The sequence below is a fragment of the Protopterus annectens genome, chromosome 14.part0, assembly GCF_019279795.1.
Source record: "Protopterus annectens isolate FY-2018-M chromosome 14.part0, PAN1.0, whole genome shotgun sequence".
Taxonomy (NCBI): domain Eukaryota; kingdom Metazoa; phylum Chordata; order Ceratodontiformes; family Protopteridae; genus Protopterus; species Protopterus annectens.
Window position 1 is genome coordinate 301,651,777 of NC_056748.1, and position 144,179 is coordinate 301,795,955.

The window sequence follows — 144,179 nt, forward strand, 5'->3', positions numbered from 1 at the left end:
CCTCCCTAGATAATGCCCCCCAAATCTGGGAAGTGTCCATGGTCACCATGGCCTGAGGATGTTGTGACAGCCTTGAGATACTAATGGAGAGTAAATCCCCATTGGAGATCTTTTTTGCAGGAGTTGGTTATCATGATTTTTCTGACACTGGAAGTTCCAAGACTGACCATTGTGCAGAAGTGACCACTGAAGACAAGTTAGGGGATTGAGTATAATTGATGCAGCCATTTTCCACAGAACCTGAAAAAGCAGTTTTGCAGAGGCTCGCATCTTCCTGATTAACAATCGTACATAATGACGGAGACCGTCTGCTCTGTCTTGTAGGAGTCTTGCTACTAGTGTAGTTGTGTTTATCTATGCTCCTATGAAGATTAAGCTTTGACATGGCTCTAGAGCAGAATTTTTGTAGTTTACGGTAATACCAAGAGAGGAACAAAGCTGAAGGGCATAGTCCCTGGCTTGTAGCAGAAGATGCTGGTTGGGGCGGTTACGACTCTGTCATCCAGATATGGAAACAGCCAGAATCCTCTGCGTCTCAGGTGAGCCACCACCACTGCCTTGCACTTGGTGAACACTCTGGGGGCTGTAGTGAGACCAAAGGGCAGAGCTCAAAACTGGAAGTGACTGGCTCCTAGCCGGAAGTTGAAGACCCTTCTGGCTTACCTTTCCATTCGAATGTGGTTGCACGCAGCCTGAAGGTCTATACAGCACATCTAAATGTCTTTTTACAGGAATGGAAGTATCAACTGCATTGTCACCATTCAGAACTTGGTCTTTTTTACAGATTTGTTTACATTGCTGAGTCCGTTGTTTTCTTTGGAACTTAAAAGAATCTTCAGTAAGTTCCAGATCCTCTCTAGTCTGCAAGGACTTTTTGGATGACTCTTTCTTAGCAACTTTTGGATTTCTAATGTTGCTTGTTCCTTTTGACTGGATGGAACATCTGTAACTGACTTGTTTATAGGAGTGAGGAAGGAGAAGGGAATGATAACCCCTGGATATTTTATCATCTTTTACCAGGTTTCACGGTACAGAGACAATCGACCCCCGAATGCCTCCAGAGGCAAGCAATCAGGCACTCCCCTCAAGAGTGCATGGTCTACTAAAGAAAGATTCTCTGGAGCCCTGATTTTGTGGACCTCCCCTGCCTTGAGGGTGGCATATTCCATTATTGTTCCCCCCTCTGTGCCTCTAGGGGAACTTTCACCCTGTGTGTCTTGGAAAGACCTCTGTGATTTTTTGAACCACATCTTTCCACTACCTCTCTGACCTTTAGGAAAGGGTCTTGTAGGTATGGAAAAACATACTCCAATGGCATATAAGGTCTTGCCTTCTTGTTCACATCTGGTAAGTGTTTCTTTTACTTTGGGCCCAAAAACAAGAGCCATCAAAGGGGCATTAAAAAAGGAAGACTTGAAGGGCTCCGCAAAATTGCAAAGGCACATCCAGGCCTGCCTCCTGAGACAGATGCCTGAAACCACTGCCCTACTCATTCCATCTGCTGCATATGACATGAGCCTCATGGATGAGTTAAATGACTGAATTTAGGGTGATGAGCTGAGCTTTGACTATCTGCCACTGCATCAGCTACAGCTCCTTCGAGGGAGTCTGATACTTCCTTTAGCAGGTCCCTCTGCAATCCAGTGAAGAGGTAAGATAATTTAGTAACTTTAAGGCAAAGGTCGCTGATGAAAAGATGTGCTTCCCACACCTATCCACAGTCCTGGAATCCTTACTCAGAAAATGGATAGAGGAACTGGTCTCAAAGCTTCTTTTTAGTGGCCACCACCACAACGATGGCATCAACTGCTACACCTTTCGTCATAAAATTATTGTCCTTAGGGGCTGTAATATCTTTATTTGGCCTTCTAGGAGTAGGCTCTATGCTGTCTGGGGTCACCCATGCCTTCCAAGAGATTAACTCAATAAGCTCATTGGAAGGAGGGGTCACCCAAGAGATTGAGAGGCAAGACCCAAAGGCCTTTAGATAAACAGACTCCTCAGCCAAAAGGGAGGTGGACTGCTGGTCACCTCTCTGTTTTAAATTTTCCAGGATGTCTCCAAAACAAACATCTTAAGAAGGTGACCTCTGGGGCCCTTCTGCTTTATGGAGATCAGTATCAGATGTGATGGACTCCTCTGGGGAGCAGAGATGCTTCCTCTTGCATGCCCTATTCTGGGGGACCTTCTCAGTGGGATATTTTGGGCAGGTTTTGGAAGACAGGGGAGTCCCTTGCTGGACATCATGAGGCCTAGGGTCTTTGTGAACCTGTGGATAGGGTAGGTGAGAAGGCAAAGACATCTGGAGAGAACTGGGAGGAGGATCCGAAGGGAAATTGTCTCAGACTGAGTAGTAGTCAGAACCCTCCTTATAACTTCAAAGGCAGTACGACCCCACTCCAAAGAAATCCCCGGATCTGACAAACAAGTTGTCAGAGCTGACGGAACCTCTGGAGCAGAAGACAGAAGCTCCGAAGCTGAGGTAGGAGCTGAAATCACCTACGTCGAGGCCCCCACAGGTAGGGTCGGATCCGGAGAGATCCGAACTAGCTCTGTGAACCCGACTGGAGTGTCGGTTGCCAAAGGTCTCCTGCTCCAAATGGGTGGAAACACTCAGGGCAGATACCAGATCCGAGGAGCCTATGGGTCCCAGACCCGATACAGACACAAGTTGGATATCTGAATCTTTTGGCTCTGATGATATTTATAGATAATTCAATGGAGTTTTATGATTATTCATGATTTTATTCATTATTTTTATTGAGTCAAATTAGTGCAGGAAGTGCAATTATTTGTCACTTCCTGTTAACTGAGTATTTGAACAGACCAGTTTAGCTGTTTTACTTGTCTTCTTCTGAGGAAGCTGTGACAGGGGTCACGGCGAAAACGTTGTCTTTTTGAAAAATAAAATACTTTTACGTTAAAGAAGAAACTTGGACTTTGTTTCCTGTGGTTAGTATTGACTATCTGGACATCAGGTTGCCTGTTTCTACACATTTTTCCAAAGAATGGATCTAAGGAGGAGCAGGTGCTGGAGGGGGAAGACTGTGTCTGATCAGATACCTTTGGGCTCGGATCTAACAATAATTTGGCTAAGGCTGGCGTCTAACAGCCTCTGCACCATCCCATCCACATCTTCATCAGACAGACTTCCTGGTAGAGAGGGTAGGTGACCTCGATCTTGCCAGAAAAGGTGATGGGAGCTGAAAGTGGACTGGTTCTATGGAAGGTGATCAGGTCCTATATCTAAACTCAGTAGGTAAGGTTGACTTCAGAGCTGAGGGTTCTTGTTGCTCTGAAGAAGCCTTGAATCCAACTTGATTTGTCTGCTCCAGTATTTCCTTTGTAGCCGACAGCTTGGGAGCTTTCTGTTTCAGCCCTGAAGAGGATCTCAACTCTGAAGAAGCTTCTTTTTGCTGTTTATCCAATTTTTCAGATTTATCTGATTTTATGACAATTCCGATTATATAGTCTCAGAAAAAGGGTGCCTTAATCAGACCTTTTAGAATGAGCTTATTATTGTGCTCCATCAATGCCCTATGGTCAAATCCGTGGCAGATGGAGCACGACTCCTGTAAATGAAGAGGCCCCCAAGCAATACACACACAAAATGTGTGCCTCACTAAGGGGCATATTTTCCCCTCATTTCTCACACTTTTTGAAGCCCAGATGCTTCCCTTCCTCCTTTTGAGACATGCCTAGAACATGAAATAGAACAGAGGAAGAGGAACGGAACACACTCTCAACACATCAGAAATAGTCCTCCAACTTAAATGGGCAAAAAAAAATTTGAAAGGGAAGAGTTTTTTTTTTTTTTTTTTGCAATTAGAAAAGAGGGGGGAGATATAAAAAGGGAGTAGAACGTCCTCTAATTTAAACAGTTAGTTAGATGTCCTCTAACTCAAACAGATGCTAACAACTAAGCAAAGGGAGTAAGAGTAACAGATAATCATTAAAAATTAAAAGATATACAAGATTAAATTAACAAAAAATGTTTTAAACTATGGAACGTTAGATATTTATAATATTAAGAAAAAATATCAAAACACTTAGCCTAGAGCTTGCTAGACAACCTCTGCACTGCACAACAGATGAGATCTGAGGAGGCTAGGGGGTTGCATTATCGGTAAAGAAGGATGCCCACAAGCTCTGAAGACCTCAAGCTTTAGAAATGGCTGAGATGGATACGATGGATCGGATCCGACCCATCAGTGAGAATAAAGGTGAGAGTGACATCACATCTAAAATTTTCATATCAATGGATGCCGTTGGTATATTTCCACTGTACTCTTTCCACTTTGGAAAAGTACTGTGAAGACATTCAGATTACATATATTTGTTCATTTGATTCTTTTCAAAACTCATTTCCTTTCAGTAGAAGTAAAATCATTTATCAAGCACAGAATCCAAGTTCATATAATTTGCAGATTAGACCTGCTATAACTTGAATTACAAAACTCAATTTCCACTATACATTGCAGGTGCGCACTCTGTTTAAACCATATTTGTTTTTAGGACTTTTCATAAGTTTTAGCAAAGCATCATTATGGTGTTTTAAAGTAGCCATGGACAGTTGCTTGATTCTTGCAATTTCACGCTTTCCTGAAGATCTTCCTTGGTTTTATGTCCAACAAAACTGTAGTTCTTAAGAGCATTCAAAAAGGACACCTTAAAATTCTCTGCAAAACAGATTAATTATAGCCTAGAATGATAAAACATCTGACACCTGCTCTTGCTGCCCTTAAAGGTTCATCTGTGGCACTGTACACCAAGTGCTCAGAAAAGTTTGAAATCAATCATTATATGAAAAATCAGTTTTAAAATCTGTGCATCAATTGCTCATCTGCAAGATCTTGCTGGAACTAAACCATATGTAATCATTAATTTAGTGAATGTGGAGGTTGCAAGTATGTATGCCTTGAAGTGATCAAAAGCCATCAACATTTTGTTTGGGAAAAGGATAAGCAGGACTCTGGGGAGTAGGGTCTCTTTTCAGGGCTGCTGCTGTAAGACAGCCTATATCTGGAAACATGTCCAAGGGCTGGCAGATGATACAGTCATGTCTCCTTAGTACACAGACTACTACACTGAGGTGTCTCTCTCTTTAATTTCTCCAAGCCTTTTGTGTTTCTAATACCATGATGGGGAAACGGACCCCATTCCTAAGTCAAAGTATGATTAAAGTTCATGAAATTAGTATTGTTTCAATCTTTGATGTTAGCCAGAAGTGGTCTTCATGGCACCCACAATGTACCCAGTAATGACTCCTGAAATTCATACAGAGTTGCATGCACTGGTAACATATCCATGTACTATTGTAAATTTTTTTTTATAAGACCCCGTTGCTCCTACCAGTATCGGAAATTTCTGGGTATCCTCCTTCCAAATTGCCCTCATTTCTGCCTGCAAATCCTGGTACTTACTTTGCCTCTCTCTGTATGTAAGACACTATAGTCACTGGGTGTAGCAATTTCAATGGTCAATGCTACTTTTGTCTTCTTTTTATGGACTATTATATCTGGTTTTCTCGCTTCTATTTTTTGAACTGTTGGTAATGGGTGATCCCATGTGATATAAACTTCATCATTTCTATAATGCTTTGTGGCTTGTGTTTCCAGTGTTTTTCAGCTACTTCAATATTATAATGTTTGCACAATCCCTAGTGCAACAATCTTGCCACATTATTATGCCTTTCAGTATTCAGTCCTTCTGCCATTAGTATATCACAACCAGCAACAAGATGTGTGACTGTTTCCAATTCTGTTTTACAAAACCTAGCCCTGTCCATTACTCTCACATGTTCAATGGACTTTGTAAACAAACATGTACGCAGTCCACTATCTTGGGCTACCAATACTAACCTTTCGTCTTTTGGTTTAAATTCAACTCTCCTTAACCATGCATGCATTTGATCCTGATCAACATGAGGTTGTTCAAAGAATTTTCTATACTTGCAGCTATATTTATGTATCTTCTACATTTCTTGCATTCTCATCTGATCCTTCACCTTATATTCTTTCTTTTGTTTTTTTGGCATATGCAGTTACTGCCCGATTTTTATCTAATTCTGGTTTGATTTCCATTCCCATCTGACACCAATATGCTTCTGCTAAATGAAGCAGAGAAGTCATCTTAGACTTATTCTCCTTTTGTTTCAAAACTTTCACTAATTTGGATCTTGTGAGCTCAGCAAATATGTATGCAGTCCTACGATTGCAGATCTATACATGTAATCAATTTCGAGGAGGCCCATACCTCCTTCAGAACGGGGAATATATAATCTTGGCATGCACTGATTTTTATAAATCATTTGGTGAACATGAAGCTTCCTTTTTCTGTGCAACCTATCAGATACCTTTTGGGGCCAGTCAATCACTCCAAAACTGTAAGTTAGCACAGGAAGAGCAAATTGATTTTTAGCTTGGGCTGTATTCCCAGATGTCAATGCTGTTTTCAATATTAGTTTGTCTTCTAAAATATTCCAAAGTTTTACTTCCATCCGTTCAAGTTTATTGTTGATCCTTCATCAATCCCCAAATATTTATACACTCCCTTTTGTGCAAGTTCTTTTGTATCACACTGTTGCCCCAAACTGTTGTTTTCTTGGTGCTGCAGCTTTCCAGCTTTAAAGGTTGCTTCTGCACATCAAGACCAAATGGCATTCTTGTATCTGAAAAAGTTTTGACCACTTACAGTTGTGCTTTCAGTTCCTCATCTGATGAACTGTACAATTTTAAATCATCTACAAAAAGAAGATGAGAAGTCTTTACACTTTTTTTTCCCTGGGAGCCAGATTGTAGCCATGACCTAATCGGTTAAGTAGACAGCTTAATGGGTTAAGGACAAGAGAAAACAGCAGAAGTGACAGAGTCACCCTGGAATATCCTCCTCTTAATTGTTATCCCTGGAATAATTTGTCCTTTATCGTGGCTTAACTGCAAAGTGGTTGCCACTATTTCATGGTCGCTGTAAAGTAATTGACCAGTATAAGGTGTATCTTACATTTTTTGCAGTCTATGCATGCCATTCTTAGATTCTTCCCCTTTTTACAGTTCTCCCTTATGACTTTGACAAGAAATGATCATTTTCCCTGACGTTCTTTTACTACCCTTTTGTTTTATTGCCATGATTAAGCTTTCTTCTAAATTACTATAAATTTTGTCAGCATCAGTTCTAGTGTACAGTTTATACATCAGAAGGCAAATTATCAGTCTAATTTTTAGGATAGCTTGCAGGTTCACTCAAGTACGAACAATGTTTTTTCTGTTGTTAATCAGGATGGCATCTATTCAGGGTGTGCATATAAAATGTTCTCACTCATCACCATGCAAAGGTGTTAATACTTTTAGCCAGAAGTTAGGTACAGCATCTGGGCCTTGGGTTTTCAATTAGAAGCTTTTCTTAAGTTTCAATCTCTCTGGCTGTTACTTCATCCCATTTCATATCCTGTACCTTTTGAACTTCTTATTCTTTCTTTTACTTCTATCCAGTTAACATCTTTGTAATATTCCACAGGATCTTCATAGATATTTCCCTAAAATGTAACAATTTCTTCTTTTTTTTTGGTGGCGTTTCAATTCCTTTTGCCATGTTTCCCAGTTCTCTATAAAACTTTTTTTTGGGTCATAAATACATTGCTTATTTTGTACTTTTCATTTATATTTATCTACATGTCTTCTAAGATTTTCTGACTGTGCTGACATTTTTAGTTTATTACTTGGGATAGTGCACAATAGATCCTGATCTGTTATAATACTGTCTGAGTACTTTTGTCGATCTGTTCCCTCTTCTATACTCTTCCAACAGTGACACTTCTCGTCTTAATTGTTTTATAATTTTCTCTATTTGATACTTCCATGCTGGCATTCGATTTCCCCCTTACTTTCCCTCACAACCCCGTGTTCTTGTGGTGAGACTTTATGTGATTAATTTAGCTGGAGAATAATGTATCCTATTTACTTCTGTTATATTGCATAAAACTCTATGGACATTCCTAATTACGGTGTTAATTTGTTTTATGAAACGTCTAACTTTTCGGGTTTCACTGACCTTCTGAGGTCTATTTATTTCATTGATCTTAATGGGAGACAAACTGAATGGTGAATATTTAATACAACACACAGTGATTGAAACTGTAGACTCATTTAAGGATGTGGGTAGATCCAGCTATAAGTTTTTCTAATCATATCAACCAATTGGTTAATGATAGTTACAGAACTATAGGTTGCATAAAAAGATTTGTAAAGTCTAGGAAATCAAAAAATGACAAAGTCATTGTTAGTTACATTACACCTAAACTTGAGTATGGAATAATTATATGAAAACCATATAAGAAAACAAGCACAAGTAAACTAGAAAAGGTACAGCAGAAATATACCAAATGCATCCATGGATGTGAAAATATAACAATATGAAAGACTTGAATATCTAAAATTGTACAGTGTCTCTTACATATATCTAAGAGGAGATCTTATTCAGGTATATAGCATATTTAGAGACAACCCCCAAACATTCCCAGAGGTAATCATCAAAAAGTACTAGAGAATCATCAGACAACCTATGTAGAAGATTCTATAGGAATGAGAGGTTAACTAATCGGTTCTCTGACAAGAGTAGAAGATGCATGGAACAGACTACCAAATTACATTAAAACTAGCACTAATTTAGATATTTTTACAAACAGCCTGGACACTTATTATGGGAACAAGTGTTTTGGTATACTGGCAAGCTAGAAGGGCATTAATGTCCATGCTTGAAATAGTTGTACATATGTAATATATCCATCTCTATTAAAGCAAGCAACTCTTTTCTTTAATCATTTTCTTCTAAACTGAGGGGGCATTCTGTGTTCTTCATTTCCTGTGAGCATTCTATACAAAGTTCCAAAGCATCTTCCTGTGCTACTTGACGATGTGAGGTATTTCCATCTCTGCCAGGGAGAATAGGGTAGTGCATGTGTGAAAATCAAATATGCAGGTATGTCAGCTATTTGGAAATGGGACATGGTGCTCCAAAGTGAGTCTTGTTTGGGATCTGGAGAGACAGTCCCAGGTCTTGAGTGTGTTCCCTGTCTGATCTTGGGGAAATTGTGCTTGATGCAGAGAGCTGCATTTGAAAAATGTGTAAATCCATTCCTGTTTTTAGTGGCCATCTCTCACCAGTGTCAGTGGTGAAGTTTGAGGCTCCTTGATTACTGGCCACGGGTAGACAGGCCTTCCCATACTGGTGGCAGAGCGGTGGAATATTAATTAAACTTCAGTAGCCTGTGGGCAGTTGTCACTGAAGGTGTGTGTAATCTCAGCAGCCACAAGATAAACATTCAGAGTTTCATTTTCACAACAGTTAAATTTATTTTTATTAGTTTAGCTTAGTCAGAAAAAACAGGCAAAGATGCCAATAGAGGATTATAGTAAGCTGATAAAGAACTGGGTGGCCAAGGTGTACAAAGCCAAATGACTGGTGTATGCTAAACGTACTGAAGAGGAAATTATTATAGCAATAACCCATGCCTGGGTGTGGGTAATGCTAAATTTACCCACGGTTGGCGTGGTTTGGTCCCGAGGCAGCCCGAGGACCAAACAAAGCCAACCGTGGGTAAATTTAGCATTACCCACACCCAGAAGTGGTTATTGCTATTATATATGACATTATTTAAGAAAAGAAACTATTACTTTTCTTAAATAATGGCATAGTATAATGCCTGTTTATTGCCCTTCCGCAGATGTCTGGCATCCGGCAGTTCTGATGTACTGCGCCTGCGCAGTACATCAGAGTTGTAAAGCGGAGAAAGCAAGATCTCCGTTGCTTTTTTTTAGTGTCTCACTATGTTAAATGAGTTTAACATAGCGAGACAGTTTTAAAATAAGCAACGGACATCTCCGTTGCTTATTTTAAAACTGTCTCGCTATGTTAAACTCATTTAACATAGCGAGACACTAAAAAAAGCAACGGAGATCTTGCTTTCTCCGTTGCTTTTTTTTTAAACACTGCCTCGCTATGTTAAATGGGTTTAACATAGCGAGACAGCTTTAAAATAAGCAACGGAGATCTCCGTTGCTTATTTTAAAGCTGTCTCGCTATGTTAAACCCATTTAACATAGCGAGACAGTGTTTAAAAAAAACGAGTTATACTAATGGAAAAAAGTCCGGGCGACTGGACCTTTTTCCATTAGTATAACTCGATTTACAACGGGCACGCTGGCCAATCAGCGTGCACGTTTTGGGGGGATCATGGTATAATTCAGCTTTAATCACAGCTGCAGCATGGATCAGTTACCAGGATGACAACCAGTCTGGTGTTGGAGATGTTCAGTCTTCAGAAACAGGACAGTTCACCTTTTTCTCAGAGGACTTAAAAATCTGTCTGGAGTTAAAGAGACAAACTGGTGGCCACACATTTGGAGGCTGAAGAAAAGGAGCAGCAGCGTCAGCATGAACTGGAGGACAACATTTTTGGAGACTGAAGAAAAGGTGAAGTAGTGTCAGCATGAACTGGAGGCCAAACATTTGGAGACCGAAGAGAGACTACGTCATTTGGAGATCGAAGAAAATGAGAGACTGCGGCGAGTGGAGGCTGAAGAAAATGAAATGTGGTAACAACATGAGCGGGAGATGCTGACCCACTGTCAGGGTCATGGAGATAATAGGGAAGGGAATAACTGAACCCTAGAAGCAATAAAGGTCATTAAATTTCTTCCACAATTTGCAGAGGGGGATGACTGATAGTTTTATTCATATATTTGAAAGAGTATGTAAACAGTATAATATTGATCAAGAGCTCTGGGTATGATTCCTGATCCCCTTACTACATTGTAAAACTATAACTGTTGTTTCTAAATTGTTTGATACTGATTGCTTAAACTATGATAGAGTAAAACAATGTTTACTGTACTGTTATAAGTTAACACCTGAAGCTTACAGAAAAAAGTTTCATGAGCATAGATGCGAGGCAGATAAAAGTGCATGTGATTAAATTGCTGAGTTAAACACTTATTTTCATAGGTGGGTGAGTGGGTGTTAGGTCACCACTTTTGAAAGACTGGTAGACCTTTCGGTGAGGGAAAAAGCCCTTAGTACTTTGCCTGAGAACACGAGAATCTGTTAGGCTGACCGGGAGTGTAACTCTGCAGATGAGTTGGGGAGAAAAGGGGATTTCTACTTAGCAAACAGATCATTGCTGCACACGAGGATACCCAGTGCCACACATGGATATAAGGGAACCCATGGTGGGCAGCCTAAATCACCTCAACAGAGTCTACGAGTAACAGGGGAAGCCACTAGTTCAGGTACATGGCCAGGATTAGGGGTTATACGTTTTAAATGTAACCACAGGGACCATGTGGAATACAAATGTCCAGTGTAGCACCAAGTGGAAATAACCACATGCCAGTAGTAAGTTGCCTGGAGACAACAGGGGTATAAATCTATTACAGGAGTCTGTATCCCATCTTAGCAGATGGAAGACAGGCCACTGCCAAGGCAGAGACAGTCTCTGACAAAACTATTGTGAAGCCTGCAGTGGTTAAAGAGGAGTAGTACCTGCTTGAGCAGTCCACTCCAATCAGAGCTTTAGGAGGGATCCCATTCCAAATACTTTCAGCCAGGGTTCACCTTGACTGGGAGGGTGGACAAGAAAGCAAGCAGGTAGCTGTGTTGGAGGATATTTCTGTAGATGTCTTGACAGGGAATGATTTTGATAATGCAGTACTTTGTGTGCATGCAGTTACACACAGTCAGGCTTGGAGACAGGCATGTAGGTCTGGCAGCCTGGGAGAGACCCAGACAGACCCAAGACCTAAAGCTGGGGCTGGTGATGTGGCTATTTCAGGGAGGGAGGTACCTTGTAGCAGTCAGCCTGAAACTGAGCCACAGCTGCTGCTAGGTACTGATGTTCCCATAGACAGAGTGACTGCAAGAACAGAGGTGAGTGGTAGTACTCTGGCTAATACTAAAGAACCGCTGTCAGAAGATACCAGGCTTCCTGTGGAAGGGGAGCTGAGAGGGGTCACAAAAGTAGAGTTGAGACAGGCTCAGCTTTCGGACCCTACCTCACGAAGCTTAAGGGAGGTAGTTAAGGAGACACCTGATGCTCAAGGAAAAGGGGAGTCTGTATAGTGGAACAAAGAGTTACTGTATAGAGACTGGACACCTGAGGGAGGGTTAAAGGGGTGAGGTAATACAGCAGTTGGTAGTGCCCACAGCCTATGGTCTGGCACTTTTAGCCATAGCCAATGACATTCCTTTTGCAGGTCATATGGGCATAAAGTGCATCAAGAGACGTACTATGCAGAACTTTTATTGGCCTGGGATTGCAAAGGATGTAACAGGGTACTGCAGGGTCTGTGAACAGTGCCAGAAATTAGGGAAGGCAGGGGATATGATCAAAGCTCCATTGATGCCTTTGGCTGTGATGAAGAGCCATTTCAGAGGGTAGCTATGGATATTGTGGGGCCTCTGAATACTCCAAGTTCCACAAGGAAGAAGTATATCCTGGTGGTAGCAGATTATGCGACTAGATACCCTGCAGTGGTGCCTCTGTCCCAGATAGAGAAGATGGAAAATGCTTTGTTACAGACTTTCAGCAGGGTAGGTCTCCTGAGAGACATACTGACTGACAGAGGTGCAAATTTTATGTCAGACCTGCTGGCTTGTCTGTGCAAGCGTTGTGGGATGAAGCACCTAAAGACTACCCCCTACCACCCCCAGACTAATGGTCTTGTGGAGAGGTTAAACTATACTAAAGACTATGTTATGGGCATTTGCAGAGTAGTTTGAGAGAGAACCGGACAAATATTTGCCCCATCTACCATTTGCATACAGAAAAGAGGAAAGAGGTGGTTTTTAACCCTTTGATTTGCTGTATGGGCCTAGGGTGAGGGGGCCTTTAGATTTGAGTTGCGATGAGTGGGAGTGAGTGTGAATCCCACAAGGAGTCTGTTGTGGCATATGTCCTAAGCCTCTGGACAAGACTTGGGGATCTCATGGGCTTGGCCCAGGAGAATCTGGCAGGAGCCCAACAGCAGAAAAGGTCCAGTATGACAGGACTACTTAAGCCTGTGAGTATGCTGTGGGACAGCAGGCTATTGTGCTCATTCCTATCAGACACAATTAGCTGCAGACAGCTTGTGAGGGACCCTTTGAAGTGGTAAAGAAGGTCAGTGATGTTAATTATATGCTCACCCTGCTAGGCAGGAGCACAAATTGTACTATGTAAACATGAAGCCTCAGCATGTCAGGGAGGACCTGGGCAGACTGCAATGGGCAAGGCTGACCAGTAAGCCCAGTAAGTGTCAGGTGGGTATAGCACAGGTTTCCTACCTGGGACAGAGTGGGGAGTGGAAAGATTAGGCCAGAACCTGCCAAAGTGGAAGGTATACAGGCGTGGTCTGCCCCTGTTACCAAAACGTAGATAAGAGCATTCTTGGGGACAGCGGGGTATAGTACAATAGCTGCTCCCCTCACAGTCCTGACAAGGAAAAACTGGCCAGATAAGGTACTGTGGACCTGAGCAGGCATTCCAAATGCATAAAGGGACTGGGAGGACCACCTGTTAGCTAGTCCATATTACAGCAATGCCAATGCAGATGGACTCCCAAGACAGGGTATAGGTTAACCTGTTCCCAGAGTGACCCATTTCTCTCAAGCAATGCTTTTCTAGGGTCACTTAAAAAAACAGCTGGAGTCTTCAAGTGAGGGGGGGATCTGAGATACTGACATCTATGCCAGGGAGAATAGGGCTGTGCATGTGTAACATATGCAAGCATAGTTAGCTGGAGTTTTATTTTTAATAATGTTGTGTCATTTGACTATCACACTAACTTGTATGGATGCTTTTGTTAAAATTTAAGTGTTTTTATAGCTGATGAAATGTATATGTTTAAACAAAGAATTATGGAAAGGAAGAGAAGAAGTTTTTGAAATTATTCTATAGCTTTCAAATACTGCAACAGATCTTAGCAAAACTCTGAGTGTGTATTGTACCACAGTCAGGTGATCAAATGTGATGTCATTCTATAACCAGCATTGAGAGGATGGAATTCTCACAGCAGTTTGTTTTGTTTTCACCTGATACAAAAGATCTATGACAGTTATCACGGTGAGTTATTTGTTAGTTCAGTTTAGTTTTGAAGCTAATCACCTTATTTTGTAGAAGTAAGCATCTAATCTTGGCTTGCTGTATTAAATTAGCTACAGAACATTTATTCTTTAGTCAGTCAGGAAATGCAGTGAGATTAGCTAAGTAATTTTTCTGCATCTGTTTGAATCTGTCCAACAGTGTTATTTTTATTTCTCCTGTGTCTGAAACTCTGGTGTTTATCGTACTTAGATATTTACTGTTCTCATGTTTTCTATTTTACTATTTATTATTAAATACTTCTATACTTTTCCTTGTGACTGGTCTTTTAGAGATTACTTTTAACATCTTTAGAGTACTTGTGTTTATTTTAGCGATGCAGTGGCCACTCCAAAAATCCTTGCTGCTTTGGTTACACCAACATTTACATTGGTATAATTGGATACTCTTGTAAGAGCCTGAGAGTAGCTGACTGGTGGCAGTATGGTTACCTTATAGTCTGGGCAGAAGACGTACAGCTAGTAAATCTGTACCAGCCTTTCCCAGGAGTTTGCGTGAAAATTAAATACCCATGTGTGTGTCAGATACTTGGAACTGAGACGCAGTGCTCCAATGTGAGTCTTGTTTGGGATCTGGAGAGACAGAGTCCAGCCCCAGGTCTAGAGCATGTTCCCTGTGTGCTCTTGGGGAAATTGTGCTTGATGCAAAGAGTTGCACATGCAAAATACTGTGTAAATCCATTATTGTTTTTACTGACCATCTCTAACCGATGTTAGTGGTGAGGATAGAGGCTCCTTGATTACTGGCCTGGGGTAGACAGGCCATCACACCATGTTCTCCTCAGTTTCATCCTGTGTCATCCATTGCTCTTTCTTATGGGAAAATCAATGGCCTATCACTCCACAACACTGAGTGCATCAGAGTTGCCACAGTCCTTCTAGGCCTTTCAGATGACCAATGTAACCATTTCATCTGCTGGAGACACACCCCAAGCAGAATAGCAGAGAATTAAAGGCTTCCTTTAAAATGTAACAAGGGGATGAAAGGGGGTTAGAGGGAAATCTTGATTTCTTGCACAAGAGTTTCAGAATCTCTGCAAGTATGTTGTCATCTGGATGGAAATCTCGTTCATCTGCATTACCTATGATTAGGACTAGAGACGCCAATGAAAAAACAAGATGCTTCCTCTTGAATTTCCACTTCCTCAGTTTGCTTGAAGGGGACATTTCCAAGGATGAGGAAGCAGTAACAGAGCTGGACTAATGCCTGTAAGCTCCACAAGGGCCTCTTGTTCCTCTAGTCCTAGATCTGCATCTCAGGCTGCAAGTTCTAGGTGAGAATTATCCTAAAATGGAAGGTGAAGCTATAGCCGTTACACTGGAAGGAATTGTCTCCCCAAGTCCATACATGTAACAGTAATGCATTCAATGCCTGAGCACATTTATGCCCAGCATAAAACAAACATCTGGCATAAACAGTTTGGACACCACATGGGCTATCATCCCGGATATCAATGCAGAAACTGTACCACAACTCCAGTGACTTCAAAGTGCCGAAGGCCAATAGTGCTAAGGTCTGGAGTGATGCCGATGACATCAGTGCAGAGCTTGGTCTGGTCAAAGGGAGCAAAGGTGAGCACTAAAGGAATCCATACTGGAATAGCTGCAACTTATGGCAAAATCAATGCCAAAAGAACAGGTTTCATAGGAATGATTTTCAGCCACTGTCAAAGCCATCCCTGACGAGAACTGGGAACATCCAATACCTCAGATTATCAGGTTGGATAAGGAACAGCAGAGGGAGGAAAAAATCCTTGTTCACTCTGAAGGCAAAGTGGGATTGGATAAGGTCCATCTCTGCTATCTTATGGGAATCTACTTCCATGCTGACACTACTATGACAACAGGTAGGCGTCACTGACATAGAGGTCTGGAGTAAATAAATCTGGCTAGATTGAGAACTGAAGCTGAGGAAAAAACTGTTGTGCGCATCGGACTTGCATTTCTTAGAATCTGATATAACTAAGATACAAATACCAGAAGACCTGCAGTCTGATTCTTGACAGATACAGGAGACACTGAATGGGAGTGGAAAGTATCCTCCCTTACTCTTTGCTGCCTTATTCCCAGATATTGAAATTGCTCAGCAGGAAGCTTATGCCTGTGGTCCTAAAGGATTTTCTTATCAAACCCAAATAACAGACAAATGTTGCACACCTAGTCATGTCACACAAAATATGAACTGGTCCTGGCACTATATCCTGTGACAAAATTTGGAGCACTTTGTAAAACCTGAGTGATCCATGTTATTCAAAAAGAGGCAAACCTGTAAAGTCCAAAAATAAGTAATCTAAACAGCAACATAAACCAAAGGTCCCTAAACAAGAACAAGCTCTCTCAAAAAAAACTGCAACAGGAAGAAATATCAAGGCAAAACGCAAACAGAGGAACAGAAATTACCAAAAGCAATTATAAAAAGAATACTTACCCCCCAAAAAAACACAAGTTTTCTAAACTAACATCCTGGGGCCCTTTTCTGATATTTTACTTGTGAATGACACAATGCATTTGAAGTACAAAAACACAACTCATTATGGGAGCAGGGGAGTAGACACAGCCTGGGGAAGGTTTCTAGAGCTGGGCTAATGTGAACCTTTGGTGGAAATCCCAGAGGTTGAGGAGAAAGGACCGAGTCATTTCAAATTAGTTATCACTTAGAATGCCAGGGATGTTTCTGGCCTGGACAAGACAAAGAATTACAAAGGTATATTAAATGAACAACAGACACGTTTGCTATTGGAAATAAAGCTAAAAGCTGAAATCAAGAAGTTAACTAGGAAAAATGGAAGTGGCTACATAAAGGGACACCGAAACAGATGACAACATTATTTAGAAAGGGAAAACAATCTGAAATGAAGTAGTACTAGTGAGTTGGGTTAGGAAGATGGTTACTGTGGGGACAGCACAGATGGAAGAAATATAAACAGAAATCTATAGTGAGTCACATTACTATTTAGATGACAAGAAGGAAACAGTGAGTGCTGGTGGAGTTGGAAAACAATTCTAGAGTAAACAATGCGAGTTAAATACAAATATATTTTCAGAAGAGGAGGAAATAGGCAAGGTAAGAATAGGTCTGAAAGGTGATCTCAAACTGTAGTTATTTTATTAGCCTGGGGGCTCAGAAGTCATATTTCACTTTCATTTCTGCTTTTATAAACTAGGCCCATTTGCGCAGAGCTGCTCACCAACAGACGCAAGTACCTGGGCAGTTAAGTTTAGCTATAAAACTAGTACTAGAACTGTAAAAAGAAGTTATGTTCTTACCATAACATTCAATCTGTGTTGTTGATCTTCATTCATTCATGATAAATGGGTCTCTGTTCCATCCTCGGAACTGACTCGGCCATTACAACAAGCTTGCGCCAGCCAAAAAACTCTCGAGCTAAGATTACCCAAAGTGCCCCTCTCCTCATGTCCTCAGATAGAGTTTGCCCATAACAAAGAAAAGTGGAGGCTTTGCCTGAGCAAATGCCCTATCATGAAGCTAGGACCAAATCCGAACCTCCAGGAGTCTTTTGAAGGGGGTAGGAGGATGTGACAGATGGAACGCTATGGTAAGAACATAACTTCTTTATCTGTTGTTGTTAACCTTCATTCATTCATGATGGATGGGACAGAGTCCTTAGCTACTTTATTTCCTAGGAGGCCCTATGGAAGGATATTCCTGAGCACCACTGAACCAAAGGATGCTCTCCCCCTAGAGACCAAGTCCAATTTGTAATGACTGATAAAGGTATGAGGAGTAGCCTATGTAGCTGCTGCACAAATATCATCCATGGAAGCTCTGGAATGAAAAGCAATTGATCTGGTCGAATGCACTTTGATTTTAGTTGTTAGACGCATTTGGTTTTGTTGGTAGGCAAAGGAAATACAGTCTTTCAGCCATTTTTCCAAAGTTACTTTAGCAACATATTTTCCCAATTTGGGTACTGAAAAGAACAAGAATAATTGGTCAGATTTTGATAGTAATTTAGTCCTATCCAAGTAGAAGTGTAATTGTCCATGTACATCCAATAAGTGCAAACAATATTCTCCTTTATTAGAAAAACTTCGGAAGAAAACTGGCACATCAATGGATTGATTAATACTCAATTCCAAAACAAATTTGGGCAGAAAAAGACAGATTAGTCCAAAGTGATACTCTCTCTTTGTGGAAAACTATGTATGGGCATTTTATGCACAAAGTCTGTAGTTCTGATATTCTCCTTGCTGAGGTAATTGCTAACAAGAATAAGGATTTCCAAGACAAACATTTCATATTGCAAATGGCAGCAGGCTCAAAGGAAGGAGGAGTCAAAGTTTGCAGGACCAGCATCAAATTCCAAGGTTCAATCAGCTCTTCAAAGGGCAGTCTGATGTGTGACACCCTTCACGAAAGTTTTACAGAGGTGGTGAGATATTAGAGAGGAATTTTGGAAATCATTGAGATAGCTGCTAAGTGGACGTGAATAGTAGAAGCTGAAACTCCTAAATGGAGTAGACTTGATAAACTGAACTAATTGACACTGAAAAGAGGTCTAGTCCTTTTGCTCAAGACCAAAACATGAATCTGTTCCATTTTCTAAGATAAATGTTCCTGGTGGATAGTATATGGGAAGCCAGAATAATCTTACGTACAGGGGAAGATAGATTATTTTGCCTGGCAATTACTGGAAGTGGAGGAACCAAGCTGTCCGCTTGAGGCTCGATAGGTTTGGATGGATCAACCCTTGTGGATTTGACAGTAATCCCGGAGTTGGAGCCAGAATCCATGGTCAGTGAACCAGGTGAGACCAAAGTAAGGGGAACCTGACTTGTCAGGGCCAACAGGGTGCAATGAGGATTACTTTGCTTCTCAACCAAAGAGCTTTCTTTAGAAATTGTGGGATTAGAGGAAAGACAAAGTAGCCCTGTGGGCCAATCATGTACTAGACAGTCCCTTGGGGACTCCCACTGAGGGGGGATTAGGGCGAAATAACTGCTGCATTTGTGGTTGGTGGGAGAAGCTAATAGATTGCAGCAAGGCTGACCTCAGCGACTGAAAATCTCTGCCACTATGACAAGACTGAGAGACCACTCATGAGGCAGGAGAATGCATCTCCTCAGTTTGTCTGCAATCACGTTGGAATCCCCAGGAATCTGCACTGCCATCAGAAAGTGGTTGGAAGATATCACCCATTGCCAAACTATCATGGCTTCTTGACACAAAGGGTAGGATTTGGATCTCCCTTGTTTGTTCATATACCAGACAACTGACATGTTGTCCAACTGGATAGCAACTGTCCCTGACTGGAGGACAAACTGGAATGTTTGCAACGCCAGAAGCACCACCCTCAGTTCTAGGACATTGATATGCAAGTTGGCCTCCATGGGGGAACAAGTTCCTTGGACTGTCTTTCCCTGAAAATGCCCCCCTACCCCATCAAGGAAGTGTCCATGGTCACTATGGCTTTGGGTTGAGAGGGTGAGAAGGGGAAACTCCATAATTCCTTTTCTGGCTCCATCCACCAATTCAAGTCTTGTTTGCAGCAGTTTGTTATGCGGATCGGAAAAGACACAGGGTATGTTAAAAGGGACCACTGTGATACCAGGAGCCATTGAAGTAGTCTCATGTGTAGCCTTGCTAGATGAACTATAATCACCGTTGCTGCCACTGACCCTAGTATTTGAAGGACTGCATGAGCTGGGACTTTTGCCTGAGAGAGTATCACTTGGAGTTGGGATCTTAGTCTTTGGAGCCTATGAAGCGGAAGGGTGACCAGGCAAAACCGTGTTTCGAATGCTGCCACTATAAACTCTAGATTTTGAGTAGGTACCAGTTTTACCTTTTCTTCATTTATTGAGATCCCTAAGGATCTTGCTATTTGCAGAGTGTAGTGCAAGGCAAGAAGCAGTAGACACTTGGTAAGGGCGGTAATGAGCCAATCGTCTAGATAAGGAAATACCTGGAATCCTTGCAGTCTCAAGTGAGCTGTTACACTACCATATATTGAACACTCTGGGGGCTGTGTAGAGACCAAAGGGCAGCACTCAAAATTGGTAGTGATTGGCTCCCAGCCAGAAGTGGAGAAATCTCCTGGAGCATTCATCCATTTTTATATGATAGTACACATAGGTTCATAGGTGTGTACTAGGCTAATGGCCCTGGAGCTTTTACAAGCCTAGCCCATAGAATTACCCTGGCACTGTGCCACCCGACCTTAGTTTCCAGTGCCTCTGTCGAGTAGAGCCACTGGAGTGATCCCTGGGGTGAATTTTCTACTTCCCATCCATTCATCAAGATTTCTATTGAAGAGGGGCAGTGAGGTGCTCTGTTTGACATGTATGTGAAGTCTATTCCATAGCATGGGCAGTCTCTGGGTTATGAACCTGTCCCTCCAGCATGTTCTGTTGATTGTGATGATGAGGTTGAAGTCTCTGAATGTGTGGTGCAGAGGGATTGGGATTTCTTTAGATGTAGCATTTCTAACAGAGCTGGGTCAGACATGGCTTTATAAGTCAAGTAGAGATCTCCTCTAAGTAGGCGACATGAAACAGAGAATAGTTGGAGTTTTTTGTCTGTCCATATAGGACAAGTGTTTAAGGCCTAGGATCCTCTTTGTGAGGTACTTCTGCAGCCTCTCCAGTTGTTGCAGATGTCTAGTGAGGTTACATGCTAAATGGGGCATTGTACTCAATGATTGGCCTAATGAGGGAAGAGTAGAGGGAGACAATGACCTCTTTCTTCCTGGATGCAAAACCTTTAGTAATGAGATGTGCCACATAGGACATTCTGACCACAGTGGCAGTGTGGTGGTCAAAAGAGAGGTTGCTGTCAACCTGTGTTCCCAGATCTCTTATAATGCCTTCTGTGTTCAGTGGACTACCAGCGATGTGGTAGTTCATGGGAAATGGGTTTTTCCCAAAGGGGATGACGACATTTTTTGGCACTGAACTTAAGGCCATGGTTCTGACACCAGTCGTTGGTCTCAGTGAGGCCTTTCTGTAGGATGTCAACATCACTTGGGGAGTCAATAATGGCTCCCAACTTGCAATCATCTGTGAACTTTGTCAGCCAGAGTCCCTTCATGTTTAACTGGACTTCTGAGAAGTAGATACCAAATGGCAAAGGACCCAGAACCAATCCCTGTGGGACTCCACAAGTGACTGGTCAGCAGTCTGACTTGGAATCAGCTACTTTCACACTGTGGGTTCTATCTGTGAGCCACTTTGCAACCCACCTAATGATAAAGGGGTTGATGCCTAGCTTAGTGAGTTTTTCTATGATCCCTGAGTGGGGAATGGTATCAAATGCCTTGGCCAGATCAAGGTAAGCTGTATGAACCACCTTGCTTTCATCCACAGCTCTGGTAACTGACTCAAAGAAGTCGACCAAGGTGAGCAGGCATGATCTACCCTTCACAAAACCAAACTGTGTGGGATCCAGAGTTTGGAGATTCCCTATATCCTTGTTTATTAGGTCCCATAATGATGCTTTCCATAGCTTTGCATATCACACTTGTCAGGCTAATGGGGAGATAGTAACCAGGGTCTGTAGTTGCTCCTCCTTTGTGGAGAGGGTGAACTATAGCAGTGCACCATTCAATAGAGACAAAGCCTGAGGTGAGGCTGTGATTGAACAGGGCACACAGGTGAGGTGCCAGTTCACTCTGTAGTTCATGTAGAACACAATCAGGGATAGTGTCAGGTCCCCTAGAAGCTGTATTATTGGCCTTGGACAGTGCTGTTTTAACCTGTGCAGCAGTAATACTGGGTGTCTGGCAATCTACTGGTATTGTGATTGGTCCTTTGGGGGGTAAAGTTGGCACTGAATCTGCCTGCCAGTATATTGGCAATATCTGTTGGCTTGGTATAGGAGGTACCATTGTGCAGTAGCTCAGAGAAAATCTGGGTATTGCCATGGAGGTTCTTTACATAACTACAGAAGGCCTTGTGGATGTCTTTACTATCTGCTGCAATTCTGTTTTCATAGCTAACTTTAGAGGATTTGATGTGGGATCCCAACTTTTTGTTGAGGCTGATAAGGGAATTTTTCCAGTCTTGGGACTACATCTTATTCCACATCAGTTACCTCCTCCTGTTGTTGAGTTTGTTTTTGGCAGGAGATCACCAGATTGGCTTCCCTTTTTTGGAGGAGAACATCTTGGTTCTACTGGGTATGGCGAGATCCATGCATTTGTGTACATGTTCGTACAGTGCACTGGTGTATGATTCAGTGGTCATGCAACTATTCTCCATTTGCATGGGTGCTGTGAAGTTAGCCACCTCTGTTCTTAGGAGCCCAAAGTTAGCTTTGGATAAGTTTTTCATGGTGGTTACCTTTGTGGGGGTGGGTGGGGTGGATTTTCAGGGTGATTAGTTTGTGGTCGGATCTAACCAGGGAGGAGTTGACTATTGGTGTAGAGCAACAGTTGCCCATGGTTGACCAGGTCAAGGATGTTGCTATCTCTAGTAGGGGTAAGAATGAGCTGGTCTAGGGCATTGGAATTAATGAATTCCAGGAAACATTGGGCAAGTGTATTGGTACAGGAGTAGTCTTCCCAGTTAATGGAAGGGTAGTTGCAGTTGCCCAGTACGAGTGTGTTAGGTTGGACCCTAATATTCTCCAGGGTGCTTAGGAACGTGGAGTGAGTGTCTTGGGACATAGTTGGGGACCTATAACAGGCTACGACCTGAATCACTGTCATACCCAATGTTAGCTGCACCTGAAGTATCTTTGATGCATTATGTTGGGCTACCAGTCTGGAGGTGTGCGCATCCTTTATGAATATGGAAACACCACCACCTTTGGAGCTTCAGTCCATGTTCTGGGACTGAAAGGTGTGGAATGAGTTAGAGCCTGGTAGTGCAGGGCTGCTTTCTGCTGCCTTGAACCAGGTCTCTGTTACAGCACAAATGTCGATGTTCTCCATTTTAAGGAGCGCTTCGAGTGAGTGCATTTTGAGATTTAGACTTCTAGCATTGAGCAGCATAACCCACAGATAGCATTTGTTTGTAGCTGTTTTGGTGGTAATTTGGTCTTCGGAACACCACCTAAAAGGGCACTATAGGGGTGGCAAGAGCCTTGGCCAGTATCAGGAAGCCCAGGGGTGACAGATGCAGGCCATCTCTAGCAAAGCATCGAGGTCTGTCAGTCATGTCATCCCAGGCAGACAGATACTGGATCCCATTAGAATGACACCAGAATCTTAGCCAGTTGTTGAAATAAATCATTTTCTGCTTGTACTGTGGTAACATTCTGTGTGATGGTAGGCTGCTGCTCAGGGCTAGGGTCGTACCCGCCTGGGCTACATAATCCGAGAGCTCCTCCATGTCTCTCTTCATGTAGTCCAGGGAGGTACGTCTCAGTTCATTCACACCCACATGTACAATGAGAGAGTCATATTTGTACCTGTTGTCGAGAGACAAGAGTCTGTGCATTATATGGCAGATCCTGGCAGCTGTTACTTTCTCCTTATGCAACCTAGTGAGTGAGACATCAGTGTTCCTTACTATCGAGTCACCTATGACTAGTGTGCTGGGCATGCTGTTTTGCCTTGGGGGGGGGTTTGGTTGACTGGCACACTGTTCAGGAGAGTTGTGTGTCTTGTGATTAGTGTTGTGTTGCGATGGTCGAGTGAGTTTCTGCCTTGCAGGTCTCTGCTGTTTAGGCAGATTTTTATTGAGAGCCTCTGCAAAGGTGGGTGTGTGGTTTGTGCTTTTATGTGAAGGCAGTGCTGGTGTGTGTTCTGGAGGGCTATGTGTTCCATGTGGTGTGGTGCAAGTGTTGACCTTCTCCTCTTGACCAGCTATTCCGGTCTTGGCTGGAGAGTGCATGGCTTCCAGTTTGGATATACAAGTGCATCTCTCGCAAGTCTGAGTGTTGGGATGTAAGAGGAAAAGGTTGCCTGTGTACATGAGGCAGTTGCTACATTGTCTCAGGATGCCAAAGTTCATCAGGTTAACAGGAGAAAGGACAGGGAACTGACCTTTAGACATGCCTGGAGGGGTGGGCATTAATAATAAGTACTGGAGCGGTTTCCTTGTAGAACGTTTAGTGCTGGTAGCACTTTTGTGTGCTACAATAATTGCTACAAGAAGTCTGGTATGGTAAAGTGCTAGACTAATAAGCTAGTAAAAGTGCAGAAGAGGAGAGAACTAACAGATCTAAGGGAAAATTTGAAGAGCAGATTTTGGCACCTCTCAGAAGCTTACAGTCTTGGATACAGCAAATCTGTATCTGGACTACACTAGTTATAGGAAAGGTAGGAAACCAGCACAAATGCTGGCTATTAAACCAGAAAGTTGAAAGAGATGGAAAAAGTGCCCAAGCAGCCAATAAACTACAATTTCTGGGCCAGAAATCATTCCTCTTGTGATAGATAGGCTACCTAGTGCTTACCACTCCCACTGAGTGGTAAGCACTAGGTCGAGCACATCCAGTTGTCTTTCTCCAGAAATGGGAGGATACACCGAAATGTAACCATCTGGAATTTTGTCTGCCTGACGATGTTATTTAGGATGCTGAGCTCCAAAATTGGCCTCCAGTCCCCTGTCTTTGTTGGCACCACAAATAACCTGGAGTAAAATCCGGATTCTATCTCGTCTGGCAGGACTGTTTGGATGACTCTTTTTAGAAGCAGCTTTTGAATTTCCTGTGCTGCTGCAACTCATTGACTGGGTGGAACATCGGGGATTTGCCTTTGCAGCCTCGGGGAAAGACTGAAAGGGATGTGATAACATCTGGTAATTATCATCTGCACTCAAGAGTCTGTTGTTATGGAATGCCAGGCTAGGTATTGCAGAGAAAATTGTCCCCTGACTGCTTCCAGAGGCAAGCAATTGGGCTGCTCTTCAGAGGCAGTGGTAGGGCTGTCCAGAGAAAGAATCTCTAGACCCCAGGTGACAAGGACCCCCCCTCTGCCATAAGCAGGGCACCTTCCTGATGAGTACTCCCTCTGCCCTGGGAGGAACACTCACCACGTGCATCACGGGAAGGCCCTTGGGATTTTCTGAACCACATCTTTCCACTTTTCTGATTCCTAGAGTAGGATCATTGGGGAGTGGAAAAATATATGCCCATAGCAGACACGGTCTTGCCATCCTTTTTCATACCTGGCTAATGTGTCCTTAACCCTTGGGCCGAAAAGAGACGAAGCGTCAATGGGAAGACTTGAGTCCGCAAAGTCACACGAGTGCATCCAGGCGTGACGTCTCACAATGCATGTACCCGCTGCTCTGGCAGCCTCTTCAGCAGTATGAAAAATCAACCGCATGGAGAAATTAGATAGGGATTCAAGGATGGCAAGCTGTGAGGCAACTTTGACAGGTACCTCATCAGACACAGCTCCTAAGGCTCCCAAGAGTTCTGTGATCAGGTGCAAACCAGTAAAGTGTGCCAAGTAATTCAATGGCTGTATGGCAAAGGTCAATGAAGCATACACCCGCTTCTCTAGTCTGTCTATCGTCCGAGACTCCCTGGTTGGAGGATGGACAGTGGGACTCTCCTCACTGAGTTCCTTTCTAGCGGCTGCCTCCACCACCACAGAGTCTACTGCCAAGCCTTTGGACCAATGAGGGTGACCCCTCTGGAAGGGAGAGTTTTTTGTCCGGTCTCTGTGGGAGTGGTTCAATAGTGTCAGGACTCTTCCAGACACGCTGGACTAATTCATCTCCAGGTGGGATCACCAAGGAAGTAGAGGGTCAAGCACGGAAAGTCTGCAAGAATATAGATTCCTCAGAGGAAGGGTTGGTGGGCTTCCAGTCACCTTGCTGCTTTAAGATTTCTAGTATGTCTCCAAAGGAGACATCCTCAGGAGGAGACCATGGGGATCCTTTCCCCTCATCATGATCTGCATCTTCGGTAAGGGATTCCCCAGGGGAATCCACGTGCTTCCGCTTGCATGATCTCTTAAGGAGTGGCTCTTCAGGGAGGCATCTGAAGAGGATTCTGAAGAGAGGGCATCCTACGGTAGGGTATCTTGAGGCTCCCATGCCCGATGTCCCAGTATAATGGACTTTGTCAGCTGCAGACCAGAGGGCATGTATATGTGGCATTCCGGCACCCAAGGAACCAGCAGTGAACCTGGCAAGGTGAGTGTCCTCTCCATAACCTGGAAGGCAGGCCTGGCCAAAGTGAGATGGGAGCCCAGAACTGAGACAGGCAACCTCAGAACTGGGGTCACACCCTGGTCCAATGAACCCATCCAACTGGAACCGCAGACAGAACTATAGAAGAAATGGGCACTGTACTAGGGGTCACAGTGCCGACAGACCAGTCGTGGTCTTGAGGGTGGGTCTGCTCAGATAGTCGTAGACCAACAGTATAGGCTCTGGAAACATGGTAAGATCTACCAGTGGAACCGGAGCTGGTACTGGGATAAGCATTGGCATCAAGGACCCCCATACCTGCGAGGAGGTTGAAGGAGAAACATACATTGGAGTCTGTGGAGAAACTTCCTCAGCTCCAGGTGGGAAGGAGGATTTAGAAGGAGTTGGGATTCCTCTGGCAGCCAGGAACTGATCCATGAGTCTGACTACACTGAGATCCGAAAGGCTTCTGATAGAGCAGGTTGATATCCTTGATGGTGATTCAGGCCAATCAAGAAAGGGCTCAATTGTTGTCCAAGAAATGGATCAATAGATGGGGAGTATCGGGTCTGAGCTAGAGTCTCAACCTTCGGCACCATGGCCGGAAGTCCAGAAGGTTGTGTTGGAGGGAGGTAGTGGACTGTACTGAAGGAAAGACTATTTTTGGTGCCGAGAGGGTCTATGGCACCAGGGATGTTGTTGGTTACCGGTTCCATGGATAAGGACGGCACTGTGGATGGAGTTTTAGGCTCCAGTGCAGAGATTGTTAAAGGAGTCAATTTTGCCTGTTTTGGTTTCGGTTCCATATGAACATGGGCCTTAGCAGATTTCGTTTCCAGAGAATGAGGAAAAGATGGTATTGACCGTCTCTTCTTCAATTCTTTTTTAGGAGGAGTTGAGACCACCACCTCAGATAAAGCCTCCAAGAAAGGGGGTTTTGAAAACCCTTCAATATCAACTTATTCTTGTGCTCAGCTAAGGTGCAGCACTAAAGCCCTTACAGAGCTCAAACGGAGGTTAAGCTTTTAAGTGGGGTACTCCTATGCAACTGACGCAGGAAAGATGCCCATTGGAGTTAGACATCTTCCTGCCACATCAAACTGTTTGAAACCTGTTGTGCCTTTCTTGTCTGCCATATTAGAAAATCCAATAGTCTACAATCCATGATGTAGGGAGTGAAAAAAGTACAGTTGTGTACACTTATCATAAATGTAGATATTCAAGTGTATTCACTGTTGCAGTCATTACATTTGGGTTATCTGCTTGCAGGTAACCCTCAGTCGGCCTGATTATCAAAGTCATGGGTCCTGCGTCAGTTGCGGTCTCATCTTCCATGACATCACATAGTCAGGGGTATAAAGCATGCAGCTGATCAGTTTTTCTTGCCTCAGATGTCAGGTGCCCCCATAATGGGAAGCAATTATATACAAGGTTACACCTCCAACAAAAGCAAATACACCAGAAAGCTTTAAGCATAGTAAACAAGAATAGAGGTCTAGTCAATAGAAGTCAGGGGGCTGGAGGGAGGGTAACCAGGACTGCAACAGTGAATACACTCGAACATCTACATTTATGTTAAGTGTGCACAACTGTACTATGTTCATGTTTCATTGTTGCAGTCATTACATTTGGGTAGATTCCCAATGCTAAGGAAGGGAGGAGGCAATTAGACAGCATTAGGACCAGCTATAAGGTCCTGCAAGAATGCAGTGGCAAAGCCAGCTGTGGATTTAGAAAAAAAATGGCAAGTTGTAATGCTTGGTGAATGTATGTACAGAACTCCAGGTAGCAGCTTCTAGGATGTCCCTGGTAGGGACACCTCTGAGAAAGGCTGCAGAGATAGTTGCAGCCCTGGTGGAATGAGGTCTTATCCCCTTGTGGGGTAGGTTTTCCATGGTGCTTATAGCAGAAATTAATGCAATGGCCTATCCACTTAGAAATGGTTTGCTTTGAAATGGCCTTCCCCTCTGCCCCTGCAGCAAATGCAACCAGCAGCTGTTCAGATTTCCTGAGAGGCTTAGCCCTGCCCAAGTAAAATTCAAGTTGTCAGTGCACGTCCAAGGAGTGCAGCATTCGTTCCCCTTCTTTCTGTGGATTAGAAAAGAAGGTTGGCAAATGAATGGACTGATTAAGGGCCACACTGGATAACACCTTGGGCATAAAGGAAGGATTGGCCCTGAGGGACACCCTGTCTGCATGAAAGATGATGAAAGGCTCCACTGCCATGAGGGCCTGTAATTCAGACACCCTTCTTGCTGAAGTGATGGCTAGAAGGAAGGCTGTTTTCCAAGAAAGGAATTTCAACTCTGCAGTTGCAGCTGGCTCAAAAGGAGGCTTAGTGAGCTTTTCCAATACAAAGTTACAGTCCCAGGCTGGAGTCGTGGCTCTCCTGGGTGGTCTTAAATTTTTGGCCCCTCTGAGGATTTGTTTCAGCAGGGGGTGAGACAAGAGGGGTGGGCTCAGTATTATAATGTGCTGAAATGGCTGCGGCATGAATTTTAATTGATGAGAAGGAAAGGCCCTTGTGGAGCATCTCTGTTAAGTATTGAAGAATATGCGGTAAACTGGGCACCGTTGTGCCCATCCCCTGAGTCTGGCTCCAGGAACAGTATCTTTTCCACTTTACAGCATAGGATTTTCTAGTACTAGGCCTCTTTGCCTCCAGAATGACATCTAGCACCTGCTCAGTGAGGGATGCTATTGGAGAGCTCAGGGAATTAGCCAGGCTGCAAGGTTCAGGGTTTGAAGCTGGGTGTGCAGAATCTGGCCCTCCTGCTGGGACAGCAGGGAAAGGGTCTGAGGCAGTCGCCATGGTTCCAGCAGTGACGTACTGCGCAAAAGGGGTACCAGTGCTGGCATGGCCAGTCTGGTGCAATCAGTATTGTCCTGTTTGATCTTTAGCAGGACTTTCGAGAGGAGGGGCAGAGGGGGAAAGGCATAAACTGAGAGGCTTTCCCAGGTGAAGGACAGGGCATCCACTTTCCAAGCTTGACTGTGGGAGTCCTTGTGCAGGATTTGTCCAATTGGTAGTTCTGAGGGGAGGCAAAGAGGTCTATCTCTGGGTTCCCCCATTTGTTTCTCAAAATGTTGAATATCTTTGGTTCCAGTTTCCACTCATGTGGGTCCATGAAATTTCTGCTTAGGTCATCTGACAGTGAATTTAGCTTGCCTGGCAGGAATTGAGCTTGTAGGTGCACTTGGTAGCTTAAGGCTGTGTTCCACAGAGCCATGGCTAGTCTGCAGAGAGGATACAAGTGGGTTTCCCCCTGCTTGTTTATGTACCACATAACAGTGGTGTTGAATGTCTTTACCAATAATTGCCATGGAAGAATGCAGTCCTTGAAGGCTGTCAGGGAATTCTGTACAGTTAACATTTCTTTTTGATTGATATGCAGGTGCATTTGACTCGGGTTCCATATGCATAGTCTGATGCACCTGTTAGGGTTTGGGTGGCAGAAGGTAGAGTAAATGGCAGTCCCTTGTTGTGGTAGTAGGCCTCTGCCCACCAAAGGAACTATTGTCTTTATACAAGGAATGATCGGAATCACTGATTCCAGGTCCTGAGAATGTTGACACCATAGGCTTTTTAGATACCATTGCAGTTTCCTCGTATGCAGTCTTGCATATGGAATTAGTAGAATGCAAGAGGCCATGAACCCCAGGGATTGCAAGATTTTCCTTGCAGATAGCTGGGTCTTTGTGGCATGAGGTAAGCCATCTGGGAAGCTGTGTTCAAGCTTGCTCCCAGGAATACAATTTGTTGGCAGGGTACTAGATGAGATTTCTTTTCATTTATGGTGTACCCCAGTGAGGTTAGCAGCTTCTTTACAAATGCCAGATGATTTAGTAGCATGTCTTGGCTTTCTACCTGAATTAGACAATCGTCCAGGTATGGGTATATCTGAATATTTCTTTGCTTGCAAAATGCAATGACTGGAGATAGGCACTTCGTGAATACTCTGGGCACAGTAGATAAGCCAAAGGGAAGTGCAGAGAACTGATAGTGCATGTAGCCTGCTCTAAAGCATAGGCATTTCCTGCAAGATTCCCTTATTGGAATGTGCAGGTAAGCTTCCTTCAAGTCTAAGGTTGCCAAACAGGCATCTTTGCCTAGCATAGGAAGCAGCTGATGAAAGGTTAGCATTTTGAATTTTGGGATTACCAAAAAGTTGTTTAGAATAGAGAGGTCCAGGATAGGACACCAGGAACTGTCTTTTCTGGGTACCAGGAAAAGTGTTGAGTAAAAACCTTGTCCCCTTTCTTCTGCTGGGACAGGTTGAATAGCCTCGATACTTAGAAGAGAGAGAGAACCTGCTGTTGAGCCTCTGCCCACTGATTTGGGGGTAGGTCTAGCCAACCGTTTGGGGTTGGTAAGGTGCGGAAGTGGAATCTGTATCCTTGGGAAATATATTTAAAACCCATTTGTCCTGGGTAATGAGTTCACTGTTTTTTGCATGCAGGGCGATCTTTCCCCCTAAGGGAGCAGGCAGTTGAGCAGGGCGATCTTTCCCCCCAAGGGAGCAGGCAGTTGAGCAGGGCGATCTTTCCCCCCAAGGGAGCAGGCAGTTGAGCAGGGCGATCTTTCCCCCCAAGGGAGCAGGCAGTTGAGCAGGGCGATCTTTCCCCCCAAGGGAGCAGGCAGTTGAGCAGGGCTTGGAAGGTTTAAGGTTAAGTCATTGTGACAGTTTTCCATAGGGAGATTTCTTACTACTTCCAGCTTTGGAAGTGGGAGCCCCTCACTGCTTAGGCCTGTGAGTACCTTGAGACTGTAGCCTAGGTGGTCTGCTGTTCCTGGGTTTGGACTGAAGACCTGGAAGAGACAGGAAAGGACCAATTCTTAGAAGGCCAATGCCTACTAAATCTGGGAGGCTATATTTGCAGGAAATCTTTAGCAGTTTACATAGAGTTAGCTTTTTTCTCCATTTTAAGGACTTCTTCTGCTTTGTTGCCAAACAGGCAGTCTTGGTTTAATGGAACATCCAGTAATTTGGCTTTAACATTATCTGGCAAATTTTGCTCCTTAAGCCAAGCATGCCTTCTAAGAACAGACCCAGTGACAGCAGCCCTGCAAGATGCTTCTAAAGAGTCAAAACCACATTGCAAAGTATGTTTACCAACTTGTTCAGCAGAATGCATTAAATCCTGTAATTATTTTCAGCACAGTCAGGAATCAACATAATTTTCTGTTTAAGTAGTCCCATAATATGTTGCTGATACTTTAACATATGAAACTGGCAATCTAAGGCCCTAATGGCCAAAGTAGAAGAAGTGTATACCTTCTTACCCCATCTGTCCAAGGCCCTGGAATCTCTAACAGAGGTGGTAGGGCTTTTGGCAGTAGTAGCCTTAAAGCCTTTAGGTCCCTGGGAAATGGTCTCTGGGTCTCTAGTAGGATTCTTGAAGAGGAACTTGAGAGTCAGGTACTCTGTAATACCTGTCAGGTTTCCAGGGAGTTGGAGGTAAAGTGTCTGATCCGAGGCTAGATTCCAAGAAAGCATCATCTACAATGTCCAGGACAGGAGGGATAGCTAAAGGCCTGTGTAGAGGTAGGAGTAAGAATTCCCTAAGCCTCTTTTTGGAGTCAGAGAAATCCTGGCCTTCCCAGTGGAAATGCTCCCTAAGAGTGTGCAAGGATTCACCAAAAGAAAAATCTTCTGGAGGGGAAGCAGAGGGAATGGAGTCCTCTGCATCAGAATCCTCATAGATAAGGGCAAATCCTGGTAATAAGAAGAAACAGAAATTTCAGAATCCTGATCAGAAGAAAACTCAGTTCTAGGTCTCAGAGGGAGAAGGCTGGCTTCCCTTAAAGTAATAAAGTCTTCAGTCATTTTAATCATTTGTTTTTTAGGCATATGGGCCTGACCATGCAGTTTGGACGTCAGTTTTCTAGGCGTGGGTCAAGTTTTAGGCCTTGAAGAAGATGGCATTGGTTTGAAATGCAAGAAAGTAGGCCTGAATACACCCTCAGAAGCCGGTGTCTATACAGTGGCTCTGGACCCATCCAAGGTTACTGACATCCGCAGGTTCCATGGTCAAAGAAGCATCTCATGGCATAACGGACTCCGAATGGGTCTCAGTACAGGCTTGCGAATCTGAAGTAGCGGGTATCAGGAGCTGCAAAAGCACCTCACTCAGTACCGGCGAACTGGCAACTAGCTAAACAGAAGCGTTGGCAGCTTTGGACCTATGCAGTCTGTCTCTGTCTTTATAGTCACGTTTGTTCAGAATGTCGGTAGTCGGATGGCTTACCAAAGCCATTTCTGGATAGTTAGAGTACCAAAATAGTTTGATGCAAAAATGAACCGACGACGAATAGTTAGAGGACTGAATAAGGCACAAAACCGACAGAGAGGGAAGTTGTGGTCTGGTCCTAAGCAGGGAATGCAGTACAAACAAAAATCTTTGAGGTATTTGCTTTCCACAGGTAATACAATTGTTAACTTTTACTGACATCGATTTAGAGCAAGGAAAAGGATCCGCAACAGGGTACATAGCTTTTTTTTTTTTTTGAAGACTTCGGTTCTGAAACTCGAAAACGAAAATTTCAGGAGTCGGCCGACTGGCACTTGAAAACTGCTTCTGCTTCAGGCACCGTGCTGCAAGAAAGACTGATGTAATGGCATCGGCTGCATGCATTATACCCCTGATGACCTGACGTCATGGAAGAGACAGCATCCGATGCAGGTGTCCAAGACTTTGATATTCATGCCGGCTGAGGGCTACCTGCAGGCAGATAACCCAAATGTAATGACTGCAACAGTGAAACACGAAGAACATTCTATATCTGCCAAAGGGGTATTAAAATTGGTCAGAAATGAGGATTTGTGATTGTCATTTGCCAAAATGAACTTTTTGCATCCGACAGAAATAACAGTGGCATCTGGTATTAGGGCTGCAACCTCTTTAACTGTACTCATTGGATGATGTGGTCTCTTTAATGCTTTGTTCAAATCTCTTGGGTCAATACATATTCTGATTTCATCTGAGCCTTTCTTGTGGGTTGCTACCATGGACAACACCCATTCAGTTGGGTTTAGCAACTGGACAAATTACACCCTGCTGCACCATTTTATCGAACTGAACTTTGACTTTACCTAGCATAGCTATTGGAACTTTTCTCGCTGGTCTGACAACTGGACTGACCTTTGGGTCTATTTTCATGGAATACACAAATGGAAGTTTGCCCAACTTGTCATCGAAAACATCAGCACACACTGAGAAAATGGCTTCAGAAAAATTGGAACTAGGATATGCGCTTATATAATGAACCTCTTTGGTTAAAAAAAAAAAAAAAAGGCAGATTCATTATCAAACTGTCTCCGAGACCCAATAATGACTGCACAGGTCTTTGAACTACATGGAATAACAAGTTTTAACAGTTCTTAGCCAAATAACGTGAAAATATTACTGAGCCTTCGGTTTGAATTTCTTCACCTCCATAAGCGACAAGTTTTGCACTACTAGCCACATTAATCTCACTTTAGCAACTATGTCTGCTGATATAACATTACACTTTGAACCAGTGTCTACTTTGAGCTTGGTGGATTTACCATTGATTTGGACACTACAAAATACTTTGTTCTTTCCAATAAATTCACTGTGCCAACACTTTCACCAATTTCTGATACACCATCTACATAGAAAGTGGAAAGCTGCAACTCTACTTGATCAATTTATTTTTTGAGTGATCTCTCAACTGTGTGAGATGTACTTGATTTGCAAAACTTTTGAAAATGGTTCTATTTTTTTTACACTTGTGGCATTGCTGACCAAATGCTATGCATTTTTCTGTTTTGGACTCATGACTGGGACAGTTAAAAATAAAGGTGGATTTGGGTTTTGCTGACTCACGCTTGTACTGCACTGAGCATGTTCCTTTCTTAGAACTTGCTTGAAAATTATGTGGTTTCTCTGATGAACTAGCAGGGGTTGTGGCTGCCATGTGCTTAGGCCTGCTTCTGACTGCCACGTGTTAGATACTATCTACATTTGCTCTGGAGCCCACTGAAATCATGCTGGTCACTTGCAAGCATACTTGTGTGTCTTTCTGTAACTTCATGGATTAGACGATTCTTAATAGCTTTACTCAACATTAAATCATTGTCACAAAGCAAAATCTTTCTCACAGCAGCACTATTAATACACACAAGCCTGTGCATTATTAACTCATCTTTTAAGTCACCAAACACATTTTAGATTTGTTTCTCAGGTCAATAATATAAGCTGCAAAGGTTTCCCCAGGTTTCTGATCTCTTCTGTAAAACAAATGCTTCTCTAATGTAATATTTGTCTGTGGGTTGCACATTTCTCTGAATTTGTGCTTAAAACAGTCTTCTCTTGATTCAGCCTGTACAATAATATGATTTTCACCTTCTCCATCATATACTGCTGATGCATATCAAAATGAACGCTTTCTTTCAATGGCCTCTGACCCAGCTAGGCTTAACAAAATTAATGCCTTGGTGCATGCATTTTTGTCAGACTAAGCTGCTTGTATAAAATATTGTACAATTGCTCAAATATTCTCCAATTCTCTGCAATATTCTTATCAAACCCATGTGGTGAGGGCTTTCGAAATGCGTCTGCCATATTAACACGTCAGTGAAGGATTTTGCAAATATGCTCGAGTACACACACATATACCAGAAATTTATGTCAGTATTTGTAACTTTTCTCAATGGCACAACAAGCCTCTAAATGACGGAATTTTGTGAAATAAGTTTCTCAGACACTTTAATACTCTTGCTATTGTTGTTCGGCAAAAGCCATTTATAATCATTTTAAGAAACATTTCAAATAACTGACCTGTGCAAATGAACTGGGCAGAAGCAGCTTGTAGCTAGAAACACTTTGAAGTAACTGCACTTTGCAAATAAACAGTACTTCCCAAAATGGCGGTACTTTGCTAGATAATCCTTTACAGTGCAAGAAAGTCTGTAATGGTGGTACTTTGTGAATACACACACCCAAGCACATTAAACTTTACAAAATGGGTACTTTGTCCTTAACGAAATAGTTTCCCTTTGCATACAGACTTTTTGGAATTCATGCACAGCAATAAGCACACACTAAGCACTTTTACACGCTTTGAGATACCTTGAATAACTCGAGTTATCCCTTTATACAATACAAAGTCGTAGTTATGCCAACACACAGCACTTTGCCAAAAAACATGTAGTTGCTTTGCTTTATTTATGCTTAATGTGCCCTTTTTTACTCTTGTTATATTTGTTTTGCTTATTCATTTAATCTCTTTAGATGCCCAATGTACTTTTCTTGTGCTCATTTTACTCTAAATTATGTCTGCTTTAAACATATTTGTTTTGCTTAAACACACTCATTTTGCTTTAAACATATTTGTTTCATCAACTACCTTAATCTTAAATAATTTGCTTAATTAATGAACCTTTTGTGCCTCTTGCTTGTTAAATAATGCAGTTTGTGCCCTTGTAATGCTCCATTTTATCTTTTTTATAAAGTAAACTATTTGTGCAAGTTTTCATTACCTTTGGTTCTTTTCTGGCTCTCTCAAGCTCGTTTCTCTTAGTTTACCTTCACTGTTATCTCTCCACCTTGTGGATCCGAATATCAACCTCTGGAATCCTGGTTCTGACACCATGTCCCTTGTCTTGTCTCGATATAATAGATGAGTCTTTGTGGGTTCTGTTCGAGCAGCTTTATTATGTACAAACACATTACGGTTATAGCTATTAACTTCAACTTAAGTAACTTGTATACAAACTACATTCATGCTCACATGCTTACTCTGGCTGCACTTTCAGAATGGCATTAGGTACAACACGTGCCTGTTATTTATATGTGCACATTCATCACTTGCTATGTTTCTTAAAGACACATACACACTGTGCTACAAAAGTGACCTGTGCTTAGCATATAAAACATCCCTTGATCCAGCCCTGATGGAGCTTTTGCACATCTGCAAAACAAACAGCACCAGAAACACTAGATCTAGGGATTTAAACCTTGCTTACAACTTAACTAGAATATTGTGGCAAGACAGATATGTGTTTCAAATGATCCCCATGCTTTGGAATAGGCTCCCCATCCATGTGAAGCAGAGTCCATCTATAACCCTATTCAAATGTGACCCTGACCATTGGAAGGGAAAATTGTAAATTCATTCTGGGGCTGGCCCCCATTTCTCTTATAGACAGAGGCCGACAGTAAACATTCCCTAACACTGGATGGAAAATTATAAATTCACTCCCGGGCTGATCTCCATGTCTCTTATACAGACTGGCTAACAGTAAACATTCCCTAGCTAACATGCCCACCCACATAACTTTTTAGCAATCCCCTAAATAACCCTCATATTTACACACACATTACAAGAGGATGTAATTAGATTAGGTTGAATGGATAGGCTTTTGAAGGCTCAGGTGATTGTTAGCCTAGTATATACCTATCAACTTATGAAGACAGTACGACTTGACATATTTCATGTGGAATTATATAAATTATTAAGGAAAGCACAATTCTGTAGGAACTTACCATAGATGCTAGAGTGGAGCACTGCTGCAATACTGGTTATTGGAACTTCTGAAACAGATGAGCCGACATTAGGCCTAATTGCCAGGGCTAAGAATCCTTTCCCTATCCTGACTAGTAGGATGTCTGTCTCTTGTAAGACATCAGTACAAGCCCAGCAGGTGAATATTTAGTTCTTACTTTCACAACTTCCTGCAGGATAGAAGCCCTGTCTAGGTCCGGGGCACAGCACTAACTAAAGGCAGAACTCTGTATCCTATGCTCTAAGAGAGACAGCCCAGGGAGGGGGACAGCTCAGATAACTTGGTTTTCCACAGTCTCCTGCAGATAAGAACAGGCTTGAGGCCATGTGAAGGGAAAACTCCACCCAGCCCCAAATAAACAAGGGAGATGGGAGGGGAAACTTGTACTGTTAAGGGCAATCCACTTGGACACATACTATTAATGGCAAATTCCTACACAGCTGTATTTTATTCATCACATAAATTACTGTTGCAATAGTAATGACTACTGGGGCAATTTTATGGTAGATGGTTGTGTTAGCTGGCATGAGCTGAACAAGGTCCTGTAAAACAGTTATGGCAAATTTAGCCCTCACCATGGAGGCAATGCCCAACCTGGAATGCTTGGAAAAGGTATGTAAAGAGAACATACCTCTCAAACCTCCTAGCACAAAAACTCTTTGAACAAAGTAAAAAATAATGCGGGGGCAATGCCCCAACAATACAGACAATTTTTAAATACTGCTCTTATAAGCTTAGAAAGTTGCTAGAACAAAAGGTATTGTGTTACCATGCATTTTCTGAAGGATAAAGTCTGAAACTCAAATGACTATATCCCTGTTTAGTGAATTCAAAACTCACTACTTTGCCTCAAAAATCCAGAAAATCACAAATGTATGCAGAACAGACCAAAAATATAAAGCAACAATCTGGACAGTTAAGAGGTATGAAAGAGAACCAGGTAGATGCATCTAGGATGGCCTGGATCTTTTTTTTTTTATTTAAAACGTCACAGTGTCTGCTATACTCTAATGTGGGATCCAATAAGAACTAATTTCCTCCCATGATATGAATAACAAAAATAATTGCAATGAGCGAGCCACTTGTTCAGACTAGTTGCTCCCTATCTTGGTTACAAAGGACACAAAACTGATCCAACTTCTGATCATTTCTTTCCCTAAACATATCTTTGCACCTCTAAGGAATGTAGGAGTCTTTTATCTTTGGTCTGGATGGTTACGGAAGAAAGGTAGCAGATGTATATCCTGAGTAAGGGAAAACTCTGTTGCAATCTTAGGCATAAAATGATTGGTTCCTAGGCTGAAGCTATCCTTGTAGAACACTAAATATGGCTAATTACACATTAATGCTGACAGTTCAGAAAGTTGCCTGGCTGATGTGATAGCAAGCAAAAGAGCAATTTTTCAGAAATGTCAGACTGTTCAAAGGCACACAATGTAAGTATCTCCAAGACAAAGTTGGTCACAGTGAAGGACAATTACTTTCTTTTTAATCTCTCTCAAGTGTAGTTACCTTTAGGCATGCAAGCTGAAATGGCTGAAAAAAAACTAAAATTATGTACTGACCATAAAGACAGACTCATGTCTGTCTCTGTCTGGTTCAACCTGTGGGACTTTAGACCTGTCTCGGCTCCAAGACCAGCCAATTCAAAAGTCTTTTTTTGGCTTCTCCTCCATTATCCAAAACTCCCCACTCCTCCATCAACTCTCCAAATCGCGTTTGTCCTATTAGTCAAAACACGATGATGCAACATATGTAACTGATCCACACAACTGGAAAGAAACTAACCAGGTGAAATATAAGACTCAAATAGTTGACTGAAGAACCTCCACAGTCCTATCATTACAGAGGGGAAGACTCACCAAGTCAGCAATAAGGTTGGGGGCAGGAGGGTGGGGAGGTTGAACCAGACAGAGACAAACAAGGATCTATTGTTATGGTGAGCATATAACTTCCGTATTTGATGTTGTTTGCTCCATTTGAATTCGTGGGACAAAGTCCCCAGCCATGACAAATCCTCAATAGGAACTTAGGAAGGATATTTCACAGCACAGAATAATCAAAGTAATCCCTGGACTTGCACTGACTGTCTAGCTTGTAATGTGACACAAAAGTATGGTGGCCCAGCCAAGAAGCAGCAGCTCAAATATCACCATTGGCACTCTAGAAAGAAAGGTTGTAGAGATAGCTACACAACCCTAGTTAAATGACCTTTAGACTTCTGTAGAAGACTCTTACCTTTGAGAGTCACATGCTCCAGGGATCTAAACTTTTGTCATCACAATGAACAAAACATGCTGGAGGGTTAGGTTCCTCACCCAGAGACTCCCCAGACTCTGGGATAGACTGCCCATACATGTCAAGCAGAACACCTCCTTGGCCCTCTACAAAAGGAACCTTGACGATAAGATGAGAGATAGGAAATTCACCCCGGGGATCATGTCAGTTGCCCTGCTAGACAGGGGTCCAGGGAAGTAAATATTGTGGGAAGAAACAGCCAGGGAAGTGTTATGGCTAAGCTTGTATAGGCCCTAGGGCTGTTAGCCTAGTACCAACCTATGAAAGAATATGCAAACGAAATACAATCCGACAGCCAAGTGGATACAGTTTCTTTAGACAGAGTAGAGTCCAGCCTGGATTTTAAAAAGGAGACAAACTGGCTAGATTTCCTGGAATATCTGGTATAGTTAAGATAAAATTTTAATTGGCTATGCACATCCAAACAATGTGAAAGATATTCACCTTTGCTGGAAAAATTGGGAAAAATACAGGAAGATGAATGTAACTGTTAGGATTATCGGAAGCTATCTCAGGTAAAAAAAGTAGGGTTCATACAAAGGGAAGCCCTGTCTTTATGGAACACTCAATGGTGTAGGTTGGGTGGGGGGAATCAAGTGCTTTCAACTCAAACCCTTTTGGTGGAGGTAATCACTATCACAAAGTTTTCCAAGACAACAGCTTCAAATCTGAGGTGGCTGAAGCTTCCAAAGGAGGATGAGCCAGAACCTGAAGACAAAAAGGAAGGCAGATCCCAAGGAAGGATGGGATCCAGTACTGGAGGATGAAGCAGAAATGTACCTTTGAGAAGAGCCTTGGATATTCTTGAGAGAAGCCAAGGTCATAGCTCTACTGATATGAAAGTTAGAAATGGCCTCTAACTGTACTTTGATAGTATAAAAGCTACAGACTGAGCCGAACAACTCAGTCAGAATACTCCAAAACTGATTCCATGGTGGCTGAGAGGGGGTACAGTCCCCGAGCCTTACTCCACAAAGCAAATATTTTACATTTATTGGTATATACTCTTCTAGTGGATTCTTTCTGAGAAAAGGACAATATATGAATGACAATCTGTGAAAGCTAGGGATTCCTGGCCATCAAGGGAACTGGAGGAGCCATGCAGTCAACTTGAGGGACAGAAGATTGAGAGTTCCAGATCAGCTAGGTGAGAAATTAGATCCACAATGGGATTCAACACCCAAGGGGAGTACTTCAGAAGGGCCAAAGAAAGGAATATCACACCTGATGAGGCTAAAAGGAGGCAATGAAGACCACAGAAGCTCAGGCATGGGGTGCCTTCTGCAGAAACTTTATTATCAGTGGAACTGGGGATAAGCATAAAGGTTATCCAGGGGCCAATCAAGCATACGGCCATCTCCTGAGTGCTTGGAGGGTGAACAATGGTATAACAGCTATCACACTTGGTGTTGGATGAGGATGCAAACAGGTTGCAACACAGAGTGCCCCAGCACTGAAAAATCTGAGTTGGCACTGTCAGACTTGGGGACCACTCATGAGGCAATAAAATGCTCCTGTTGATGCTGTCAGACAGAATGTTGGACTTCCCTGGGATATGCATTGCCACCAGAAACTGCTTGAAAGGGGATTGCCCACTGCCAAATCCTCATGGCCTCCTGACAAAGAGGATAACACCCCCCCATTTATTGAGATACCAGATGACCAACATATTCTCCATCTGTGCCACAATCACAAAACTGGGGAGGGCAGCCTGAAAAGCCTGCAATTTTAGGAGGACCACTTTCATCTCCAGAAAGCTGATGTGAATGTGAGCCTCTGTGGAATACCGCAAGTTTTGAATTGTCCTCCCTTTGAAATGCATCCCCCCCACACACACACCAGAAGAGAGGTTTCTGTGATGACCATGGCTGAAGGAGAAGGAATTACAAATGGTCTCCCCTTGTATTACTAGTGGAGACTATAACTACCACTGAATCTGCTTGTGACACTTTCATCAGCCTTATGGAGAAATCCAATGGATAAGTTAGGAGGGGCCACTGAATGGCCACAGTCCACTGTAGGGCCTTCAAAGTGATATTTGGCTATAGGGACCAGTTCTACTGATGCTGCCATATGATCCAGCAACTTCAGAAGTGCATGAGCTGGACATTTGGGAACTGCAAGCATTGACAGGCACTGAACTTGAAGACTGAAAACTCTAGAGCTTAAGGGACTGGCAATTTGATGGACCATGTCCAGATGACATCCTATGAACTCAGACTTCTACAGACTGCAGGCTCAATTTTACGTAGCTGACTGCGATACCAAAGTTGTCATATAGTCGGAGTAAGGAATCCCGGGCCGAGATCAGTGATGAGGAGCCAATCATCCAGTTATGGGAAGACCTGAAATCCCTGCAGTTGGAACCAGATTGTGACCACTTCCATGCACTTGGTAAACATCAATTTATGAGCAGTGTTTGAATCTCTGCCACTGCACAAAGTCTCTGATGGGGTGAAACATCTGGGAGACTGTTTGGAACTTCTATAAAGGTAATGCCTCCCAAGCTTTGGGGTGGAGAGCTAGACTGACTGCTTCCAGAGAACAGCAGTTGGGCACCCTTCAGGATCACTAAAAAGACTCTGCTGGAAAAATCCCTACAGAAGCCCTGATTCTGTGGACTACCTCTGCCCTGTGGGCAACATCCATTATGATTCCTTCTGCCCTTGGGAGGAACCTTCCAGAGAAGTGTCCTGGAAAGAGAACTGTGACTTCCTGAAGAGGAGGCATTCACCTCCTTTCTGATTCCTACACAAGAATTGCAGGGAATAGAAAAGTGAAATCCAGCAGTAGACAGTATCTTCACCCACTTTTTCTCAACTTGTCAACATATCCTTAAATCCTGGGTCAAATCAAGGAGGACCTGTCAAAAGTGGCATTAATGAAGGATGCCTTGAAGCAGTCCACAAAGCTGCGCAACCACTCCCAGGCATGGCACCTCAACGCAATCCCGGAACCTGCCGCTTTGGATGCTCCATCAGTCGTGCTAGAGATGTCTCATTAAAACATTGGTGATGGAAGACAAGGTGGGCGACTGAGTCTCCAACTTCTTAAGGGGAACCAGAAACTGTTGCGCCTTGAGGGTGCTTGACATTTCAGAGACTAGGTCCTGCTGAATTCTCAAGTGCGACAGTTAAGATAAGCAAAGATGGATGAGGAATAGAATCACTTTCCTTACTGATCCAACTTCCAAGATTCCCTGTTTGGGGGTGAATCAAGGTGCTCTCCTCAAAAATCTCCCTTCTGGTGGTTGCCACCAGCACAATGACATTGATGGCCAGGCCTTTACTCCAATAAGGTCTGTCTTTGGGGGGGGGCAAGAACTTTGCTTCCTAGGAATAGGCTCCTTCCACGCACTCTGGGATACCAGGTCAATAAGGGCATCCAGAGGAAGAACCACCCAAGGCATGGATGGGCCTACAACAAAGGTTTCTGGAAAAACCGACTCCTCCAGAGACAGGGCTTTGGTAGTCCAGCTTGTGCGAAGCAGATCAACTAAATCACCAAGAGAGACAACTTGGGGGAAACCCTCTCTCCTTGAGGTCCGTTATCTTCAGTGAGAGACACCTCCATGGAGTCCAAGTGCTTCCATTTTCTCTTCCCTGAAACCACCCGCTCTGACAAAGCTGGACAGGAGGGGGAAGAGTTGGGTTGCTGCACAAAGGGGTTAGACTGGTGGCTGGTTGTCGCAGGCTGTCCCCAGGTAGAATGATGACAGGGCAGAGGAACAGATGAAAATGTCAAAAGCTGAGATGAAGGCAGGCCTCACAGGACCAAGGGTACTAAAGACAACCCCATGATGGAAGAGCAACTAGACCCAATGTTCAGATTGGAGCAGAGCTGTCTAAAGCTGAAGCTCCAAGATAGAGTGACAATCCTGAAGCAGGAACTGTCGACCCCAACTCAGACACACTAGCTTTGATGCCAAAGCTCCAAGGTGCCGACAGGCCTGAACAAGTCATATTTGAGGCTACCAAGGAAAAGTATGGAGCTGAAAACGGCAAGACTGTTGGATCTCATCCAGAGCACAATTGTCTGCCAAAGACTTCGGATCCAAAGGGACTGAGGGAGGAAAAGTACAGTTGTGTACACTTACCGTAAATGTAGACATTTGAGTTTATTCACTGTTGCAGTCATCACACTTGGGTTATCTGCCTGCAGGTAGTACTCAGTCAGCCCGAATACCAGAGTCTTGGGATTTCTGCGTCAGAGGCTGTCGCTTCTTCCAGGACATCAGGTCTTCAGGGGGTATAAAACATGCAGCTGATGTCATTACATCAGTTTTTCTTGCCCCAGATGTCAGGAGCCCCCAAAATAGGAAGCAATCACATGGTGTGGAACACCTCCAAGAAAAAGTAAATACCATTTCCATAAGATATGGCCAAAAAAGAGGATAGGTAGAAGGTATAGAAAAGACAGGGGGCTGGAGGGCAGGGTAACCAGGACTGCAACAGTGAATACACTCGAACATCTACATTTATGGTAAGTGTACACAACTGTACTATGTTCTTCGTGTTTCACTGTTGCAGTCATCACACTTGGGTTGATTCCCAAAGCTGAGGAAGGGTGGCGGCAGTGAAGAAATATTGGGGCTGGCTAGCAGGCCCTGTAAGACTGCTGTGGCAAATCCAGCTCTAGATTTAGAAAAGATAGGTAAGTGGTAATGCTTGGTGAAGGTGTGTACAGATCTCCAGGTTGCAGCTTCCAGGATGTCCCTGGTAGGGACTCACCTGAGAAATGCTGTTGAGGTAGCCCTAGCGGAATGAGGTCTGATCCCTTGTAGGGTATGTTTTCCATGGTGTTTGTAGCAGAAATGGATGCAGTGTGCTATCTATTTAGAAATGGTTTGCTTTGAAATGGCCTTGCCCTCTGCCCCTGTAGCAAAGCTGACTAGCAGCTGGTCAGATTTTCTGAAAGGTTTAGTCCTGTCAGGGTAGAACCTAAGCTGTCTTTGCACATCCAAAGAGTGCAGGATCCTTTTCCCCTTTATTCTGAGGATTAGGAAAAAAGGTTGGTAAATGGACGGATTGGTTTAAAGCCACACTGGATACCACCTTGGGCATAAATGATGGGTTAGTCCTGAGGGAAACCCTGTCCGCATGGAAGATAATGAAGGGTTCCACAGCCATAAGGGCCTGTAACTCAGACACACTTCTTGCTGAAGTGATGGCTAGAAGTAAGGCTGTTTTCCAAGAGAGGAATTTTAACTCTGCTGTAGCAGCAGGCTCAAAAGGGGGGAGCGCGAGCTTCTCTAGTACTAAGTTAAGGTCCCATGCAAAAGTGGGAGCTCTCCTTGGGGTCTTAAATTTTTAGCTCCTCTCAGGAACTGTTTGATCAGAGGGTGAGAGATGAGGGGTGGCTCAGTATTGTAATGAGCTGAGATGGCAAAGGCATGAATCTTAATTTATGAGAAGGATAGGCCTTTGTGGAGCAGCTCTGCTAGATAATCTAGGATTTGAAGTAAGGTGGGCACGGCTGTGTCCTTTCCTTGAGACTGGCTCCAAGAACAGTATCTTTTCCACTTTTCTGAATAGGATTTCCTAGTACTAGGCCTCCTGGCCTCAAGCATAATATCCAGCACCTGTTTGCTGAGGGTTGTTGGTGATGTATTCAGGGAATAAGCCAGGCTGCCAGGTTCAGGGTTTGTAGCTGAGGATGCAAAATCTATCCCTCCTGCTGGGACAGCAGAGAGGGGGTCTGATGTAGGTGTCAGGGTGGCACTACTGTCAGACTGCGTAGGAGTGGGTACCAGTGCTGGCGTGGCCAGTCTGGTGCAATAAGGATTGTCCTTGACCTGTCCTGTTTGATCTTGAGTAGTACTTTTGAAAGGAGGGGCAGAGGGGGAAGACGCAGATTGAGAGGTTTTTCCATGTAAAGAATAGGGCATCCACTTTCCATGCTTGGCTGTGGGGATTTCTGGTACAAAATTTGCTCAGTTAATGGTTTTGGGGAGAAGTAAAGAGATCCACCTCTGGGGTCCCCCACCTGTGTATTAGACGTTTGAATGACTTGGGTTCCAGTTTCCACTCGTGTGGTTCCATTAGAGTTCTGCTTAAGTTGTCTGCCAGTGAATTTTGTTTGCTTGGCAGGAACTGAACTTGCAGGTGCACTTGATTGCTCAAGGCTGTGTTCCATAGAGCCATGGCTAACCTGCAGAGTGGGTAGAAATGAGTCCCCCCTGCTTGTTTATGTACCACACAACTGTGGTGTTGTCTGTCTTTATCAAGAGTTGTCTTGGCAGGATAAGGTATTTGAAGGCTGCCAGTGCATTCTGTACAGCTAACATTTCTTTTTGAATGACATACAGGTGAATTTGTCCTGGGCTCCATTTGCCTTGAATGCATTTTCCTGCCATGTGAGCCCCCCATTCACAGTCTAATGCATCTGTTGTCAGGGTTTGGGTGGTGGGGAGTTGAGTGAAAGGGAGTCCCTTGTTGTGGTTGCAAGCCTCTGCCCACCAAAGGAACTCTGTCCTTAGGCAAGGAATGATAGGAATCACTGTTTCCAGGTCCTGATAATTTTGAGAGCAGAGACTTTTTAAGTACCACTGAAGTTTCCTCATATGCAGTCTTGCATATGGAATTAGTAAAATGCATAAGGCCATGAACCCTAGGGCTTGCAGTATTTTTCTTGCAGATAGCTGGGTTTGGGTGGCCAGTAGTTTGAAGTAATTTGTCAAATAAACCTGCTTTTCTGTAGTGAGGAATGCCACCTGGGAAGTTGTGTTCAAGCTTGAACCCAGGAATACAATCTTTTGGCTGGGTACCAGATGTGATTTCTTTTTGTTGATGGTATACCCCCAGAGAAGTTAGGCATCTCTTTACAAACATCAGGTACTGAAGTAGCAATTCCCGACTGTCCGCCTGAATCAGGCAATCGTCCAAGTATGGGTAAATTTTAATATTTCTCTGCCTGCAGTACGCAATGGCTGGAGCCAGGCACTTTGTGAATACCCTGGGCGCAGTAGATTAGCCAAAGGGAAGTGCAGAGAACTGATAGTCCATACAGCCTGCCCTGAAACGTAGATATTTCTTGCAAGATTCCCTTATGAGGATGTGCAGATAAGCTTATTTTAAGTCTAGGGTGACTAGCCAGGAGTCCTGCTGGACAGTAAGCATTTTGAATTTTGGTACCACCAAGAAAGTGTTGAGAGTTGACAGATACAGAATAGGGCGCCAAGTGTTCTCTTTTCTGGGCACCAGGAACAGTCTGGACTAGAAACCCTGTCCCCTTTGCTCTGTTGGAACAGGTTGACTAGCCCTGATACTGAGAAGAGAAAGTACTTCCTTTTGGGCCTCTGCCAACTGGTTTGGAGGAAGGTCTGGCAATCCGCTTGGGGTTGGCAGTGAGTGGAAGTAGAATCTGTATCCCTGAGATACAGTGTTTAAGACCCATCGGTCCTGGATAATATACTCCCAGTTTTTTGCATGCAGGGTGAGTTTTCCTCCTATGGGAGCAAGTACTTGGGCATGGATGGGAAGGATGAAGGACAAGTCATTGTGAACTTTTTCCATAAGGGGGTGACTTACCACTCACTGTTTTTGAGGGAGCACTCCATTGTTTAGATCTGTGCATTCCCTGTGGTCTGTTGTCCCTGGGTTTGGAATGAGAAGGTCTGGGAGGAACTTGAAAGGACCAGTTTTTTGAAGGCCAATGCTTACTGAATCTAAGTGGCTGTACAGTACAGTTGTGTACACTTACCATAAATGTAGATATTAGAGTGTATTCACTGTTGCAGTCATTACATTTGGGTAATCTGCTGGCAGGCTGCCCTCAGTCGGCCTGAATTCCAAAGTCTTGGGTCCTGCATCGGTTGCTGTCTTCTCTTCCATGACGTCAGGGGTATAAAACATGCAGCCGATGCCATTTTCTTTAGTTTTTCTTGCCCCTGTCAGGTGGTAGCAAAATGTGTATATATACATATATATATATATATATATATATATATATATATATATGTACACACACACATATACATGCATCAATAATATAAACTTTACCTTCATCTACAAGCAAATACACCACATAGGTTGTAGAAGATAGATAAGGAAAGATACACTTCGGAATGACAGGGGGATGGCGGGAGGGTAACCTGGACTGCAACACTGAATACACTCGAACATCTACATTTATGGTAAGTGTACACAACTGTACTATGTTCTTCATATTTCACTGTTGCAGTCATTACATTTGGGTAGAATCCCAAAGCTATGGTTGGGAGGCTGGAGCTAAACAGCATTAGGTGCGGCTATAAGGCCCTGCAGCACTGCAGTGGCAAAGCCTGCCCTGGACTTAGAGTAGAGAGGCAAATGGTAATGCTTTGCAAAGGTTTGAACAGAACTCCAAGTAGCAGCCTCTAGAAAGTCTTTGGTTGGTACTCCTCTGAGAAAGCTGCTGAAGTAGCTGCAGCTCTGGTGGAATGAGACCTAATGCCCTTGGGCACAGGTTTACCATGGTGTAAGTAGCAGAAATGGATGTAGTGGCTTATCCGCTTTGAAATTGTCTGCTTTGAAATAGCCTTTCCTTCTGATCCTGCAGCATATGACACTAGTAATTGCTCAGTTTTTCTTAGAGTTTTTGTCCTGCTCAAGAAGAATCTTAGCTGTCTGTGTACGTCCAAGGAATGCAGAATTCTCTCCCTTGTTCTGCGGATTTGGATAAAAAGTTGTCAGATGAATTGTTTGGTTAAGGGCCACACTGGAAACCACCTTAGGCATAAAAGTAGGATTTGTCCTCAGAGACACCCTGTCTGGGTAAAATATAATAAAAGGATCTACAGCCATGAGGGCCTGTAGCTCTGAAACTCTTCTTGCTGAAGTAATTGCTAGTAGCAGAGCTGTTTTCCATAAGAACAACTTTAGATCAGCGGTAGCAGCTGGTTCAAATGGAGGCAGGGTGAGCTTTTCCAACACATAATTGAGGTCCCATGCAGGCAATGGTGATCTTCTAGGAGGCCTTAAATTTTTGGCTCCTCTGAGATACTGCTTTAGTAAAGGATGAGAAAAGATTGGTGGCTCTGTATTGTAATGAGCCGAAATGGCAGAGGCATGGATTTTGATTGATGAGAAAGATAGGCCCTTGTCAAGCATCTCAGTTAAGTATTGTAATATCTGAGGAATATTTGGTTCTGCTGTATCAGCTCCTTGTACTTGATTTCAAGCAGAGAATCTCTTCCATTTGACAGCATAAGATTTTCTAGTACTAGGCCTTCTGGCTTCCAAAATGATATCCATCACAGCTTTACTGAGAGGTGGTGCTTGTATGACTACATGATTAGCCATGCTGCCAGGTTCAGAGTCTGTAGTTGATTGTTCAGGATTTGATTGTTTTGCTGGAACAGTAGTTGTGGTCTTTGAGGCAAAGTCCGAGCTTGGTATTGAGCCAAGTTCTTTATGATTGGGTACCAGTATTAGCGTGGCCAGTCCAGGGCAATTAATATCATATTTGGCTTCTCTTGTCTGACTTTTAGGAGGACTTTGGGTAGAAGAGGCAGAGGAGGAAAGGCGTAAACTGATAGGTTTTTCCAACTGAAGGATAGGGCGTCCACTTTCCATGCTTGTCTGTGATAAGTCATTGTGCAGAATCTTTTCAATTGATAATTTTGAGGAGAGGCAAATAGATCCATGTCTGGGCTCCCCCATTTCTCTGTTATCATGCTGAAGACTTGTGGATTTAGTTTCCACTCGTGAGGATCCATAAGGTTTCTGCTTAAATCGTCTGCCAGAGTGTTTTGTTTTCCTGGCAGGAATTGAGATTGAAGATGCATTTGGTAGGTCAAAGCTGTCCCACAGTGTCATGGTTAATCTGCAAAAGGGGTATGAGTGTGTGCCCCCTTGCTTGTTTATATACCACATGACTGTGGTGTTGTCCGTCTTTATCAGTAGTTGTCCGTCTTTATCAGTAGTTGTCCTGGATGAAGCATGTCCTTGAAGGCTGTTAGGGCATTTTGAGCAGCTAGCATCTCTTTCTGGTTGATATGTAGATGCATTTGTTTTGGTGTCCATAAGCTCTGAATGTATCTTCCTGCCATGTGGGCCCCCCAGGCATAATCTGATGCATCTGTTAAGGTTTGGCTGTCAGGGGGTAGAGTGAAGGGCAGTCCCATGTTTTGGTGAGATGTCTTTGCCCACCATAGAAACTCCTGTTGCAGGCAGGGAATGAGAGGAATCATAGTTTCCAGACTGTGTGAATGTTGACTCCATAAAGTTTTTAGGTACCACTGAAGTTTCCTCATATGCAGTCTTGCATATGGAATTAGTAGGATGCAGGATGCCATGAAGCCCGGAGCCTGCAGAATTTGCCTTGCAGAAAACTGGGTTTTTGTTGCCATCAGTTTGAAGTAAGCAGTCAGTTGCCTTTGCTTGTCTGGCATGAGGTAAGCCATCTGGGCAGTTGTAACCAAGCTTGCACCCAGGAATGTTATCTTTTGAGAGGGTACCAGTTGTGATTTCTTTTCGTTTATTGTGTACCCTAGGCATGTTAGAAGCCTTTTCACAAACGCCACTTGTTCTCTGCTTGAATGAGACAGTCGTCCAAGTAAGAATATATCTGTATACTTCTTTGTCTGCAAAATGCAATTACTGGTGCCAGGCACTTTGTAAAGACCCTGGGCACAGTAGATAAACCAAAGGGCAGTGCAGAGAATTGGTAATGCATTAAGCCAGCCTTGAATCTGAGGCATCTTCTGCATGATTGTCTTACTGGGACATGCAGGTATGCCTCTTTTAGGTCTAAAGTCACCAGCCAAGCATTCTTGCCCAGCATGGGCAGAAGCTGCTGCAAAGCCAGTATTTTGAACTTTGGAATGTCCAGGTATGTGTTCAAAATCGATAAATCCAGTATTGGCCGCCAGGCCTTGTCCTTTCTGGGTACCAAGAACAGTCGAGTAAAATCCTTGTCCTTTTTCCTGTTCTGGTACTGTCTGAATGGCCCCCATATCCATGAGGGACGTAACCTGTTTCTGTGCCTCTGCCCATTGATTTTTTTGGCAGATCTGGCCAACCATTTGCCATTGGCAGTGTGTGGAAATGGAATATGTTTCCCTGTGATACGATGTTTAGTACCCACTTGTCCTGGGTTATTAACTGCCAATTTTGAGCAAAAAGTGCTAATTCCCCCCATGGGTGCTGCCAAAAGATAAGTGCTTGGTGTAGGCAGAGGGAAGTCATTGGGATTGCTTTCTGTAGGTTTGCGCTTTATCTCCTCCAGATTTGGAGGTGGATGCGACCCATTGCTTTGACCTGTATGAATCTTGCGCCTGGTATCTGGAACCTTTAGGGCATCTGGATTTGCCCCTTTGAGCTCTGTCTGACACAGGAAAGGACCAATTTTTTGTAGGCCAGTGTCTACTGAATCTTGGTGGCTGCACTTGTAAGAAGTGTTTAACAGTTTGCATAGACTTAGCTTTGTCTTCCATTTTCTTTAAAACCTCTTCTGCCTTAATACCAAACAGAATCATGCTGTAAAGGTGCATCTAGCAATTTTGCTTTAACATGATCAGGCAAATTTTGTTCCTTTAACCAGGCATACCTCCTAATTACAGATCCAGTAACTGCAGCCCGGCAGGAGGCCTCTAAGGAATCAAAACCACATTGCAAAGTATGCTTTCCAACTTGTTCAGCTGCATGCAATAATTTCTGCAATTCTTTATTTTCTGCACATTCTGAAATCAACATAATTTCTGTTTCAGCAATCCCATAACATGTTGTTGGTACTTAAGCATATGAAACTGACAGTTTAAGGCCCTGATTGCCAAGGTTGCAGATGTATAAACCTTTTTTCCCCAAGTGTCTAGTGCCCTAGAATCTCTGTCAGAGGGGGTAGGATTTTTTGCTGTTGAGGCCTTAACTTCCTTTGGACCCTGTGAAATAGTTTCAGGATCAGCAGCAGGGTTTCTAAATAAAAATGTATGAGAGTCAGGGACCCTGTAATATCTGCCAGGCTTACTGAGAGCCAGAGGTAAGGAGTCAGGGGTCAAGCTTGACTCCAAAAACACATCATCCACAATGTCTAAAACAGGAGAAATGGCTAAAGGTTTGTGCTGAGGGAGAAGGAAATCCCTGAGCCTCTTTTTTGATTCTGAGAAGTCTTGATTTTCCCAGTGAAAATGCTCCCTCAAAGTATGCAAGGTTTCTCCAAATTAATAATCCTCAGGCGAAGATGCAGATGGAATAGACTCCTCAGCATCAGAATCCTCATAGGGAGGTAAGATAATTCCTGATCAGAAGAAGAAATAGAAACCTGATCTGAAGATTCATAATCAGTGTCTTGCCTAGGCCTCTTATCTGGAGGGGGATGGGTACCCCTGATCAAGGTAATAAGGTCTTCAGCCATTTTGATCATCTGTTTTTTAGGCATAGAGGGCTGTGCATGTGGCTCATGCATCAGTTTTTTAGTTTTAGAAGTTGCTTTTGTCTTTGGTTTTGCAGCTGTCGTTGGTTTGATATACAAATGTTGAGGTCTGAATACACCCTCAGAAGCCGGTGCCTGCTCAGCCGCTCTGGACCCATCTGAGGGAGATACATCTGTTGGTCCAATACCTTGAGTATCTTGCGGCATGCCAGACTCAACATGGGTGTCGGTAGAGGCCTGCGACTCTAAGGTAGTGGGTATCAGGGGCTGCAAAAGCACCTCACTGAGTACCGGCGAACCGGCGACTGGCTTAGGAGAAGCTTCGTCGGTTTTGGATCTCGATTGCCTTTCTCTGTCCTTTTCTTTGAGTTTTTTATGTACTCTGGTAGTTGGATTGCTATCAGACGACATTTCTGGGTAGTTAAATCTGTTTCCAAAATACTTTGATGCAAAAATATACGGATGCTTAATAGTGCGTTGGTTAAATCTAGCACGAAACTGACAGCCAGACACGTTGTGATCAGGGCCTAGGCAAGGAATACAGTATAAATGGAAATCCTTATGAGGTATTTGCTTCCCACAAGTAATATACAATTATTAACTTTTTCTGACATCGGTAAAAAGCAAGAAAAAGGTTTCCCCAACGGGGTACTTAGCTTTAGTGAAGACTTCGGTTCTGAAACTCAAACTCGAATATTTCAGTAGTTGGCCGACCTGCACTTGCAAAATGCTTCTGCTTCGGGCACCGCGCGGCAAGAAAGACTACAGAAAATGGTGTCAGCTGCATGTTTTATACCCCTTTCAACCTGATGTCATGGAAGAGAAGACAGCAACCGACGCAGGACCCAAGACTTTGGAATTCAGGCTGAGGGCAACCTGCCAGCAGATTACCCAAATGTAATGACTGCAACAATGAAACACGAAGAACATCTGCAAGAAATCTTTAACAGTTTGCATAGATTTAGCTTTTTCCTCCATATTTTTAAGAACTACTACTGCTTTTGAGCCAAATATTCTTGATTTAATGGAGCATGTAGTAATTTTGCTTTGACATGGTCTGGCAAGATTTGTTCCTTCACCTAAGCATGCCTTCCCAGAACAGACCCAGTGACAGCAGCCCTGCAAGATGCTTCTAAGGCATCAAAACCACACTGCAAAGTATGTTTACCAACTTGATTTGGAGAATGCATTAACTCTTGTCTTTACTTTCTGCACAATCAGGAATAAGAAGTTATGTACTCACCATAACGTTCCATCTGAGTAGGTGGACTATTTGTCTGCAACCTTTGGGATTCGGATCCGAGCTGGCAATCTTTCACAGCTTAGATCCGAGCTCCTAGCTCCTCCCCTTCACCCAAAATCCCCTGCCATCCCTGACTGACCTCAGATCAAGTTTGCCCATAACCAAAAAAGGCTGAAAAAGGAAACTACCTTCCTTAAAAGGGCAGAGTAAAGACTTCTGGCCAAAAAACATCCGAAGGTCAGGGGGAAGGAGGGTGGGATGGTTGCAGACAAATGAAGTCCACCTACTCAGATGGAACGTTATGGTGAGTACATAACTTCTTAATCTGAAGTAGTTGACTTCATTTGTCAGCAACCTTTGGGACAGAGTCCCCAACTACCTGTACCTTGGGCGACCTTCATGGAAGGATGTTCTGGAGCACTGCAGAGCCAAAGGATGCTCTCCCTCTAAAGATAATATTCAATTTATAATAGTTGATGAAGGTATGAGTTGAAGCCCAAGTGGCTGCTGAGCAAATATCATCCAGGGGTACTCTAGCCCAAAAGGCAGCAGAAGTAGACATGGACAGAGTAGAGTGAGCACGGACTCCTTGAGGTGCGGGCCTGCCAGAACTTTTATAAGCCAAAAGAATGCATTGTGAAATCCACCTCGAGAAGGTGACCGACACAGATTTACCTAAATTAAATTTGGCAAAGACGACGAATAACTGGTCGGATTGTCTATGACCAGCCGTTCTATGAATGTAAAAACGCAGCTGTCTATGCACGTCTAAAGAATGCAGTTTGTATTCTCCTTTGTTCTGGTATTCAGGAAAGAAAACTGGCAGATTAATAGATTGGTTAATATTTGCCTCATAAGCAATCTTAGGAAGGAATGAGGGATTGGTCCTGAGGTAAACCCTATCCTTGTGGAAGGTCAAATAAGGAGGTTTTACACATAGGGCTTGAAGTTCAGAAACCCTCCTAGCTGAAGTAATAGCGACGAGAAAGGCTGTTTTCCATGACAAATGTTTGAGATCAGCTGAAGCTGCAGGTTCAAAGGGGGGAGCTGTCAAGGCCTGAAGTACTAAAGTCAAATCCCAGGGAGGCACTACTTCCTTTATTGGAGGTCTGAGTAAGAAGGTGTCCTTCAGAAAGGTCTTACATAACTTCAAGGTGATCAATGGACCCAGTTCATGTCCGACGTGGTAATGAGAGATAGCTGCTAGTTAAACTTTGACTGTGGAACAGCTAGCCCCCTGATGAAAAAGTCCTGAAAGGAAATCCGAGACAGTGGGCAACGGAGCTGTGAAAGGGTCTAGGTTCTGACGTGCCGCCCAAATAGCAAAACGTTTCCATTTACTCCTATAGACTTTCCTAGTGGAGGGCTTGTGTGCTGCTACTAGGATAGCTTTAACTAGGGAGGAGATACCGGGAGTCCTAGCTATGAGTGGAACTGGAGCAACCAAGCCGTAAGCTTGAGATTGGAGGCCTAGGGGGTGGGAAATCAGATCCGGAAGGGGATCTAGAATCCAAGGCGGATTCACCAGATGAGATCAGAGGTAAGGGAACCAAGCTTGACGAGGCCAGAATGGGGCAATGAGGATCACTTTGCTCCCCAACCGACTGGCTTTCTGTAGAAGTTTCAGCATCAGAGGTAGAGGAGGGAAAGCATAGAGTAGACCAGGAGGCCAAGCATGCACCACAGCGTCTCTCGGGAATTCCCCGGTGGGGGGAATTAGAGTGAAGTAGCTGTTGCATTTCGTGTTTGAAGGAGAGGCGAAGAGATCACAACAGGGTTGTCCCCATACGGCAAATATCCGCTTCGCTACCTGGGGATTGAGAGACCACTCTTAAGGAGACAGTATGGTGCGACTGAGTTTGTCCGCCAGGATGTTGGACCGTCCCGGAATGTGCGTTGCAATAAGAAAGCGGTTGGTGGAGATCGCCCATTCCCACACTCTCATAGCTTCTCGACAGAGTGGGTAGGACCTGGTTCCCCCGTTTGTTGATGTACCTGACCACCGACATGTTGTCTGACTGAACTGCAACTGTTCCTGTAGGAAGAAGGCTCTGAAGTGCTTGCAATGACAACAGCACTGCCCTCATCTCCAGAACATTTATATGCAATGAGGTCTCTATTGTTCCACATGCCTTGGACCGTCCTGCCAGCATAATGCCCCCCCCACCCTAGACGGGAGGCGTCCGTGGTCACCATGGCTAGTGGAGGGGCCATGGAGAAAGGGCGTCCCACTTGGAAGTCCGGTGATTGTAACCATCATGCGAGAGCCCTTCTGCAAGCCTTGTTGAGGGGAATGGGGTGACAGAGGGTATCGACGGAAGGACCATTGGACTTGGAGTCCACTGCAAAACCCTCATGTTCAGGCGAGCCATGGGGAGCAGGGTAATTGCGGCCACCATGGAGCCCAGCGCCTTCAGGACCAATCCCGCCGGGGGAGCCGACGATAGTAAAATGGCCCGCACATGTAGCCTCAGGGTGTGAAGTCGATCGGTGGTTAAGAAGGCTAGTAAGTTGCTGGTGTCTAATCTGGCCCCGATAAAGTCTATCACCTGAGTCGGGTTGAGAAAGGATTTGTCCATGTTGACGGTGATCCCCAACCGGGGAGCAAGGTGGAGAAAGTAATTCCTAGCTGAGCAGAGTAGATGCCTTGTTGGAGCGGTCAGGAGCCAGTCGTCTAGGTATGGAAACACCTGCATTCCCTGAAGCCTCAGGTGGGCCGCTATCACTGCTAATACCTTGGTGAACACCCTGGGGGCTGAGGTGGGACCGAAGGGAAGGACCCTGAACTGATAATGACTAGCTCCTAGCCGGAAGCAGAGAAACCTCCTGGATCGTTTGTCCATCAAAATGTGGTAATACGCATACTTGAGGTCTATAGAGCACATCCAGTCGCTCTCCTGCAACAGGGGGAGAATGGATTGAAGGGTGACCATCCGGAACTTTTCTTTGGTTACTGACAGGTTCAGGAGGGAGAAATAGAGGATTGGCCTTAGGTCCCCCATCTTTTTTGGCACCAAAAAGAACCTGGAGTGGTAACCCGATCCGAACTGGTCTGGGGGGACGTGTTGGATGGCTCTTTTTCCTAAGACCTGCTGAATTTCCGCAGCTGCAGCCTCCCTCTGATCAGGTGGGGACGTCGGGGAGGCGTTTGGGTTGGTGAGGGGTGTGAGAAGGCAATTTGGTATCCTCTGGATATGATGCGAAGCACCCAGCGGTCTGTCGTGATGGACTCCCAAGCTGCCAGGTGCCTCGAAAAACGTTCCCCGACTGCCTCCAGAGAGGAGCAGTCGGGCAACCTCTCAGGGTCGCTAGGTGGGCCGGTCAGAGAAAGCTTCTCTGGACCCACCATTCCTCAGGCTCCCTCTGCCTCTAGGGCGGCGTCCACCCTGTCCTCCTCTGCCACGGAAGGACTGGGGGTCCGGAGCAGACTGGGATTGCTGCGACTTCCGGAACCACATCTTCTTCTGTCCCTTTTGGTTCTTGGAGAAGGACCTCTGGGGAGCAGAGAAGTGGACTCAGACGACAGACAATGTCTTCCCATCCTTTTCGCTCTGGACCAAAGTCTTGCGAACGGTCTTGCCAAACAGGGCAGAACCATCGAAAGGGGCATTCGCAAATGACGCCTTGAAGGGTTCTGTGAAATCGCAATGCCGGAGCCAGGCCTGACGCCGCATTACGAGGCCTGTTCTGCTGGCTCTAGCGGCTCCCTCTGTGGCGTGGGACAACAGCCGTATAGAGGTGTTACATATGGACCTGAGAGTGGCCATCCAAGTGGAGTACAACCGCTTGTCCTCCACTGACATGGACTCCGGGGGCAACGCAGCGTACTCTTTGATAAGGTCCCGCTGCAGACGAATAACATGTGCCATGTAGTTCAGAGACCTCACCGAAAAGGTCGCTGAACTAAAAGCCCGCTTCCCTAAACGGTCCATCAAATGGGACTCCATGCTCGCTGGATGGACAGAGGGGCTCACCTGAGCTAATTCTGTCTTGGTGGCCGCCGCCACCAACATGGCATCTACGGGGGGACCCTTGCTCCAATGGGACCTCTCGGAAGGTGGACTAAGGATTTTACCCGGGCGTTTGGGGACTGGCTCCACAGTGTCCGGCTCCTTCCATGCCCTAGTGGTAATAAGGTTCACTAAGGGGTCGGAGGAGGGGACACCCAAGAGGTAGATGGGCCCGCTTTGAATGCCTCCAGGAACACGGATTCATCCGAGGAAGCCTTGGGGGCAGACCACCCCCCTCTTATCCTGAGCATTTCCATGATGTCTCCGAAGGAGACATCCTTGGGGGGTGACCTAGGGGAGTCTTCCCCTTCATCCAAATCCGTGACATCAGTCAAGGACTCTGGGGAGTCCACGTGCCTCCTCTTGCACTTTCACTTGTGAGGAATGTCCTCGGGGGGGCTGTCCGAGGACATCTCACCAGCCATGTCCTGTTCCAAGGGAACGACCTGGGACATCAAAGCAGTCTGTCCCTGGGGCCGGGAGATGGAAGCCGGACCCAACAGAGGGAGTGCGGGGCGGAGCCAAAGCAAGGACCGGGGGCCTGGAAGCACTCGACAGTGCCCTCTCCACCACATCGAAGGCCAAGGGAGAGCCGCTCTCTCTGGGATCAGAGAGCAAACCCTCGCTCGGATCCAATGGACGGATCGGGGTCAGCACCGAAGCCATCGGATCAGACGGACCAATGTGCTCCGATCTAGAAGGAGCCGAAGACACACTGTTTCCCTCGGATCAGACGCTCAGCCCACGGCTCCGAGAGCCCGGATCCGACAAAAACAGACCCGACAGGCTCGAGGGAAGAGTCGGCGCCGAAGTACCCGATACTGTCAGTGCCGACCCACCTCCAGCTCCAAGGCTGCTCGGCTCCAAACCCATCTGCAGTTGGGCCTGGAGAAACCTTCGCATCATCCGGTCCAAATCTGTATCGGAAAGGCTACGAGTCAATCTTGACGAGGCCACCGAGGCTGGCAGGGAATGCCGCCTCGATGACCTCGACGGAGATCGGGTCTCCTCCTCCTCGGGGCCCGATGAGAAGCACGGAGACCGGATCAGAGAAGGAGACAGGGAAGCCCTGGAGGGAGAAGACCGCTTAGCCAGGGGAGCCGAAGCGGAGGCCTCGGCCCGCTGCTTGTGGTGCTTCTCCCTCCTTTTTTCTTTCCTGGCCTCCCTCTCCTCCGAAGCTACAGTGGGAGTTTGAGTCCCGACTGGAGGGAGAGAGGTAGGAGTGGCCGCTGCCGCAGCAGGGGAGGAGGCCACAGAAGTACCGGAGGCCGAAGCCGAATCCGGGGGCAAAAGTCCTGCTAGGATCAGCTTTGACCTCCGGTCCTTCAGTGCCCTGGGGTTGAACGCCGCGCAAGGCACTGTACACACAGAGTGTGGCCATCCGCTGGGGAGAGCTTATGGCCACACTCGGTGCACTTAGAAAAAATGGGTTTTGGGGCCTCGGACATCTTAAAGAAAAAACCCACTCGTTCGGCCCCAAACACACAGAAGCTACGCACCAGCGAAGGGGAGGGAGGGTAAGTTTAACTAAAAGGTATCAGTTAAAAAGGGAAGCCTGACCACACAAACACTTTCGTACAGTTAAAGGTAATAAAAAAGTTCTAAAAACTCTCACTAAACACTCAGAAGACCCTACGAAAGTACAGTTTTGTACCTACCATAAATGTAGATGTTAGAGTGCTAATACAGCTGCAATCATAACAGATGGGTTCTCCTGCCGTCAGGTGGGTCCTCGGTCGGCCGAATTCCAAAGTCTAGGTCTGGCGTCGGTTGTCGTCGCTTCTTCCCTGACGTCAGTGCGACAGGGGTATAAAAGAACCAGCCAACGCCATTTTCTTCAGTTTTTCCCCAGATGTCAGGTGCCCCCAGAAGGAAGGCAATATATATATAATTATGTAATAATGCAATGCAATATAATCAAAAAACAGTAGTTGCAAGCAAATACACCATAAAAGAATACCCCTAGAGGGGAAGGAGGGAGGGAAACCTGGACTGCAGCTGTATTAGCACTCGAACATCTACATTTATGGTAGGTACAAAACTGTACTATGTTCATCGTGCATATAGCTGCAGTCATAACAGATGGGTAGAATCCCAAAGCTAAGAAAAGGGTGGTAGGCACTAGGTGGAACTAGGAGGAGCCAAAATGCCCTGCAAGACTGCAGTGGCAAAGGCTGCTCTAGATTTGGAGTATAATGGTAGGTTGTAGTGCTTGGAGAAGGTATGCACAGAACTCCAAGTGGCTGCTTCCAAAATATCCTTGGTAGGAACTCCTCTGAGGAAGGCTGCAGAGGTGGCTGTGGCCCTGGTGGAATGAGTTCTAATGCCTGTAGGTACAGTCTTGCCATGAAAGGAATAGCAAAAGCGTATGCAGTGGGCTATCCATTTTGAGATTGTCTGTTTGGAAATTGGCTTTCCTTGAGCTCCTACCGCATAGGCCACAAAGAGCTGTTCTGATTTTCTGAAAGGTTTTGTTCTGTCCAAATAATAACGCAGTTGTCTGTGAATGTCCAAGGAATGTAGCAATCTCTCCCCTTTATTTTGAGGATTAGGATAGAAAGTAGGTAAATGTATGGCCTGATTTAAAGCTACCCTGGATACCACTTTAGGCATAAAGGACGGGTTGGTTCGTAAGGAAACTCTGTCCTGATGGAAGATGATAAAAGGCTGGACAGCCATGAGAGCCTGTAGTTCTGAAACTCTATGAGCTGAAGTGATAGCCAGAAGGAAAGCTGTTTTCCAGGACAAATATTGCAAATCTGATGAGGCAGCTGGCTCAAAAGGAGGCAAAGTCATTTTTTCCAGAATGAAATTAAGATCCCAAGCAGGTATTGGTTGTTTCCTTGGAGGTCTTAAGTTCTTAGCCCCTCTGAGGAACTGTCTTAATAGAGGGTGAGAGAATAAAGGTGGATCAGTGTTGTATTCTGCAGAAATGGCTGAGGCATGGATTTTGATGGAGGAGAACGAAAGTCCACTGCTTAGCAGTTCAGCCAAATATTGTAGTATTTGAGGTAAATTCAGTTTTCCAGGGTTATGGTCCTTTTTCTCATTCCAGACACAAAAACGTTTCCATTTTGCGGAGTAAGCTTTTCTAGTTGATGGCCTTCTGGCCTCCAAAATGACATCCTGCACCTCCTTGGAGAGTAGGGCCTGCTGTGATGCTAAGGAATCTTCCATGCGGCTAGGTTGAGTGTTTTTAGCTGACTGTGAAGAGTTTTGAAGCTGTGCTGAGTCAGAAGTAGAGGCATTAGAGGCAGGGTCCATGGTGGGGAATGCGTCAGGCTCCTCAGGAGTGGGTACCAGTGTTGCCTTGGCCAGTCCGGAGCAATGAGGATCATCTTTGGTCTGTCTGCTCTGGTCTTCAATAGGACTTTGGGCAGCAGAGGAAGAGGCGGGAAGGCATAAACTGTCATTGATGTCCAACTGAAAGAGAGCGTCCACTCTCCAGGCCTTTGGATGGAAGACCCTTGAGCAGAATTTTGTTAATTGATGATTTTTGTGGGAGGCAAAGAGATCTATGTCTAGCCTTCCCCATTATTGGGTTATTTCTGTAAAAACTGTTGGATGCAACTTCCATTCGTGTGGATCTGTCATATTTCTACTTAGGTTGTCTGCCAGCGTGTTTTCCTTGCCTGGCAAGTACTGTTCCATTTGTAAGTCCATGGCCATGTTCCAAAGTGACATGGCCAGTCTGCATAGGGGATAAGAATGTGGTCCTCCCTGCTTGTTTATGTACCACATAACTGTGGTGTTGTCCGTTCTTATCAATACTTGACCTGGTTGTAGAAGGTCCTTGAAAGCTGTAATAGCATTTATTACTGCTAGCATTTCTTTCTGATTGATGTGAAGGTGCTTTTCTTTTTGGGACCATTTGCCCTGAATGCACCGGTCTGTCATGTGCGCCCCCCAGGCGTAGTCCGAGGCGTCTGTTGTGATGACTTGATTTGCTTGAGGCTTGCTGAATGGAAGACCTGTGTTTGACATGCTTGGGCCCACCAGAGAAATTCCTTTTGCAGACATGGAATTAGTGGTATTATTGTTTCCAAACTGTGGCTGTGTTGAGACCATATGTTTTTTAGGTACCATTGTAGTTTTCTCATATGCAGCTTTGCACATGGGATTAGTAAGATGCAAGATGCCATGAATCCCAGAGCCTGCAGGATTTTCCTTGCAGTCAGCCTGGTGCAATTTGCCAGTGAAATATTGAATTAGTTGCCCCTGCTTCTCTGGCGTGAGGTAGGCCATCTGGGTGTTTGTGTTCAAATTGGCACCCAGGAAAATTATCTTCCGAGAGGGTATTAGCCTTGATTTCTCCTTGTTGACTGTGTATCCCAGAGAGTTTAATAACATTATTACATAAGCCGGATGTTTCAGAAGAATGTGCTTGCTGTCCGCTTGGATCAGGCAGTCATCCAAATAAGGGTATATTTGTATCCCTTGAAGTCTGCAGTAGGCAATTACTGATGCCAGGCATTTCGTGAATACTCTGGGCGCAGTAGATAAGCCAAAGGGCAATGCAGAGAATTGATAATGGGTTGAACCTGCAAGAAATCTGAGGTATCTTCTGCAATTTTGTCTGATTGGGGACATGCAGGTATGCCTCCTTGAGGTCCAATGTTACCAGCCAAGACTCCTTGCCCAGCATGGGAAGAAGTTGCTGTAGAGTGAGCATCTTGAATTTTGGTACGAGTAGGAATGTGTTTAGGATGGAAAGATCCAAAATAGGTTTCCAATCGTTTCCCTTCCTTGGCACCAGAAATAGCCTGGAATAAAAACCTTGACCTTGTTCGTGTGTAGGTACCTCTTGAATAACTTTCATGTTTATAAGATCTGAAATTTGCTTTTGTGCCTCTGCCCTTTGATTGTATGGCAGGTTTGGCATGCCTCTCATTTTTGTAAGGGTATGAAAATGGAATTTGTAGCCTCTGTTTATAATGTCCAGGATCCATTTGTCCTTTGTGACAACATGCCACTTTTTTGAGAATAGTGCCAACTTTCCTCCTAAGGGTGCTGCCATTTGAGACCTGGTTGGCATGCAAAGGGGAAAGTCATTGGGTTTGCTTTCTGAAAGATTGCGAGTTGTCCTCACCACCTCTTTGCGCAGGGGCTTGCCATTGTCTGCCTCTGTACGATCCTTGTGATTGTCCTCTGCCCCTCGGGTGCCTGTATCTGCCTCTTTGGGGTCTGTCTGTGGCAGGAAAGGACCAGTTTTTGGAAGGCCAATTTCTACTAAATCGTGGGGGTTGGGCCTGCAGAAATTCTTTCACAGTTTGCATTGATTTAGCCTTTTCCTCCATTTTCCGTAATACTTCCTCAGCATTTGCCCCAAATAGTACATCCTTTTGAAGAGGGGCGTCTAGTAATTTAGTTTTGACATGATCAGGCAAGGCTTGTTCCTTGAGCCAGGCATGCCTACGTATGACTGAACCTGTGACAGCAGCTCTACATGAGGCCTCTAGAGCATCAAAACCACATTGTAAGGTATGTTTACCCACTTGTTCTGCACTATGCATCAAATCCTGCAACTCCTTCAAGTCTGGTTGTTCAGGTTGTGACATTTTACTTTTCAATTGAGATAACAGAAACTGTTGGTATTTTAGCATATGAAACTGACAGTTTAAGGCCCTCATAGATAAGGTAGCCGAGGTATATACCTTTTTTCCCCACCTTTCTAAGGATCTGGAATCTCTCTCGGAAGGCAATGGATTTTTGGCAATGGAGGCCTTAACTCCCTTGGGCCCCTGTGAGATGGTTTCTAGGTCAGCAGCATGGCTTTTGTAAAGAAATTGGTGTGAGTCAGGAACCCTGTAGTACCTGTCAGGCTTAACTGGAGCTGGAGGTAGAGAGTCCGGGTTAAGGCAGGCCTCCGAGTAAACATCATCTAGGATGTCCAAGACAGGAGGTATAGCCAAAGGCCTGTGCTGGGGTAACAAAAGAAATTCCCTGAGCCTTTTCTTGGAATCTGAATAATCCTGGCCTTCCCAGTGGAAGTGTTCCCTTAAGGTATGCAAAGTTTCCCCAAATGAGAAATCCTCAGGGGGTGATACAGAAGGAATAGACTCCTCTGCATCAGAATCTTCAAAGGGGGAGTAAGACTGTTTCTGATCATCAGAGTGTTCTGAAATAATGGAGCCCTGATCAGAGGAGGGGGAATCTTCCTCCACTCTGGGCCTTTTGTCTGGAGGTGGCTGAGAGCCTCTGATTAGAGTAATTAAATCCTCAGCCATTTTAAGCATCTGTTTCTTGGGCATGGGTCCTGGAGATGGGCCCTGTGTAGCTGGTCTCTTAGGGTGCATGGTTGCTTTAGACTTGGTGAAAGCTTTGATGGAGAAAGAAAAGGAAGGTCTAAAGACACCTTGAGTGGAGGTGGACCTGTCCACATTCTGTGTTTCAACGCCAAGAGTGGCTTCGGTATCTGTAGTCGGGGTGTGGGCAGAGGAGTCTGCGACCTCGGGTACAGGAGACACCACCAAAGAAGTGTCGTCGGTAATCAGGGGCTGCGTAGGCACCTCGCTGAGAACCGGACCACATGTAGTAGGCTTTGGCGTGGTGTCGGTAGAGGCCGCGGACCTCGAGTGTCGGTCCTTATCTTTGCGTTTTTTAGACAAAACCGGAGTCGGAGTATCCGACGACATAGTATAGTTAAATGCTTTCCCAAGAAAATGCTGGGCGAACTCCGCCCGACGCTTAATAGTGCGTTTGTTGAATGTAGCACAAAAGCGACAGACCGAGACGTCGTGGTCTGGGCCTAAACAAGGTATACAGAGGGAATGGAAATCCTTATGCGGTATTTGCTTCCCACAAGAAATACAATTATTAACTTTGTCTGACATCAGTCTGAGGCAAGAAAAGTTTCCCCAACGGGGTACTTAGCTTTTAAGAAGACTTCGGTTTCCAAATTTTTCGTAATCTCAGGAGCTGGCCGACCGACACTTGCGAACTGCTTCTGCTTCGGGCACCGCACGGCAAGAAAGACTGAAGAAAATGGCGTCGGCTGGTTCTTTTATACCCCTGTCGCACTGACGTCAGGGAAGAAGCGACGACAACCGATGCCGGACCTAGACTTTGGAATTCGGCCGACCGAGGACCCGCCTGACGGCAGGAGAACCCATCTGTTATGACTGCAGCTGTATGCATGATGAACATCCAGGAGCTCAAAAATCTAGCTGCTGACAGAAGCGCGGCAAACTAGATCTGAGGTCAGTCAGGGATGGCAGGGGATTATGGGTGAAGAGGAGGAGCTAGGAGCTCGGATCTAAGCTGTGAAAGATTGCCGGCTCGGATCCGAGGTCGGATCCGAATCCCAAAGGTTGTAGACAAATGAAGTCAACTACTTCAGATTCAACATTTTTTGTTTAATTAGTTCCATAATATGCTGCTGGTACTTCAACATGTGAAACTGGCAATTTAAAGCCCTGATGGCAAGAGTTTCTTACTCCATCTGTCTACAGCCTTAGAATCCCTGTCTGAAGGGGTAGGGTTTTGGGCTGTAGTAGCCTTAATACTTTTAGGTCCCTGGAAAATGGTCTCTGGATCCACAGTGGGATTTTTAAAGCGAAATTTGAGAGAGTCAGGTACTCTGTAGTACCTGTCAGGCTTTCTAGGAGCTGGTGGTAAAGTATCATGGGTAACACTGGATTCCATGAAGACCTCATCTACAATATCCAGGACAGGGGGTACCAGCTAGAGGCCTATGCTGAGGCAAGTCTAAAAATTCCCGCAGTCTCTTTTTGAACTGTGGGTAGTCCTGGCATTCCCAGTGGAAATGCTCTCAGAGTATGCAAGGTTCCACCGAAAGAAAAGTCCTCTGACAGGAGGCAGAGGGAATGAAATCTTCTGCATCTGAATCCTCACAGGTAGATAAGGGTATATCCTGGTAATCGCAGGGGTCAGAGTCATCGGACTCATGGTCTGTAGAATCAGAAGGAAAAACAATTCTTTGTCTTTTAGAGGGGGAAGGCTGGCTTCCCCTAATTAAAGTAAAAAGGTCTTCAGCCATTCTAAGCATTTGTTTCTGTGGCATGGGAGCTTGAGAATGCGCTTTGGTCATCGGTTTCCTAGGCGTAGTGCGAACTCTGTGCCTGAGAAATTCAGTAATTTAGTCATTAACGAAATAGTTGGTTTAATACGAACATCGGAAGGTCTGAATACACCCTCAGAAGCTGGTGCCTGCACAGTGGCTCCGGACCCATCCATGGTAGAAGACATCCGCAGTTTCCATAGTCGAAGAAGCATCTCGCGGCATACCAGACTCCAAATGGGTCACAGTAGAGGCCTGCAAATCTGTAGAAGTGGGTAACAGGGGCTGCAAAAGCACCTCACTGAGTACCGGCGGACTGGCGACTAGCTTAACGGAAGCATCTTCGGCAGTTTTGGACCTATGCTGTCTGTCTCTGTCTTTATCCTTGCGTTTTTCCGGAAGATCAGTAGTCGTATGGCTTATCAAAGCCATTTCAGAATACAGAGAACGAGAGTGAAAGAATTGAGAAAAAAATGGCCCGACGATTAATAGTTCGGGTGTTGAACAAGGCACAAAACCGACAGCGACGGACGTTGTGGTCTGGGCCTAAACAGGTGACGCAGTACGAATGGAAATCTCTGTGAGGTATTTGCTTTCCACAGGTAAGTCAACTGTTAACCTTTTCTGACATCAGTTAGAACAAGAAAAAAGGATCCCCAACGGGGTTCATAGCTTTAGAAGAGTTCAGGTTTGAAACTCAAAAAAAGGAAAATTTCAGGTTCCGGCCGACTGGCACTTGCGAACTGCTTCGGGCTCCCGCACGGCAAAAAAAGCCGATGTAATGGCATCGACTGCATGTTTTATACCCGCTGACGTCATGGAAAAGGCGACAGCATCCGACGCAGAAATCCCAAGACTCTGGTATTCGGGCCGACTGAGGGCTACCTGCAGGCAGATAACCCAAGTGGGATGACTGCAATAGTGAAACACGAAGAACATCCAGAATGATGAGGATGAGGATCCCGATGTTAGAACCAGTCCTGATGGGATAAGCCCTAATTGCATCTGTGCCTGCAAAAAGGGCCTCATCAGGTGCTCCAGATCAGTATGTCTGATGCTATCCACTGACCTCAATGACCAGACAGACGAGGCCACATAGGATGGGTTTGACAGTCTATTGGAAAGGGACCCTGCATGCCAGACCCCACAGGTTGAATACAGATGGAACAGACAACACTGGATATAAGCCTTTCCCTAGGTATATGGCAGTCCTGCACTTCACAGCTCAGACAGATACTGTGGAATTAAAGGCAGTGAGATTAAAAAGGGATCCTGTTTCTTCTTCTAGCACCGGTTAGCAAATATTTTCCATCTGACTAGGGAAGATTTCCTGGTAACAGGCTTCTTGGCCTCTCTCAATGTGGCCAGCAAGTCCTCTACAAACTGGTGCTTGAAGGGGAAAACTGCCAGATCATTAAATCCCAGACAAAGAGCCACCAGGTGAGTGTGTATGAGGAAATGTAATTGCATGGACAGTGGGAGAGGCTTCACCCTACACATGTATTGATAGAGAGAACAAGAGCAGCCAGGGCCAAAAAAATTGCTTATTGGTAGCAGGTTTGGCTTTCTTCCTTTACCTTTTGGATCACTTTAGGAAGAAAGGACATTAGAGGAAATGCATACTGAAAATAATAACGGTATTTTGGCTTTTCCCAGTTAGGGGTCGCCACAGCGGAACTCCGGTCCGCTAATGATTGGCAGTGAATTTTTATGGTGTTGAGATGCCAGGCCGGTGCACAATTTTCAAAGAAGGAACACCCACACATGCTCGCACCTACCCGCATGTCTTTAAATTCAACCGTGGGGAGGACATGCAGACTCCGCACAGAAGGCGCTCCAGCCGAGAATCGAACCGGAGAACCTCTTGCTGTGAGGTGACAATGCTAACCGCTGCACTAAATGCATACTGAAAATGTCTTGCCCAAAATCAAGATCCATTGCCCACGTTTTGTTGTATGGTACTCAAACAGAAACGTATCAACTTCTTATTACTCAAAGAAGCAAACAGCTCTATCTACGGGATACCCTACCAGCCCTGAAGACCTCAAAATTTGAAGAGGTTGATGGAGATAACCAGAATGATGTAGCTGAGGATTCTGGTGTTTGAACCGGAACTGAGGGGACAAGCCCTGTGCCTGCATAAAGAGCCTCATTAGCTGTTCCAGATCAGTATGTTTGATGCTGTCCACCGACCTTGATGACCAGACAGATGAGATTACATAGAATGGCTTTGAGGGTCTATAGGCAGAGGAATCCGCATGCCAGATCCAAGCCAGGAAGACTAAGAATTGGGGTGGACATGGGGAAGACTGGCAAATGGAGAGGAGTACAAGGAGAAAAGGGAGACAGTATCCTGCCCTTTGACCAGGAAGGGGTTAAGAATACTCAAAGTCAGAGACACCACTTTACCTGGTTTCATCACAGAGGACAATCATCTTTGAGACGTCTGTGCTAATGCCGTCAGAGAGGCTGAAATTCAAGGGAACTTCAGACCCAGAGAGCCCAGGGGAACTGGTCCAGAGGTGGAGGCCAAATAAGGTCTCTTGTACTTGTTTTTGGTGTACTTACAGTCTCGCGGCTAAGGCTTCTTGAACTCAGTTTTGGGATCAGAGGGAGAAGCCCTGGAAGCAGAACCCAAACAGCTAAAGGGCAAAAGCCCTTTAAACATGATCTTGGCCTTACACTTATTAAGAGTGCATGAGCCAAAGCTTTCACAAATGGAGCAACCAGAGTCCAAGTGCTCTGGACCCAGACATTACACACATTTAAGGTGTGCACCTGGGAGGGCCATTTGTGCCTCCTGGAAATGTACTTTTTAAACCCTTTATCCATTGTCCTACCACAACACACACAACAAGAGAAGTAAGAAAAAGAACAGTAAAGCACCTAATAAGTAAAGGGAAAATGGCTGGAAGGGGAAGAAGGGAAAATTATCTAAACTAACTCTAAAAGAAACTCTCTCAAAAAATGCTAACGAGAAATCTACAGGGTAAGGGAAGAAGGATCTCACCAATCCTATACTAACTTCTTTGATGAAATTGAATAAGCTAAGTGGAGCCAAAGACTGAGCTGCAAACACAAATGGCAGCAAACTAGATCTGGATAGCTGCTGGATAAGTGGGGAGTCATGGTTAAGGCATGTGGAGCCAGAACAAACTAAAGACTTTTGAATTGGCCAGTGTTGGATCCAAAGTCTCACCGTTTGATGGAGCAGACTGAAAAATTTAATTTCCCTGAAGGTTGCTGCATGTGCTGTACTGTACTAGAACTTGCCGGAATGGACTGGAAAAAGTCTTCTTAAGACACAAAGTCTTTCTGGCTGTTTACTGCTGAATCAGAGAAAGAGTTTTGCATGACTGCATCTGTAGTCTGTTTAAAGCACCAAATTGCACACTGATAATAAAATATATTTTACAGCACAATACTATTTCACTGTAAACACAGTTACTAATAAATACCTCTAACAAAGCTTAGTATACAGTTCTTATATACTGTTATTCTCATGCACTTAAGATCTTTTTTCTTTTGGCATTTTTTTGGGTTTAATACGGAAACATCTGTTTTGGTGATAGTTTAATTTTTAGACTTTTTAGGAAATGTTTTGTAATAAAGCACATACTGTCCTTCTGTGAAACCATTTCTGCTGATGTAAGAATGCATGCAATCAAAATAACAGAAGTCTGAAAGGAAACATCTGTGAGAACCAAACTGCTCAGGAAAGATCTTGTGTCCATTAATAGATGTTTGTAAACTGTTCTGCAAACGTGAGAAAAAAAGTTATGTACTCACCATACCGTTCCATCATAGTAGTTAGACTTCATTTGTCAGCAACCTGTGGGTTTCGGATCCACTACGGATCTGAGCCGGCAGCTTACCAAGCTAAAGATCCGAGCTCCAAACCCTTCCCCCTTACCCATACTACACTGCAACCTCCTTCCAATCCTCAGATTGAGTTTGCCACCCAATGTGTGACACACAACCTACGAAATAAAAACCTGACCAGAATACATAAACTAGGCTCACCAGACCCAGGACACAGCCCAAAACACAGACATAAATCACCAAGGTCAGGGGGAAGGAGGGAGGGAAGGTTGCTGACAAATGAAGTCCAACTACTCAGATGGAACATTATGGGGAGAACGACTTCTTTACCTGAAGTAACTTCATTTGATCATCAACCTGTGGGATAGAGTCCCCAGCTACCAAAAATCTTGGGAGGCCCTTAAGAAAGGATATTCCGGAGCACTGCAGAGCCAAAAGAAGCCCTTCCTCTAGACATCATATCCAGCTCATGACGAGTAATAAAAGTATGAGAGGAGGCCCAGGTAGCTGCTGAACAAATGTTATCCAGGGAAACTCTGGGCCAGAATGCAGCAGAAGTAGCCATACAACGAGCAGAATGAGCATGAACCCTGTCTGGTTCCGGTAATCCATGTTCCTTGTATGCCTGTAAAATACAAAGCGAGATTCATCTAGCAAGAGTCACCTTTGAAACTGGTTTCCCCAAAAAAGGTTTAGCAAAGGAAACAAAAAGCTTTTCAGACTTACAGAAGGGTTTAGACCCATGTAAGTAAAAGCGTAACTGTCTGTGAACATCCAACAAATGAAGTTTGTATTCCCCTTTATTCTGGAAGTTAGGGAAAAATACTGGGAGATTAACAGACTGATTAATGTTGGACTCCGAAGCAACTTTAGGAAGGAAAGAAAGGTTAGCCCTGAGAGACACCCTATCCTTATGAAAAAATAGGTACGGGGGTTTCATACACAAGGCCTGAAGCTCCGACACTTCTGGCCAAAGTAATAGCCACCAGGAAAGCTGTCTTCCACAACAAGAATTTCAAATCAACTGATGCTGCGGGTTCGAATGGAGGCACAACTAAGGCCTGAAGAACCAAGGTCAAATCCCACAGAGGAGAAGGATGCTTAATAGGAGGTCTCACTAAAAAAGTACCTTTGATAAAGGTCTTACAAATTCTGGTAGAGACTAGAGAACTTGAATTTTCTCCTACATGAAAATGGGATACAGCTGCCAGCTGGACTTTCACTGTGGAAGAGCTGGCCCCTGCTGGAAAATTTGAGACAAAAAAATCTAACACCGCTGGAACAGGAGCGGTAAAGGGATCCAAATTTCTCTGATAAGTCCAAATAGAAAAACACTTTCATTTACTACGGTACACCTTCCTGGTAGAGGACTTGTGCACCTCTACCAGAATGGACTTAATGGGGGAAGAGAGACTGCGAGTCCTGGCAATTAATGGAACTGGAGCAAACAAGCAGTAACCTTGAGGCTGTCCAGATTCGGTGGAGGAATTAACGAGGGATGACGAATGAGATCCATAATGGGATCCAATATCCAGGGCGGAGCTTCTAGAGGAGACCATAGGTAGGAAAACCAAATCTGACAAGGCCAGAATGGAGTTATGAGGATAATCCTGCTCCCCAACCGCCGAGCTTTCTGTAAGAATTCTATCATTAGAGGAAGGGGGGTACGCATAAAGACCAGGTGGCCAAGCATGGACAAAAGCATCTCTGGGGGTTCCCCCTTCAGGGGAATCGGAGCAAAAAACTTGCTGCAATTCGCATTGGACGGCGATGCGAAGAGATCGGAGCAAGGCTGATCCCACTTGAGGAAGATCTGGTCCGCTACATAAGGGTTCAGAGACCACTCGTAAGGCAAAAGGATAGCCCTGCTCAGTTTGTCTGCCAAAATTTTGGACTGACCCAGGATGTCCGTTGCTATCAGAAAATGGTTGGTGGAGATCGCCCATTCCCACACTCTCATGGCCTCTCGACAAAGTGGGTAGGACCTGGTTCCCCGTTTGTTGATATATCAGACCGACAGTCTGACTGAATCGCAATAGTTCCCAGAGGAAGAGAAACATGAATGGCCTGCAACGTTAAAAGGACTGCTCTCATCTCTAAAACATTGATATGCAGAACTGTCTCGTTTGGGGTCCACGTGTCTTGGATAGTCCTGCCTGAGCAATGCCCCCACCCTAGATGGGAGGTGTCTGTGGCCACCATGGCTTAGGGCGGAGGTGTAACAAAGGGGTGTCCTTCTCGCAGATCCTGGGAATGAAGCCACCACATGAGAGAAGCGTTGCACACTTTGCTTAGGGGAATTGGGAAGTCTAGGGGCTGGTATAACAGAGACCACTGAACTTGTAAAGTCCACTGTAACACTATCATATACAGACATGCACAAGTAACCAAATTTATAGCTGTTGCCATAGGCCCTAGGGCTCTCAGGACTTACTCTGCTGGGAGTGGAGTCTGAAGAAGTGCCAAGACATGAAGGGTCAGGTTCCGAAGTCTGTCTGGGGTCAAAAATATCCTGGCCTGAAGAGAATCTATTCTTGTCCCTATAAAGTCCAGAATATGAACAGGCTGAAGAGAGGACTTTGTGAGGTTTACTGTAATACACAGCAGGTTCGACAACTGAAGAAAGGTATTTCTGGCCAGGTCGTCCAGGTATGGGAAGACCTGAATGCCCTGAAGCCTCAAGTGGGCCACTACAACTTCCATGACCTTGGTAAACACCCTGGGGGCTGTGGTGAGACCAAAGGGTAGGACCCTGAACTGGTAGTGACTGGCTCCTAGCTGAAAGCAGAGGAACCTCCTGTATTGCCTGTCCATCAGGATATGGTAGTACGCATCCTTGAGGTCTACCGAGCAGATCCAGTCTTTCTCCTGCAAGAACGGCAGGATGGACTGTAATGTAACCATCCGGAACTTCTCCTTGGCAATGGACAGGTTCATCGTGGATAGGTTGAGAATCTGCCTCAAGTCCCCCATCTTTTTTGGCACCAAAAAGAACCTCCTAGAATAGATGACTGATCTGGACTGGTCTGGGGGCACCGTCTGGATTGCTCTTTTGCCTAGCAGCTTTTCTATTTCCAAAGCTGCCGCCTCCCTTTGAGTGGGTGGGACGTCCGGGAGGCGCCTTGTGGATAAGGGACTGTTTATGAAGGGAATGGAATAACCTCTGGATATTATTCGAAACACCCAGCGATCTGATGTTATGGACTCCCATTGAGCTAGGTGTCTCAAACCCCCCCCCCCGACTGCCTCCACAGTGTTGCAGTCAGGCAAATCCTCACGGCTGCTGCGCGAGTCGATCAGAGAAAGGTTCCCGTGACCCGAAGTTCTTCGGTCCCCCTCTGCCTCTGTGCCGGCATCCACCTTGTCCCCCTCTGCCTCTAGGTGAAAAGGAGTCCGGAGCATTCCGGGAATGCTGAGACTTCCGGAACCACAACTTCGTCTGCCCTCGGTGGTTCCTGGAGAAGGACCTTTGAGGGTTGGAGAAGCGGATCCAGACAGCATCTTCCTGTCCTCACTCTGGACTAGCATGTCTTGGACAGTCTTCCCAAACAGGGTCAAACCGTCAAAAGGGGCATTCGCGAAGGACGCCTTGAAAAGTTCTGAAAAATCACAAAGCTGGAGCCAAGCATGATGCCTCATGGTAATATCAGACCTGGCCACCCTAGCAGCTCCCTCAGTGGTGAGAGAGTAAACGCATGTACATATTTGTAACCGACGAGTGGCCATACCAGCAGAGAATGACAGTTTGTCCTTGGCCGAAATGGACTCTGAGGGAGACTCCGCGTACTCTTTCACAAGGTCGTGCTGAAGTCTAATCACATGGGCCATATAGTTCAGCTTCCTTGTGGCAAAGTTAGCTGAAGCAAATGTCCGGTTTCCAAGATGATCCATCGCCCTAAACTCCTTGTCCGGAGGATGGACCGAGGAACTTTCATGGGCCAGTTTCTTTTTGGTGGCCACCACCACCATGGCATCAACTGGGGAACCCTTACTCCATGCGGGCTTAGCAGGAGGGCTCAACACTTTATCTGGCCTTTATGGTATTGGCTCTACAGTGTCCGGTTCCTTCCAAGCTCTGGTGGTAATGAGGTCCACCAGAGGATCAGCCGGGGGGCACACCCAAGAGGTAGATGGGCCTGCGTTGAACACCTGCAGAAATACAGACTCATCCGAGGAAGGCTTTTGGGTGAACAAGCCTCCCTTCTGGTGGAGAATTTCCATTATGCCTCTGAAGGAGACGTCTTCGGGGGGGGGGTGATCTGGGAGAGCCTTCCCCTTCCTCCAAGTTGGTATCCTCAGTGAGGGACTCGGGGGAGTCCATGTGTCTCCTCTTACACTGGCATTTGTGAGGGACCTCCTTGGGGGGGGGCTCTCCGGGGAGGGCTCGCAAACAGTTTTGTATTCCTCAAGGGGAACTGTCTGTGGCGTATCAGTCACAGGCTGTCCCTGGGAGGACTGGATGATAGAAGACATACTCAACTGTGAGAGAGCAGGGGCGGATTCCGAGGAAAGAGTGAGGGGTTTCGATCCTCCTGAGAGTACCCTCTGCACAACGAAGGCCGAAGGGGAACCGACTTCCCTGAAACTGGTAGGATGAGTAGCTGTGCCCCTCAGATCCGACGAGGGGATCGGAGTCGAGCCTGGAATAGTCGGACCCAGAGGGATGGTATGCCCCGACCACAATGGGGCCGATGACACACATCACCTCAGATTCAACGCCCAGATCTCGGCTCCGAGAACTCGGATCCGACAGATGAGGGCATGGCCGGTGTCGAGGTTGGAGGAACCATCGGTGTTGACCCCCTGACTCCGGGGCTCCTCAGATACAGGGACTCTGAAACCCAGGGATGGATCAGAGGGGGAGCTATCGAGGCGAACATTGGAGCCGAACTCACCGCTCTGGCGGGAGGGGAAGCCAGCATCACTCCCATCTGCAATTGAGTCTGCAAGAGCCTTCTCATCATCTGGTCCATGTCAGCTTCAAAGAGGCTCCTCGTGGATCTGGAGGACGCCACCGACAATGGCCAGGAGGGCCGATACAAGGACGACCTCAAAGCAGGCCGAGCCTCATCCTCCGGCTCCAGGAAGAATCTTGGAAAACGGAACAGAGGGGAAGACAGGCTAGTAACCTTTTCAGGTGTGGAGACCACTTTAGCAGGGGGGGGGCGACGGATCAGAGTCCGCTTGTCTCTTGGGACCCCTCTCCTTGTCTCTATCTTTCTTTATGCTTCTCCTTCCTGGCCTCTCTATCGCCCTGTTTTGAAGAGGGAGTGCGAGTCCCAGACAGGGGAGGAGGACCTGAAGCTGGTACAGCCACAGCCGTGGCTGAAGAAGAGGAAGAAGTTGTTGCTGGTTCTGCTGGAAGAAGACCAGCCAGAATCAGCTTGGTCCTGTGATCCCGCAGGGCCCGAGGGTTGAAGGCTGCAAAGATTTTGCAGCCCGAGGTAAGGGGGGGGGACCCCTAAACACACCACGCACAGAGTGTGACCATCGGCCGGTGACAGCTTATGACCACACACTGTGCATTTAGAAAAGGTCAGCTTTTGAGACTCCAACATAGCCACCCTACACAAATCAAGGCTAACTAGCCAACTGCACACACACACACACACACACACACACACACACACACACACACACCAAAGGCGGGAAGGGGAGGCCTACACTAGGGGAAAAAGTTTACAACTTTAAACTTTTTTTTTTATGGTAACCCAAGGGTTAAACAGGGGGAAAAACTAACTATTCACACACACACACACACACACACACACTAACACAGCGCACAGTTAAAATTTGATGAAAAATCCCACTTTACCTGCCTGGAGCTCAAAGATCCCGTCTTGGTGAAGCCACGGCAAATGGGATCTGGGGACTGGAAGGAGGTTGCAGTGTAGTATGGGTAAGGGGAAAAGTTTGGAGCTAGGATCTTTAGCTTGGTAAGCTGCCGGCTCAGATCCGTATCAGATCCAAAACTCACAGGTTGATGATCAAATGAAGTTAACTACTTAAGATGCATAAAATACTTGCTTTCAAGAACTGCTTGTTAGGCTTTTTTGCTGATGCTGTGAAGAAGCCCGTTTGTTATAGATATAGCATGGATTCCCATTTTACATTGCTAAACTCTATACATATATTCAAGCAAACTTTTTATTCTATGCTTCATCTTTCAGCATATTTACAGCAGAATTAATTTCAATCTTTTATTTACTGTTAAATACACTCTAATAATTCCTTCTCTTTATTTTAAAACAGTTTATACTAATATGTATCGTTTGGTTAGATCATAGGAAACAAAACCTTTAATTTTGATACAAGTCAAATGCAGTTTTACATAGGTAATACAATTATATCAAGTACTACTACCAAAACTGAATGTATCTAACAACTTTTTTCTTGCAGACCAATCTGTGAAAATATTTCATCAGTTATGAGCCGTGTCTGCTACAGGTTTTACAGAACTTAACTGTTTGCAACTGTTGAATTAACAGTTTACTATTATTAATCATTTTACACAAACAGTTTAGATATAGACTAATATCTATAAGAGACTGTGTGCTACTGTAAGCAGTATTCAGTGCTGAAAATATACAGTTTTAATGTCATTTTAACCATAACATTGTGGTCATCTCTGAATTGCATAAAAAAAAAAATTGTGATTTTAGAAGCCAGGGAATTTTGTAGAAAATTGCATTTGAAAGCTTTTTTTGCCAACAGTGAAAAGGTGAATAAGCATGATGATGACAGTAGTAATGCATTTTTATTGGATAATTCATTAATGAACATGTCTTTACATGCAAATGAGTTGTTTGATATTTTTATGGACGGACAGGATGCTGAGATTTTCTTTCCTGGTTTTGAATTCTATACAGGTTATGGAAAGTTTGATGTACCTAAAGTTCCTTTTATTAGTAGTTTTGTTCCACCGAAAACTAGTGTTGGCATCAATGTTTTTGAAAGAACTCTTTACAAACAAATTGAGATAGAGTTCAAAAAGTTCAGGCGGAGTAAAAAATCTTTTAATTTAAACAAAGAGGAATGGATGGCCCTGTGTGAATTAAGGGGGTAGACTGAAAAATATGTATTTACTCAATCCGACAAAGGTGGCAATTGGGTTATTTTGCTCAGAGAGAAATATAATTCTATAGCGCTTAGTTTATTGTTGGATGAAAATATTTATGCAGGCTTGACTTCCAACCCTATTAAGGAATTCAATTGTACTTTATTGGAATTACTTGAAAGGGGTGAATGTTTGTTTTTTTTTTACAGCGGCAGATATTAAAAAGTTGTATATTAAAAACCTCAAGGATGCTAGATTTTTTATCATCCCAAAAGTGCATAAGGATTTGAGGAATCCGCCTGGGGGCCCCATTGTGTCGGGTAGGGGTGCGTATCTACAGAATGTAGGTATTTTTCTGGACTCGGTTTTGAAAAGTTATCTTTCAAGGGTGCCCTCACATGTGAAGAATACCAAAGAAGTCCGCAACTGTGTAGGGGGAATTCTCTGGGAAGACCACTTTTATTGGGCTAGTGTTGATGTAAAATCACTTTATACTAGTATTAGTACATATTGGGGACTTGAAGCGGTCAGAAAAATGCTAGGGGAAGGACCACACACTTTTTATGTTATCAGTTTGTTAGAATTTTGTTTAACACAATTGTTTTGAATTTGATAGTAGTTATTTTCTTCAAAAAGAGGGTACAGCAATGGGTGCTCCTTATGCTCCCTCATATGCCATCCTTTTTATGGGCCATTTTGAGAATTTATTCATTTATTCTAATAATTTTTTTCAAAGCAAGGTGGTCAAGTATAAAAGATTTATTGATGATCTTTTGTTTTTGTGCAAGGGTGACCCCAATGATTTTGATAGTTTTATGTCTGAGTTAAGAATCAATCCATGTGGGTTGGATTTCACGTGGACTGTTGGTGAAAGCAAGATCCAGTTTTTGGACGCAGAATTTTATGTAGGGTTGGATAAAATGATACAATATAGACCGTTTCATAAAGTGACAGTGGCCAATAATTTTTTACATGCCTCTAGCATGCATAGTTTTCATCTTATTAATTCTGCTGCAAACACATCAGAAAAGGATATGATTGAAACAGAATTTAATAGAATTGATGTTAAACTTCGTGCTAGAGGATATTCGAAAGACATGGTTGGGATGGCTAGAAATCAGGTGGAATATGAGCTAGGAATTAAGAGGTCTGTGGAGAAGACCTTCAATAGCGCTAGAATTAGTGTTATCGAGGATAAGGAGGGGCACGATAGCTGTGCAACAAAGGTTGTTGATGAGGACAATATATTTTTTGTGAGTAGGTTTTCAGATTTTTCTAATGTATTAAGGAGGTTGGTGATGTCACTATGGCCCATCGTTAGTGGGGATGACAAGGTGGGCAATCTATTTTCTAACAAGGTGACTTTTTCCTATGGAAGATTTCAGAATTTGAAGAAACTATTAAGCAGCAAAGGCAAAAAGACAAAAAGGTGGAACGCAGGTGTGTATCCATGTGGGAGATGTAAGGTATGTGATAGGATTAGGAATTTGGATGGCAAGAAATGAGGTTAGATACAATGCCATCGACCATTTTGATTGCAATTCCTTTGGTGTAGTGTACATACTGGGGTGCAATTGTGCACCCCAGAGATGGTACATAGGACAAACCAAAAGGAAGGTCAAGTTAAGAATCCTTGAACATTTAGGTGACATAAGGAACTGTAGGTTGGAGAGTCCTGCAGCCAACTATTTTTATGAGCAGCATGGGGGAATGACCAATGAGTTACTTTTAAGTGTTTTGGGCAGCCCCAGGGGGGTAGGTCGCAACAGTACTGATTTTCTCAAAAGATTATTAGACATGGAATCAAGATTTATTATAAACTTTAATACTCTATATCCAAATGGTTTGAATTTGGAAATATAAAAATATAAAACGCTTAGATAATAATTTAATTTATAGTCAATTACAGATGCATACATACATTTGTAGTTTATTTTTTATTTTTATTTATTTTATTGCAGTTGGTTTACCAGGATAGTCCATTGGGCCTTAAAGAACCCGTTTTCAATGGAGTCCTGGGGAGAAAAGCTCCAGAAAAAAACAAAAATACATATAATATTCGACAGAGACAGTCTAGGGACAGAATGTTATTATTACAATGTAGTCAGAATAATGTGAAACTATTCAGATATATAATAGCAGTCATAACAATTAATACATTGAGAGAAAAAATGTTAGCAATAGAACAATGCAAAAAAAATTAATACAAATTAGAGAACAAGTATAGTAGCTAAAAGAAGGATGTGATATTAAAGTACATTAAGTAGAGTTAGTTATGTGGGGTGGGAGCAAGAGCATTCCCACTGTGATGCTAGGTGTAGGAAAAGAGACTTCCTAAAGGTAGAATGGTTAGAGGTGGTGCGGATGTTTGGTGGTAAGGAGTTCCAGAGGCGAGCGAGGCTAAATGAAAGAAGTTTTTTGCCTGGGGGATGAGTAGGTTTATGCACTTCTAGTAGATTTTGATTATTAGACCTTAGAACTCGGTTAGGTAGGTGCATTTTAAAGGCAGAGGAAAGGGAGGGACAGAGGGAAGGGTTTAGAATAAGCTTATGGGCTAGAGTTAGTTGAGTGTAAGTTAGTTGTTTGGGAAGTTCTAGCCATTTTAGTTTATGTAGGGAGAGACAGTGGTGAGTGGAAGACTTATGGCTGGTGGCGAACTTTGCAATTTTGTTATAGCAGGAGGTAAGCTGTTTTATTAGTGAGGACTGGAGATTAGTAAGTAGTGGGGCCCCATAGAGAAGGGAGGGGATAAGGAAGGAAGTAGAGAGTGATTTTAGTGGCGGATGTGAGGTAGGTATTCTGTCTATAAAGCATGCCAAGTTTTTGATGCGTTTTTTTGATGTTGGTCTGTAGGTGGGAGTTAAATTTAAGTTGGTTGTCGATTTGGACCCCAAGTAGTTTGGTCTCTGACACTGTTTCGAGAGGTGTGTTGCTGTGACTAGTAATTAAGAATGAATTTATGTCGGGAGGAGTAACTTTGGAGGGAGTAAATAACATTAGTTTGGTCTTGGTAGCGTTTAGAGCTAGATGATTGCTTAGCATCCATTGCTCTGTGGAGGAGAAGGCATCTTGAGTGAGTTTTTGTAGTGAAGTGATAGAAGAGGCAGAGCAGATGATAGTAGAATCATCTGCGTATTGGATGATGCTAGAGAAAGGGATTGATTTGTGGAAGTCGTTGATAAAGATATTGAAGAGAAGGGGACCCAGTATGGAGCCTTGTGGGACTCCGGTAGGGGTACTAAGGAAGGAGGAAGTGGCTTTTTTCCATTTTACAGCTTGATTTCTGTTAGATAGATAACTAGAGAACCAGTTCAAAGAGGAGGAGGATAGGTAGAGTTTGGAGAGTTTAGTTAAGAGCAGGTTGTGTGAGATAGTATCGAAGGCTTTGGACAGATCAAGGAGTAAGGTGGAAACAATTAGTCCAGAGTCGCGGGCTTTATTAACGATTTCAAGGAAGGAGAGAAGGGCAGTCATGGTGCTATGATTAGGTCTGAAACCGTGCTGTGTGGGAGTTATAAGATTATTGTCTAGGAGGTGGGGAAGGAGTTGAAGTTGCACACATTTTTCAAGGATTTTAGAAATGGGGGACAGGATGGCTATGGGACGGAAATTAGTGACATTATTATTGTTACCACCTTTGTGTAGTGATATAATAAAGGCTTGTTTCCAGATTTGGGGAACTATGCATTCTTGTAGGGAACGGTTAATTAAGATGCTAATAGGGTAGGCAAGACTTTCAGCAGCTATACTAAGAAAGTAAGAAGGGATATTGTCAGAGCATTGGTACATGGTTTCAGTTTCTGAAGGAGTTTCTTGATAGTAGATGTAGGTATGGGATTTAAAGAGAAGAGAGTGCATTCTGGGGGATTTTGGGAGTTGTTGATGAGGATAGAATTTGTGTAGAAGAGGGGTAGTGAAGTTAGTGGGTGGGGAGTATGGTGTAGATGTAGAGGCAGTGGGGGTGGGTGTGGGGGTACTGGATGATGCAGAGGAGGTGGAGAAAGAGGAGGTTAATTTGGAAATAGAGTCAATGAAGAAAGAATTAAATTGGGTGGCTAGATCTTGATCTGGAGAATTTGGGTCTGGGGTAGGAGTATCTGGTTTGCTGGGGTGGAGGAGAGTAGAGATCCCTTTCCAGAATTTTTGGGGGTTGTTTTTGTTATGGTTTTGGAGTGTAGAGAAATAGTTTTGTCGATCAAAGGTAATGAGTTTTTTTACTTTATTTCGGAGCATTTTGTATTCATTAAGGAGTGGAGTTGTCTTATGTTTTTGGTAGCGTGCCCAGACTTTGTCTCTTTGTCTCATGATAGAAAGAGTATTTTTGGAGAGCCATGGGGCTGATTTAGCTTTTATTCTCTTTGTCCGTAAGGGAGCTTGGGAGTCAAGTAATTTTAAGAATGTTGAGTTAAAGTGAGAGACTGCATTGTCTAGAGGTAGTGTTTTTAGGCAATTCAATTAACTGCTTGTAGTGAGTTTGAAAAGGTTATTGGGTTGAAGTTTTTTTGGTCACGGATAGTAATATAGTTGTGGTTTCATTGAAGGATAGTGGGAAGCCGGTGGGTAAAGGTGGGTATGTGGTCACCAAGTGGGTCGGGAAGAGTGCCACTGTTGGTGTAATAGTGTGGATGGGAGACTAGAATCCAATCTAATATACTCCCAATGGAGGGGTTTTTGGCTGGGTGAGTTACCGAAGTGATCAGTTGTGTGAAATTGTAGAGGTTGATGTTAGTGGTGTTTGTAGGAGACTGGATAAGGGCCCAATTAATGTTTACATCTCCTAGGATTATGGTTTCATTACTGATGTTACTAGATAGCCAGGAAAGGATAAGTTCGAGTGTAGAGATATTATCCCCAGGGGGGATATAAAGGGAAGCTATACATATGTGTTTATAGTTATTGATTTGTAGTAGCGTAAGGAGAAGTTCGGCGTTGTTAAAGTGAGGGATAGGTTTGTTGTAGGGAGAAACTACTAGGGAGGAAGAATATAGAAGGGCTACTCCTCCACCTTTTTTGTGAGCTCTGTCTTTTCTTAAGATGGAGTAGTTTGGAGGGACTATTTCAGAGTCTTTAATATGTGGTTTTAGCCAGGTTTCAGAAATAGAGAGGATGTCAGGTTTATTGTATGTAAGCCAAGCTTGTAGGTTTGGGACTTTATTTACTACACTTTGGGAGTTTAAGGAAGTGATTAGTAGGGATTTATTTATGGGGGATGTAGTGGTGGGGCCGGGATTAGGATGGATGTCTCCAGATATGAGAGTGCTAATCAGATGTAGTATGGAATAATTTATGTGAGTAGTTAGCAAGGAGATGAGATTGGATTCTTTTGTGAATTGGAGGGCTTTGCTAGTAGTTGTGATGATAGAGTTAGTGTGGTAGTGGATAAGTTTGTGTCGAAAAAGAAGGAGGTTGTTTGAGGGGTATAAATGGGGGGAGATGAGGAAGTATGAGTGTGGGAAAGGTAAGTTGTGAGGATTAGTTGTATGAAGTGGTTGGAAGTGGATGAAGAGTGTGGGTTGGGAAGGCTGGTAGGAGGAGGATAAGGTAAAGAGTAGTAATAGAGAAATGAAGAGGAAGGAGAGTTTAGAGAGCATGATGGGAAAGGGTTTAATAGAGTAAAAGTATAAAGTAGTGAAGTAAGGCAGATAAGAGATAAAGTCAATATAGGAAATAGATGTTATCTATGTAGTAGTGTATGGGGAGTTGTATTAGATTGGGGGGTGTGGTTGTGCGTGAGGATAGAATGGGATTAGTTATGTAAGATAAAGAAGGGGAGTTGACTGTAAGTTTGTTTTTGGCGGGAAAAAAGGAGGGTGTGTTTAGGAAGTGAGATATTGATTGGAGTAGTGTGGTAGAGGGAGTGGCTTTAGGAGGAATAAATGTAGATGTGCTGGGGGCAGGTGGGAATTGGGGGCAGGGTAGGGGAGCGGAGTGAGCCCGCAGGGCGAACGGAGCGGGTAGACCCAGAGAGCAGAAAGAGAAATGAGAGACTATCAGCAGAGCAGTGTTTGTAAAGGGTAAGTGAGGTGGCTTAGCTAAGGTTGGAAGAGTGGGCTAAGGTATTAGGTGAAAAGAGAGGGACAGAGATATGTGAGCTGTAAAGCAGAAGGAGACAGAGTTTAAAACAGGTTATTATTTGTATTTTAAAGTTGTATTTTGAGAAGTACTAATTCAATGGAGAGTTTAGATGTAGAATTAGGTCTCAATTCAGTGGAAAAAGGGGTGCCCTGTAGTGGACTATGCACAAGCAAAGGCTCACCAGGGCATACTAGGCAGACGAGATAGGGAAGGGGAGAGGAACAGAACAGAGAGCTAAGTGAGGAATGGAGGTCAAAGGAAAAATAGTTGAGGGGTTAGGCTGCTGGCATTCCTGACCGGGAATGTATTACTACAGCTAGCAGAGTACAGAAGTTCAGGTTTAGCAGATGCACATACTTTCTTGAGTTCTGTTTAGAGTCTCTAGGTACACTTTTCTTCAAGAGGGAGTTGAGGCAGCAGGGAGTATTGCTTTGGCAATAGGGAGTTCAGCTTAGAAGGTCCAGTTATCCACCCAGGCAAAGACACAGGGGGAAGATTCAGGGCAGGAAAGCTGGAGGACGGAAAAGACAGTGAGAAACAGTGTTGGTTAGTAGCAGGCTAATTTACACTTTATATTCTGCTAATGCTTAAAGTAAGGAGGTAGCTGGTATGTAGGACTATAACACTGCACAATCTACAGTTATTAGCAGGAGGGATAAGGAAGAGTACATGTAACAGCAGAGATGTCAGAGCACATAGGTAGCATAAAATACAATATTTGGAATGCAGTACAAATAAAGAATAAAACAACAGAGTACATCAGAAGCAAAATACTTAGCTACAACTAGAGTGTCATAAGCATTACGGATACCTCGAGTGTAATGAGATATACGGGGCAAGGCTAGTTCAGATTCACTGAGCCTCACAGCAGTAATTTACAGAACACGTGGATGAAAGCACATTGCCTGTAAAAGCTGTCTTAAAAAATAGGAAGTAGCACAATCTACTAATTAAGTCCTAACATTTAAAGATAGAGCATTAAACTAGCTCTCATAATAGTGAACCTTGAATACTAAATGCACCCCTAACACAATATGGAGGCCTAAGCTGGTAAAACAAAAGATATCACATGTTTTATACGCTAACGCTATGTTTAAATAAGTTAAGAGGTGGCATTTCCCTGGGAAGGCAGTTGCTAAAAAACCCCTTGGCAATATATCTCACAGCAATTCAAAAAAGGTAGGATAAGCTCCAACCACAAAAGCAAATGCAGGGAAGGCAGTCGCTATCGAGATAAGTTAGGCACCAACCAAGATAGCAGACGCCTGGGAAGGCAGTCACTATCAAGAATATACAGGTTATCTTTACAGCCTTGAAGTAAAAGGAGGATAAGCACCAACCAAGACAGCGCTTACCTGGGAAGGCAGTCGCTATCAAATATTAATAAGCTCTCTTTACAGCCTTGGTGAAATATATTAAAAAAAATAAGGTTAGCGTTACACTGACAAGGCAGTTTAGTGTTTTATATGTGATTTATAATCACGATTATTCATATAAATACCATTTTTTATAACATATTGCAATAGAAGAACATGTTTAGAAAGTTTAATGTAATTGCACCTTTAAGTTTTGATAACTGATTAATTGTGTAATTAATTATGCAAAGTGGTGATGATATAAAATGACTGACTTTTGTATGAGAAGTATCCCATGAGAAGGCGAAGGCCGAGGTACCAGAATCGAAGTCAATAAAGAAGATATATACTTTTTCAGTCTGGCTGCTATTTTCGTGAACCGTCTTGGTTTTGTTTTTTTGATATTTTGGTCTTGCCACACAGTGTGTTTGGAACACCTCTGAACTGTCCATGCAATTTAGTTGACAGTGAAGTGAACATCTTAAACACATTGGTAAAGTACTGAACTGGGTTTTAATACTTGAGGATTTAAATTAAAAAAACATATTTTATACACTGAAGAATGCTATTTACACATCAGTCCATCAGCTGTATAAATACAATATTTTAATATAATTTTCCGCTAACTGGGGTAACCAATACTGGTACGGATAAAATGGTGGTCCAAAAACCAGTGATAAAATTACAACTTGACAAATTACTTTTGAACTTGTCACATTATAATGTGTTCTGTACAGTACGTATGTACACAGACTGTTTGCTAGTCATGCATTTTAATCTAGTATTAGACATTTTACACTGAAATTGTTTTTTTTTTTGCATCTGTACATATAAAGACTACAAAGTACATTTAATCCAATCTACAAATTTAGTAACATTAACATCAAGCAAAATCTTGGACTAGTAGAATTGCCACCAAAGGCATGGTATTAAACTACACACCCAGCAATTAAAAACATTCATGCTTTTTGCATACCAACACTGTCTTGCCAAAAACATATTAAAAACAGTGACCAGTACTGCTCATTTTTTTACATAGCTTTACTCTCTCTCTCTTGTATAGCTTTACAGTTTAACAGGTTTGTAAATATAATTTAATATTAAGCAATACAATAATAACTAGCATGATAGCCATTAGCAATTTGTAAAATATCTTGGCCTGTCAGGTTTAATCTGTTTGCCAGTGTTTCTAATGCACTAATACAAAATACAATTTAACACTAAGCAATACAATAATGATTAGCATGATAGCTATTAGCAACTTTTAAAATATCTTGGTCTGTCAGGTTTAATCTGTTCACCAGTGTTTCTGATGCACTAACAACTGCTTTCACCTCCCCCTAAAAGAGTGTTGTGAAGAGGGGATGAGATATTTTCTTTTCTATAGCTTTATTTCAGACCCTTCTGCAGCACTGCTCACACAGTCAGTGCAAAACTGAGAGTGCCCCTCCCTCTGCAGTATTGCACTATTGTTTATTTGCTTTATCCTGTGAGAACAGAATGTATGCAAACACTTCGGTTATACATTTGCTTTATTAGGTTACTAACAAACTATGGACCTTTATCTGATTTCATAACTTCTGGCCATTTCCAATGACAGAACATATATGCTTTCAGTTGCCTTTGCTTTCTACTACTCCTAGTAGGTATTTGTACCCTCCTGTATAATGTATTTGAACTGTATGTATATTATGGCCCATCTGCTGGCTGTACCTGATGTAACTGAGGTTTTTTACTTTTAACATTTACCTGCAAACAGATTATCAGTGGCATGCAAGCACAATTCTACCATTTTATTACAATTACCAAATAGTGCTGCATGTAAACACTTAATAATTAAGTTTTAATAACAATAATGTTTTAGGAAAAACACAAGCCACTTGTCTGGCAATCAGTCTTGTTTTACCTTATCTGCCCAACATTTCCTGTAAATACTCATTTAGCCTGGGAAGGTCTGAGCTCACATGTTAGATTCTGTAAACCATAATTAACTCTTTTAGCATTTTTCCTATAATCATCTGTTAATACACTTGCAGCTTGATAGTAGAATACAGTTGTAATAAGTAAATATACATTATTTTACAATTAGCTTACACATTTGTTTAACTTGGATTTCAGTATTTTTTTTATTTAACTGCCCTGCCATTTATTTTACAAAAACTGCTGGACTAATACCATCTGTGATTTTATCATTTTTTTTAATTGTCTATCAGAGCTTGAACTGTTTGGTGTGGTGTTACTATACAATTATAAAAAAATGTAAAAACATTAGCTTACCTAGCACATGCTTACTTACATTACTCACATTTGCTGTTGTCTGCCTTTTCTCTTGTGCATTGTAAACAGATGTACTTTAGATGAAAATAAAATACATGCATGTCAGTCTTGTCACTTCAGATCTTTACTGTTATTAACTACTCTCATTTGAATTTTATGCACAGGATCTGTTTTACCTTTTGACTATGCTACGAGAATGGCAGTCATAAGCACTACTTTACTGTAGTACTGACAAATGTCTTGCTTTAACTGAATGAAAGTTTTAAAACATTTGGGAATGATTTGTCCATACATCAGATCCTGCCATGTATGCTTAACCATTTTCAAAACACAAGTATATTGTAAAATATGCCTTTTTTGTAGTTTCCTCCTCTTTTGCAATTTTATTTAAGCTCAGCTGTTGTATGCAGGAAGTCTGTCTCTGTCAGTATAGCCAATTTATTTTCTTTATCCTGTAACTGCTGCTCAAGAGTTTCTTGTAATGCTGCACAGGCTGCATGATATTTCTCAGTAACTTGTTTTGCTGAATCTAAAACTCCTATGCAGTTTTGAAAAAATGTTTGCATAACTTGTCTATACTTTCTGAGCTCATTCTGTTAGTCTTTTAGAGGTTTACTATTAAATTATTTTGTAACAAGATGTACTAGAGTTTCTGGCAACAACTGATTTGACTGTTGGTGTAATAATGAAATTAACCTTTCACATGTGGTGACAGGACACAATGTAAGCATAGTACCTTTTTCTAGTTCTTTACCATTAAAATGTCTGTATAGGCTAACCTTTGAATAATGGCATGCACTGTATTTTTATAACACTGTACACAGAAAGCAGTTTCATGTGATTTACACAATAAACATCTGTCCTACCACACATGGTTTTCTTTGATACCAGTCAAATATTGTAATCCATTTGCATAATTCCTTACTATCAACTTGTCCTAATATGGTTTTACATTTGCTAATATGCGGTATATCCCAACACTGTATTCTATTATTACCTCTAATGGCATCCATACTGTATGTAACACAGAAAAAAATTTCTTACCAAAAGAAAGGCAGATGGCCAGGCTGCTTTACTGTAGATGGTTGAAAAGTCTCTGTAGTCACTTGTGAAGTTGGTAAAACAAAACTGGCAATTTCAACTTTGCTCCTTTACCTTTCTTGGAGAATTTATGGCACTGTTAACTTTCCTGCACTGCAGTCTCACTCCAGATTCGGACGTCTAAGAAACTGTACTTTTGCAAACTATAGAAACTGTAGAAAACTGAAGTACTCAACATAAATGTTAGTTACTGTACTTTTACTAGAGTGACCTTATACAAGGCATCACCACTCTCCCTGTGTTTGGATACAGTCTAGTTGCTGGACTGGACTAAAAGTCTTCTTAAGACACAAAGTCTTGCTGGCTGTTTACTGCTGAAATTAGAGAGACAGTTTTGCATGACTGCATTGGTAGTCTGTTTAAAGCACCAAATTGCACATTGATAAAGAAATATATTTTGTAGCACAACACTATTTTACTGTAAGCACAGTTACTAATAAATAACTTACTTTTCTATAACAAACACGATGTATGACTGTAGTTTACAAATTTAATGTACAAAGTTTTTCCTTCACAACTGATACGGGACAATGGCTTTATGGCTTTCCATTCTCCAGTTACCTCGGAACCTAAGTTCCTTCCAAATATCTCTAACAAACCTTAGTATACAGTTCTTATATACGGTTATTCTCGCGCACTTAAGCTCCTGTTTTTTCTTTGGTATCTTTTTTGGGCTTAATACGGTAACATCTGTTCTGCTGATGCCTTACTTTTCAGACTTGTTTTTAGGAAATGTTTTGTAATAAAGCATGTATTGTCCCTTCTGTGAAACCATTTCTGCTGATGTAAGACTGCAAGCAATCAGAATAACAGAAGTCTGAAAGGAAAAATCTGTGAAAACCAAACTGCTCAGGAAATATCTTGTACCCATTAATAGATGTTTGTAAATTGTTCTGCAAACATGAGAAAAGCATGTACTTTCCAGAATTGCTTTTTAGGCGTTTTTGCTGATGCTGTGAAGAAGCCTGTCTGTTATACATACAGTATGGAAACCCATTTTACATTGCTAAACTCTATACCTATATTCAAGCAAACTGTGCATTCTATCCTTTATCTTTCAGCATATTTACAGCAGAATTAATTTCAATCTTCTATTTACTGTTAAATACACTCTTAACACAGACATTGGATACAAGCCTTTCCCAAGGTATATGGCAGTCCTACACTTTTTAGCTCAGACAGATACTGTGGAATTAAAGACAATGAGATTGAAAAGGGATCTTGCTTCTTCTGGCACCAGTTGGAAAATATTTTCCATCAGGCCAGGTAAGATTTCCTGGTAGCAGGTGTCTTAGCCCCTCTCATTATGTTTAGTTAATCCTCTTTAATCTGGTGCTTGAAGGAAAGAACTGCCAGATCATTAAAGCTCCTAGACAAAGGGCCACCAGGTGAGTCTGTATGGGAATGTGTAAATGCATGGACACGGGGGAGAGGCTTCATCCTGGACATCATGTATTGGTAGAGGGAACAAGAGCAGTGAGGGCCAAAAAGGGTGCTTACTGGTAGCAGGTTTGGCCTCTTACTTTACCTTTTAGATCGCTTTAGGAAGAAAAGAGATTATAGGAAATATGAACTGAAAATGTCTTGCCCAAAATAAACAAAGCATCCACTGCCCAAGTTCCATTACATGAAATAGGCCTTTATCAACTTCTTGTTGCTCAAATAAGCAAACAGCCCTATCTCTGGGATAACCTGCCTGTAAACTAACTGAAGGAACACATTCCTGCTAATCAGTGATCTGCTGCTAAATTTAGTTGAGATATGATGCAGACTGCTTTTAGGGCCATCTGAGATTGCACAGCTATTTATGAAGTTACCATGCCAGACAAAAGAGGATGCAGTCAAGTTTCCCTCTTACCTTTTTTCTCTATGGCTGTTGAATAATTTAACACTTGCAATACCCCTTTTTTCCAGATAGGTTTGAAGGCCCTCAGTACTAGGATAATGGCCATCATATTTTATACCAATATGCTTTCTCCTCTGAGACAGATCACGTTTGCTCTGGATCATGAAGCCCTTAGAATGAGCAGCCATGTCAGAACTAAGGTAACTGGTGTAGAGTCTGGCTGGGAAGGTCCTGTCTGAAAGGTACATCAAAGTTTTTGACTTGGCTGAGTCATCATCCCAACTTCTATCTCATGCAGGGCAAAATGAGGACTATCTTCTTCAGGGACTGGTTGTCTCCAGGCATTTCTGTGACAACTACAGCATTCTCATATGTAGACTCAGAGAGCATCACTAGGATAATGGAAGTTGTGTGACCTAGTGTCTTCAAGAATTTTCTATAATTAAAAATGTAAAGACAAACACTTTGAAAGTATTTTGACAGCAGTCTAAGAGAGATGCAGAAGAATCACTTTTTTGGATGGTGTTATGTCTGACTTGAGGATGTTGAATGGAAAATAAGGACAAAAAGTTCATTGTGAACAGCACAGACCTTTCCACATTCTACTGAAACTCAGACTCAACTAGGACATCATCCGTGTAGGGATAGATGTGAATTTCCTTGGTTCTGCAGTATGCCACTGCTGGAAACAAGGACTTTGAGAGTATTCTAGGAACAGTAACCAAACCAAAGGACAAGGAGGTGAACTGGTAAAGGGAACTGCCTGAATCAACTTTGACAAAGCATCTGTGAGAGTCTCTGTGGATTGGAAAACATAGGTTGTCATCCTTCTGGTCCAAGATGACCAAATCTTAACAGAACAGTAGTAGTAACAGTGTCTTTGTAATGACTGCATTTTGAATTTTAAGACATTTCAGGAGGAGTGCATCCTAGAAAAGCACCGAATGAGTCTCCAATGGCTTTATTTTCTTGACATTAGAAATAACCTGGATTAGAAACCTTCATTATACTCCAGTTTTGGTACTGGAGCTATCAAACCTCTGAGTGGAACTATAAGATTTTTTGGCACTGGAGGAATGCCTGCCATATTTGTTTCACTCAAAAGTGATGTTGGTAGCACTGAAAGATCACATGTGGGACTTACTTGCACTATGAAATCTTTCCCAGTTCTCTGAGAACTGGGCTATTCTGTCTCCTATGTTAGCATGTGGGGAGGGGTTCATGATTTGGGTTAGAATACAGGGATGAGAGAAGCTTGTGGTACTCTTGCCTGCACCCTTTATGGGGTGTGCACCTGACAGCCCTTAGGTTGACGTCTCATCTGCTTGTCAAGTTTTCTGTACCGGCCCCTTCTTACCTTTTCACCTGTTTGCCCTTGCCTTGCCTGCAACAAAGCAGGGCCAGGTCTTAGCAGGTTAATTCTTGACATATTTTGGAATGGAGGGTGAAAGGCTATTTCACAGATCGCAGTCTCCCCCCATTATTACAGTCTCTTGAATACTTTTGCTTTATGGGGTTCAAGGAGAATTTCCTTATGAAAAGAGGCATTCCAGAACTGTGTCTTGACATCCTCTGGCAGAGTCAGAAGCCTCAGTCAGGCATGGCTTGTGCAGCAGACCCCGTGTCTGTTGTATTGCATGCTGCAGCCACAGATTTATATCCAAATTTAATGGAATGTTTCATCAACTAATAGTTTGGTAGATTCCGGTACCTTTACCCTCAGATCAGAATCAAATACCTCCACTACTTGATCTCTCCAATGGTTGAGCAATTCTACCTGATACTTGGTCATGACTGCCTCACAAATAATTATCCTGCAGGCCAGGGAGGCAGCTGTACATACATTCTTCTCACATCAGACAATGACTTTGCTCACCTGATTCAGTGGGAAGAATATTACGAGCAGGAATAAATCTGAACCCCTTTTCTAGATCCAGAGATCACTGCAAGATCAGCTGTAGGAATGTTGTACAAATATTTATGAGACTCGTGGACTTTATAAAACCTATATGGCTTCTTCAGGACAGGAGCTGGGAGTCTTGTTCCTTTTAGGCAGTCAAAGACATCCACTAAAGCTCCTGTGGATGAAGGAATTGACAGGATGAGGTGCCTGTAAACTCAGGTAGTCAAACATCACTTCTGGGCATCAGACTCCTCTGTTAAACCATTTGAAATGCTCTTTTTTTGCAATCACCACCACCAAATGATATGCCCTCTGTGGGACATACAGAATAAGTGACGTCTTTATTAACTGTGCCATATCCTAAAGGAAAATACGTCTGGGAGGGAAGCATAATAAATATCTTCTTCCTCACTATCGGTAGAGACAATCTCCCTTTCGAAAGGGTTTCCTCTTTCTCCCTGGAGCCAAGAGGAATTATTCCTGAGGTAAACCCTAAACTCTCCACCTTCATGCCAAGATAGTACAGTTGCATGAAGTCCTACTTATCTGTAACTGTAGATGTTTGTAGAACACACTGCGTTACTGCATTTGGGTAACAGTGCTCTGCTACCCTCCTCTTGAAGCTTACTAAAGCTTAGAGTCCCTTCCACTACCTGTCTTGGGTGTGATGGGCCAATCACCAGGCAATACAGGAACTGCCTTACACACCCACAGACAGCAGTCTTTCAATTTTCTACAGTCCAGCAAGAAAAGAGAAGAGAAGATGGAAGCATACTTTTTGTGAACATCTACTGATCCAAACCAAAAAAAACATACACAACATTAAAGGCTGCGAAGCAGTGCTCTACATCAACCCAAACACAAACTATACACATTTAACAAAATAGGGATACTGGGAGGGTACTGCAACTGAGACCATGTGTTCTATAAACATCTATTGTTACAGGAAAATAGGACTTATGTAACGGTACTACGTTCAGCAAACATACTGCCTTGCTGGCATACAGTTAGACACCCAAAGCTTACTCAACATGGGAAGAGGAAGGATAAGGGTCCAGAAGTCCCAAGAGAATGTTCCTAGTGAAAACTACTCTGGATCTGGAAAAGGCATCCAGCTTATAGTGCTTTGTAAAGGTATGGATGGAGAACCAAGTTGCTGCCTCTACAAGTCCACTCCTTTCGAATACGCCACTGAAGAGTAAAAGGCCCCGGTGGAATAAGCATTTACCTTGCCTGGATTTTCCTTGTCAAGATGGGTGTAATAAAAAAAATACCAGAGGTCAACCAATGAGCAATGGCTTAAAGACAGGTCAGCCCTTCTTTGTTCCCAAGTAGGAAATAAAAATACTTTCTCCCTTTCTAAAGGGTTTCATTCTGTCAAGGCAGTACCTAGGGTGGCGGTGGCCATCCAAGGTATGAAGTATTCACTCTCCTTATTCTTAGGCTCTCGGATGAACACAGGGAGAATGATAGACTGACAAAGAGAATTCAGAGACAACTTTTGGCATGAAAGAGGGATTAGTGTGTACCAGAACCCTATCCCGGTGGAAAATAACATAAGTTAAGGTTGTCCCTCTATGAGAGCTTGCAGCCGAGAGACCCACCTTGCAGTGGCAAAACAGTTTATCCATATTAAGAAATTCAGATCAGCCTGAGCAGCCAGTGCAAAAAATGGTGAGGCCAATTTTTTTTGTAACATAGTAGAGATCCCAGAAAGGAAGAATTTGATTGGGATGGGGTCTCATATGCAATACTCTTTTTATGAACTGTTTTATTAAAAGAGATGAGGAAAGATGGGAATCCACTAGCAGACAGGCAGAGATGTCTGCTAAATGCACCTTAGTGGATGCATACAATAAGCCATCCTGAAGTAATTTTCAGATATTTCATGACCTCAAGGGACCCTCTGTTCCTGTTTAGGCACCATTTAGAAAACCTCATCCATTTGTAAACATAAGATTTTCTAGTAGCAGATTTTCTGGCCTCTTAACCCCTGCTGCAGATCTTCATGAAACAAGTACTTAAACAGAGTTAAGACTGAATCATCCAGGCTGCCAGTTGTTGCTCCAAACTGGGGAGCACCAGTCTCCCCTTTGACTGTGGGAGGATATCCAGAGTGTAAGGAAATGCGTGGTAACTGTCCTTGGTCAAGAGGGGGTCATCACAATAATCGTTGGCATTTTTCTCTGAAACTTCAGAAGTACCTTGTGAATCCGTGGAAAGAAAATAGACAGGAACATTCCTGTCCAAGGGAACGAGAATGTGTCTGTCCTCCAAGCACAGCTGCAACGATGTCTGGAACAGAATTTCTCCAGCTGTCTATTTTGACAGGACACAAACAGATCTACTCGAGGTGTTCCCCCATTTGGACCAGATCCTGGAACACCACTGCCTTGAGCTGCCACTTGTGCAGATCTGCCCAGGATTTGCTTAGTTTGTCAGGAAAACATTTTGCTCTGATTGAATGTACGATGCCTGAACAGTCAGGGAATGCTGTAAATCCAGCTCCCAGATCATCACTGTTGACAAGCAGAGAGGGCATGACCTTGTATCCCCTTGTTTGTTGAGGTACCATATCATTGTGGTGTTGTTTGTAACCACAAAAAAGGACTAGTCTACAGGTGTTGAAGGTCTTTTATGAAGTGGATCACTGCCAACATTTCCTTGACTTTGATATGCTTCCATGCATTCTTGAGACTCCAAGTGGCCTGCACATGTACCCCCATTGACACAGCTCCTCAAGCGAAATTGGACAAATCTGTCTGAACAGATTGTACTGGAACAGGTGGGAAGAAAAGAAGTCCTGGACTGACACTCATCTGTTCTCTCCACCACTAAAACTCTTGTTTGATGAAGGGCAACATCAGCAGCTGGGAATCCAGAGAAGGCAGCTGCCTGGTCTAACAATTTCATATGTATCACTGAATTTTCCTCATGTGGAGATGGACCAGTGGTATTATGAGAATCATGGATGCCATCAGTCCAAGAATTTTTAAGAATTTTCTTGCCAAGGTGGGGTTCCTCCTGGAGAATTCCTGAATCATCTTCTAGTAGGACTAGACCTTATCTTTAAGAAGAAAATTGTTTATCGGTACCGATTAAGCACCCTAGGAAGGAGTCTGTGTGGGTGTCAGGCATGACTTCTAAAGTTTCAACTTGAATGCTAGCTAGGAAAGTAAGATTGAGACCTATTTTAGCAATTCCAAACACCTGAAAGCAGACTCTGAACAGATCAGGAAGTCATCCAAGTAAGGAAACACGTGAATGCCATGAGTCCAGCATTGAACCAATACTGAAGAAAGGCATTTGGTGAAAACTCTAGGTGCAGTAGATAGCCAAAAGGGCAAAGCTGAGAACAGATGGTGATCAGGAGCAATGGAGCTACAATGATACACATCCTTCAATACCAGGGTCACAATGAAACAGTGGTCCAGCAGAACAGAAAGCACGGTCTACAGGGTTAACATCTTGAAGGTACGGTTGTGTAAAATCTTACCATAATAGTAGATGTCCTTTTCTTCACTCCTTATGTAAGGGATCTCCTCCCAAGAATATCTTAACATCCGGCCAGTATACCAAAGCCTTTAGTATCTACAGGTGCCGTGCATTACCTGTATGCTCCCCATAAAAGGCAAGGGCATAAAGGGGGTGTATAGACACACAATTCAGAAATGAAAAGCCTCAGGAAGAACAGAATGTCCTTAGGGACCAGAAGGATCATGTGCATCCAAGAGGAGAAAAGAGAATTTCTTGGCCAAGAGGGTAAAAAGAACAGGCTAAAGTAGAGGGGCAGAGGTGAGGGAGTGAATACTTCAACAGTGAAGAGAAGGACATCTACTGTTATGGTAAGATTTTTCACAACTGTTCTATGTCCTTACATTACTGTTGCAGTATTCTTTACATAAGGGAGAGTACAAAAGCTCAAGAGGAAACCTGGAAGGAGGATGGGACTGAAGAACCCAAGAAATGCATGTAGGACAGCCCTGGCAAAGCCATCTCTAGCCCTGGCAATAAGATCCAACTTACAATGCTTAAGGAAAGTATGGACAGAAAACCAAGAACCAACCTCAAGGATGGAACTGGTATGCAGCCTCTTGAAAAAAGCACAAGAGGAAGCAACAGCTCTGGCAGAGTGAGCCTTTGCTGGACATGAAAGGCATCTGCCATGAAAGGAATTCCTTAACAAAAACGAATGGCTTTAGAAATCCAGGAAGAGACAGTATGCTTAGAAACAGCTAAATTCAAAGAACTAGGATGAAAAGAAAGAAAAAAGCTGCTCAAATGTTTCAATAACTTCAGTTTTATCCAAGTATCTAAATTGCCTATGCAAGTCCAAAGTGTGAAGAATATTCTCACTGGCAGACTGTGGAGAAGGAAAAAAGGACCTTGGGCATAAAAGAAGGATTAGTATGAAGAGACACCATGTCCCTGTGGAAAACTAAGGGAGAAGAGCCATGGGAGCCTGAAGTTCAGAAACCCTCTTGGTTAAAGTAAGAGCCACAAGAACAGTCTTCCAAGTACAATGTTGTAAGCAGGCTCAAAAGGAGCCTGAGTCAATTTTTCAAGAACAAACAGAGGTCCCAAGAAGACAGAACAGGCTTCCTGAGAGGCCTGATATTGAAGGATGCCTTTAAGAAATTTTATGACCTCAAATCTGGCAGACCGATAAGCAGAAATTACTGATAGGCAAGCTACAACTGAAGAATATGTGAACCCAGAATGGAGCAGATCACACAAGACAGACAGCACCAGAGGAACCTCCAGAGAAGGGATATTCATGTTGAGAGAGGCACCAGATGGAAAATCTCTCCATCAGGCATATGATTTCCTGGTCTCCTGCAGGACCATAAGCACATCCTCAAAAAAAAAATGCAGAGATAAGGGATCCTCATGTTGAGAGAGGCACCAGACAGAAAATCTCTCCATCAGGCATATGATTTCCTGGTCTCCTGCAGGACCATAAGAACATCTTCAAAAAAAAAAAAAAAAAAAAAAGTACTTAAGAGATCAAAACCCTAATCACCCACAGGTCAGTTGAAGACTGGACAAGTGAGGATGGATAACAGAACCCCTTGTATTGTGTGAGGAGGTCCACCTGGTAAGGTAACTTATGATGACTGTTCCTGGCCAAGTGAGAAGGAAGAGGAAAACCATGCTGTCTGGGCCAAACGGGAGTTGCTAGCAAGATTTTGGGAGAGTCCTGTCTGATCTTCTGCAAGACTCTCAGAAGCAGATGATGGGGAGGGAAGGTGTACGGAAACTTCCCCTTCAAAGGAAAAGACAGGGCATCCACTTTCCAAGCTTGAGGACTTGGTACTCTGGAACAGAAGAGAGGACGTTTTCTGTTCAAATGGGAGGCAAAAAGATCTACCAGAGGAATACCTCACAACTGGACAATGTCCAGGAAAACATCTCTGTGAAGCATCGACTCATGAGATGGTGTGCTGAACCTGTTCAGACTGTGCCACCACACTGTGGTCTGAGGGATTGCAGACAGCCTGAAGAGTCACTTGATACTGGACAGCTAAATCCGGGACCTGAACAGCTAGCCTGAAAAGGAGGTAAGACCTTGGACCCCCGTGCTTTTTAACATACGAAATCACTGTGATATTATCTCTGAAAACTTTGAGAGGTAGTATAAACTCTAACCACCAATAAAATAAACAAAAAAAACCCCCAGGAAAACTCCAAAAAGCAGCTTCACCACATGGATCAGAATTAGTATAACTTTATTCTTATTCTGGTACCTCGGCTTTTCGCCTTCTCAGGAATAATTCAAACAGTGTAACCCCATCCAATTTATACACTAAGTGCTGCAGTGAATTAACCAGTTAACCATACAATAAGTCAATAAATCAATTAGACCTATACAAACTAATACTTCATCATACATTTTAACATATATACAAAATTGCTTTTATTTATATATACAACATACTTTTTACTTTATTTTATTAAATACTAATAAAACAAACTTTATTATAACATTTCCTAAACCCCATCCTATAAAGTTAAATCACTATCCAAATTCATTCCTCTGGGGTGACGTGTCCTATAATTAATAGTCATGCTACATTCTAATCTATTAAGTTCCTCTCTAAAACTACCCCCATGATTTAAAAATTGTCGAGCCAATACACTAAAAAACAAACTACACACCCTCCAATTCCCCATGTGCAGATAGAAAATGGTTAGCTACTGGACTATTTATGTTCTGTCTTCTAATGTCCCCCAAATGTTCCATTTTTCTAACCTTCGCCTTTCTTTTTGTTTGTCCAATATACCATCTTATATTCTGGCAACTACATCCAATAAGATAACACAACCCCTTGGGAGTTACAACCAAGACTCCCTGGCTCTATAATTTCTACCACTGATTTTATGACCACTTAAATTCTTCACCCTACTACATAGTGAAGAATTGCCACAAGCTCGTGTCCCCACTCTGTCACCTTGCTTAGCTATCAGCCCAGCCCCACTTGACAGTTCTTTCAGATTATTACATATGCCATATGAAAGTAATATGTCTGGGAAATAAATGTCCTACTACGATATCACCTGATACCATATACCAGGATTCTCTAACTAGCCTTTCCAAAGTAGTAGCGAAAGGGGAAAATTTAGTCTCAAAAAATAATTTATCCTTACTATTCCTGTCTCACATTCTTCCCATATTTTTCCAATCTTTCATCAGACTCCCTATACCTGCCCTGAATTTTATTTCGGGCTTCCAACAGAGTGGATTCAGAATAGCCACGAATACTCAATCTATTCTGAACCTCATTTAAACAAACATCCTTCAACTTCACATCTGAAGTATTCTGATAAACCCTCCTAAACTCTCCATATGGCAAAGATTTAATCAAATGAGGGAGATGCATACTATCAGTATGGAGAAAATTAACAGATGTAGGTTTCCTATAGGGTCGAAACTGAATCCCATAGTCACTACTCACATAAAACTCCACATCCAGAAAAGTAATATTTACAGAGTTTAGGTGACATGTAAATTTTAAACTACGTGGGGTGCCATTTATGTATTCTATAAATTCCAAACCCCCTTTTTGTTCACATCTACTCACAAAAATCAAATCGATAAATCTCTTGTAATACACCACATTCCTTGCAAAATACTCATTGGGGTACATGAATTGCTTCTCAAATTCTCCCATATAAATAACAGCATAAGTGTTGTAAGACATTGCTGTTCCTATTTTTTGCAGAAAAAAACATTTGCTTTCCCCACCTAAAATAATTATGGGTGAGACAAAATTCCAAAATGGACAGCAGATAAGAGGTTCGAGGCCCTTCACCCATCATCCTACCCATTGCTTCCAATCCCCACTTAGTTTCGATGTTAGTATACAAAGCACTAACATCAACTGTGGCCCAAAAATAATCATCCTGCTATTTCACCTTTTTCAAACTCTCACATAGTTCACCCATATTCTTAATGCGGGAAGGCACTTTCAGCAAAAGTTTCTTAAAATGAAAGTGCAAAAAAAAACTACCACATATTCATATATGAACGTATCCTTGAAACTATAGATCTCCCTGGAGGACTGGACAAGGTCTTATGAATTTTAGGAGTAGAATAAAATTTAGGGTCCCTAGGTTCCTTGACAAATAGCTGTTTTACATCTCTGTTACCCAGAAAACCAAGCATCTCCCCTCTTTCCCACAGTTCGCATAACTCAGAATTAAACTTTTTCACTGGGTTGCTAGAAAGTTCAACATAATTATCATTTTCACAAATTAATTCTCTTACCATTTTATCATATTGTTCTCTATTTATAACAACGCAGTCACCCCCTTTATCTGCTTCTTTAAACACATTCATTCAAATGTGAACGTACATCTTGCAATTCTTTCCATTCTTTTGTTAAATTATAAACTTTTTCACATTTCAAAAACAAAAAATTCATGTTCCAACCTTTTACAAATCATATTTTCAAACAAATTAATAGCCAAGGAGTTTTATGGTGGCATAAAGTTATTTTCAGAGGGAAACAAAGGAACACAAATGGCCGTAGCCAGTCTGAAAACCATCATGTTGTTCATTAATAACAAAAGTACATTCATCAATACTATCAAGTTTCCCCTTCCTCCATTAACTCATAGAACAAGTCAGTTTCATACAAACTTACATCTACATCATTATAAAATTAATTACGAACATTGTTAATGTTACCATAGTTCTGAAAGTGCACTCTCAAATACAATTTACAACAAAAATGTTTTATAATAAGAAGTTATGTACCTACCATAACGTTCCATGTTAGTTGTCTTCTTCTCGCCTTCTTTCTTGCTGGATGGGTTCGGAGCCGATCCCCGGCTCCGACTCGGCCTATACTATAGCTTGAGAGCTATTTTTACCAGCTCGAGGCAGCCCTATATCCCACAATACCATGCGCTAACTCCCCAGATCTCGTTGGCAGCTAACACATAGTATTGTTTTATTGTTACCAAAAAATAAGCCTTTATATAAAGATATGGTCTTCCTGCTGGTAATACTCATGATACGGATAACCCTGGATAACTATGTATCATGAAAGAGAAGGACTCAGAGACCTTCAAGTCTGTCCAGGCTAGGGGGCAGGAGGGAGGGACGCAAGAAAGAAGGCGAGACGAAGACAACTAACATAGAACGTTATGGTAGGTACATAACTTCTTAATGTTAAGTTGTCATTCTCGCCTTCATTCTTGCTGGATGGGACAGCGTCCCTAGCACCTTGGTCCTGGGTGGCTCAACGGAACAGACTCCTGAGTATGGTGGAACCAAAGTCAGCTTTATTTCTGGAGGCTATATCAAGTTTGTAATGGGTAATAAAAGTATGTTGAGAAGCCCATGTAGCTGCTGCACAAATGGCATCTAATGGTAACCTTGCTTGAAAGGCTGTTGAGGTTGATGGTGCCCTGGTTGAATGAGCCTTAGATCTTGAAGGAAGCTGTTTGTGTCTCAACTCGTAGACAAAGGTAATGATGGATGCTAACCATCTGGAAAGAGTTACCTTTGATACCGGAAGTCCTTTCTTTCCTTCAGCATAAGAGAGGAAGAGCTGTTCTGACTTTCTGAATTGTTTTGTCCTGTCTAGATAATACTGCAGTTGACGATGAACATCCAAGGAATGTAGTTTCTGTTCAGCCCTGTTTGAATAATTTGGGAAGAAAACAGGCAAGTCAATAGTGTGGTTCAGATTTGATTCAGACGAGACTTTTGGTAGGAAGAATTCGTTCTGAGAGGTACCCTATCTTTATGAAAAACCAAATAAGGGGGACGGACAGACAAGGCCTGAAGTTCCGACACCCTTCTGGCAGATGTTATAGCCACCAAAAACAGTTTTCCAAGAGAGAAGCTTGAGGGGACAAGAAGCTGCAGGCTCAAAGGGAGGGAGAATTAATGAAGTTAACACTAAATTTAGATCCCATTGTGGAGGAGGATCCTTAATGGGAGGTCTGAGCAAGAAGATGCCCTTGAGGAAAGCTTTACAGAGCTTATGTGACATAATATTGGTTTCCGAGAGCCCTACATGAAAATTGGCAATGGCCGCTAGTTGTACTCTGATAGTGGCCGACGACGACACTGAATGAAAAAGCTCCGCCAGAAAATCTAGAACTTTATGAATTTGTGCATTAAAAGGATCTAAGGACCTAGCTTCTGCCCAGAACGAAAAACGCTTCCATTTACTCGCATAAGTCTTCCTAGTATTGGACTTATGGGAGGCAAGAATGATATCACGGACAGGAAGAGAAATAAAGGGAAGCCTGGCTAAGGTTGGAAGTGGAGCAACCAAGCTGTGAGGTTGAGGGAGTGAAGAGACTGGTGCAGCTTGCCCGTCAGATGGGTCAAAAGGTCTGGAAATGGTTCCAGACGCCAGGGCTGTTCCAGTAGATGACTGTGCAGGAACGGAAACCATACTTGTCGAGGCCAGTATGGGGCAATGAGGATCATTTTGGATCTCAATGCGGTTGCTTTCTGAATTAACTGCGGAATCAACGGAAAGGGGGGAAAAGCATATAGAAGACCCCGAGGCCAATCGTGGACAAGAGCGTCTCTGGGGGGATGGCCTGGTAGAGGGAAGAGTGTGAAGAAGTCGAGGCACTTGCTGTTTTGAGATGTTGTGAAAAGGTCACAGCAAGGCTGGCCCCACTTCTGGAAAATTCTCTCTGCTACCGCTTGATTTAGAGACCACTCGTGAGGCATGAGAATTGTTCTGCTCAGTCTGTCCGCTATGACGTTGGACCTCCCGGGGATGTGCGTTGCTATCAGAAACCGCTGAGAGGAGATTGCTCACTGCCAAAGTCTGAGTGCTTCTCGACATAGGGGGTAGGACTTTGTTCCGCCCTGCTTGTTTATGTACCACACTACAGACATATTGTCCGTTTGAACTGCTATAGTGCCCGTGGGAAGACAGTCCCGAAGGGCTTTCAATGATAAAAGCACTGCTCTCATCTCCAGGACATTTATGTGCAGGTGGCATTCTAATTGTTGCCATGTGCCCTGGACAGTCCTGCCCTGATAGTGCCCCCCCCACCCGATCAGGGAGGCATGCGTTGTCACCGTGGCAACCGGAGGGGGAAGAACAAAGGGTCTGCCCTGAAGAAGTTGAGGGGAGACCATCCAGCAGGAGAGGTGTTTTTTGCAAGTTGGGGTTATCAAAATGTTGTGAGTCATTGGGAGCCGTTGAAAGGACCACTGAGAAAAAAAGCATCCACTGGAGAATTCTCATGTGGAAGCGGGCTAAGGGGAGAAGGAGAATCGCCGCTGCCATGAGGCCTAATGTTTTCAGTACTAACGACTTGAATTCTGTTGGACTGAAACAGAAACTGAACATTCCACCGTATGTCTGTCACTCTCTGAGGTGGTAATGTTGCAGACATTTCTGTGGTGTTTAACATGGTGCCTATGAAGTTTATACATGGACAAGGCGACAAGGAGGATTTTGTGAAATTTATGGAAATACCTAGTTTGTTGCAAATGCGAATGGTGTAATCCCTGGCTATGATAAGATGCTGCTTGGTGGTAGCGGTAATGAGCCAGTCTAAATATGGAAACACCTGGAATCCTTTTTGTCTCAGATGAGCCGTGACCACTGCCAAACATTTGGTGAACACCCAGGGGGCTGTGGTGAGACCAAAGGGCAGGACTCTGAATTGGTAATGACTGGCTCCCAGCCGGAAGCGGAGAAACCTCCTGGAGCGCATGTGTATCTTTACATGATAGTACGTGTCCTGAAGGTCTAACGAGCACATCCAGCTTTCTCTGCCCAAGAAGGGCAGAATGGACTGCAGCGTTACCATCCGAAATTTTGTCTTCTGCACAGACTTGTTCAGTCTGCTGAGGTCCAAAATGCGTCTCCAGTCTCCTGTCTTTTTTGGTACCAAAAAGAACCTGGAGTAAATTCCGGATCCTAGCTGGTCTGCTGGGACTGCCTGGATGACTCTTTTCTAACAGCTTTTTTATCTCTAGCTGTGCCTGACCCCTTTGTGTGGGTATTACATCTGGGAGGGGTCTCGGCGATTGGATCGGAGGGGAAATGAAGGGGATTTTGTAACCCTCGGATATGATCGACTGTACCCATTTGTCTTGAGAGAGGGATTGCCAGGCTTCCGGGTACAGAGATAATCTTCCCCCGACTGCCTCCGAAGGTGGACAGTCGGGCAGCTTCTCAGGGATGCTGAAAGGGTTGGTCAGGGAAGGATTCCCTGGAACCCTGGTTCTGTGGACCCCCTCTGCCCCTGGGGCGGCGTCTATTATTGTTCCCCCTCTGCCTCTGGGGGGAAGTTCACCACGTGCGGCAGGCGCGACTCCCTGTGGTTTGCGGAACCACATCTTTCCACCCTTCTGACCTTTAGGGTATGGTCTAGATGGTGTGGAAAAGTGGACTCCCACGGCAGAGAGAGTCTTACCATCTTGCTCGCACCTGGTGAGGGTAGTCTTCACCTGAGGTTCAAACAACTCTGAACCATCAAAGGGGGTGTTGGTGAAGGACGCCTTGAAGGGATCAGCAAAATTACAGAGTCGCATCCAGGCATGACGTCTCAATGCAACACCTGTGCCTGCGGCCCTACTCGCTCCGTCGGCTGCATAAGAGATAAGCCGCATGGAGGAGTTGGCAATGGAACTCAGGGTAGCCATCTGGGAGTTAATCTTGTCCTGATACCCCGCAGCAGAAGGATCCTGTATGGTTTCACCCAGTTCTTTGAGCAAATCTCTCTGAAGGTGGGTGAAATGACAAATAGTTCAGCGACCGCATGGCAAAGGACGCTGAAGCAAACGTCCGCTTACCATACCTGTCCATAGTCCTAGAGTCTTTGTTAGGAGGATGAACAGGTACAGAAGGATCAGCTAATTCCTTCTTAGTGGCGGCTGCTACCACCATAGCATCTACCAAGACACCCTTGGTCAGAAATGGTTTGTCTACCAGAGCAGAAATAAATTTAGAAGGCCTCCTAGGAGTAGGTTCCATCGAGTCAGGTGCTGCCCACGCCTTTCTGGCCACTACTTCCATCAGTGGGTCGAAAGGAGGGGACACCCAGGAGGTGGAAGGGCGAGACCCAAAAGCGTCAAGGTAAACCGACTCGTCCTCGGAGGGTTTGAGGGAGGACCAATTCCCCCTCTGTTTTAGGATCTCTAGGATGTCTGAAAAGGAGACATCCTCAGAGGGGGATCTTGGGGAACCCTCAGACTCATCCAAGTCGGTGTCCGAAGTGAGAGACTCGGGGGGGGAGTCCACGTGCTTCCTCTTGCACTTTCTTTTCCTAAGGGGTTCCCCTGAAACTTCAGGGGAGGCCTCGGATGAGGAAGAGACACCCAAAGTGGGTACCCTGTGCTTTGGATCTCTGCTATCAGTTTCAAGAGGATGACCAGAGACCGTAACAGGCACTGTAGAGGGAGGAGCTGAAGGAACCAACCTTGGAGTGGACACCGGATCCAGCACGCTCCTCAACACCTCAAAGGCTCCCCTATCAGGCACTGAAGACAGCGCTGGCTCCGAGGATACCAGGACCGCCCCTGGCGCCGACAGAGAATGCTCCGAGAATGATGTTGGGGCGAACTAACCAGAGCCGACGCTCCGAGAGGGAGAACGGGGTCGGACAAGGGTCCGATGCCACTCGCCCCCTCGGAGCAGACGATGGAGTCTCGGCGCCCGGACCTCTCCATGGACGGCACCAATGAAGAGGTCGGAGCCAACGACATCAGAGCCTAAGGTGGTAGTATCGGCTCCGACGTGGGCAAGGTCCCGGTTCCGACAAACTCCGGCTCCGAACTCAACTGAAGAGTCAGAGGAGGAATCGAAAGTGGTACCGAGGGAGCCACAGTCTGATGAGATGGGCTTTGAATTATTTGGGCCAGTGCCTGAGACTTGGAGTCTACTGACCACCCTCTCAGTGTCATGGTCGGACAGCCTGGAAGACCTGGAAGAATGAGTCCTATTAATCCGCTCCGACAGTAAGGGCGATGCTGGAGCCGATCGAACGGACTCTACTGTGGGCGATCTAGAGCGCTTGCGCGCTGTTGTCGGCTCCGAAAAGGGTTTTGGAGCGGGCAAAGTCTTGCTCGCATTGGATCCGGCCAGAGCCGATGTCGGAGCACTTTCGGTTCCGCCAGCCGTCGACTCAGAAGTTGGAGCCGAGGGTTTGGCGGGCTTGGGCGACTTCCCCGAGCCAGACTTAGACGGGGAGTCGTCGGGCTTCAATAAGCCCCTCAAAATCAACTTATTACGGCGCTCCTGCAGGACTCGAACTAAATCCATGACAAACGGAACAAGAGTCCTGCAGGTGCAAGGGTCCTAAACAATAAACACAAGTGTGACCGCCTGTCAGAGACATCTTCTGACAGCACGAGTCACACTTCTTGAATCCTGAAATCTTAGTGTCTTTAGACATTATGGTGGACACTAAGAGTCAACACAGTCAGCGCTCACAACTCACACTCAAACTCTAACACAAGGAGAGAAGTTAAAGGACTGACTCACACACACACTAAAAAGCGGAACTATAGGAAAAACTATAGAAAAGCTAAGGCCCGAAGACCAGTCTATAAGTTTGACTAAAAAGGGGGGGAAGGGCTTAACAAATTTTTAGCTAATAAGATTTAAGGATTAGGTAATACAATGGGGAATATAATTAGATAGGGAAATCTAACCTTTTACCTAAAAAACTACACAAAAAGTTCTTAACTGACCTGAACCGGTAAAAACGCAACCTCGCAGCAAAGCGGCAAACGAGATCTGGGGAGTTAGCGCATGGTATTGTGGGATATAGGGCTGCCTCGAGCCGGTAAAAATAGCTCTCGAGCTATAGTATAGGCCGAGTCGGAGCCGAGGATCGGCTCCGAACCCATCCAGCAAGAATGAAGGCGAGAATGACAACTTAACATCTAATATTAAGTCTGCCAAACATGGTATTCAAGTTGAGATAAACTTTGCCCCTTTTAGCAGCACATTTTTGACATGATTAGATAATTCAAAATCAGATAAATGGATCATTTTCAGTTGCTCAGAAAACTGTTCACTTACAGTCAATGTATTACACTTTGCCCTTATCCTGGAGAGATTTAAAAAGGTCAGCAGAAGCAGTACCAAAAAGATTTTTATTTTTCAAAACAGCATCCAATAATTTGGACTTAATGTCATCAGGTAAAGCCTGAAGACGAAGCCAGGAATAACAACTCCTCATAACAGAATCAAATGCAGCAGCCCTGGAAGAAGCATCAGTTGCAGCACAACTGTACTTAAGAGTGGTGGGCAACTTGAGAGGATGAACACAACAAGGAAGGGGGACGAAGCCTTCCCATCAAAATTAGGAATATCAGAAATCACCTGAGAAACTTGAGAAAGGAGGGTTAAAACACACCTGGTCATATGAGTCTTGTAATTAATAGACCTAAAAGACAGGATGGCAGCAGTATAAACAAGCTTTGACCAGCCTCTCCATAGCCTTACTCTCCCAATCTGAATAACATAGCTTAGTAGAGGGCAACAGCTTGCAGGGCTTGACAGAGACAGACACCACAGAAGGATCAGCAGAAGGATTTTATACAGAAATTTACAACTATCAGGCTGTCAGATTTCTTAGGAGCTGGGGGCTGAGAATCATGGGCTACAGAAGCTGCTGAAAAGGTGTCCAGGAGTGCAGCAGAACTGGAAAAACAGCAGAAGGCGTGGGAGACTTCAGCTGGAGGAGCTCATAATACCTCTTCTGGATATCAGAAACCTGAGAACAATCCCACTTACAGAATTCTGTCATATGGGAAATAGTGTCCCCAAAGGAGAGTTCCACTAAAGGGGAATCTGGACTAACAAAATCCTCTTCCTCTGAACCACAGTCTAAGGAAGGAAGGCATGTCAGAAGAGTAGGTTAAAGTCTCTTCCCCAAATTCTGATCTTCAGAAGAACCCTGCTCCCTAGGTCTTTTAAGGGGAGTGGAAGACCAGGGAGAGGCAGACTGCAGACAGACACCTTGAGGAGGCTTTAAAGTCATTAAAGCGTTAAACAACCCCTGAGTAAAATTCTGACAATTTCATTGAGGATCCTTAACTGTGGGGGAAATCTTATTTTTTTTGTTTCTTTTTCTGCAGGGCATTCTGCATGAAAAACCCTAGGAGGGTCTGACTCTTGTCGACAATCAATAAGCGCAGAGTGGGATCTCTTCCTGCACTAAGATCTGTGGAAGTCCTCTAGGTTCCTTGGATATAATCAGCAGAGGTTCCCCCCTCAATGTCTGGAGCAGATGTTTAGAAAGCCTCAGAGGATGTAAGAGAAGTTGGATCTATGCAGGCATCTGCTGGGGTCGAGGCAGAGGAATCTGAAGCAATGACTGGACGATCCTCTAGTCTTTCACTAGCCTTGACAGAGATGTCCACGGGAGGCTGGACAGCAGCTAAATCAGACCAGAGTGTTTTGGCCTTTTTCTTTGCCAACTGTTGACCCTCATTATGGGAAGACTCCACTCCACCACAGCAAGCACCATGAGCCAACAGCTTAAGACCAAGTTTTTCAAGGTACACAGATGATGGAGGAGAGCCAACTATGTAAGGGCTTGGGGACAAACACTTGGCAGAGAGAACACTGCGTATGGTCACGGGAAATGCACAGACAGAAGAGACCTTGATTGTGACAATCTTTATAGGGAATCTGCCTCCCACAATGACATTTTCCCATTCTGGATAACATGAAACCAGCAACAGCAAAAATAAGAGAAACACAGGGCAGAATCACAATGGGGCACTTATATGAAAAATTGCTTGGTAAGCAGCACAAAAAAAAGGCATTCAGACTGCTGTTCAATAATGATATAGTGAGTGGCAATAAAATGTTCTGAAGTGTGTGCATCTGTACATCATCCTTATGCCATACGCCTTGCATGGGGAGCATATAGGTGACGTATGGTGCCTATAGATACTAAAGGCTTTAGTATACTGGCCAGATGTTGGGCTATCCTTGGCAGAAGATCCCTTACCTAAGGAATACTGCAACACTGATATGGATGGACATCTTGGGGACCTTGACAAATGTTTTCAGAAAGGATAGGCCCAACAAGAGTCTCCACAACAGATCTGTTTTGGGGATCAGGAAAATTATGGAGTAGAAACCTTTCATTTTCTCCAAAGGAGGGATTATCTTGAACCTAGAGTCTAGCATATGCTGTAGAATAGGAGGGAACAATGACGTTTTGTCCAGCAGGTGATGGGGAAACCAACCCGGAGTTAAAGTAGATGTTCCTTTCACTTCCACCTGTAACCTTTGGCAACAATGTTAGGCACCCATTTCTCAGAAGCCACTGACAGCCAGGTTGCTTTGTTGAGAGCTAACTTTTTAGATGGGACACCCAGAAAGATGGGTACTGCACCTTCGCATAGGCACAGGTTGGAAGGGGATTATCCTTCTTGGGAAAGGAATCCCTTCTGTTAGATTTGGCAGAGTTCTTGTCCTGCCACTTCATTTTTAAGTCTTGTTTGTCCAAGGCATGCTTTAAAGCATGTTTAGACACGTGAAAACATTGGAAACAATCTGTGTCACACTGTCTTCCTGCTCAGGAAGTAACAGATGCAGAAAAGTCATCTGAACTATACATACACCCCAACACAAACTTTCACATAAAACACTGGTAAATAAACACTTTAATAATACCATGTTGGACTGCACCAGCTTATTTCCCTGAGATTACAGTCATTTACATAGTTTATCTTGAGGGACTGGGTTTGAAAACAGGCCTAAAGCAGATGCCTATGCTGACCATCTAAAAAAACTCCAGCTATACTCTGTCACATATCGTCTACTCAGAGGCGATCTCTGCTTAATATAAAAGGCCATGTCAAACCCAGAGTTGTTGGACATGCTACACTTAAAGAAATCCCAATCTCTCAAAGCCACACGCTCCACGGATCTAAACCCTGTCATCACAATGAACAAAAAGCACAGTTGTGTACACTTACCATAAATGTAGATGTTCGAGTGTATTCACTGTTGCAGTCATTACATTTGGATAATCTGCTGGTAGGTTGTCCTCAGTCGACCTGAATTTCAAAGTCATGGGTCCTGCGTCGGTTGCTGTCTCCTCTTCCATGACATCAGGTTGTCAGGGGTATAAAACAAGCAGTCAACACCATTTTCTTTAGGTTTTCTTGCCCCCGATGTCAGGTGCCCCCAAAAAGGTAGCAAAAATATATATGTATATATATAAACTATGAATAAATGCAACAATACAAACTTTACCTCCATCTACAAGCAAATACACCCCATAGGTTGTAGAAGATAGTGAAGGAAAGATAAACTCCAGAATGAAAGGGGGTGGCGGGTAACCTGGACTGCAACAGTGAATACACTCGAACATCTACATTTATGGTAAGTGTACACAACTGTACTATGTTCTTTGTGTTTCACTGTTGCAGTCATTACATTTGGGTAGAATCCCAAAGCTATGGATGGGAGGCTGGAGCTAAGCAGCATTAGGGGCGGCTATAAGGCCCTGCAGAACTGCAGTGGTAAAGCCTGCCCTGGACTTGGAGCAGAGAGGCACATGAAAATGCTTTGTAAAGGTGTGAACAGAACTCCAAGTAACAGCCTCTAGAATGTCTTTGGTTGGTGGTACTCTGAGAAAGGCTGCTGATGTAGCTGCAGCTCTGTTGGCATGAGACCTAATGCCCTTTGGGCACACGTTTGCCATGGTGTAAGCAGCAGAAACGAATGCAGTGGCTTATCCACTTTGAAATAGCCTTTCCTTCTGATCCTGCAGCATATGTCACTAGTAATTGCTCAGTTTTTCTTGGAGCTTTTGTCCTGCTCAAGTAGAATCTTAGCCGTCTGTGTACATCCAAGGAATGCAGAATTCTCTCTCCCTTGTTCTGCGGATTTGGATAAAAGGTTGGCAGATGAACAGTTTGGTTAAGAGCCACACTGGAAACCACCTTAGGCATAAATGTAGGATTGGTCCTCAGAAACACCCTGCCTGGGTAAAAAATGATAAAAAGGCTCCACAGTCATGAGGGCCTGTAGTTCTGAGACTCTTCTTGCTGAAGTAATTGCTAGGAGCAGAGCTGTTTTCCATGATAAGAACTTTAGATCTGCAGTAGCAGCTGGTTCAAATGGAGGCAGGGTGAGCTTTTCCAACACATAATTGAGGTCCCATGCAAGTATTGGTGATCTTCTGGGAGGCCTTAAATTTTTGGCTCCTCTAAGATACTGCTTTAGTAAAGGATGAGAAAAGATAGGTGGCTCTGTATTGTAATGAGCCAAAATGGCAGAGGCATGGATTTTTATTGATGAGAAAGATAGGCCTTTGTCAAGCATCTCAGTCAAGAATTGTAATATCTGAGCAACATTTGGTTCTGCTGTATCAGTTCCTTGTGCTTGATCCAAGCACAGAATCTCTTCCATTTATCAGCATATGATTTTCTAGTATTAGGACTTCTGACTTCCAAAATGACATCCATCACAGCTTTACTGAGAGGTGTTGTTTGCATAGCTACATGATCAGCCATGCTGCCAGGTTCAGTGTTTGGAGCTGATTGTGCAGAATCTGACTGTTTTGCTGGGACAGAAATTGAGGTCTTTGAGGTAAGGTCCAAGTCCAGGTATTGAGACAAATTCTTTAGGATTGGGTGCCAGTATTGGTGTGGCTAGTCTGGGGCAATTAGTATCATCTTTGGTTTCTCTTGTCTGACTTTTAGCAGGACTTTGGGGAGAACAGGCAGAAGAGGAAAGGCGTAAAATGATAGGTTTTCCAACTGAAGGATAGGGCGTCCACTTTCCATGGTTGTCTGTGATAAGTCCTTGTGCAGAATCTTTTCAATTCATAATTTTGAGGAGAGGCAAATAGATCTATGTTCGGGCTCCCCCATTTCTTTATCATCATGCTGGAGACTTGTGGATTTAGTTTCCACTCATGAGGGCCCATAAGGTTTCTGCTTAAATCGTCTGCCAGAGTATTTTGTTTTCCTGTCAGGAATTGAGCTTGAAGATGTACTTGGTAAGTCAAAGCTGTGTCCCACAGTGCCATGGCTAGTCTGCAAAGGGGGTATGAATGCGTGCCCCCCTGCTCGTTTATATACCACATAACCATGATGTTGTCCGTCTTTATCAGTAGTTGTCCTGGATGAAGTAAGTCCTTGAAGGCTGTCAGGGCATTTTTGAACAGCTAACATCTCTTTTTGGTTGATATGCAGATGCATTTGTTTTGGGGCCCATATGCCCTGAACGCATCTTCCCGCCAGGTGGGCCCCCATGCATAATCTGATGTGTTTGTTAAGGTTTAGCTGGCAGGGGGTAGAGTGAAGGGCCGTCCAATGATTTGGTGACATGCCTTTGCCCACCACAGAAACTCCTGTTGTAGGCAGGGAATGAGAGGAATCATTGTTTCCAGACTGTGACAATGTTGACTCCATAAACTTTTTAGGTACCACTGAAGTTTCCTCACATGCAGTCTTGCATATGGAATCAGTAGGATACAGGATGCCATGAACCCCCAAAGCCTGCAGAGATGGTCTTGCAGATAACTGGGTTTTTGTTGCCATCAGTTTGAATTAAGTAGTCAGTTGCCTTTGTTTGTCAGGCGTCAGGAAAGTCATCTGGGCAGTTGTATTCAAGCTTGCAACCAGGAATGTTATCTTTTGAGAGGGTATCAGTTGTGATTTCTTTTCGTTTATTGTGTACCCTAGGCATGTTAGAAGCCTTTTCACACACGCCAGGTGCTGAAGAAGAATGTCCTTGTTCTCTGCTTGAATGATGAAGTCATCCAAGTAAGGATATATTTGTATACTACTTTGTCTGCAAAAAGCAATTACTGGTGCCAGGCACTTTGTAAAGACCCAGGGCACAGTAGATAAGCCAAAGGGCAATGCAGAGAATTGGTAATGCATTAAGCCAGCCTTGAAACGGAGGTATCTTCTGCATGATTCCCGTATCGGGACATGCAGGTATGCCTCTTTTAGGTCTAATGTCACCAGCCAAGCATTCTTGCCCAAAATGGGCAGAAGCTGCTGCAAAGTTAGCATTTTGAATTTTGAAATGTCCAGGAATGTGTTCAAAATTGATAAATCCAGTACTTGCCTCCAGGCCTTGTCCTTTCTGGGTACCAAGAACAGTCTTAAGTAAAAACCTTGTCCTTTTTCTGTTCTGGTACTGGCTGAATAGCCCCCATATCCATGAGGGACGTTAACCTGTTTGTGCCCCTGCCCATTGATTTTTTTGGCAGATCCGGCTAACCATTTGCCATTGGCAGGGTATGGAAATGGAATCTGTATCCCTGTAATACTATGCTTAGCACCCACTTGTCTTGGGTTATTAACTGCCAATTGAGCAAAAAGTGCTAATTTTCCCCCTAAGGGTGCTGCCAAAAGGCAAGTGCTTGATGATGGCAGAGGGAAGTCATTGGGACTGTTTTCTGTAGGGTTGTGCTTTATCTCCTCCAGATTTGGAGGTAGAAGCACCCCATTGCTTTGACCTGTAAGAATCTTGTGTCTGGTATCTAGAACATTTAGGGTGTCTGGATTTGCCCCTTTGAGCTCTGTCAGACACAAGAAAGGACCAATTTTTTGTAGGCCAGTGTCTACTGAATTTTGGTGGCTGCACTTGTAAGAAGTCTTTTACAGTTTGCATAGACTTAGCTTTGTCTTCCATTTTCTTTAAAACCTCTTCTGCCTTAATACCAGAGTATCATGCTGTAAAGGTGCATCCAGTAATTTAGCTTTAACATGATCAGGCAAATTTTGCTCTATTAGCCCGGCATGCCTCCTAATCACAGACCAGTAACTGCGGCCCTGCAGGAGGCCGCTAAGGAATCAAAACCACATTGCAAAGTATGCTTTCTAACTTGTTCAGCTGCATGCAATAATTCCTGTAATTCTTTATTTTCTGCACATTCAGAAATCAACATAATTTTCTGTTTCAGCAATCCCATAACATTTTGTTGATACTTGAGCATATGAAACTGGCAGTTTAAGGTCCTAATTGCCAGGTTGCAGATGTATAAACCTTCTTTCCCCATCTATCTAGTGCTCTTGAATCTGTCAGAGGGGGTAGGATTTTTTGCTGTTGAGGCCTTAACTCCCTTTGGACCCTGTGAAATAGTTTCAGGGTCAGCAGCAGGGTTTCTAAATAAAGATGTGTGAGTCAGGGACCCTGTAATATCTGTCAGGCTTGCTGGGAGCCGGAGGCAAGGAGTCAGGAGTCAAGCTTGGCTCCGAAAACACATCATCCACAATGTCTAAAACAGGGGGTATGGCTAAAGGCCTGTGCTGAGGGAGAAGGAAATCCCGGAGCCTCTTTTTTGATTGAGAAATCTTGACTTTCCCAGTGAAAATGCTCCCTCAAAGTATGCAAGTTTTCTCCAAATGAATAATCCTCAGGAGGTGATGCAGATGGGATAGATTCCTGTGCATCAGAATCCTCATAGGGAGGTATAGATAATTCCTGATCAGAAGAGGATTCAGAAGAAATAGAAACCTGATCTGAAGGATTCATAATCAGCGTCTTGCCTAGGCCTCTTATCAGGATGGGGTTGGGAACCCCTGATCAAGGTAATTAGGTCTTCAGCCATTTTGATAATCTGTTTTTTTAAGCATAGCGGCCTGTGCACATGGCTCATGCGTCGTCTTTTTAGCTTTAGAAGTTGCTTTTGTCCTTGGTTTTGCAGCTGACGGTTTTATATAAAAATGTTGAGGCCTGAATACACCCTCAGAAGTCTGTGCCTGCTCAGCGGCTCTGGACACATCCGAGGGAGAGACATTCGTGGGTACAATACTTGAGTATCTCGCGGCGTGCCGGAGTCCACATGGGTCTCGGTAGGGGCCTGCGACTCGAAAGTAGCTGGTATCAGGGGCTGCGAAAGCGCCTCACTGAGTACCAGCAAACCGGCGACTGGCTTAGGAGAAGCTTTGTCGGTTTTGGACCTCGACTGTCTGTCTCTGTCTTTTTCTTTGCGTTGTTTTGTATATTCCGGTAGTCAGATTGCTATCCGACGACATTTCAGGGTAGTTAAATCTGTTTCCAAAATATTTTGAGGCAAAAATATACCGATGCTTAATAGTGCATTGGTTAAATCTAGCACAAAACTGACAGCCAGACACGTTGTGATCAGGGCCTAGGCAAGGAATACAGTATAAATGGAAATCATTATGAGGTACTTGCTTCCCACAAGTAATACAACTTAACTTTTTCTGACATCAGTATGGAGCAAGAAAAAAGTTTCCCCAATGGGGTACTTAGCTTTAGTGAAGACTTCGATTCTGAAACTCGAAAATTTCAGGAGTCGGCCGACCGGCACTTACGAACTGCTTCTGCTTCGGGCACCGTGCGGCAAGAAAGACAAAAGAAAATGGCATCGGCTGCTTGTTTTATACCCCTGACGACCTGACGTCATGGAAGAAAAGACAGCAACTGACGCAGGACCCAAGAATTTGGAATTCAGGCCGACTGAGGGCAACCTGCCAGCAGATTACCCAAATGTAATGACTGCAACAGTGAAACACGAAGAACATCATGCTGGAGGGATAGGTTCCTGACCCAGAGACTCCCCAGACTCTGGAATAGACTGCCCACACATGTCACGCAGAGCGCCTCTTTGGCCCTCTTCAAAAGGAACCTTGACGATTGGATTGGAGATAGGAAATTCACCAAGGGGGTCACGTCAGTCGCCTGCTAGACAGGGGTCCAGGGAAGTAAATATTGTGGGAAGAAATAGCCAGCGAATTGTTATGGCTAGGCTTGTAAAGGCACTAGGGTCGATAGCCTAGTACCAACCTATGAATAGTACAGTTGTGTACACTTACCATAAATGTAGATGTTGAGTGTATTCATTGTTGCAGTCATTACATTTGTGTAATCTGCTGGCAGGTTGCCCTCAGTCGGCCTGAATTCCAAAGTCTTGGGTCCTGTGTCGGTTGCTGTCTCCTCTTCCATGACGTCAGGTCGTCAGGGGTATAAAACAAGCAGCAGACGCCATTTTCTTTAGTTTTTCTTGCCCCAGATGTCAGGTGCCCCAAAAAGGGTAGCAAAAATATATATATAAAAACTAGATATACATGCATCAATACAAATTTTACCTTCATCTACAAGCAAATACACCACATAGGTTGTATAAATCAAAGAAGGAAATATAGGTTCCATCAGAAGAAAAGGGGGATGGTGGGTGGGTAACCTGGACTGCAACAGTGAATACACTCTAACATCTACATTTATGGTAAGTGTACACAACTGTACTATGTTCTTTGTGTTTCACTGTTGCAGTTATTACATTTGGGTAGAGTCCCAAAGCTAAAGTTTGGAGGCTGGAGCTAAACAGCATTAGGAGCGGCTATGAGGCCCTGCAGAACTGCAGTGGCAAAGCCTGCCCTGGATTTAGAGTAGAATGGCAGATGATAGTGCTTTGTAAAGGTGTGCACTAAACTCCAAGTAGCAGCCTCTAAAATGTCCTTGGTAGGTACTCCCCTGAGAAAGGCTGCTGAAGTGGCTGCAGCTCTGGTTGAGTGTGGCCTAATGCCCTTGGGTACTGGCTTGCTATGGTGTACATAGCAGAAACGAATGCAGTGGTCTATCCACTTTGAAATATTCTGCTTTGAGTTAGCCTTTCCTTGTGATCCTGCAGCATATGTCACTAGTAATTGCTCTGTCTTTCTGAAAACTTTGGTTCTGTCCAAGTAGAATCTAAGCTGTCTGTGTACGTCCAAAGAATGCAGCATTCTCTCACCCTTGTTCTGTGGATTTGGACAAAAGGTTGGCATTTGAATAGTTTGGTTGAGAGCCACACTGGACACCACCTTAGGCATAAAGGTTGGGTTTGTCCTCAGAAATATCCTGTCAGGATAAAAAATGATAAAAGGTTCCACAGCCATGACTGCCAGTAGCTCTGAAACTCGTCTTGCAGAAGTTATTGCTAGGAGCAGAGCTGTTTTCCAAGATAAAAACTTTACATCAGCAGTAGCAGCTGGCTCAAAAGGAGGCAGGGTGAATTGTCAAAGACATAGTTGAGGTCCCATGCAGGCATTGGTGATCTCCTTGGAGGTCTTAAATTTTTGGCTCCCCTGAGGTACTGCTTTAATAAGGGATGAGAAAAAGATTGGTGGCTCTACATTGTAATGAGCCGAAATGGCAGAGGCATGAATTTTTATAGATGAAAAAGATAGGCCTTTGTCCAGCATCTCAGTTAAGTATTTTAAAATTTGAGGAATATTTGGCACAGCTGTATTCCTTGTGCCTGGTTCCAAGAACAGAATCTCTTCCATTTTCCAGCATAAGATTTTCTAGTACTAGGCCTTCTGGCTTCCAAAATGACATCCATCACAGCTTTACTGAGAGGTGTGTTTTGTATGACTACATTATTCGCCATGCTGTCAAGTTTAAAGTTCTGAGTTGGCTGTTCAGGATCTGACTGTTTTGCTGGGACAGTAGATGAGGTATTTGAGGTAAAGTCCAAGCTGGGCATTGAGACAAGCTCCTTAATATTGGATATCAGTACTGGCGGGGCCAGTCTGGGGCAATCAGTATCATCTTTGGCTTCTCCTGTCTGACCTTTAGGAGTACCTTGGGGAGGAGAGGCAGAGGGGGAAATGCATATACTGACAGTTTTTTTCCAGTTGAAAGATAGGGCGTCCACTTTCCATGCTTGTCTGTGATAAATCCTTGTGCAGAATCTTTTTAGTTGGTAGTTGTGAGGGGAGGCAAATAGATCTATGTCCGGGCATCCCCATTTCCTTATCATCATACTGAAGACTTGTGGATCCAGGTGCCACTCGTGGGGATCCATGATGTTTCTGCTTAGTTCGTCTGCCAGAGTATTGTTCCTTCCTGGCAGGAATTGTGCCTGCAGATGTACTTGGTAAGTCAATGCTGTGTCCCACAAAGTCGTGGCTAGTCTGCAAAGGGGGTAAGAATGTGTGCCCCCCTGCTTGTTTATATACCACATGACCGTGGTGTTCTGTCTTTATCAGTAGTTGTCCTGGATGAAGTAGGTCCTTGAAGGCTGTCATGGCATTTTGAACTGGTAGCATCTCTTTTTGATTGATATGTAGATACATTTGGTTTTAGGTCCATGTGCCCTGAATGCATCTTCCTTCCATGTGGGCCCCACAGGCATAATCTGATGCATCCGTTGTTAGTGTCTGCCTGGCTGGGGATAATGTGAATAGCTGTCCCTTGTTTCAGTGACGAGCCTTTGCCCACCATCGAACCTCCTGTTGCAGGCAGGGAATGAGAGTAATCATAGTTTCCAGGCTGTGGCAATGTTGCGTCAAAACACTTTTTAGGTACCATTGAAGTTTCCTCATATGCAGTCTTGCATATAGAATTAGTAGGATACAGAATGCCATGAAGCCCAAAGCCTGCAGAATTTTTCTTGCAGATAACTGGGCCTTTGTTGCCAACATTTTGAAATAGTCAGTTGCCTTTGTTTGTCTGGCGTGAGATAAGCCATTTGGGCAGTTGTATTTAAGCTTGCACCCAGGAATATTATCTCTTGAGAGGGTACGAGTTTTGATTTCTTTTCGTTGACTGTGTACCCTAGGCATGTTAGAAGTCTTTTCACAAACGCCAGATGCTGTAGAAGAATGTCCTTGTTCTCTGCTTGAATTAGACAGTCGTCCAAGTAAGGATATATTTGTATTCCTCTTTGTCTGCAGAATGCAATTACTGGTGCCAGGCACTTTGTAAAGATCCTGGGTGCAGTAGCTAAGCCAAAGGGCAGTGCAGAGAATTGGTAATGCATTGTGCCAGCCTTGAATCTGAGGTATCTTCTGCATATTTGTCTGATTGGGACATGCAGGTATGCCTCTATAAGGTCTAAAGTCACAAGCCAAGCATTCTTGCCCAGCATGGGCAGAAGCTGCTGCAAGGTCAACATCTTGAATTTTGGTATATCCAGGAATGTGTTCAAAATATATAGGTCCAGTATTGGCCTCCAGGCCTTGTCCTTTCTGGGTACCAAGAACAGTCTTGAGTAAAATCCTTGTCCCTGCTCTTACTCTGGTACTTGTTGAATGGCTCCCATGTCCACGAGGGATGAGACTTTTGTGCCTCTGCCCATTGATTTTTGGCAGATCTGGCCAGCCGTTTGCCTTTGGCAGGGTATGGAAATGAAACTTGTAGCCTTTTCACACAATATTTAGGACCCACTTGTCCTGGGTTACAATGAGCCAATTTCGAGAAAAAAGTGCTAATTTCCCCCCTAAGGGTGCTGCCAGGAGATAAGTGCTTGGTGCAGGCAGGGGGAAGTCATTGGGACTGTTTCCTGTATGGCTGTGATTTGTCTTCTCCAACTTTGGAGGTAGAAGCCCCCCACTGCTTTGAGCGGTATGAACCCTGCGTCTGGGGTCTGCCTCTAGGGCATCTGGATCTGTCCCTTTGAGGTCTGTCTGACACAGGAAAGGACCAATTCTTTGTTGGCCAGTGTCTACTAAACCTAGGTGGCTGTACTTGTAAAAAATCTTTGACCGTTTGCAAAGATTTAGCTTTGTCCTCCATTTTCTTTAACACCTCATCTGCCTTAACACCAAACAAAGTATCATGCTGTAAAAGTGCATCTAATAATTTAACTTTAACATGATCAGGCAGATTTTGTTCCTTTAACCAAGCATGCCTCCTAATTACAGAACCTGTAACTGCGGCCCTGCAGAAGGCCTCTAAAGAATCAAAACCACATTGCAAAGTATGCCTTCTAACTTGTTTTTTGCACATTCAGAGTTTAACAACATTTTCTGTTTAAGCAATGCCATGACATGTTACTGATATTTGAGCATATAAACTGACAGTTTAAGGCCCTTATAGCCAAGGTAGCAGATGTGTAAAACGTTTTTCCCCATCTATCCAGTGCACTAGAATCTCTGTCAGAGGGGGTAGGGTTTTTTGCAGCAGAAGCCTTAACTCTTTTGGGACCCTGAGAAATATTTTCTGGGTCTGCAGCAGGGTTTTTAAAAAGGAATTTATGAGAGTCAGGAACCCTGTAATATCTGTCAGGCTTAACAGGAGCTGGAGGTACGGAGTCAGGGGTAAGACTGGACTCCGAAAACACATCATCTACAATGTCTAACACAGGTGGGATGGCTAGTGGCTTGTGTTGAGGTAGTAAAAGGAAATCCCTGAGCCTCCTTTTAGATTCTGAAAAATCTTGGCTCTCCCAGTGGAAATGCTCCCTCATGGTATGTAAGGTTTCCCCAAAAGAATAGTCCTCTGGAGGAGAAGCTGAAGGTATAGATTCTTCAGCATCAGAATCCTCATGGGGGGAAGACAATATTCCTGATCAGTACAGGAATCAGAAGAAATGGAAACCTGATCTGAAGATTCAGTCAGTCTCTTGCCTAGGCCTCTTATCAGGAGGGGGATGGGAACCCCTGATCAAGGCATAGAGGCCTGACCACGAGGCTCTTGAGTTTCTTTGCTTTGGAAGGTGCTTTAGTTTTTGCCTTTGAAGCTGAAGTCGGTTTGATGTAAAGATGTTTAGGTCTGAATACACCCTCAGAAGCCAGTGCCTGCTCAGCGGCTCCGGACCCATCTGAAGGGATAATATCCGAGGCTCCAATACCTTGAGTTTCCAGCGGCATGGCCAGCTCCACGTGGGTGTCGGTAGTGGCCTGCGACTCTAAAGTAGCGGGCATCAGGGGCTGCAAAAGCGCCTCACTGAGGACCGGCGACTGGCTTAGGAGAAGCTTCGTCGGTTTTGGGCCTCGGTTGTCTATCTCTTTCCTTTTCTTTGTGTTTTTTGTGAACTCCGGTAGCCGGATGGCTATCCAATGACATTTCTGGATAATTAAACCGGCGTCCAAAATAGTTTAAAGCAAAATCATACCGACGCTTAATAGTGCGTTGGTTAAATCTAGCAAAAAACCGACAACCAGAAACGTTGTGATCAGGGCTTAGGCAAGGAATACAGTAAGAATGAAAATCCTTGTGAGGTATTTGCTTCCCACAAGAAATACAATTATTAACTTTTTCTGACATCGGTCTGGAGCAAGAAAAAAGTTTCCCCAACGGGGTACTTAGCTTTATTGAAGACTTCGGATCTGAAACTCAAACACAAACATCTCAGGAGTCGGCCGACTGCCACTTGCGAACTGCTTCTGCTTTGGGCACCACGCGGCAAGAAAGACTAAAGAAAATGGCATTGGTTGCTTGTTTTATACCCCCGACGACCTGACGTCATGGAAGAGGAGACAGCAACCGACACAGGACCCAAGACTTTGGAATTCAGTCCGACTGAGGGCAACCTGCCAGCAGATTACCCAAATGTAATGACTGCAACTGTGAAACACGAAGAACATCTATGATGCTTTTATTGGACAAGGTTGCAATGGACAGATGTACTGGTCCCTCCAAAAGGGGAGCTTGGAGGCCAGGCAAGGGCAAGCACACACTGAATTTCTTAAACACCATTTTTAGGCACAGACTCATTCAGCATTGGAAAATTACAAGCGTTCTTAAAAATAAACATACTACCAATGTGGGGATCAATGGAGGGAAGGTCACCACATCTGGGACCTCATCCTTACCCCTGCTGATCTCAGGAGCAGCCGATGGTTTCCCCCATTTGAATATATCCTTAAATCTTGCCAGCATTTGGAAAAAGGAAAACATCGGTTTGGATTTCTGAAACAGTTTACACTCTCAGAAAACTGGCTGGTCTGAGACTGATACATCTGAAACCTTAGAATGAGGACCCCCTTCAAACTCAGGATCCTTGAATGGTTGAACAGGAGTGGGAGTGCAGGTGTTACTCAATCTGGGCTTGCACCCTATAATGGACAGCCTGAAATATACATCTCACCACAGCCAACAGCTCAGGTGAAAACACAATCAAGGACTGTTGCCAGGCAATGTGGTGTGAATTTTATCTTTTCTGCATGCATTACACTAGTGGGAAAACCCTGGTGAAAAACATATCAACACTGGTAAAAGATTCTGTACCCCTGCACCTAAAAAGAGTTTGTTTCACCCATACCTGAAAGAAGCAAAAGCGGAGCCCTGGAGGAGGTGTCTGACCTCATGTCTCCCAAAGCTGTGGTACTAACCTCACACCAGGAGATCTGGAGTTTAAAGAAGGTGAGTGGTCTGATAGCAAGCCGTAAGTTGAGGAATACTTCTTGGTTTACTTTATGTTTTTTAGGTGAATAAGGAGTACATGGTGGGGTGGGCTGGCACCCTATAGAAGTCCATAAAGTCAGAGGACAAAAATTAGCCAGAGTAATACCAAATAATGGATGCATAGTCAGTCAGTAAAAACTGAATAAATACTCCTATTCTCCCTTTAAAAACTGAATAAATCCTCCTAGTCTATTTCTTCAGATATACTATTCTCAACGCTGTACTGAATAAAATAACATTTTTAGCAACAGAGTTCAGCCCCAAATGAACAGAAACAGCATAAAAAGTATTAGACAAGAAATAACGTATACATTTATAACACCTCATCAGAAATGTTTAGCAAAATGGCATCAGTCATTTAAACTGCTGTAATCCTGCTTAATCACCACAAATAATCACCCCCCCCTGCAAAAAAAGTGGTGCAGTATCAACACGTTTTCCTATCAAAACTTCCAAACAAAGCTTTTATTCAACAGCAAAACAGGTGTGATTAACTTGTGGCTCTGGAAGCACTAAGTAACGAGAGGAACTGCATAAAAGCTAATGTAGTACAGAAACTCATTAAAACATTCACAAATGGGGGGAGCAGACAGCTGAAGAGTTAAAACAACACCAGAATACAACAGTTAGTTAAAAAATAAACAGTATAAGTCTTAGACTGTACAGCAAAGTAAAAAAAAGGCATGCAAAAAATTTCAAATCAGAAAAAAACAAGCACAAGACAGAAAAGTCAGAGTGAGGAAATAAAACCCCAAAGAGTTTCTTATCCGAACAGAGCAGCTGAAGAGAACCAGAGTATGCATCAGTCTTCCAATAGATCAGATCTTTATCTCTTCCTACTGCGTTACAAAACTGAAAGGGTGCTGTCTGTGGGTCGGTAAGGCAGTTGATGTACTGCTATGGGATCAGTCCATCACAAACACAGGCAGTGGAAGAGGACTTTAGTAGATTGCCATAGGAGGGTAGCAGGGTACCCAAATGCCAGTATGGCAATATGGCAGTGCATTTGTTGATCATCACCCATTCCCAACAACCACCAAAGGAGCACTATCTCCTTTGTAAACAATGGAACATGCATCAGGCATGGTAGCCCATAAATGACCGTCCTAGCTGACCTCTTTACAAATCCCTTCAGCTTTAGATGTTGGCCATCAGAGTGGCAACAACTGGGGCCTCAGGTAGTGTAGGAGCAAAACCCAGGGACTGCAAAGTTAGCTCACAAAGTCCCCCACATTGAGCCTATATAGGAATGTAGCGGGCTAAGGATAACTTCTTTACTCCTCCAGCTTGCAATGTTTCTTTTCTTAAAAGAGGGGATGCCACAACAGTCAAAGTACTATAAGATAACACTGCATTGCAGGCCAAGACCATCTATCCTCTTTTCCTTGACAATCTTGAAGGAAGTGTTCCTTTCTTATAAAAGTTTTGTAACTGAAGCCCCAGAGGACTATGCAATCAGGGACACTGTGATCAGGCCCTGAATAAAATATGCAGTGCATATGAAAAATCTATGGGATTAGCTTATTGCTTTACTATCATTTCAGGGATTGCACTTCGTGGGAATTATTTCTACGGACCGCAGAAACAAAAACAAAGACAAGACCAGGGAGTCCAACACAGCAGTGGAGAATGTTCGAATGACACAATTCGAACATTCACCACACTTCTGCAACTGCTAGTACTGAGCAACACAAAGTGAAGAACGTTTTTGCAGGGGGGCAAAGCCCCCCCTAGCAACACCCCACACCTCCTGCTACTTATATATATACAAACTCTGAGATCACACTACAGTGAAGGAAAGGGTACATTTCCTGATCTACATTATAGTGCGATCTGCATTAAAATGTAGAAAGTCACAACAGCGAATGTTGTAGTGCATTCGCTGTTGTGCATTTCTACATTTATATGTTCATTCTTTCGATACTATCGAATGGGGCATTTCGGACTAATGAATATCGAACAAAGTCCGATCTCCCATTTGATAGTAAACCTGCTTATTACTTTTCCCTAAACAGGGAATACCCTAGAAACGACAAGAGTCTAACTCACCACCCTTTATTACTTCTGGTTTCCTCTCAAAACAGGCCCAGGGATAGTGAGATTAAGTCAACAAAGCAAATAAAAGCAAAATGCAGCACAATACAATGCAATAATACAAAAAAAAAAAAAAATGGACAGAAAAGAATTTTCTGTGGAACTGTAATCTATACTACTTCTGTAGCAGGCTGAAAATGCTGAACCTGCAGTGCTGAACAAGGACTTCATTATAGCATTTGTACTGCAGCAATGAGGAACTAAACATGGTGCAATGCAGGTGTGTTTCATCCTGGAGATGTGCTGACATCCCACAGGGGTAAGCAGATGTCCAGGCAGGAGGAAGAGTGCAAAACTGTTGAAGCATGCTGGACATTAGTCATTCTGGAGCATAAGACCCAGTAGTCAGTACCACTGCAACTGAGCAAAGAACATCTAAGGGAGGTGAAGGGAGGTTCTAGCATGGGTTTACAATAAATGTGTGAAGGAAGGAAAGATGGTATTATCAAATGAACAAAGCTAGAGTCATACTGCTGTAAAAAAAAAAAAAAATGGAGCAAGGGAACTTCAGACTCATTTCAATGATAAATACTTATGTAAGAAAATGGGAAAACCTCAGCAACTAGAAAGGTAACATTTCTGATACGAATCATACAAAAAGGTCTCAAGAGTTTTGTTTTTTCTTTCTCCAAAAGAGGACATAGTTGAAGAAATGGTGGTAATTACTGAGATTTATGGAAAGATGCACATTAATCAGGAAAAGGGAGGAGATACATTGTATAACATTAAAAAGGTATTTGATTTGGCAGATTGGGACTACTTGTTGGAAGTTTTGAAATGATCAGATGTAAGGAACAGATTTACATATTGGAGAGATACTTTCTATAACTGTATACTGCATATCATAGGTTCATACTACGCTATCTGCCCTAGGGAATTTATAAGCCTAGCCAGTGTGTGTTTGGCTTTCGCCACCCCTTGGAATGAGGATACTGTGCCCATTTAGGATTTAGTTTACTGCGCCTCTGTCTAGCAGTGACACAGAGATGACCCTTGGGGTAAACCTACGATCTCCCATCCACTCGTCAAGATTTCTCTTGAAGAGAGTCAGTGAGGGGCTCTGCCTAACATGGACTGGGATTCTGTTCCAGAGTGAGGGGAGCCTCTGGGTTATGAATCTGTCCCTCCAGCACGTCCTATTTATTTCTGTGTTGAGGTTCAAATCATTCGGTCTCGTGACTCTGATGGATTTGGATTTTCTGAGGTGGAGCATGTCCATTAATTCCGGATTGGACATGGCCTTGTATGTCAGGCATAGATCGCCTCTGAGTAGGCGGCATGCGACTAAATAGAGCTGGAGTTTCTTTAGCCGGGCAGCATATGGCATATGTTTGAGACCTTTGATCCTCTTGGTGAGGTACTTTTGGGGTCTTTCTAACTGCTGCAGGTGTCGGGTAAGGTACATCCCAAATGGGGCATTGTACTCAATTATGGGCCTGATAAGGGAGGAGTAAAGGGGCACAATGACCTCTCGATCTAGATGTGAATCCTTTCATAAGGTGGGCAATGTAGAAGGTCTTTCTAACCACTTTGGCAATGTGAGTGTCAAATGAGAGGTTACTGTCAACTTGGGTCCCTGATTACTTCTTCCGTACTTAATGGAGTACCACCTATGTGGTAATTTGTGGGTACTTTGTTCTTCCCAAAGGATATGACTATACATTTTTTGGCGTTTAGTTTAAGGCCATGGCTCTGGCACCAGTTATCCGTTTCTATGAGACCTTTTTGAAGGATGCTTGTGTCCGCTGGAGAATCAATTATGGCGCCCAGTTTGCAGTCATCTGCGAACTTGGTCAGCCACAATCCTCCTATGTTAGCTTGTACCTCAGAAAAATAAATGCCGAACAAGAGAGGTCCCCAGGACCGAGCCCTGTGGGACGCCACTTGTGACTGGTTTAGAGTCTGACATGGCTCCAGCAATTCTGACCTTGTGGGTTCTGTCCTTGAGCCAGTTTGCAACCCATCTTATGACATAGGGGTTTACATTTAAGCTGGTGAGCTTGTCTAGGATGCCCGAGTGGGGTACTGTGTCGAAGGCTTTTGCAAGGTCAAGGTAGGCTGTGTAAACTGCCTTACCCTCATCAATGGCCTTAGTGACTGTTTCAAAGAAGTCGACCAGGTTCAAGAGGCAGGATCTGCCATTGACAAAGCCGAATTGGGTAGGATCCAATGTCTGTAGGTCCCCAATGTCTTTGTTTATGAGTTCCATAGTGATCCTCTCCCATAGCTTTGCAGACCAGGCTCGTCAAGCTTATGGGGTGGTAATTTCCAGGGACCATAGAGGCACCTCCTTTGGGGAGTGGGACCACTGTTGTTGTGCGCCATTCTTTGGGTACATATCCTGTAGTAAGGCTAAGATTAAACAGCAGCCTTATGTGCGGGTTTAGTTCTTCTTGGAGTTCATGTATCACGCAACCCGGGACACCGTCTGGTCCCATTGATGCTGTGTTTTTAGCTTTGGAGAGGGCGGCTCTCACCTGGGCATCAGAGATGTCAGGGAGGCAACACTCTGCTGGGATAGATATTTGTCCTTTTGGGGGGGGAGGGGGGCGAATTTGCACTGAACCTGTCTGCCAGTATGTTGGCAATATCTGTGGGTTCAGTGTATTTTTTTGTCATTTTGGACTAATTCGGAGCATATCGATTTTGTTTTAAGTACAACATTTTCTCTCCTTTCTGTTTTGTTTTTGCATTTTGCCTTCTATGCATTACCTGAAAAAGGTCTTTGGGATAAGTGTACCAACCTGGTTAACAGAAGTAAATAAATACAATATGAAAAAAGTCAAGCAAATTTTAAAAGATTGCAAGGTTAGAATGAAACACAAAAAATGCCTAGGTATATGTGGGAAAAGAGTGGAAGGACCCTCATAGGTCTTACTTAGCAGAGATTAGCAGTTGAATACCTAGGATTAAAAATATGGGAATTAATGAAAATAATTAAATTTAGAAAACTGCAGAGACTGGAATATGAAAAGCAATACCTAGTTAAATGCAAGCACCATATATGTAAGGGTAAATACAAGAAAGATAAAAAAATGTAAATGCAGACGATATATTCAGCCTTTAACAATGACAGTGCAGGAAAACAGCACAAATGTGATACAAAATTTGTATGACAATTCCACACAGAAGGGGAAAAGGACAATAGTAGGCTCCAGGAAAATTCAAGCAAATAGGGCAGTAGTGAAATGGGAAGACCCAATTTACAGCATGCGCAGTAGCATTCAACTGCTAGCAACAGCTAAAAGACATAGAAAATACTAGACAGAATAAGGAAGAAGGGAGATAACAAAAGCACAGGAGAAAAACGCAGCGTAAGCATTGAAGGATGACTGAAGACACTTTGGAGCAAGTTCAAAACTTGGTGGGATAATACTGAATATAGGATTAGATGGAAAATTCTGAGCTAGGAAAGAATGGGGGTAAAGGGAATGAGGGTCCTAAAAAAAGCACTAAATAAAACTGGGAGGCAGGAGAAATCAAAAGTTTAAATAAGACCAAAAAGACAAACAAGAGGAAGGTGGCGTCTGAAGGGAGGCCAACATGCAAATAGTTCAGGAAAGGAGGAGTAAACTGGTTTCAAAAAAGAATGGAAGATACACTAAGGTAAACATTCAGAGCAGTAGAGAGCGATGCAAAACACTCCATGAAAATAGAGATGAAACCTGTAAATAAATAAATGCAGGTCGTGGAAACTCAAAGGGAAAACAGAGCTGATATATAAAAGGCCTAGAGAAAGAGATAGACTGGGAGGAGATGGAGAAAAAGAAATAAATGGAAAAAAACTGGAGGGATAGGAAAGGGTTTTATTATGCCTCTGGTGTCTTTCAATCCTGGCAGTTAAGAGATTATTTAATGGCTTAAACCCACCCCTGGGCAGAGGGATATGTGATCTACATTGCCATGTGGGCAAATAATAGTTATGAACTTACCATAACTTGTTATCTGTGTTACCCATAGTCACCATTCATCACGTACGGATCCTAGAGCCATTCATCACGTATGGGTCTAGGGTCGAGCCGGCACACTAGACAACAGCTTATCTCAAGCTCCTCCCCTCCCATAATGCTCTACTGCCCTCTAACCCCTCAGATCGAGTTTGCCCTGGAAACAAGAGACAAACAGAAAGGAGCAAACCACCAAAAAAACACAATAAAAATAACAACCAGAAAAAGCTACTGATCCAAGAACGAGTTTAATAAAACTTAGCACCTCGGCTTTCAAAAAGCCTTCCAACAAGAGTAAAAAACACACTTCTAAACAGCCCTTGTATACAAAAAAAGAGACAATCAATCAATAATACAATTATTAAATTATGTACTTCCAATTACATTCTTTATTGAGCCCAAAAGGCTCCAAAGTACCATACCTTAAAATCAACAATGTTTCCTTTCAACTCGTGCATTCCCCCAAACATCTCTACCTTCTCCAAGATGCAACCCTTTAAATACTCAGTGTTAGAACCATGAAAAAGAAAAAAATGACCACCCAGTGGACTATCCATTCTTTTATTTCTAATGTCCCTTAAATGTTCTTGAAAACGAACGGTGAAGCTTCTATAAGTTTCCCCAATGTAAAACAAGTTACAAGTACATCTTAGGGCATAAATTATTCCTTCTGTGTTGCACGTGAATTTGCCCTTTACAGTAAATCTAGATGCATTAATATAAGGGAAAAAAATGACTTCTTGCTTACAAATAGAACATCTCTTACAAGGCATAGTGCCTCTATTAGATATTATATTCCTCTCAATACCAACATCTGGTGGAATAGAGAGATTATGTACCAGCACATCAGATACATTTCTAGCTCTTTTATAAGAGATACTGATATGCCCAGGTAAAATATGCCTCAAGTCCCTAGCTCTTAAAATAATCAGCTAAAATTTCCTTACTTTACCCACAATTTGTTCAGAAATCACATTAAAAGTAGTAACAAAATAAATTTCTTTTCTACTATTTTCATGAGGTAATTTTGCCCTTAAAAAAGTTATTTCCCTCTTTTCCAACCCCCTATACTCACAACTCCTATAGCAGGCAACAGTCCGTTTTATCACCTGTTCTGTTAAGCTGTCTCATTTCCATGACTTTTAATTTAGCCTCCATAACTTGGTTAACATTATAGCCTTTTTTAACAAACATTTTCTCAGCCTCCAATATTTCCTTAATAAATACATTTTCCATACTACAAAGTTTATGGATCCGTAAAAAATGATTGTACAGCAATATGATACAACAGGTCTGTAGGATGGCAACTATTGCCGTACAAGAATTGAGTTCTTTGATCAAATTTTCTATGTAAACTGGTTTCTAAACCATTCAGATCAATATCCAAAAAACTCGCCCGGGGACCAATTTGAATCCCATTAAATTGTAGGCCCATATTATTAGACTGTATATCATTTATGAAGACTTGTGCATCCTTTTGCTGCCCCACACATAAAAAATTAAATCATCTGTAAATCGGAAATACACTATTACCTGTTATTTAAAGAACCTGTGGGGGTTAATAAAATCTTCCTCAAACTTGGCCATCACAAGATTAGCATACATGGGGCGAACGCTGCCCCCATGGCTGTCCACTGCAACTGATGGAAAATCACCCCATTGAATGTAGCAAAATTAAGGCAAAAAAGAACTAAGTCAATAAGGAAATGAGACATAGGGGGATCACCCAAAAAGTGAAACGAGGCTTTTACACCTACATTATGTTTAATATTAGTGTATAAACTTTTTACATCCATACAAAGCCAAAATTTTGTACTACTCCACATTATATCCATAACTTTACTTAGAAGTCCTGACTATCCCTAATGTAAGATGGAATACCAAAAACATTTTTTTAAATATTCATGTAAAAAAACAGATATTTTTCAAAAAATATTTTTCTGCTGAAACAATGGGTCTACCACTTAGGATTATCCAGGTCCTTGTGTGTTTTCGGTAAGCAGTAAAATACTGCTATGCTAGAATTTTCAACCTTAAATTTCTAATCTACATCATTGGCACTAAAATATCCTAGCCGAAGTCCCTTCTTAAGTAAGGCATGATATTCATCTATGGACTCATAATATTGAGAGAGATTACATTTCTCATATGCTTCCTCATTATTAAGATGGCTATAGCACATATCTAAATATTGGGTGTAATGCATAAAAATTTGATTCCCCTTATCAGACTGTTTCACCACAAAACTTCTATCATTACAAAAAGCAGAAAAAGCCAACCATTGCTGCTTATTTAAATTATAACACACCTCAGATTTGTTTTTGATACATTTTCAGTATAACTGTTCAACATCAAAATTCAAAGTAGCAATGTAGCTTTGTATACTATTATTGATAAAAGTTGGAATAAACAGACTCTTAACAGGGATGGTACTAGTATCAAAATTACTATAGGCATTACCATCACATATACCAGCATCATATTCAGGAGAATTATCCCCCAAAGAAAAAAGTACAGTTGTGTACACTTACCATAAATGTAGATGTTTGAGTGTATTCACTGTTGCAGTCATCGCTTTTGGGTTACCTGCTTGCAGTAGCCCTCAGTCGGCCTGATTAACAAAGTCTTGGGTCCTATGTCGGTTGCTGCCCCTTCTTCCATGACGTCAGGTCGTCAGAGGTATAAAACATGCAGCTGATGCCATTACATCAGTTTTTCTTGCCCCAGATTTCAGGTGCCCCCTTAATGGGAAGCAATTAAATCTATAAATATACAAGGTTATACCTCCAACAAAAAAGCAAATACAACAAAAAGCTTTTGAAGATAGCAAAGGAAAGTAGAGGCATAGGGATGGAGGGAGGGAGGGTAACCAGACTGCAACAGTGAATACACTCTAACATCTACATTTACGGTAAGTGTACACAACTGTACTATGTTCTTTGTGTTTCACTGTTGCAGTCATCAATTTTGGGTAGATTCCCAAAGCTAAGGATGGGAGGAGGAATTTAAATAGAATTAGGACCAGCTAAATGGCACTGCAAGACTGCAGTGGCAAAGCCAGCACTGGATTTAGAGAAAATTGACAGATGGTAATACTTGGTAAAAATATGTACAGAACTCCAGATAACTTTTAGGATGTCCCTGGTAGGGACGCCTCTGAGAAAAGCTGTAGAGGTAGATGCAGCCCTGGTAGAGTGGGATCTGATCCCCTGTGGGATAGGTTTTCCATGGTGTTTGTAGCAGAAATGAATTCAATGGCCTATCCATTTGGAAATGGTTTGCTTTGAAATAGCCTTTGCCTTTGCCCCTGCAGCAAATGCCACCAGCAGTTGATCAGATTTCCTTTGAGGTTTAGTTCTGTCCAAGTACAATCTAAGTTGTCTGTGCACGTCTAAGGAGTGCAGAATCCATTCCACTTTGTTCTGTGGATTAGGAAAGAAGGTTGGCAAATATATGGACTGATTAAGGGCCACACTGGATGCCACCTTGGGCATGAAGGAGGGATTGGTCCTGAGGGGCACCCTGTCCACATGAAAGATGATGAAAGGCTCCACTGCCATAAGGGCCTGTAATTCAGATACCCTTCTTGCTGAAGTGATTGCTAAAAGGAAAGCTGTTTTCCAAGAAAGGAATTTTAAGTTTGCAGTAGCAGCTGGCTCAAAAGGAGTAAGGGTGAGCTTTGCCAATACAAACTTGAGGTCCCAGAATGGAGTTGGAGCTCTCCTGGGTGGTCGTAGATTTTTGGCCCCTCTGAGGAACTGCTTAAGTAGTGGAGGAGAGAAGAGGGGTGGTTCTGTGTTATAATGGGCTGAGGCATGAATTTTGATGGAGGAGAAAGACAGGCCCTTATGAAGCATCTCTGTTAAGTATTGTAAAATCTGAGGTATATTGGGCACTGTTGTGCTCATCCCTTGAGCTTGGTTCCAGGCACAGAATCTTTTCCATTTTTCTGCGCAAGACTTTCTGGTACTAGGCCTCTTTGCCACTAAAATGATATCCATCACTAGTTTAATGAGGGATGGTAAAGGAGAAATTATGTAATTAGCCAGGCTGCTAGATTCAGTGTTTGAAGTTGAGGGTGCATTATTTGGTTCTCCTGCTGAGACAATAGCGTAGGAGTCTGAGGCAGGTGCCATGGGGCCTGCAGTGACAAACTGCACAAGAGTGGGTTACCAGTGTTGGCGTGGCCAGTCTAGTGCAATCAAAATCATCCTTGGTATGTCTTGTTTAATCTTTAGTAGTACTTTGGAGAGCAGAGGAGGAAAGGCATAAACTGATAGTTTTTTCCAGGTGAAGGACACAGCATCCACTTTCCAAGCTTGTTTGTGGGGAGTCTTTGTGCAGAATTTGCCCAACTGATAGTTTTGGGGGGAGGCAAACTGGTCTATATCTGGGCTCTCCCATTTGCTTAACATGTTGAAAATCCTTGGTTCTAGTTTCTACTCGTGTGGGTCCATGAGGTTTCTGCTTAGTTTGTCTGCCAGTGTATTTAGTTTTCCTGGCAGGAATTGAGCTTGTAAATGTACTTGACAGCTCAGAGCTGTGTTCCACAATGCCATGGCTAGTCTGCAGAGGGGGTAAGAATGTGTGCCCCCTGCTTATGTATCAAATAGTGGTGTTGTCCGTCTATCATTAATTGTCCTGGAAGAATGTGGTCCTTGAAGGCTGTCCGAGCATTCTGTACAGCTAACATTTCTTTTTGATTGATATACAGGTGCATTTGACTTGGGTTCCATTTGTCCTGAATGCACTTCTGCCAGGTGGGCACCCCATGCATAGTCTGATTCGTCTGTTATTAAGGTTTGGGCAGCAGGGGGTAGTGTGAATGGTAGTCCCCTGTTTTGGTGGCAGGCCTCTGCCCATCAAAGGAACTCTAGGCGTAGGCAAGGTATGATAGGAATCATTGCTACTGGATCCTGTGAATGTTGACACCATAAGCTTTTGAGATACCACTGCAGTTTCCTCATGTACAGCCTTGCATATGGAATTAGAAGAATGCAGGAGGCCATGAACCCCAAGGCTTGCAGTATTTGCCTTGCAGATAACTGGGTTTTTGTGGCCACTTGTTTGAAGTAGGTTGTCAAATGAGTCCGTTTCTCTGGCGTGAGGAAATCCATCTGGGAATTTGTATTCAAGCTTGCTCCTAGGAATATAATTTGTTGACAGGGTACCAGGTGTGATTTCTTTTTGTTTATGGTGTACCTCAGACAAGTCAGTACCCTCTGAACAAAGGCCAGATGATTCAAAAGTATGTCCTGGCTTTCTGCCTGAATTAGACGATCGTCCAGATATGGGTATATTTGAATATTTCTTTGCCTGCATAATGCAATGACTGGAGCTAGGCACTTTCTGAATACCCTGGGCACAGTAGATAAGCCAAAGGGCAGTGCAGAGAACTGATAGTGCATGTAGCCTGCTTTGAAGCGTAGACATCTTCTGCAAGACTCACTGATAGGGATGTGCAGCAGGTATGCTTCTTTTAAATCTAGTGTTGCCAACCAGGAATCTTTGCCTAGCATATGAAGCAACTGGTGAAGAGTCAGCATCTTGAATTTTGGAATCACCAGAAAGGTATTTAGAGTAGAAAGGTCCAGGATAGGACACCATGTATTGCCTTTTCTGGGTACCAGGAAGTGTCTTGAATAGAACCTTTGCCCCTTTTCCTCTTCTGGTACTAATTGAATGGCTCCCATGCTTAATAGAGAGAGTACTTGATTTTGGGCCTCTGCCCACTGATTTGGGGGTAGATCTGGCCACCTGCTTGGTCTTGGTAAGGTGTGGAAGTGAAATCTGTATCCTTGGGACACTATATTTAAAACCCATTTGTCCTGGGTAATGAGTTCCCAGTTTTTGGCCTGCAGACCAATCTTTCCGCCTAAAGCAGCATTCAGTTGGGAAGTACTTGAAAGTTTTAGAAGCAAGTCATTGAGACTGTTTTCCATAGGGGGAGTCTTACTACTCCCTGATTTGGGTGCGGAAACCCCCCACTGCTTAGTCTTCCATGTCCCCTGGGACTGAAGCCTGGGGTTCCTGCTATGTCTGGGTTTAGCTTGAGAAGACCTTGAAGAGGCTGGAAAGGACCAATTCTTAGAGGGCCAGTGCCTACTAAATCTAGGAGGCTGAACTTGCAAGAAAATCTTTAACAGTTTGCATAGATTTAGTTTTATCTTCCATCTTTTTAAGAACTTCCTCAGCCTTGTTGCCAAAACAGGCAGTCCTGATTTGAGAGGCATCCAGCAATTTAGCTTTAACATGATCAAGTAAAGATGGCTCCTTAAGCCAAGCATGCCTTCTGAACACAGAACCAGTAACAGCAGCCCTGCAAGAGGCCTCTAAAGAATCAAATCCACACTGCAAAGTATGTTTTCCAACCTGTTCAGCAGAGTGCATTAAAATCCTGTAATTCATTTTCCACACAGTCAGGAATCAACATAATTTCCTGTTTAAGCAATCCAATAAAGTACAGTTGTGTACCTACCATAAATGTAGATGTTCGAGTGTATTCACTGTTGCAGTCATTACACTTGGGTTATCCTGCTGGCAGGCTACCCGCAGTCGGCCTGAATTCCAAAGTCCTGGTCCGGAGTCGGTTGCTGTCACCTCTTCCCTGATGTCAGTGCGCCAGGGGTACATAAGATGCAGCCAACGCCATTTTCTTCAGTTTTTCTTGCCCCAGATGTCAGGTGCCCCCAAAAGGGTAGGCTAAAAACATTGCTTATAAAAAGCATGCACTAAAACAAACATTACCTTCATCTACAAGCAAATACACCACATAGGTTTGTATAGAATACAGAAGTACAGAGAAGTCCCAGCAAAGAAAGGGGGATGGTGGGTGGGTAACCTGGACTGCAACAGTGAATGCACTCTAACATCTACATTTATGGTAGGTACACAACTGTACTATGTTCATCGGGTTTCACTGTTGTAGTCATTACATTTGGGTTGAATCCCAAAGCTGAGGTTGGGCGGCTGGGTCTAAATAGAATTAGGAGTGGCTATGAGGCCCTGCAGAACTGCAGTGGCAAAGCCTGCTCTGGATTTAGAGTAAAGAGGTAAGTGGTAGTGCTTTGTAAAAGTGCCATGCTGTGAATAGCAGAAACGAATGCAGTGTCCTATCCATTTTAAAATAGCCTGCTTTGAGATAGCCTTTCCTTGTGATCCTGCAGCATATGCCACTAAAAGTTGCTCAGTCTTTCTGAAAGCTTTAGTTTTGTCCAAGTAGAAGCGTAGCTGTCTGTGCATGTCCAAAGAATGCAGAAGTCTCTCCCCTTTATTCTGGGGATTTGGATAAAATGTAGGCAAATGAATGGTTTGATTAAGAGCCACACTGGATACTACCTTAGGCATGAATGTTGGGTTTGTCCTTAGAGAAACCCTGTCCGGATGGAAAATGATAAAAGGTTCCACAGCCATTAATGCCTGTAACTCTGAGACTCTTCTTGCTGAAGTTATTGCTAGGAGCAGAGCTGTTTTCCATAAGAATTTTATCTCGGCTGTATTGGCTGGCTCAAAAGGAGGCAGTGTAAGGTTTTCCAAGACAAGGTTGAGGTCCCATGCAGGTATTGGTGCTCTTCTTGGGGGTCTTATGCTTTTTGCCCCTCTGAGGTACTGCCTTAGTAGTGGATGTGAAAAAATAGGTGGATCCGTATTGTAATGACCTGAAATGGCAGAGGCATGGATCTTAATCGATGAAAATGATAGGCCTTTGTCCAGCATCTCAGTTAGGTATTGTAAAATTTGAGGAATATTTGGTACAAGCATGTCAATTCCTTGTGCCTGGCTCCAAGCACAGAATCTCTTCCACTTTTCTACATATGATTTTCTGGTGCTGGGCCTCCTGGCCTCCAGAATAACATCCATAACTGCTTTGGAGAGAGGTGTGTCCTGAATGGTTACATTATCTGCCATGCAGCCAGATTTAGGGTTCTGAGTTGGCTGTGCAGTATCCGATTGCTTTGTTGGGTCAGTAAATGAGGAATTTGAGGTAATGTCCAGGCTGGGCCTTGAGACAAGCTCTTTAGGATTGGGTACCAGTGCTGGCGTGGACAGTCTGGGGCAATCAGGATCATTTTTGGCTTCTCTTATCTGACCTTGGGGTGGAGAGGCAGTGGAGGAAAGGCATATACTGTAAGGTTTTTCCAGCTGAATGATAGAGCATCCACTTTCCATGCTAGCTTGTGATAAGTCCTTGTATAAAATCTCTGTAGTTGGCAGTTGTGAGGGGAGGCAAATAGATCTATGTCTGGGCATCCCCATTTCTTTGTTATTATGCTGAAAATTTGTGGATCTAGTTTGCACTTGTGAGGATCCATAAGGTTTCTGCTTAGTTCGTCTGCCAGAGTATTTGTCTTTCCTGGCAGAAATTGTGCTTGCAGGTGTACTTGATAAGTCAATGCTGTGTTCCACAAAATCATGGCTTGTCTGCAGAGGGGGTAGGAATGCGCGCCTCCCTGCTTGTTTATGTACCACATGATTGTAGTATTGTCCGTCTTTATCAGCAGTTGTCCTGGATGAAGCAGATCCTTGAAAGCTGTCAGGTCATTCTGGACAGCCAGCATTTCTTTTAAATTGATATGAAGATGCATTTGGCTTGTGGGCCATATGCCCTGAATACATTTTCCTGCCATGTGGGCCCCCAGGCATAATCTGATGCACCTGTTTTATTGTCTGCCTGGCAGTGGATAAAGTGAATGGCTGTCCCTTGTGGTGACAGGCCAGTGCCCACCTTCGAAACTCCTGTTGCAGGCAGGGAATGAGGGTAATTAGTTTTTCCAGGCTGTGGCAATGTTGAGTCCAAACACTTTTTAGATACCATTGAAGTTTCCTCATATGCAGTCTTGCATATGGAATTAACAAAATGCAAGATGCCACGAAGTCCAAAGCCTGCAGAATTTTTCTTGCAGATAACTGGGTTTTTGTTGCCAACATTTCGAAGTAAGAAGTCAGTTGCCTTTGTTTGTCTGGCGTGAGATATGCCATCTGGGCAGTTGTATTTAAGCTTGCACCCAGGAATATTCTCTTGAGAGGGTACTAGTTTTGATTTCTTTTCGTTTACTGTGTACCCTAGGAAAATTATCAATCTTTTTACAAACGCCAGATGCTTTAGTAGAATGTCCTTGTTCTCTGCTTGAATAAGGCAGTCGTCCAAGTAGGGATATATTTGAATTCCTCTTTGTCTGCAAAAAGCAATTACTGGTGCCAGGCATTTTGTGAAGACCCTGGGCGCAGTAGATAAGCCAAAGGGCAGTGCAGAGAATTGGTAGCGCATTGAGCAAGCTATGAATCTGAGGTATCTTCTGCAAGATTGCTGATTGGGACATGCAGGTATGCCTCTTAGGTCCAAGGTCACAAGCCAAGCCTTCTTGCCCAGCATGGGCAGAAGCTGCTGCACAGTCAACATTTTGAATTTTGGAACGTCCAGAAAAGTGTTTAGAATAGACAGGTCCAGTATTGGTCTCCAGGCTTTGTCCTTTCTGGGTAACAAGAAAAGTCGGGAGTAAAAACTTTGTCCCTGCTCCTGTAGTGGTACTCGCTGTATGGCCCTCATGTCCATGAGGGAAGAAACTTGCTTTTGTGCCTCTGCCCATTGACTGTGTGGCAGATCTGGCATGCCTTTTGCCTTTGGCAGGGTGTGAAAGTGGAACCTGTAACCCTGAGACACTATATTCAAGACCCATTTGTCCTGGGTGATCATGTGCCAGTTTTGTAAAAAAAAGTGCTAGTTTTCCCCCTAAGGGAGCCTCCAAAAGATAAGTGCTTGGTACTGGTAGAGGAAAGTCATTGGGACTGTTTCCTACAAGGTTGAAATTTGTCTTCTCCGCTTTTGGAGGTAGAAGCACCCCATTGTTTAGGCCTGCATGAGCCTTGGGGCTGGGATCTGCCTCTAGGGCGTCTGTATCTGCCTCTGTGGCCTATATGACACTGGAAAGGACCAATTTTTTGAAGGCCAGTTCCTGCTAAATCTGGGTGGCTGTACCTGTAAGAAATCCTTAACTGTCTGCATAGATTTCGCTTTATCCTCCATTTTCTTCAACACCTCTTCTGCCTTAACACCAAACAAAGTATCATGCTGTAATGGAGCATCTAATAATTTTGCTTTAACATGATCAGGCAGATTCTGTTCCTTTAACCAAGCATGCCTCCTAATCACACAACCCGTTACAGTGGCCCTACAAGAGGCCTCCAAAGAATCAAAACCACATTGCAAAGTATGCTTTCCCACTTGTTCATCTGCATGAAATAAATCCTGCATTTCCTTGTTTTCTGGACATTCAGAGTTAGGCAACATTTTCTGTCTTAATAATGACATTAAGTATTTCTGATATTTAAGCATATGAAATTGACAATTTAAAGCCCTTACAGCCAAAGTAGCAGAAGTGTAAACTCCCCCCCCCATCTGTCCAGTGCCCTTGAATCTCTATCAGAGGGAACAGGGTTTTTAGCAGTGGAAGCCTGGACTCCCTTAGGACTCTGAGATATAGTTTCTGGGTCAGCAGCAGGGTTTTTGTATAGAAATTTATGGGAATCTGGGACCCTGTAGTATCTGTCTGGCTTAACAGGTGCAGGGGGTAGAGTTTGGAGACAGGCCAGACTCTGAAAAAACAATCTACAATGTCCAGAACAGGGGGAATAACAAGGGCCTGTGCTGAGGAAGTAAAAGAAAATCTGAGCCTTTTCTTAGATTCTGAATAATCCTGGCTCTCCCAATGAAAGTGCTCCCTCATGGTATGCAGGGTTTCCCCAAAGGAGTAATCTTCAGGAGGAGAAGCTGAAGGAATAGATTCTTCAGCATCAGAATCCTCATAGGGAGGAAGAGAGTATTCCTGTTCAGAGGAGGAATAAGAGGAAATGGAAACCTGATCTGAATATTCATATTCTGTCTCTTGCCTAGGCCTCTTATCAGGAGGCGGATGAGAACCCCTGATCAAAGTAATAAGGTCTTCGGCCATTTTGAGCATCTGTTTTTTAGGCATGGAAGTCTGTCCTGGAGAATGCTGTACTTGTTTCTTTGTCTTTAGAGCTGCTTTAGTCTTTGGCTTTGAAGCTGAAGATGGCTTTACATATAACTGCGTAGGTCTGAAAACACCCTCAGAAGCCGATGCCTGCACAGCGGCTCCGGACCCATCTGAGGGATCCAATACCTTGAGTTTCCAAAGGCCCAGTCGGCTCTACGTGGGAGTCGGAAGTGGCCTGTGGCTCTGAGGTAGCGGGTGTCAGGGGCTGTGAAAGTGCCTCACTGAGAACCGACGACTAGCTTAGAGGAAGTCTCATCGTCGGTTTTGGACCTTGGATGCCTGTCCTTTTCTTTATCCTTGTGTTTTTTATAAACTCCGGTCGGCTGTTCCACCGGCATTGTATAATTGAATCTGCGGCCAAAGGAATGAAAGGCAAAATCATACTGACACTTAATAGTGCGTTGGTGAAGTCTAGCACAAAACCGACAATAAGCAACATCGTGGTCAGGGCCTAGGCAAGGAATACAGCAAGAATGAAAATCCTTATGAGGTATTTGCTTCCCACAAGAAATACAGTTGTTAACTTTTTCTGACATCGGTCTGGGGCAAGAAAAAAGTTTCCCCAATGGGGTACTTAGCTTTAATGAATACTTCGGATCTGAAATTCGAAAATCTCAGGAGTCGGCCGACCGGCACTTGTGAACTGCTTTTGCTTTGGGCACCACGCAAGAAAGACTGAAGAAAATGGCGTCGGCTGCATCTTGTATACCCCTGGCGCACTGACGTCAGGGAAGAGACGACAGCAACCGACGCCAGACCAGGACTTTGGAATTAAGGCCGACTGTGAGTAGCCTGCCAGCAGGATAACCCAAGTGTAATGACTGCAACAGTGAAACACGATGAACATCATGTTGTTGATACGTTAACATATGAAACTGGCAGTTTAAAGCCCTAATGGCCAAGGTTGCAGAAGTGTAAACCTTCTTACCCCATCTATCCAGCACCCTGGAGTCTCTATCAGAAGGGGTAGGATTTTTAGCAGTAGAAGCCTTAATGCCCTTGGGTCCTTGTGAAATAGTCTCTGGATCCGCAATAGGATTTTTAAAAAGGAACTTGTGTGAATCAGGAACCCTGTAATATCTGTCAGGTTTTCTGGGAGCAGGAGGCAAAGAATCAGGAGCTAAACTAGATTCCGAAAAGGCATCAACAATGTCTAATACTGGAGGAATAGCTAAGGGCCTATGCAGAGGCAGGAGTAAGAAATCCCTAATCCTCTTTTTTGAATCAGAAAAATCCTGGCTTTCCCAGTGGAAATGTTCCATTAGAGTATCAAATGAAAAATTCTCTGGAGGGGAAGCAGAGGGAATAGAGCCCCCTGCATCAGGATCCTCATAAGTAGAGAAGGGCAAATCAAGATCATCAGAAGAAAAATCAGAATCCAGGTCAGAAGATTCATAAACAACTTCAGTCCTAGGTCTCTTAGAAGGGGGAGGTTGGCTTCCCCTGATTAAAGTTATAAGATCTTCAGCCATTCTTATTTGTTTTTTAGGCATAGAGGCCTGAGTATGTGGCCTGGGCGTCTTTTTTTAGGAGTGGTTCGAAATTTAGGCCTAAAAGGAGGAGAGGTTGGTTTAATATGCAAGTCTGTAGGCCTGAATACACCCTCAGAAGCCAGTGCCTGCACAGCGGCTCCGGACCCATCCAAGGCACACACATCCGCCGGTTCCATAGTTGCAGCATCTCATGGCATAACAGACTCCGAATGGGTCTCAGCAGAGGCCTGCGAATCAGTAGTAGTGGGTATCAGGGGCTGCAAAATCACCTCACTAAGTACCGGCGAACTGGCGACTGGCTTAGAAGCGCCGTCACCAGTTTTGGACCTCGGCGGCCTGTCTCTGTCTTTATCCTTGCAGTTTTTTGGAATCGCGGTAGTTGGATGGCTAACCAACGACATTTCTGGATAATTAAACCGAGAACCAAAATATTTAGATGCGAAAATATACAGACGATGGATAGTGCGTTGATTAAATAATAATTAAATAAAACCGACAGCATGGTACGTCGTGGTCAAGGCCTAGGCAAGGAATACAGTATGAATGAAAATCTTTATGAGGTATTTGCTTTCCACAAGTAATGCAATTATTAACTTTTACTAACATCGGTAAGGAGCAAGAAAAAGTTTCCCCAATGGGGTACTTAGCTTTAGTTGAAGACTTCGGTTCTGAAACTCAACGAAAATTTCAGGAGTCGGCCGACTGGCACTTGTGAAATGCTTCTGCTTCGGGCACCGCACGGCAAGAAAGACTGATGTAATGGTGTCGGCTGCATGCTTTATACCCCCTGAAGACCTGATGTCATGGAAGAAGGGACAGCAACCGACGCAGGACCCAAGACTTTGTTAATCAGGTCGACTGAAGGCTACTGCAAGCAGATAACCCAAAAGTGATGACTGCAACAGTGAAACATGAAGAACATCAAAAGTGAAAAGAATCATCAGAACATTCATTGGTATTGTGCAAATTATCATTATTACATTCACTAAAATAATTCATTAAGTGTCATTTCCTAGATAGCAAAAATATTTCACTTCAGATCTATTCAGAGCAGTAGAGAGTGATGAAAAACACTCCATGAAAGAAGAGATAAAACCTGTAAATAAATACAGGTTGTGGAAACTCAAAGGGAAAACCAAACTGATATATAAAAGGCCTAGAGAGAGAAATAGAATGGGAGGAGATGGAGAGAAAGAAATAAATGGAAACAAACTGGAGGGATAGGAAGGGGTTTTATTATGCCCTTGGTGTCTTTGAATCCTGGTAGTTAAGAGATAATTTAATGCCTTAACCTCACCCCTGGGCAGAGGGATATGTGATCTACATTACCATGTGGGCAAATAATAGTTATGTACTTACCATAACTTGGTATCTTTTTATCCAGTCACCATTCATCACGTACAGATCATAGAGCCATTCATCACGCATGGGTCTAGGGTCGACATCGGAGCCGGCACACTAGACAACAGCTTAGCTCAAGCTCCTCCCCTCCCATAAGACTCTATTGCCCTCTAACCCCTCAGATCGAGTTTGTCCTGGAAACAGGAAACAGAAAGGACCTGCCACCGGACAAGGTCCACCCAATTCGTGCCAATCCCACAGGAGGTGGGGGATGGAGGGTGGGACCATGATGAATGGTGACTATGGATAACACAGATACCAAGTTAAGGCAAGTACATAACTATTAATCTGATGTTATCCTTGTCGCCATTCATCACGTATGGGTCAGAGTCCCCAATTAATCGGCATTCTTGGGTGACCTCATGGAAGGACATACCAAACAGTAGAGCCAAAGGAAGCCCTTCCTCTAGAAACTACGTCAAGTTTGTAATGAAAGATGAAGGTATGTGGCGAAGACCAAGTTGTCGCTGCGCAAATGTCATCCAAGGACTGACGAGCTATGAAGGCAGCTGAAGTAGCCACTGACCTGGTAGAATGAGCCCTAACTGGACCAAGCAACAGAGAACCACAGGAGTATATGCAAGAAATGCACTGAGAAATTCACCAGGAAATAGTAATTTTGAAACAGCTTGGATCTTCTTGTTGACAGAAAATGCCACAAACAATTGGTCAGAGAGACAAAGGACGTAGTTCTGTGAAAAAAGAAAAAAGCGGTCTATGAACATCTAAGGTATGTAAAATGTATTCCCCCTTATTAGTATAATAAGGGAAGAACCCTGGGAGTTGGATAGATTAAGGTTTGCTTCAGTGGCCACTTTTGGCATAAAAGAAAGTTTGGGGACTCAAGGCCACTCTACCTTCATGAAATATCAAATGAGGAGGCCTAACTGCAGAGTGCTGCTAGCAGCAGAGAGGCTAAAAGAGCGACTGCTTACCTGATAAGTGTTTTTTTTTCCTGCTACTACCTGGGCAACTGTCCGATCTAGCTAAATAGCAAGTATTTCTGCTTCTTTAACTGTTTTAAACTGTTTAAAGTTGTTTTTGCACCTGCACTTTTAAAGTTTGTCCTGTTTGTTGCATTTACCTGTTGAGGCTACACACTCAAGTGCGCTAGCCTGTGTTACATATTTATTGCATTTTCCTGCTGTTTATTTGCAAAAAAAAAAAAAAAAAAGAAAAAAAAAAAATCCTTGTTTCCCGCCTTTCCTGACCTAGAGTAGTCCAAATACAGGCTTTGCTGTATTCTGGACTTTTGGAAAGTTCCTGTGTTGCTCATTTCCTTTCTTGGAAAAAAGGAGGCTTCTTTGTTCACCAGTGGGAGTGGGGAGCTTAGAGTAGCCTATCTATCCCTGGAGGAGTGTTCCCAGCACAAGAATCTGGTAGTCTATTGGCCGTTTTGGGCCAATTTCTAGCTCTTTCAAGTCCCCCTGTATAAAACCCACTTTAGCGCGGCTTTGCGTGATTTTGCGCATAGTGCAGCGCCGCTTAATTGGGTATAAACCATTCTCGGCTCCACAAAGTCTGCTCTTCACTTTTTCCCTTAGAACTGCTCTAGTTCTCATAATAAACACCCTATTCCTACTCTAAAGCCTGGCACTTGCTCACTAAAGCAATTATATAAGTCAACACTAAAAAATTAAAAACACTACACCCTCACAAACTCCCCTTGAGTACCTTACTCCCCATTGGCCCTTTTTGTTCAATTTTAAAGGAGTTCCCTGTACTATTCTAGCATGTCCAAACGTCAGTTGGCAGTATCCTCTCCAGTCCAGCTGGTGAATCTGGGAATCTTGAGGCAATGTTACAACTGCCTCATGTACACAAGACAACCCTCTCCTCCTCCCAAGTTCCAACATATGTGAGAGATGCAACCATATAGCCAAACTGGAGGCTCAGCTCTCTCAACTCAGTACTGGCGTAACCAGTCAGGAGGAGAAGGTATCCACACTCACAATTCCAGTCTCACATAGACCTACCACAACAGCAAACCAAACACAAACACAAAAAAACACACTCGGAGGCTCTAAATAAAAATCTGCCTAAGCAGCAGAGACCTCCAAAGCAGACACCCAAGCAACCGCTACCCCAAAACAAAACACGTGCAACACATAATTCACAAAGCCAGTGTGCCGAACAGTCACAACCCTTAAGGCTAAACAACACACATGATACACTTGTAATAGGTGATTCTATTGTCAGGCACACCAACGTCCCGCTCACCAGGCTGAACAAGGAGAAGGTCACGGTGAGCTGCCTGTCGGGCGCTAGGATCCGCCACATAACACAAGCACTCAGGTCACTCCAAGGCAAGTACAAATATGACTCAGTCATTGTTCATGCTGGTGTCAATGACCTGAGACGTACCTCCTCTGGACTACATGAAGAGAGACAGAGGAGCTCTCTGAGCATGTAGCCCAGGCCGGTATGACCCTGACCTTGAGTAGCATCTTACCCTCACCAAGAATGATGCCACAATATGAAGACAAGATGATCAATTTCAACAATTGGCTTAAGTATTGGTGTCATTCAAAGGGGATCCAATGCCTGTCAGCCTGGGATGACATGCTCGACAAGCCACGCTGCTTCGCTAGGGACGGCTTGCACCTGTCACCCCTGGGCTTTCGGATATTGGCAAAGGTGCTTGCCACCCCCATAGTGCCTTTTTTAGGCAAGGCTCAAAAGACAAACCCACCTCCATAGGTATCACAAGGGATAAGAAACTAAGAGTAATGCTACTCAATGCCAGAAGTCTAAACCTCAAGATACACTTTTCGAAACTCTCCTTAGCATGGAGAACATCGATATCTGTGCAGTAACAGAAACCTGGTTCAAGGCTCCAGAGAACACTCCAGCACTACCAGGTTATACCTCATACCATGCTTTTCGGCCCCAAAACTCAGACCGAACCACAAAAGGCGGGGGGAGTATCAATATTAGTCAAAGATACCTACACCTCCAGGTTGGTGGCACAGCACGAAGCATCGGAGACTATCCATGTGCAACTAACAGTGGGTAAAACTGCCTTCCAGTTTATAGCCTGCTACAGACCACCCTCCCAAACCCAGGAACCCCACTCGGCCTTCTTGAGAACACTGGAAAATATGAAGGTCACTCCAAACACCATTATACTGGGCGACTTCAACTACCCAAACATAGACTGGGAGCATTACTCTAGCTCCAGCACCCTAGCCCAAAGGTTCCTAGAATTTATAAACTCAAATGCTATGGAACAACTTGTGACCACTCCCACAAGAGGGGAAAACATACTGGACCTGATCATCACCAACATGGGGACTCTATGTTCCAGACCAGAAGTGTATCCCTCACTGGTAAGATCAGACCATAAATTAATCTCACTGGATATCCACATCCCGACCCCACCCCCTGCCCAGAAAACCACAGTGAAAAACTTCTCTAAAGCAAACTTCACACTACTCAAAACCAAGGTGGAATCCTTCAAAGCCCCCGGGGCCTGTGGAAAATACGACCCAGACCGCAGAATCCTTTATAAACACATTCTATGAACACCTTCAGGAATGCATGGATCATGCAATCCCAAATAAAACTAAGACCCAATCCCCCAAAGGCAGGCATCCTGTCTGGTGGACCCCAGCCATAAACCAACTATACAATAGAAGAAGGAAGTTACTACATGATAGAGCAAAATCCCAAAAAGGGAAGGTATCTCTGATCAGTATTAGCAAAAAACTACGGGCACTCATAAAATCATCTAAGGCCAGCTTCGAGAAAAAAATTGCACAGGACACTAAAGATAATCACAAAGCTTTCTTTAGTTATGTTAGGAACCTGGGTGGGAATTCCCAGATATGCTCAGAATTAGTCCAAAATGACAAATAATACACTGAATCCACAGACATTGTCAACATCCTGGCTGACAGGTTCAGCGCAAACGTCTGCCCCCCTCCCCACCAAAAGTGCAAATATCTATTCCAGCAGAGTGCTGCCCCCTTGACATCTCAGATGCTCAGGTAAAAACTGCCCTCTCCATAGCAAAAAACACAGCATCAATGGGACCAGACGGTGTCCTGGGCTGAGTCCTACATGAACTCCAAGATGAGCTGAACCCAAGCATAAAGCTACTGTTCAATCTCAGCCTTACTACAGGATATGTACCCAAAGAGTGGCGTACAGCAACAGTGGTCCCTCTCCACAAAGCTGGTGCCTCAACAGATCCTGGAAACTATCGTCCCATAAGCCTGACTAGCTTGGTCTGCAAAGCTATGGAAAGGATCATCATGGAACTCAAAGATATTGGGGACCTACAGACACTGGATCCTACCCAGTTTGGCTTTGTTAAGGGCAGATCCTGCCTCTTAAACCTGGTCGATTTCTTTGAAACAGTCACCAAGGCCATTGACGAAGGGAAGGTGGTCCACACAGCCTACTTGGACCTCGCAAAAGCCTTCGATACAATACCCCACTCGGGCAACATAGATAAGCTATCCAGCTTAAATATAAACCCCTATGTCACTAGATGGGTTGCAAACTGGCTCAAGGACAGAATCCACATGGTTAGAATTGCTGGAGCCATCCCAGACTCCAAACCAGTTACAAGTGGCATCCC